Below are 143318 nucleotides of genomic sequence, written 5' to 3'. Positions count from 1 at the left end.
AACTGAGATGAGAGCAGATCATGTTCCAGCAAGAGCCTTCTCCCTGGTGGGAATTTAGGACTGATTCTTATTTTTTGATTTTTTTATTTTTAAAGGAAGGTACTTTTTTTTTTTTTTTTTTTTTACTGTGTTCTTTGAACATCACTGGAAACAAAAGAAACAAAGTTTGTACTGAACAGGAATGTCTTTTACGACAGGAAAAGGCCCGAAAGATGCAGCCGCCAGGATTCTGGCCGCAGGGCTGACCTGAGAGGAAAGAAAAACAGAGTGAGTCAGGCTGCGGGGGAGCTGGGGAGAGGGGAGATCTGCCCTTGCAGCCACCTGGGAGGTGGGGACCCCCGTCCTGCAGATGGAGGCTCCCACGGACGCCTGCACCCCGGGCAGAGCCGGGTGAGGTTTAGACCGGCCGCGGCAGCCGTGGAAACTGGCCAGATGTCCCCCGCCTGGTGCTCAGCCCCGAGTGGGTACTGCTCCCAGACGGCCATGAGAAATCACCCGGTCCCAGGGACAGTTGGCCCTTCTGAGGGGCCTCTTGTTTCCAAAGACCTTTAAGTAGCCACGGAGAGAGAGTTAGCAGCCCTCACTGCAAAACTCCCCAGAGGCTGCCTGCCGGGTGGGGAGGAGGGCAGCGTGGGAAGCCGGGTCAAAGCCCCAGGAAGTTACCACTGCAGGGCTGATGCTGGGTGACCTGGAAGGTTCTCTGGGGCAGAGCTGGACTGCGAGTTTTGCTATCCTTACCTCAAGCCGGGAAACTGTCCTGGCTTGCAGAGGGGCAGAGCCTCTGGGCACCGACCCTCGCTCAGGCCGGGAGCACCTGCTTGGGCCTGGCCTGGGCCGGTTGCCAGCGACCCGGAATTAAATCTTCAGACCTTTGGGTGACAGTGAAAGGCACACAGAACTGTCAGGTCATGGAAGGAGGAGGAGCTCTTCCCTGTGTCATCCACTGGGAGACAGTCAGGGTCCAAAGGGGTCAGGAGTGCAGGGGCGAAGCTGGGACATCGCGGAGGGGACCGTCACGGGGAAGAGGATCGGATCTCAGCAGCACCGTCTTTGTTCCCTCGTCTTCAGGGATGTTCATTTCCTGGGGCTGCTGTAACCAGTCGCCACACCAGACACTCAAAGCAACAGAAATGCGTTGTCTTCCAGCCTGAAGGCCAGAGTCCCCAGATCCAGGGGTCGGCAGGGCCACCCTCCCTCCTGCAGCCCCCGGGGAGGCTCCTTCCCTCCTGCCTCTTCCAGCTTCTCGTGGCTCCAGCCATTTGCCCCTTGGCTCGGGGTGCAGCCTCCAGTTTCTGCCTTTTCTTCACACGGCCTTCCCTCTGTGTCTGGGTCCCTGCCTCCCCTGCTAAGGACCCTGATGACTGGATTGAGGACCCAACCTACATCAAGGAGGGGCTTCCCCAATGGCCCAGCAGGCAAAGAATTTGCCTGCAATGCAGGGAATGAGGGAGATGCAATTTCGATCCCTGGGTCAGGAAGATCCTCTGGAGGGGGAAATGGCAACCCACTCTAGTATTCTTACCTGGGAAGTCCCACGGACAGAAGAGGAGCCTGGCGGGCTGCAGTCCACAGGGTCACAAAGAGTCAGACACGATGAGCGACTGAGCATACATGCCCTGCATCTAGGATAGTGCCATCCTAGATTCTCACCTAACTGTGTCTGTGCAGACCCTCTTGTACTCTGGTTCTGGGAGGACGTGAATCTGGGGGAGAGGGTCCTATTCAACCCACAGCAGCAGGTACATGTTTGTTTGTATCTGTTTTCCCCATTTCTGTATCAAGATGGAAAAAGTGATATCTATACAAACTTTTCTCAGGGACACAGTTCAGGTAGCTGGTGGGGACACATTGAAACCAACTGGGGTGGACAGTGAGAAACCAGGGCAAACTCAGCATCAGTAACCAGTAATAATAAGCTGCTGGTTCAGGGGCCTGGGGAGGTTTCTTCCAGGGTTTTGCAGGGCTGGGACCAGGTTCTAGGAAGCAGCCGATCTCAGGCTCCAGGAAGGAGGAGAGGGGAGGGGAGGGGAGAGAAGGGGAGGAGGGGGAGGTCCGCCTCGGGGAGGTGCCAGAGAATGAGGCAGGAAGGGGATCTCGGGGACTCACACCTGGAGAGACTGGAGAGTTCTCTCCTCTGCCTTTTCCTACAAAATGGTCAATGAAAAAAACTGTCAGTGAAGTCCACCCCTGATGCTTGGTGGAGAGTGCTGTTTCTGGAGAATTCTCTGAGGAAGGTGCAGGACAAGAGCAATGTTTGCATGGAGGGACAACCAACATCGGAGACATGGCTCCTCTCTCCCAAAAGGAGCTGGGAGATTGCACCCAGGGTGGGTGGAGGAGGTCAGCTCCTGCCCGACAGCAGCCCTCACCTTAGAAGAAAACATGTGGACGAAGCTCTTGGTCTCTGGGAAGACGAGGCCCAGAGCCGTTTGTAGTCGGGACTGTGGAGACTGTGGACGGCAGTGGCCGTCCTTCAGCACTTGGAGGGACAGCCCCTCCTGACTGCTCTCCGCACCCCACTCACCACGTGTTTGTGCCCCAGATTCTGATCCCCCGGGACTCCTCCATGCCCATTGCTGTCTGGGAGCCCAGCCCTGGAACGGCTCTCCCCACCCGCAGACCCCCAGAGGACAGCCCCCGGCCCGAGCGCAGTGACACAGGGCGCCCTCCGGCAGGTGCGCGTGGCTCCGTGTTTGGTGCCCCGTGACTCCCCCCCCCCCCCGGGTTGGGGGGAGGCCGCTGGCCTCTAGCTCCTTTGTTGCCTCTGCCAGTCCCCACAGCAGCCCCTGCCTCTCTCCATTGCTTCTCTTGGAGGGCTTCTCCGAGTTTCTGGAAGAACACAGCCTTGAGGATCTTCTCCCAAGCACTCCCGTCACTAAGCTCGCTCTCTCTGGGACTCTCCCCCATCCACCATGTGGTCCAGCTGCCCCGGGGCCTCCTGGCACCTGGGGGTCATGTTGGCCCCGTTCCATGGCCCCTGTCAGATGCCGCTGAGACCTGAATCTACTTATTGCTCTGATGACCAGGGGAACGGCGTGGGCCCAGGGGCTGTGCTGTGTCAGGAAGCAGGGGACCCCGCATCCTCTCAGGCAGGGGGAGCACTCATGGTTCACAGGCTGGAGGGGGCTCGTTGGTGGGAATTGGGGGTCTGCACACTTTCTAGGGTATTGGCTTGGCAGTCTCCATCCTGTGTCTCAGGACCCTGGTCTTTGCTCCCTGTAGGGCCCAGAACTGGGCTGAGAATGGAGTGCTGGCCTGGGTCTAGGTCCAGGTGGACAGGGCCTACGGTGGGTCCCCGGGGGGGCACATGTGACCTGGGTGGGACTGGGTCACAGCGGGTGCTCGGCAGAGGGAGAGGAGAGGAGGGCGGAAACCCTGTCTCCACCCACGACACGCAGTCTCGTAAGGGCCACGTGCGGGTAATTGCTGGAGAAGGAGAACACACGTTCAGAGAAGATGAAATAGGACGAGGCCTCCCCCAGCCGATGGACGCAAGGGCACACATGTTCCGACCCTTCCCCCTCCCAGACGACCACAGGCAGAGGCTGGAGCCCACCCTTCCTTCTCTGGACACGGACAGTGAGACACGAGTGAGGACAAAAGTGTAAACAAGGCGCCCAGCCACGTGGTGATGAAAGACGCTTTCAACTGGAGGCAGTGGGTCCACGAGGAAATGAAGAGCAAAATGAAACTATAACCACACAAAGAATGCAAAATGACTTCTTACCCTGGAGGATACCGAACAAAACTACACATAAAAAATTGAAGGATTACGGTCAGGGCAGCACCTGGAGTGGTTGCAATGACTTCTTTATCAAAATAAGAATATGATCACACTGAGTCTGCAGTGTATGGTGCCAAGAAGGTCTAAGGAAATAGGAGGGAAAGTAGTAAAAATGGAAATAGATCACATTAGCAGAAGTAAACATACATGGCATGAAGAGTAGAAATAAATGTAGTTAAAATATGGAAAAAGCTGAGATCAGTCACAAAAGCCAAGGGCTCGTCCAAACAAAACAGAGGAGAGGATATTTGGACAGAACCTAGAAGGGAGTTTCTCAGCCTCTGTTACTGACATTTTGAAGCAAGTCATTCTTTGCTGGTGGGTGGGGTGCCCTCATGTGCAACCTAGGGTATTTAGCAGAATCTTCTACTGGAAACACCCCCCAGATATGACACCCTAACATATGTCCAGATATTGCCAGATGTCCCTAGGGGAGAAATGGCCCTGGGGGAGAACCATGGCTCTAGAATAAGATCAGAAGGGCCCTGACCCTTCTGATGGGTTATCTGGTTGACCTCATCCTCTCAAGGACAAATCATTTTCATGGTACATAACTTCTTTCTGAATATTCTTTGAGGTATATATCTTGGGATGAGAAAATCTGAGGAAGATTTCAGGTGCAAGATTGTTATTTAGAGACAGTGTGAGAATCAGCAAGGGATGGAGGGAGAGCAGAGACCAACCAACTGATAAACTTTGCTTCCTTTTCAAGCAGAATTGGGAAAAGACCCAAGGTTTTGAAAAGAGGTGACAGAGGAACGTCTTTTGTTGATGACTGATGACAAGAGCTCTCTGATAACACAGCATCTCCTAGATGGACCACTTTCCGGAAGAGAAGACTGAGAACTTGTCACCCAGATGAGGCCAAGAACCAGTAGGTCGCAGATGCCCGCTGAACCACGATAGCATCAGGAGTGCCAAGTTCCAGTCACATGCCTGCTCTGCAGGGACCCACTACACCTCCTAGGCCTTGCAGGGCAGAGTCTTTGGTCACGAAGGCCCTCGCCAGCTACAGGCACACTTGGGGTCTGTCCCGATGGCTGCCATTTCACGCCCCATTCCCTGGATGGTGCTCACCTCCTTCCCCAGGACCAGAAGACGTCTCCCCTTTGGCCTCAATCCCTGGGTCCCGGGGGCTCCTAGTGCCCAGGCTCCAGGCATCAGAGCCGGGCTACGGCCCAGCAGATGTTAGCAAAGTAGCGCCTCCCCACCCAGCTTGAGCGGGCTGCACCTCTGGGGGTCTCGTCGGAGGAATTCCTTCGGGGGGAATGTGACTGGCAGGGGGACCAGCAGGGAGGCCAGCTTCCCACCCTGGTCTTCCCGGGTCAGTGTTGCCCCTGTTACTAGCCCACAGGCGTCTCCCTGCTTCTGCACGAAGGCTGCAGCCAAGGTCAGGGACATGGTCTCACCTTTCAAAACAGAGTTCATTTTTTAACCATTTCCGTGGTTAACACCTCCACAGAGAGCAGCTCACCTGTCTACTCAGGTGGTCAAACAGGTGAGTGACCACGCTTGCGGTCTTTGTCCTTTGGCCCCGCGGGATCCTTATGACCCTTTTCCTCTCAAGAGTGACCTGGTGCATTCAAGCTCTGTGCTCACCCCCCTCCCAGTCGTGCACACACACAAATGGCACCGGATCCCGGAAATCCTTCTCGAGATGCCTGGCAGACTTTATCCTTTGAAGTAGCAGGCCTCAAGGACAGTTTAAGGCCACTGTGTGCAGAAAGCTGGAGGTTACCTGGAGTCTGTCTTCTGAAAGGGGATCGGTGCTGAGCAACTCAGGGTTCCCCCCCTCCCCTGCCCTCTCCTGCCCTCCCGCAACCTCCCCCTGCCCTCCCCTGCCTTTGGGCCAGCCCTAGGACTCACCAGTGTTTCTTCCAGCACTTCTCCGGCTCCATCTCTCCATCCACCACACACTGCACCGCCCACCAGAGTTGTGTCTATAGGTTGAATCTCGGCCTGGCCCCTGTCTAAAAGCTGCACCGTCTCCCCTGGACGGGGGTGCCTTTGACCCCCACGGGTGACCTCCTGCTGTCCCAGCTCAGACGGGGCTGAGGGTGCCAGCGTGGCATGGGCCGTGTGATCCTCACCTGGAGGCGGACAAGGGCTTCAGGAACGGCGTCCTGGCCCAGACACGGGAGCGTGCAGGGGCTGTGGACCCATGTGAGGCAGGGGTCCCACCGAGCTCAAGCACGTTTCCTGGAGGAGGGGTGCCTAGGCTGAGTCTGCTAGGGTGTAAGGAGTGGCCGGGGAAAGGCAGGGGGCCCTCCCTGCAGAGGGGCTGGAATGAGCACCGGCAGGTGACAAGCAGGTGTGCTGAGCCTGTGAGACGTGGGGGGGCTGGGGCCGGGGCGGGGTCTGGTCACACGTGGGCACATGCATGCAGGGGGCTTGGGAGGCCCGAGCTGCCTGAGACCTCAGTCTGGGGAGCCTGAATCCCCTCTTTCTGGCCCCATGCCATCAAGAAAGCTCTCCTACAAAGTCACAGCTTGCCTTCCAGAAACATCAGCTACCAGGTTAGAGGGACCCACAATATAGGGGAGCAATCCAGCCTGGGACATACAATGGATCCTGTGAGGGACCCCTGGCAACTGCAGAGTGCCAGGCATGCCGCCTGGGACTCTCGTGGGCGAGAAGTATATGGACTGAATGAAGACCACCCAGTTGGGGACAGAGCCTGCGCCCGCAGAGCTGGCTCTAGCAAGGGACTCGGCCACCACAACCTGGTCTGGCAGAGTCTCTGGGCAGGCCGAGGCCAGGGGAACTGGATGGTGGACAGAGGGACGGCTCCCCAGCGCCCCGATCGGAGGTGGGGACCCAGGGAAGTGGGGCTGGGCCGACTAGCAGTGGGGCACCCCCCCATCATTCCTTAGGGTGCAGATCTGGCTTTCTCTGGGAAATTGGAAACTGAAATTAGAGATGCCGTCAGTTATTAATCAAGTCCTGGTTGTTCGGGGCCAGTTATTACAGGGGTTATTGCCTCACTTCCTGGACCAGTTCCTAGAGATAGTTGTCTGACTTCCTACATGAGACAGCCTGACTCAGAGCAGCTGCCTCCCGGCTGGTTGGTGCAAAGAAGGGGTTGGTGGTCTGGTTGGTTAGTGCAGAGAAGAGGTTGGTGGTCTGGCTGGTTAGTGCAGAGAATGGGTTGGTCTCCAGGCTGGTTAGTACAGAGAACGGGTTGGTCTCCAGGCTGGTTAGTACAGTGGACGGGTTGGCCTCCTGACTGGTTAGTACAGAGAATGGGTTGGTCTCCAGCCTGGTTAGTACAGAGAACGGGTTGGTCTCCTGGCTGGTTAGTACAGAGAAGGGGTTGGTCTCCGGGGCTGGTCGCTGCAGGCTGTGGGTCAGAGTTCTATCTTGCCCTCCTCTGCTTGCATTTCAGTCTCTCTGGTGAAATGGGGGTTTGGGACTTGGTGGTTGGTCATCACACTAGAAACACCCCATGTTCCGACACCTGCCAGGCTGGCGCATGGTTGGGTACAAGTGCAGTCTGGCGGTTCATGGAGGCCTCTTGTGTCTCGCATCTGACGTGGCCACAAGCAGGGCAGTCCTGGAGCGCGTGGACACAGCGGGGCCGCGTCAAAGGACAGGCATGTACCCAGCTCCTCCCGGGCCCGGCTTCCGTGAGAACCATTTTATTGAGATGGATGGTATGCAGTGGTTGAGAAACTGCCGGTGGTTGGGAAAACAATGAAAAAGCCTCCCAGAACAAAATACTGAAGAGGAAAGTGCCCAGATTGAGGGAGGAAGGCGAGGAGGAGCATGTGGGAAATTGCAAACTAATTTAAAAAAAGGGAGCGGAGGGAAGCGCGAGCTGACTGTGTGCCAGTGCTGGGGAATTTGGCCGGACGGCGGTTCTGACTGTGTTTTGAGTGTAAGATGCACTTTGATTAATTTCTCTGGACTTCACCAGAGTTACACCAGCAACTCCCAGAACACTAATTACGGAGAAGAGGCGGACAGTGACTCATGCTGGAAAGAACCCAACTGACGAAACCCTCCCAAGCCCTCGGAAAGCATCCGTGGTCCACATGTGATGGGAACCGCCTTGATCAGGCAGCTTTGGCGGGAGGTCGGGGAGATAATGGAGACAGAGCTCTGATTAATGTCGGTGTGCGAGTGTGTGTGTGTGCACGCGCACGTGCACGGGTTCTGGGTGTGTGTTCCCAAGGAAAGCTGGCAGGGACATCTGGCTGGCATGCTTCCTGCGGGGTTCGCCCTGCAGGAGACGGATGGACCTGCCAGCATTCTGGGGTTTCAATTCCCGGGAAAACAGCAGAAGCCAGGGCCGCGGAGGCTGCTGGGCTCCCCGACCCGCCACCACCGCGGCCTGGACATCACCTCTCCCAGCTGGACCCGACCACGCAAGGCTGCGTTGGCTGACCCAGCTTTGGCTTGAAAGCTTGGGGGATGGAGAACAGAACCATTCATCCCCCAAATGCAGTGGGGACGGGATGGGGCAGAACCGTCTGCCTCCCGCCTCCGACCTGGAGCACGTGAGAGCCCAGGAGGACGCTGAGACGTGCGTTCTCTCTCCAAGTGCCGAGCGGCCCCAGGCCCTGCCATGACGGGACACCCTGGCTCAGAGCTGACGGCCTCCTGGTTGGTCCTTGGAGGGCCCACAACCTGGGGCTCCTTTGTGAGTCAGATGGACTCCCCTCCATCCAGAGACCGGATGGACCCTCGTTGTGGTTGATGGACCCCCCTCCACGGCTCTCAGTTCAGGGCTGGGAGCATTCCTCTCACCTATAGACATCCTGGGGCACAGGCCTTCTGGGTCCTCCTGTGGGACATGAGAAACATCACACTCCACAAGGGCCCTTCACCCTCGACCCCTGGGCACAGACTGAGGACAGATAAGAACTAGCAGAGGTAATCTTCTCCCTCAAACTTGTGAAGGGCTGAATGGTGGCTGTATCTTTCATAACTGCAGGGTGTGTGTGTGTGAGTGTGTTCGAGTGTGTGTGTGTGCGCGTGTGCATGTGTGTGTGTGTGTGCATGTGTGTGTGAGTGTGTGCATGTGTATGAGAAACAGACTGGGAAACAGGGAGGTCAAGAGCAAGGACTCTGACTCCTGATTCTGCCCCTCCTGGCGGGTAAATAACCTGTGTGGGTTCAGCTGTCCCACCCATGGGCAGGGACCGTGAGACCTCCCAGCCCACGGAAGCCCGCTCAGGCAGAACACGGGAGAAGTCGCAGCCTCTGGGAAGCACTGGGTCACCGTGCCAGGGAGCTGGCCGGGCTTGGGGTCACCAAGCAGTGGTGTGGACTGCGGGGGGCTGCATGCTTCACGTCACAGGGGGCGTGAGAACCCGCAGTGGAGCGTGCTCCATTCGATGAGACCTTTACGAGTCTGTAACCAAAGCACCAGCTCAGGAATGATCGCCGTAATTTTTAAAATCATAATTAAAAAGGAGGGGAAGGGCAATGTAGGGGCAGGGGAGTAAGAGGCTTTCTTCTTAGGTAAGAAAGAAGCTGCAAGGATGTATTTACATCACGTGGGATACAGCTAATGTGGTTTCAGCGCTTTTTTAAATGTATTTATCTGTAGTTGGAGGATAGTTGCTTTACGATATTGTGTTGGTTCCTGCCACACATCAGATGGATCAGCCACAGGTACACACGTGTCCCCTCCCTCTTGAACCTCCCTCCCACCTCCCACCCCATCCCACCCCTCTAGGTCACCGCAGAGGACCAGGCTGAGTTCCCTGGGTTATATGGCCATCTCTATAGCTTTTCGATATCTATACAGCTATGCCCCCAGCCCTCTGTTTGACACGTGGTGACGTACATATTCCAATGCTGCTCTCTCAATTCGCACCATGCTCTCCTGCCCCCGCCGTGTCCATAAGTCAGTTCTCTACGTCTGAGTCTCCGTTCCTGCCCTGCAAATAGGTTCTTCAGTACCATGTTTCTAGATTCCATATATATGATATTTGTTTTTCTCTTTTCTGACTTACTTCACTCTGTATAACACAGTCAACATTTCATAGTAACTGTCAATGGAGTATAACCTTAAAAATTGTGAATCACTCTCTATTGTACAACTGGGACTCATATGCTACAGCAACTAAACTTCAATTAAAAAAAAAGAAACCTATGTTGATACTAAAAAAAACCTAACAGTCCCAAGACACTTAAATGCTCAATATGTAATGAAACTGTGGTGGTTAATCTTATATTTCAACTTGATTGGGCTAAGGGATGCTCAGATAGCTGGTAAGACGTATTTCTGGACTTGTCTGAGAGAGTGCTTTCCAAAAAGATAAGCTTTTGGAGTGGTGAACTGGGTAAAGATCACCCTCCCAGTGGAGGTGGGTGTCATGCAAGCTCTTGAGACTCAGATGAAGCAATCAGGTGGAGGTAGGGTGATGCTGCTGTTTGCTTGAGCTGAGACCCCATCCACTGCCACCTCAGAAATCAGCTGCCTGGGTTGTCTGGCCATCTACATGGCCTGCATGATATCACCAGCTTTCCTGGTTCTCCAGCTTGCAGATGGCAAATGACGGACTTCTCAGCCTCTGAGAATTCATGGGAGCTAATTCCTGTAATTGTTTAATCGCTAGGTTGTGTCCAATTCTTTTGTGACCCTGTGGACTGGAGCCCGCCAGGCTCCTCTGTCCATGGAATTCTCCAGGCAAGAATATTGGAATGGGTTGCCATTTCCTTCTCCAGGTGATCTTCCTGATCCAGGGATTGAACCCGTGTGTCCCACATTGCGGGCAGATTCTTTACTACTGAGCCACCTGGGAAGCCCAATTCCTATAATAGATCTCCTCTTCTATATCTCTATGTCTGTCTGTCTGACTATCTCTGCTGTTGGTACCACTTCTCTGGAGAACCTCAACTAACACAGAAATACTAGGTAAATATCAGACTTTGCCTTAAAAGGAGGGGGCACCTTGATGGGCAGCGTGAGAAGGGCTGACACTGCGGAAACAAGGGGACAAGGAAGGAGGTGGAGAACAGACACACAGAAAGTACTTCTAAGAGGACCCTGCACCTCGCGGGGGACCCTGGGGAGAAAAGGTGTGACCAGAACCGCTCTGTGCCTCCCAGGACTTGTGTTCACCTGTGTGTGCACTTTTCATTCAACTGTGATTTGTTAGAGCAAACACCCGTTGTCTTGTGCTGGGAGAAATGAAATAAGAATCAGTCGCCTGGTTTGGCCTTCCGAGGTGGTGCTAGTGGTAAAGAACCCGCCTGCCAGTGCAGGAGACTTAAAAGACGCAGGTTCGATCCCTGGGTCGGGAAGATCCCCTGGAGGAGGGCATGGCAACCCACTCCAGCATTCTTGCCTGGAGAATCCCATGGACAGAGGAGCCTGGCCGGCTACAGTCCATGGGGTCGCAAAGAGTTGGACATGACTGAGTGACTTAGCACCATCAGCAAGTGGAGTGAGTATTCACACAGGGAGGCTCTCCCATGAAGGGCTGAGCCCTCTGCTTTGGATCAGCGGTCCTGGCTGGCACACTGGACCAAAACCAAAACAGGCTTGCCCCTCAATCGGTTTAATACTTCACCGAGCAGACTCTGAAGGCTGAGCACCGTGCTAGGGCCTGGAGAGCCAGCAGGGAACAAGTCAGACAACAATCAGACCCTCCTGGGGCTCACGCTGCAGTTAATGAGCACAGCGACAGAAAAGGCAGAAGATGCAGGCTCTGACCATTGTCCTCTTGGGCATCACAAATGAGCTTAAATGAAGATGCATAGCTTAGGACATCAGCAACACAGACCTCAAGGCAGACGTCACCATGACATCAACAAGCACAGATTATGCTTCCAACATGGAAGGAAATCTTTTGGAAGATTGTGGAGGCTTTTGAAAACATGCCTTCTTTCATCTCTCACATGAGGAGGGGGGACACCCGAAGCAAGGCAGTGATCAGCTGAAGGTGCACTGTGACCCCACACAAGGTCCCCACACTCACCCAAGTCAATCACCACTCTTTCCAACATCACAGCATGAAGAGGGGCCTTCTTCACAGTGGAGAGTATCCGCTTCATTCCATTTTACTTTGATGTATTTTTATTTTTAATTAAAATGTTTATTTCGAGACAATTGCTGATTCCCATGCAGTTGTAAGGAATGATACAGAGATTCCATGTACGCGTCACCCAGTCTCCCCCAAAGGTGAAAGTAAAAGTCGCTCAGTCGTGTCCGACTCTTTGCGACCCCATGGACTATACAGTCCATGGAATTTTCCAGCCACAATACTGGAGTGGGCAGCCTTCCCCTTCTCCAGGGGATCTTCCCAACCCGGGGATCAAACCCAGGTCTCCCACACTGCAGGCAGAATCTTTATCAGCTGAGCCACAAGGGAAGCCCAAGAACACTGGCGTGGGTAGCCTATCGCTTCTCCAGGGGATCTTCCCGAACCAGGAATCGAACCGGGGTCTCCTGCATTGGAGGCGGATTCTTTACCAACTGAGCTTAAAGCTGCAGTGCAGGGTCACATCCAGGAAACCCACCGTGACACAGGCACGATACGAAGCCTCCCATCACTCAGTCAGTCCACATGCCGTCACCATGAGGACCCCTCACCTCGATGCTTTGCATAAAGCTACACCCGCTCCCTTTCTGCCTCTTCTTCCTAAGCCCTGGCAACTGCGATTCTGTTCTCCATTTCCATAATTTTGTCATTTCAAGTATGTTACATAAATAGAATTGTACAGCATGTAATCTTTTGGAACTGGCTATTTCACTGACCATAATTCCCTGGAGATCCATCCAGGCTCTTGTGTGTATCAGTAGTTCATGCCTATGTATTGCTGAGTGATGTTACATGCTGTGTGGGTGGACCACAGCTTAACTACTCACCTGTTGGAGGAAATCCAGGTTGTTGCCAGTCTGGGGCTATTTCGAGGTAATCTGCTACAAACATTCGTGTGCAGTTCTTGTGTGAGCCTAAGTTTTCATTTTCTGGGATAAATGCCCAGGAGTGAAACTGCTGGGTCATATAGTAGTTGCATGTTTAATGTTTTGAGAAACTTCCAAAGTGCTTTTCCAGAGCAGCTGTATCATTTTACATTTCCACGAGCCATGAATAATTCAATTTCCCCACATCTTCATCAGCATTTGGTGTTGTCACTAATGTGTATTTTAGACATTCTGATAGGTGTGTGGTTATACTTTGGATTGTAATCTGCATTTCTCTGGTGGCTAATGAGGTTGAACATTTTTCATGTGCTTATTTGTGTTCTGTGTGTTCTCTTTGATGAAATGTCTGTCCACATCTTTTGTTCATTTCCTAGTTGAATTGCTTGATTTTTTCTTACTGTTGAGATTTGCAAGTTCTTTACTTATTCTAGATACCAGTCTTTGTCAGGTAAGTGGTTTATAACTGTTCTTCTAGTCTGTCATTTGTTTTTGTTATTCTCTTAACACAGTCTTTCACAGCAAATGTTTTTAAATTTTGAAGAAGTTTAGCTTATTAGTTTTCGTTTTTTAGGTTGTATTTGAGGTCTCAACTCTAAGAACTTTTTGCCAAGCCTAAGATATGAAGTCCTGCTCTTCTTTTTACATTTTGAGTTAATATTTTATAAAGAGAAATACTTAGGTTGAAGTTCATTTTTTTGCCTTTTAATGTCCAGTTGCTACATTTGTTAAAAAGTCTATCTTTTCTCCATTGAATTGTTTTTGTCCTTTATAAAAAACCAGATGAGCATATTTTCATGGGTCTATTTCTGTGTTCTCCATTCTGTTCCATTGACCTATATGTCTGTGCCTTTGCCAAAATCATATCATATTGATTACTGTAGCGAAACAGTGAGTCTTGGAATAGGACTGACTGATTCCTTCTTTCTTCTGCTGCAAATTATTTTAGCTATTGGTTACTTTGCTTTCCACATAAATTTCATAATAATTTTATCTCTAGCTATAAAAATTCCTGCTGGGGTTTTTGTGGAGGTTGCTTTCAACCTGTATACCAATTTGGGGAGAATTGGGATCTCAGCTGTGTTGACTCTTGCAACACATAAAGGTATGTCTTTATGGTATGTCTCTCCATTTATTTAGATCAGCGTTGATTTCTTTCACCCACATTTTGTGGTTTTCAGCATGCAAGTCCTGTCCATGTGTTGTTAGATTTATATACCTAAGAATTTCTATTTTAGAGATTAATTGTAACTGGTGTTGTGTTTTAAATTGGGGGCTTTGTGTGTTCATTGGTAATATATATAAATGCAATTGATTTTTGTATGTTCATCTTGTATCCTGTTGCCTTGCTGAATGCACACACAAGTCTTTGGAATTTTAAAAAATAGACTCCTTAGGATTTTCTATGTAGACAACTAGGTTATCTTCAAATAGCAACAATTTTATTTATTCTTCTCAATTGTGTGCATTTTATTTCCTTTTATTGACTTACTGAACTCGCTAAAATTTCCAGCTCTATGTTAAGTTAGAGTGGTAAGAGTGGGCATGCTCTTTATTAAGTTGAGGAAGTCCCCCTTTTCTGAGAAATTTATTTACTTATTATAATGATTTTTTTATCATGGATTTTGAATACGTTCAAATGCTTTTTTGTGCATCAGATAATAAAATCATTTGATTTTTCCTTTTTAGTCTTTTATTATGATGCGTTATATTGAATAACTTCCTTGCATATCCAAAATAGATCCTACTTGGTCATCAGTCCAGTTCAGTCACTCAGTCGTGTCTGACTCTTTGTGACCCCATGGACTGCTGCAGGTCAAGCTTCCCTGTCCATCACCAACTCCCAGAGCTTGCTCAAACTCATGTCCATTGAGTTGGTGATGCCATCCAACCATCTCGTCCTCTGTCATCCCCTTCTCCTCCTGCCTTCAGTCTTTCCCAGGATCAGGGTCTTTTCCAATGAGTCAGTGTTTCGCATCAGGTGGACAAATGATTGGAATTTCAGCTTCAGCATCAGTCCTTCCACTGAATATTCAGGACTGATTTCCTTTAGGATTGGCAGGTTGGATCTCCTTGCAGTCCAAGGGACTCTCAAGAGTCTTCTCCAACACCGCAGTTAAAGAGCATCAATTCTTCAGTGCTCAGCTTTCTTTATGGTCCAACTCTCACATCCATGCATGACTACTGGAAAAACCATAGCTTTGACTAGATGGATATTTGCTGGTAAAGTAATGTCTCTGCTTTTTAATATGCTATCTAGGTTGGTCATAGCTTTTCTTCCAAGGAACAAGTGTCTTTTAATTTCATGGCTGCAGTCACCATCTGCAGTGATTTTGGAGCCCCCAAAAATAAAGTCTGTCACTGTTTCCACTGTTTCCCCATTTGCCAGAAAGTGATGGAACCAGATGCCATGATCTTAGTTTTTTGAATGTTGAGTTTTAAGCCAACTTTTTCACTCTCCTCTTTCACTTTCATCAAGAGGCTCTTTAGCTTCTCTTCACTTTCTGTCATAAGGGTGGTGTCATCTCCATATCTGAGGTTATTGATATTTCTCCCAGCAATCTTGATTCCAGCTGTAGTGTGTATTTATGTTTATGTGCTGTTGAACTTATTTGCCAACATTTTGTTAAGGATTTCTGTATCTATATTTATGAGAGATATTGGTCTATGACTTTCTATTTTTTGTAATGTCTTTCTCCAGTTTTGGCATCAGGATGTTACTAACTTCACAGAATGAATTAGGAAGTTTTCCTCCTCTTCTGTTTTCTGAAAGAGATTGTGTAAAATTTGTGATAATTCTTATTTATTTATTATTTTTTCCATTTATTTTTATTAGTTGAAGGCTAATTACTTTACAATATTGTAGTGGTTTTTGTCATACATTGACATGAATCAGCCATGGGTTTACATGTATTCCCTATCCCGATCCCCCCTCCCACCTCCCTCTCCACCCGATCCCTCTGGGTCTTCCCAGTGCACCAGGCCCGAACACTTGTCTCATGCATCCAACCTGGGCTGGTGATCTCTTTCACCCTAGATAATATACATGTTTCGATGCTGTTCTCTCGAAACATCCCACCCTCACCTTCTCCCACAGAGTCGAAAAGTCTGTTCTGTACATCTGTGTCTCTTTTTCTGTTTTGCATATAGGGTTATTGTTACCATCTTTCTAAATTCCATATATATGTGTTAGTATACTGTATTGGTCTTTATCTTTCTGGCTTACTTCACTCTGTATAATGGGCTCCAGTTTTATCCATCTCATTAGAACTGATTCAAATGAATTCTTTCTAATGGCTGAGTAATATTCCATGGTGTATATGTACCACAGCTTCCTTATCCATTCGTCTGCTGATGGACATCTAGGTTGCTTCCATGTCCTGGCTATTATAAACAGTGCTGCGATGAACATTGGGGTGCATGTGTCTCTATCAGATCTGGTTTCCTCAGTGTGTATGCCTGGGAGTGGGATTGCTGGGTCATATGGCAGTTCTGTTTTCAGTTTTTAAAGGAATCTCCACATTGTTCTCCATAGTGGCTGTACTAGTTTGCATTCCCACCAACAGTGTAAGAGGGTTCCCTTTTCTCCACACCCTCTCCAGCATTTATTGCTTGTAGACTTTTGGATAGCAGCCTTCCTGACTGGCGTGTAATGGTACCTCATTGTGGTTTTGATTTGCATTTCTCTGAGAATGAGTGATGTTGAGCATCTTTTCATGTGTTTGTTAGCCATCTGTATGTCTCCTTTGGGGAAATGTCTGTTTAGGTCTTTGGCACATTTTTTGATTGGGTCATTTATTTTTCTGGAATTGAGCTGCAGGAGTTGCTTGTATACTTTTGAGATTAATCTTTTGTCTGTTTCTTCATTTGCTCTTATTTTCTCCCAATCTGAGGGCTGTCTTTTCATCTTGCTTATAGTTTCCTTTGTTGTGCAAAAGCTTTTAAGTTTAATTAGGTCCCATTTGTTTAGTTTTGCTTTTATTTCCAATATTCTGGGAGGTGGGTCATAGAGGATCCTGCTGTGATTTATGTCGGAGAGTGTTTTGCCTATGTTCTCCTCTAGGAGTTTTATAGTTTCTGGTCTTACATTTAGATCTTTAATCCATTTTGAGTTTATTTTTGTGTATGGTGTTAGAAAGTGTTCTAGTTTCACTCTTTTACAAGTGGTTGACCAGTTTTCCCAGCACCACTTGTTAAAGAGGTCTTTTTTCCATTGTATATTCTTGCCTCCTTTGTTGAAGATAAGGTGTCCATAGGTTAGTGGATTTATCTCTGGGCTTTCTATTCTGTTCCATTGATCTATATTTCTGTCTTTGTGCCAGTACCATACTGTCTTGATGACTGTGGCTTTGTAGTAGAGCCTGAAGTCAGGCAGGTTGATTCCTCCAGTTCCATCCTTCTTTCTCAAGATTACTTTGGCTATTCGAGGTTTTTTGTATTTCCATACAAATTGTGAAATTATTTGTTCTAGTTCTGTGAAAAATACCGTTGGTAGCTTGATAGGGATTGCATTGAATCTATAGATTGCTTTGGGTAGTATAGCCATTTTGACAATATTGATTCTTCCTATCCATGAACTCGGTATGTTTCTCCATCTGTTTGTGTCCTCTTTGATTTCTTTCATCAGTGTTTTATAGTTTTCTATGTATAGGTCTTTTTTTTCTTTAGATAGATATACTCCTAAGTATTTTATTATTTTTGTTGCAATGGTGAATGGTATTGTTTCCTTAATTTCTCTTTCTGTTTTCTCATTGTTAGTGTATAGGAATGCAAGGGATTTCTGTGTGTTAATTTTATATCCTGCAACTTTACTATATTTGTTGATTAGCTCTAGTAATTTTCTGGTAGAGTCTTTAGGGTTTTCTATGTAGAGGATCATGTCATCTGCAAACAGCAAGAGTTTCGGTTCTTCTTTTCCTATCTGGATTCCTTTTACTTCTTTTTCTGCTCTGATTGTTGTGGCCAAAACTTCCAAAACTATGTTGAATAGTAGTGGTGAGAGTGGGCACCCTTGTCTTGTGCCTGATTTCAGGGGAAATGCTTTCAATTTTTCACCATTGAGGGTAATGCTTGCTGTGGGTTTGTCATATATAGCTTTTATTATGTTGAGGTATGTTCCTTCTATTCCTGCTTTCTGGGGAGTTTTAATCATAAATGGATGTTGAATTTTGTCAAAGGCTTTTTCTGCATCTATTGAGATAATCATACGGTTTTTATCTTTCAATTTGTTAATGTGGTGTATTACATTGATTGATTTGTGGATATTAAAGAATCCTTGCATTCATGGGATAAAGCCCACTTGGTCATGATGTATGATCTTTTTAATATGTTGTTGGATTCTGTTTGCTAGAATTTTATTAATGATAATTCTTTTTAAACAGTAGCATCCTCAGTGAAGCCACCTGGGCCAGAGAGTCCTATTTCTTATTAGGTGAATTGCAGTACTTTTTTGTCTGAGGAATTTGTCCCTTTCATCCAAACTGGCAAATGTATGTAGAGGTGTTTATAGTATTTGCTCAGTCGTGTCCAACTCTTTGTGACCCCATGGACTATAGCCCATCAGGCTCCTTGGTCCAAGAATACTGGAGTGGGTCACCATTCCCTTCTCCATGGGATCTTCCCCATCCAGGGATCAAACTGGGATCTCCTGCACTGAAGGTGGATTCTTTACCATCTGAGCTACCAGGGAAGCCCAGGATTTGCTTCTGTTCAGTTCTGTTCAGTTCAGTTGCTCAGTCGTGTCTGACTCTTTGTCAGCCCATGAATCGCAGCACACCAGGCCTCCCTGTCCATCAGCAACTCCCAGAGTATACTCAAACTCATGTCCATCGAGTCGGTGATGCCATCCAGCCATCTCATCCTCTGTCGTCCCCATCTCCTCCTGCCACCAATCCCTCCCAGCATCAGGGTCTTTTCCAATGAGTCAACTCTTCACATCAGGTGGCCAAAGTATTGGAGTTTCAGCTTCAGCATCAGTCCTTCCAATGAACACCCAGGACTTATCTCCTTTAGGATGGACTGGTTGGATCTCCTTGCAGTCCAAGGGACTCTCAAGAGTCTTCTCCAATACTGCAGTTCAAAAGCATCAATTCTTCAGTGCTCAGCTTTCTTTATGGTCCAACTCTCACATTCATACGTGACCACTGGAAAAACCATAGCCTTGACTAGACGGACTTTTGTTGGCAAAGTAATGTCTTTGCTTTTTAATATGCTATCTAGGTTGGTTATAACTTTCCTTCCAAGGAGTAAGCGTCTTTTAATTTCATGGCTGCAGTCACCATCTGCAGTGATTTTGGACCCCCAAAAATTAAAGTCTGACACTGCTTCCACTGTTTCCCCATCTATTTCCCATGAAGTGATGGGACCAGATGCCATGATCTTAGTTTTCTGAAAGTTGAGCTTTAAGCCAACTTTTTTACTCTCCACTTTCACTTTCATCAAGAGGCTTTTTAGTTCTTCTTCACTTTCTGCCATAAGGGTGGTGTCATCTGCATATCTGAGGTTATTGATATTTCTCCTGGCAATCTTAACTCCAGCTTGTGCTTCTTCCAGCCCAGCGTTTCTCATGATGTACTCTTCATGTAAGTTAAATAAGCAGGGTGACGATATACAGCCTTGATGTACTCCTTTTCCTATTTGGAACCAGTCTGTTGGTCCATGTCCAGTTCTAACTGTTGCTTCCTGACCTGCATATAGATTTCTCAAGAGGTGTGTCAGGTGGTCTGGTATTCCCATCTCTTTAAGAATTTTCCACAGTTTGTTGTGATCCACACAGTCAAAGGCTTTGGCATAGTCAATAAAGCAGAAATCAATGTTTTTCTGGAACTCTCTTACTTTTTCGATGATCCAGTGGATGTTGGCAATTTGATCTCTGGTTCCTCTGCCTTTTCTAAAACCAGCTTGAACATCTGGAAGTTCACGGTTCACGTATTGCTGAAGCCTGGCTTGGAGAATTTTGAGCATTACTTTACTAGCATGTGAGATGAGTGCAATTGTACGGTAGTTTGAGCATTCTTTGGGATTGCCTTTCTTTGGGATTGGAATGAAAACTGATTTGCTTACCACCCTCTAAATGTCTAAACTCTCTATAGTAAAACCCTTCATTTTATTATTAGCAATTTTTGTCTTTTTTTCTTTGCTAGTATTGCTGGAGGAGTGCCAATTTTACCAATTATTTCAGAGTACCATCCGTTTGTTTACAAGTTTCTCTACTGCTGTGTTTTGAAAGATGCTGATTTCTCTTTATTAATTTCCTACTTCTGTTTGTTCTGAATTCTTTTGTTGCTTTTATGGGTTTTTCAGGCGGGAGTTCAGAGGCTGATTTGAGGTTTTTCTTCTTTTCATACATAAGCCATTAGGGCTATAAATTTTCCTCTCAACACTGCTTTACCTTAAATCTGCGTTCGGGGACAGTTTCTGTTTGTTCTTGCTGCTCTTCATTTCCCTGTTATCTTTCTCCTACTTCCTGTGGGTTACTTGGACATGTTTTCAGAATTCCATTTTCATTTTGTTCTGGCCACAAAGTGATACAAATTTAAGGTACACACACATCAGGGTTGGCTTGTGTTCACACTTCTCACAGGCGTGTCTTCCTCCCTACTCCGTTCCAAGTCCCAATCCTTAAAGCCCCTCAGTGTGATCTGGGGAAAGCAGGGGTCCATCTGGGCGTCTCAGATCCATGTAGACAGGCTCTTTTATTCAACTGCCCATTTTGAGAGGTTTCTGCATCACGTAAACCAATGCAGCCCATGTTGTCCTGAGTCTCCAAATACCCTCAGGCCGCAAGCCGCTGCCATGCTCTATTCGTCTCTCTGGGCCCCATTTCCCCCGTTTCAGTCTGTCGATTTCTTAGCATCTTGTTTGCTCTTCTTTGCTTTTAAGAAGATTTTAAAATACTGTTTTGCCAGCCCATTGGTTATCAGCAGGAATTTGGTTTGAGTCACCGAGTTTGTCACATTCCTGGAAGTTGAAGTATCAAACTGCTTTGTAAAGCACCTTCTGGGTGGTGGTTTCTGTGGCCAGTAAGAGAGATTCATTTACATCACCTCTGGAGAAGGGGTGTCCTTGACTGGCTTCCCCTGCAAAGCAGAGTCTGAGACGATAATTTTTTGCCCAAGTGGCTTGTTCTGTGAAGTTTCCAGGGAACGGGAGATAGGGGACCGGGACAAGGAAACTGGGGAGGAGGGGAAACTGAGCCAAGAGTGCCTGGCTGTGCGGGGGGAGCGGTGAACGGGGGCTCCACGCTGCCAAGGGCGTGCTGAGCAGAGCTGTCCTCCCGAGCCGCGGGAGGGGAATGCTTCTCCTCCAGCTCCAGTCCTGTGGGTCGAGTATTGCCTGGGGGGTGTGAACTCCCTCCTGTGCATTTGAGAGCACAAACCAGAAGGGACCAGGGGTCCAGGACAAGTGACCGGGAGCCCTGGGGCAGAGGCTGAGAGACATATGAGCCCTGAGGTCACGCAGTCAGGACAGGGTTCCACACAGCTCATCTCTCAGCAGGACTGGAAAAGACTGCAGGAGACATAAAAGAGGCAGGTTTGATCCTTGGGTCTGGAAGATCCCCCTGGACAAGGGCAACCCCCTCCAGTGTTCTTGCCTGGAGACTCCTATGGATGGAAGAGCCTGGTGGTCTGTGGCTCAAAGGGTCGCCAAGAGTCAGACACAACAGAAGTGACTTAGCATGCATGCAGGAGGAAGTGAGCGAGGCCCTGAGAGATGTCTGGACCAAGAACACGTGGTCTGGAAGGTGAGGACATCAAAGATCAGATGGCCCCCTCTCTACTTGCTCCTGGGGTGGGGTGGTCATCCCCGCTTCTCTCCAGGGCTCCCCCGCCAGCCAGCTCTCTCTCCCCCCTCGTAGGTTCGGTCCCTTTCCCTCTCCAGCTTCTTTGGGGGCCAAAGTTACTGCACCTTCATCCCAGCTGTGACTCTGGAGATGTAGGCTTATGGCCTCAGCTCCCGCTGCCACAAAGACCCGTCTGCGTCCCAGTTCCCAGGAGGATGCTGCTAGGCCCATCTTCTTGACCACAGCCACCCAGGCCACATGCCCTTGGCATCCAAGCAGCCAGCTGTGCTTGGTCCAGCATCCACCCCGTTCCAGATGGCCTGGGCGGGGGGACGGGGGTGGGGAGTGTGGTGGCTGCACAGAGAGATGGCTCTGTACCCAGAGGAGCTGTGGGCAGGAAGGCACTATCAACGCAGAGGACATCAAGGCAAAGGCAGAGAGCTTCATTTTGTTTTTTATTAATTCTCACAGCTCCCCAAGCGGACAGTGGGAGGAACCAGGTCTGCAGGGTCAGCAGATCCTCCAACGGACAGAATGTGCAACTCTTTCCAGCGTGATTAGTTTTGCTTTTTTTTTTAAAATCTGTGAATTGTTGAGTCAATTCCCAACATCATGAAGAGCCAGGTTTTGTTCATCTTGGCGTCCAAATGATGTGTTTTCGAAATCGGAACTAAAATAAAGCAGTAACAAGACTAAAGAAGCAACATCCTGTTTTATGGAAGATCTATTTAAAGAAAAAAATATGTGAGAAAAAACACTGTGTGCAGAGTAAATATTTAACACCCACCCCCCTCCACTGTTGGGAGATGGGGGGCTTTCCTCTGGCCAGGACACAAGAAGATGAGAGTCTCAGGACGGACACATCACCCCCTCCCCCTCCCCGAGGCCTTGGCATGACTCACGGGTCACCTTGCCTGGTACCATGCAGTCCCAGCCCTCCTGAGGACTGAGACAGATGGAATGTCACCACAGATGGAGAAGAGCTCAATCAAGCACAGGTTTTGGGGACCTTGACTCTGAGAGGATGTGCCTTTTTAGCAGGTCAGTTGGAGTTGAGGGTCATTCACCTTCCCATTCGCAGACCCAGGTTCATGACCTGGTCCTGAGATCAGGATGCTCGAGGCTGAACTCAGCTCCTGATGCTCTCCTGGAGGTTCTTCCAGTCTCTGGGCATTGAGAAGGTGGGTGTCGACACAGCCCCCCCGACAATCCGCAGTGAGAGCACACATCTGGGCTGCCCTTCCCAGGAGACGGGTTCCCGTGTGGTCGCCTTCATGTCAGGGAGTTCTGCTCAAAAGCAGGGAAACGACAAAGACTGTGCTGGTCTCACTTTGCGGGTAAGGACGGGGTTTGGGGAGAGGTTGGATCAGCGTTCAGGCACGCTGCTCCTCTGTCATGGCTGGTGGATCTTCGGGTCCCCTCTCTGCACCCCCTACTCTGCCCTGAAGGGCAATTGTCCCCAGCAGGGTGTCCCCAGCAGGAGTCCCAGGCTTGACTGAGCTGCCTTCCTGTCTCTTCCAGGACCCACAGGTGTTTTCCTGAAGCATCCAGGTTGCCAGGTGATGGGGCCCTGTAGGGATCATGCACTGGGGAGCACTCATCTGGGGGGGCCATTTGCTGAAGGGAGGGCTCCCCTTAGAAGCCCAGGGCTTGGAACCCGATGGGGTAGGGCGGCTCAGAGGAGGGGCCCACCTTCTCTGGGAGCTGCCATGAGCACCTGCTCCGGTCACCTTCTGCTCAGAGCCAGGGGCGATGGGCGGTCACGTGGCTACCTCCCCGGTGTCCATTCCTGGGCCCTGAGACCAGGCAACGTCCCGCCCACCCTGAGGACCTGACCCTCCCCGGCACAGCGCTATGCCTGGAGCCATTCTTTCTTTGACCTTCTTGAGCTTAGCTGGGGCTCCTCCAGGAAAGCACCCCTCCTCCAAAACGCCTTCTTCCAGGGCTCTTCTTCTTCTGAGCTCATTCAGACGTCTGACTAAGCCAAGGGTCTCTCGGCCTCTGTCTACCCCCAACACCCACGATTCACTCTGCCTGACCTCCTGGGGGGACCAGGCGGGTGGAGGAGGGGTGGGAATGCGGGGGGCGGGCTGTCTCCCCCGGCCCATCCCCTCCCTGGCTGAAACTTCACTCTCAGCTGGTTTGAGAACCGGGGACCCAGCCCACCGGCTCAGCTGAGCTTCCGCTGACCGCGCACTCAGTGTTTTGAAACAGAAACTAAAGAACCGTGGGGAGCTGGGGTCGTGCAGAGAAAACATCCTCCCCGACTGTCTCCGCGGAGAGGGTGGGAACAGGCATGTGTGAAGGGAGACTCAGCCTCCCTCCCGCCTGGTCCCCGCCCTAACGCCAATCACCTGGTTAAAAGACAAGCCAGAGAAACACACAAAACTCATGAACTTGGGTCAGCAGAGTGTGGCGGTGCCCCGTGTCTGCTCACTCTGGGATCTTGCTAGCAATCTACCGACGGGGAGCCGAGACTGGAGACGGTTTTACACAGATGGCCTGGCTAGTTGTCACAAAGCCCCACGAGAAAGGCAGCAGTGGGGTTTTATCCCCATTTCACAGCTGGGGAGACTGAGACTGCGAAGCCAGTTTCCTACGGTGACTGTGCCTGCTTGCTCCGGGGATGTGGTGTGATACACGCTGCAAACAACAGCTGTGGAACAACCAAGAGAAGAGAGAAATCACCAATGCAAATGGAACCGAAACCACCCCTGTCTCTTTTGGGCCCCAGCTGTTCACGGCTTAGTGGGCAGACTGTCTTCTCCGAAGCTCGGGGGAGGGGGACCTTATTCTGGGCGGGGAGGGTCGGGGCTACGGCACCCGCCTCTGCCCTCCAATCTCAAGCCTGGAGCACGAGAGCTGACGGCCAGCCCCTGGTCTCGGCCGTATGCCCCCTGCGGGGAGCACACATAGCTCCCCGCTTCCTGGGTCAGTAAGTCCACCCGCCCGACGGCAGCCACCTCCCCGGGCTGGGCGCTCAGAGCGCCGGTCGCCTCTCACCCAACCTGCCACCTTCCCAGAAGGTGATGTGGGTTGCGTGGCAAGGCCGGGAAAAGCTCAAACCCCTGCGTGAGGCACGCAGAGTGATGTGGACGCCAGATGGTAAGAGGTGAGTGCTGAGCGCAGCTGGGCACTGAAGCCCACCTAGGAACCCAAGACGGGTCCCCGTCCATTCACAGGGGACACTGTCACCCAGACCACACCACGGGGTGCTCTGGGAGGAGCCTGTCCCTTGTGTGTGACAGGGGGCATCCAGAAGGTGTGGAGCAGGGAGGGGCTGGGTGCTCAGCCACCTCCGAGGTCAGGAACACCTGCGGACCTTCTCTCTTTACACATTTGTGGGTGCGGCAGCCAGAGCCTTATCAGAGGGGAACCCCAGCCCAGGTCCACTTGGCGCCAATTCTGAGCCTCTCTTCCCACGAATGATGTCTGGAGACCTCGCGGCCTGGAATGTCTCAGTGAGCAGAGCTGGACCACAGCGTGGGAAGCAAGACACATCCAACATCCAGCCCAGAGAGAGAGCTGGGAGCGTCGCAGCTCAGCCCTTTCAGCAACACCGAGGAGTCACAGTCCCTAGAAACTCATCACCCGCCCGCTCTGTTCACGAAGGCGCAAGAGCGAAAGTGACCACCAAAGGGCACACGTTTCACAGCAAAATCTAGAACAGTGGGGATGTTGGGACTTCAAAGCTCCACCCTCTCCTTGCCCCTCTGATATGGTGTCTCAGGATTCTGGCAAGCTCATCTCTAAATGCACTTGGGTTTTGTCGTTGCCCAAGAAGATGTGCCCAAGCCTCCACCTCCCAGCTGGAAACATCTTCTTGTGTGAAAACACCGAAGGTGGTTTCAGGTCTGGCGGTAAGGGGCCAGCAGTTGCAGCGGGCCGCCTCCTTTCCACTCCCTGGGCATGCGGGGCTCTGGGGAACATTGAGTTTCTATGGCCCCTGCAATCGCATGGTTTCCTCCCTTGAATCAAGCCCTGATCTTTGAAGCCTTGAGTTTTGTAGATTTAAGCTGACCTGAAGGGACTGAGAAAGGACTCAGTGAGGCCAGGAGTCTCCCCGGCCACTCTGAACACAGCAGGGGAGGGTCGGATTGCTCACCCTTCTAGCCGCCCCTCGGAAGGGACTCCCACACTGCGGGGAACTTTGCAAAGGCTCCTGAGGTCAGGGTGGGCCCGGGCTGGGGGTGGGGTCACAGCCTCTGCCCCCTCCCCACCGCCCAAGAGGGCATTTTAAAGTAGGGGCTCAGGGATGGGGAATACGTGTAAATCCATGGCTGATTCATATCAATGTATGACAAAACCCACTGAAATGTTGTGAAGTAATTAGCCTCCAACTAATAAAAATAAATAAATAAAGTAGGGGCTCAGCTTGTGAAGGATTTGTGCCTATATTTGGGTTTGTTTTTTTTTTTTTTCTTTTTTTTGGCTCTAAGCTGGACATTTTGCTTTGAAGGGAGAGGTGACCACGGAACTGGAGGCTGGAGGGGCTGGACACGTACCTGCAGTGGAGTGGACACTCACCAAGAGCTAGAGGGCCTCTCTTTCAGGCAGTGATTCTGCCGTCAGCCAGGCGGCCTGGCTCAACTGTTAACGGTGATGTTTACTTTCAGGCGGGGAGGAGTCAGTCCAGCAGGTTCTCTCCTTGCACGAGACCTGAAGCGGTGCTGGGAGAACGAGCTGCCTAGATGGCCTCCTCCAGCTGTTGGTAAGTGGAACCTGGAAGTGTAGCAGTTTTATCCAGAGCCTTTTCTGTGATGTGTGTTCAGGGCCCCCTGGAAAGGTCCCTTCGGCTTTTGTCAGTTCCAGAGACCCAGATGGGTGCCACTTGTGCTATTGAAAGATGCTTCTCATGGCCTAGGTATAACTATCTCTTTCCACATTTCCATGGAAAACTCGTGGATGGCAATGTTAATTTAAGAAACTCTACCTGATTAGGCAGAGGGAGGGAGACATAGATAGGTGAGCCCTCAAAGACAACACAGTAGGTAGAGAGTGGCTATCAAAGTGCTAACTGGGGTATCACTATTCTCGTCACGAGGCCTGGACCTGGAGAGGCAGGCTTCCTCTGAGCACGTGTCCAGACAGGGGAGGGAATCAGGGGCAAAGAGCTGGGTTTTGTGGGTCCCCAGATGTGACCTGGGTTCTCTCCCTGGACTTTGGCCTTGGGGTCTCCTGACTGTCCCGTGTGGGTACCTGCGGGCTCACCTGCACGGGCACTCCTTGTTCCTTGCCCCCTCTGTGGTCAAGCCCTCTGTCTTGGGCTTGGGTGTGGGAGGCTCATAGGGCCTGGTCACCGGAAGTAGAGACCGAGGGGCTGGTCAGTCTGCAGGGATGCAAGACACCCCTCCAGCTCTAGGAGGCAGGGCATGGACTTTGCGATTCAGAAATCAAGAACGTTCTCTGTGGCCACCCTGTCCATAAGTTTTGGATAATTTGATCTGACATTCCTCTAATCAGCCCCCAGAGAATGACCATGACCTTTGCAGTCTTCATGACCTCCAAAGGCCTCGAGGACCCTGTGGGACAGCACAGGGCATGTCTGGACTTTATTGCCAAGACAGCAGCTCTGCCTTCCAAGGTCTCAGCAAGGAGTCCAGGTGCGTGTATGTGTATGTGCATGCATCTGTCTGTGTTTGCTGTATGCAGCGGCCACTGGGGCTCGTGCTGCAGGGCACTGCACCAAGGTCACCTCGAGGGGCCAGCAAGTTGAGGACAGGCTGGCATTTCTGGAGCTCATGCCTTTCTGGTGGGCTCAGGAACAGAAGTCAAGATTGGTGTGAGAAGGTTCAGGGTCCACCACGTTCTGGCACAGACCCCACTCTCCGGAACCCTGTCTGGAGGTGGCACGGGGTCTGCGTGGCCTCTCACCCGTGGACATTTCCATCCAGCTGACCCAGGTACCAGCTGTCCCCCACAAGCCATGCTTCTGGAGCCTCCGGGTGGTGAGCAGGTGACTTGCAGCTCCCCAGCCGGAAACCCTTTACCCGGGCGTCACCCCAGCTCCTACTGATGCCTGCGGACACAGTAAGGAGGGCAGCAGGAGGGGAGGGGGACTTCCTGCCCCACGTGGAGCGTGTCTGCATCACCCCCCTGCCCGCCCAGACCAGAGCCCGGACAGAGTCTCCTTCTTGGCCACAGATCGTGGCCTTCATGGGGCCTCTGCCCCAGGGTTCCCTCCTTACCTGTACGCACAGGCGTTGCATCCTCACCCTCGCCCAGCCACACGTACCGGGCTGCAGGGGGCGGGACAGCTGCCATGGAATTCGTCATCAGGGAAACCGAAGGCACGCAGAGCAGACTGTGGCCCACCAGGAGACAAACCTAAGTGGGCATGGAGGTCGTGTCCAGGGGAAGCAAGGAATTCCACCCGGGAAGGCTCTGCAGGGCTGGCCCTGACCTCAGACCACGGGGGTAGGACACAGGATGGGTGACTGACAGGGTGGGGGTAGCAGACGGGCACATGGAGGGGCTGAGGCCAACCTCGCCAGCTTTCCCAGACCTGGGCCCACTGAACACGCTCAACCACACCAGTACTGGCAGTTCTAGAAAGTCCTACGGTCACGCACAGGCTAACATGCCTCACATCCCTGCTGGTCCCCTTTAAAGTGACGCGATTGTTATTTTTGCAACTGGTTCCAAGTTTCTCAGGCCGTGCTCAGGCTGCGGTGTAGAGAAAAGAGACGGAAGACGGGGGCTGCAGGGACGTCTTTATTGTTCCTGGGAGCGGAGCAGTATACACAGCCACACTGCAGTCACTGAGCTCGTTAAAGACATCTCAATAAATAAAACAAATAAGCAACATATACACTGAAACAGAAAATATTAAAAAAAAAAATGATTAGCTGAGCGAATCATGGAGGAAGAGAAAAGGAGAGGTGAGAATTCCAGGCTAACTTGAGACAGTCATGCAGAGGCTGGGGCGGGGGGTGGGGGTGTAGCTCAAGGTTCCTTTGCTAAGAGCCTTGGTCCAGTTGAAACAGAATGTACAGGAAGGCATTTCTGGTTTATTTTTTTTTTAAAATATACACTAAAAAAAAAGGCACTTAGAGGGAAATACAAAATCAAAATCCTCGTAAATGTGTTCCTGAATTCAGCGATTTTCAGAATCAATCCCCGCCCCCTCAAAAAATAAAAATAAAAAAATAGAACCCAGGGCTGGGTCTGTGAACACTCTCAAACAGCGGCGAGAATAGCGCCGTGAGCTATCCGGCGAGATGGACCCTGAGCGCCGCTTCCTCGGCGGGGGCATCTCTGGGGCGTCTGGGGGCGGAGGCCGCGCGGTCCGGGGGGCTGCCGCTGGGCCCTTGTCTGGACGCCGCCATGCGGGAGCGCCGAGATGACGGGGCGGGGGCGCTTCCTGGAGGTCGTTTAGGTTTCAGAAGTTGCAGACTCGGACGTTCCCCAATGCCAGCTGCACTCAGCCCCGCAGGAGACTCTGGAAGACAAGGTACAGGGAGGCTGAGAAGCTGCTGCAGCCCTTGAGTCCAGGGCCGCGTGGCCGTTTCACCCGCCGTGGGCCCCCCAACTGGCCGTGACAGGTGCGAGCTGCTCTGATACCTGCCTGCCCCCACCCTCCCGGCAGGAGCTGGATAGGGGGCCACTGCCTGCTGGCCGCTGCCCCCAGGGACCCAGGGCCGGCCCGGAGGGCTCCCTCTCTCCCCACCTCCACCCTCTGCAGCCACTCCCAGACCCCCAGGGCCGGATGCCCTGCCTCCCGCGCCCACCAGAGCCCCGTCCCCCACGGGGCCCGCAGGCCGTTGCCGCCCAGTGGAGGAGCCGCCCCCAGGCGGGCTCCCATGGAAAAAGCAGTCCCCACCCTGAAAGGGGAAGGGGGTCGGGGTGAGGTGACTGTTGGGGCTTCAGAGTCATGGTGAGAGCAAAGCCGGCCGTAAAAGGGGGAGAGTGAGGATGCAGAGCAACGGGGCCGCCGTGGGGTCGGGGCTGGCAAGGGCAGATGATTGTTTAAACCCGAGCTTTTTAAAAAATGCACTTATTTACTTAGGCTGCTTAGGTCTTAGCTGCAGCACAAGGGCTCAGCAGTTGTGGTGGGTGGGCTTAGTTGCCCTGTGGCGTGGGGGACCTTAGTTTCCCAACCAGGGACTGAATCTGAGTCCCCTGCATTGCAAGACCGATTCTAAACCAGTGGGGACCACTGGGTCACTCCCTAACCTGTGCTTTTGAAGTAACGGTACATTCACAGGCAGTTGCAAAAAAAAATGTATAGGGAGGTGCTACATACATCTCACTGGGTCCCCCACTATTCTCACCTTGCACTAGTCAAGTGAGGCGTCTCAACCAGAAAAGGGGCCTGGGTGTGGCTGGAGGGCTGACCCACACTTCACTCGTGCGTGTGTGTGTGCGTGCGTGCGTGCGTGCGTGTGTGTGGCCTGCAGCAGCAGCAGGGACAGTGGGCAGCAGCAGCAGGGACGTGCCCCGCCCTCCCGTGGAGCCTCACGCTGAAGCCCTGCAGCTCAGGGGGCTCTAGGACCCTTGACGGTACCCGGACAAACGCCCGCGAGCGTGAAGACCCTGCCTCCCTGAACCCCAGCGCCTGGAGACACACGCGCACTCCTTTTTTCCAAGTTCTGAGCACTCCAAATATGTCAGCCGTTTAAAGTGGTCCTGGGCAGAAAGTCAAAGGCTGCTCTCTCGGAGAATGTGGTTGTAATTAGATAATTAATAAGGGGGGCAGCTAGAGAAAGCTAAATGGAAGCCTTCCTCCGCGGGAGGAAGTCATTACAACAGGTTTTGATATATGAGCCTCGCCAGCCCTCCAAGGGGTAACGGCATCATCCGTGGAAGCCAGGACGGCAGGGCCGCCCTGAGCAGTGTGGGTTTTGGGGTTCGCTCCACATGCCCAGGGGGCCCGGGCAGGAGCCGGCGGCAGGTTCATTGGTCTTCCTGACCGAGGGCCTCCGGGCCAGCCCCTTGATGTCACCCTGACCCTGGCGTGTCTGCTGACGTGGGCGGTGCTCTCGCCACAAATGTGAGACAGCTGGGCCCCGACTGCCTCCTGAGTGGGACAGCCACCTGAAGCCGTGCGCATGCGTCCCGTGCACTGCTCAGCCGGCCTCAGTCTGCCGGGTCCAGAAGGGGGCAGGGGGAGAGGCCGGGGGGCGGCTGTGCTGAGAGCGTGGGCGCCCTCTTCTCTCACCAGGCCAGACCACCGGGCACTGAGAGGCAGTGGAGGGTCTTACTCCAGTCTGTGTCCCGAGGGCCGGCCCCGGGGAGGGGCGTGCCCAAAGGTCTCCAGAAATAGAGGCAGGTAGGCTTAAAGGGGAAGCGCTCATTCACGGATCCCCACCTCCCCCTTCCCTCCACCCACGTTCCCTTCCTTCCTCCCCCCTCCCTCCTTTCCTTTCTTCATTTCTTCCTTCTTTCTATCCACCCATCAATCCATCATCCATCCACCCACCATCCATCTATCCTTCCATCCACCATCCAGCCACCCATCCAGCCACCCATCCATTCATCAATCATTCATCCATCCATCTATCCATCCAACCACCTAGCCATCATCTTTCCATCCACACATCCACCCACCATCCATCCACCCAGTCATCCATCCATCCAGTCATCCATCCATCCAACAAGTCATCCATCCATCCACCATCCATCATCCATCATCCTTCCCTCCTCCCTTCCATCCACTCTCCCTTCCATCTATCCCCCATCCACTCTTCCATCATCCACCCTTCCACCCATCCATCCATCCACCCGTCCATCTATCCATCCATCTTTCCAACAGGCACTGAGCACCTTTCATGTGCCAAGAATGCTGCTAGTTGTTTAAAAAGCCCAGGCATGGATCCGAGAAGTCCATCAGGGGAGGAGAAATGTGCTGATAAACAACTAGAGCTCAGGGTAGACAATGGCAACTTTTTTAGAGGAAGTGCAGCTAAGACTCTGCAACCAGAAAGAAAGGGACAAAATACCTTGACTTTCGTTGGGGCTGCCAAAAAAGGCTGCCAGTGGGACACTGAAGGCTAGAAGTGAGGGTCAGGAGGCCAGAAGCTTCTCCCCGAAGTCAGGGGCTGTGGCTGTGGGCCGCAGCACAGAGCAGATGTCCAGGGCACTGCCCCCGCTCCCACTGCCCCTTCCACGTGAAGAGCAGAGGCACCTTCCCCTCTGTGGACCCCGGCACCCACGGAAGGGGCCAAGCTGCTCTTGCTGCCACAACTCTTCCCTCCTCCCACTCGCTGCGCCTAAAACAAAGACCCTCAACTCCTGGGCTCCCACGGACACTGGGGTGGGGGTGGGGAGGGTGCCAGGGGAACGAGCAGCAATGGGCCCAGTGGTGGAGAAGCTGACAGCTGCCCCCCACCCTGGCGGGTCTCACCCAGTCTGCACAGGTTGGCCCTCCTGCCTCTGGGGCATCTGTCTAGCACTGTCCTTCAGCTGGGCCCTCCGGCCCCTCACCAAGCCTGGACCCAGCCTCCTGACCATCTGAACACAGCTCCCAGGAGTGGTTTGGAGGGAGAGAACCAACAAAATACGCCATCAATACGGGTAGAAAACAAATGACAATTCACAACAGGGGACTGAGGGCCACAGAGCGGAAACGGCCTTGCTGAGCACCACTCACACACACATGCGCGCACACACACACACACACACACACACACACATGCGTGCGCATACACACGGCCCCGTGAACAGGGACCAAACCCTCAAACAAGTGGAAATTATCATCTCGGGAGAAGCCAGAGGAGTGCGTGAGGATGAAACAGGGACACTCTGCTTTGAAAGAGAAGGAGCAACAGGAGACGAGGGAAGAGGTCCAGGAAATCACGGAAAGAATAGAAGCAAAATAGCAACACAGACACGGACGAGAAACCATTCCTAAACTGGAGACTGACCTCTAACGTCTCCCAGCATCTGAGCCAAAAGATGAGGCATGTGCAAAAGAGGGAGCGGACGCAATCACACATGAGATCCAGAGGGGAGGGTCCCGGTGCTCAGGAAAGACCGGGGGCTTCAGATTGGAAGGAACATCCAACTCTGGAAAGGACACCCAACAAGACAAGCAACCGAGCCACAGCACACAGAAAGTTCTGGATACTAAGACTGGAGAGAAACTCCCACAGGCCTCCAGCAGAAACAGGGAGACCTGGCCGGCCTGGGGTGATGGCCCCGTGCTCACACCACTTGCTAACTGACCATGGCAGGACACCCAGAGGTTCGACGGAGAAGGGTGGTGTCCCTGGAGCACTGCTCCCCGAGAATCTGCAGACCCCCAGGAAGGAAAAGAAACGTGAGGCTCTGAAGTCCTCAGAAAGTGCCCCTCTCCAATGCCACTTCCGGGAAACACTGCTAGAAAACACCTCCCATCCGGATGAAAAGCAGTCTGGGCTCTGTCTCTGCAGGCACGGCGACATCTGACCTAAGAGTCTCCCCACCGCACACCAGACAAACACATAAGACGCTGCGCTCAACGCTCTTGTAGTCCCGAGGGGGCCAGGCACCGTCTTTTCTCCAGTCAGGTCCCTAGGGTCTAGTGTGGCAACTGGCATACAGTAGGTGCTCAATAAACACCTGCTGAGAGACAGACTCCAATGAAGAAATCAGACCCACAGCAGAGGAGACGGTCATCCAGGTGTGGTGTTGTTCAGTCGCTCAGTCATGTCCAACTCTTTGTGACCCCAAGAACCACAGCACGCCAGGCCTCCCTGTCCATCACCAACTCCCGGAGTCCACCCAAACCCATGTCCATATAGTCAGTGATGCCATCCAAACATTTCATTCTCTGTCGTCCCCTTCTCCTCCTGCCTTCAATCTTTCTGGTATCAGGGTCTTTTCCAATGAGTCTGTTCTTCGCAGCAGGTGGTCAAAGGATTGGAGTTTCAGCTTCAGCATCAGTCCTTCCGATGAATATTTAGGCTTGATTTCCTTTAGGATGGACTGGTTGGATCTCCTTCCTGTCCAAGAGATTCTCAAGAGTCTTTCCCAGCACCACAGTTTGAAAGCCCAGGTGTATCGGTTGCCCGGGTGTGACATTCCGGGCTCCCTGCAGCGCCCCCCCAACATAAAGCACTCGGACTCCTGAGCATCCTAAGTGTCTCTCCTCAAGGCCAGCAGCGGTGGCACCAGCACACAGAAGCCTGTGAGAAGTGCGGAGGGCAGGCCTCGCCCCGAACCAAGGACTCGGCACCTGCACTCAGGCAAAATCACTGTTCTTTGGCGAGCTCCTCGGGCAGGGAGAAGTGGGTGGCGGTGCCCAGCCCGTATCACCTCCATCCCTGTTCAGAGATTAGACCGCAGTTGGGACGGGCAGAGACGTGCGAGGGGCACATGGCTGTGTGGAGAGCAAGAACTTGGGCATTGTGATGTTCCCTGTTGGGCGCGGGACCCACCGTGGGCAGCCAGGCCTCGAGGTCATGCCCACCGCTGAAATCCTGCCTGAGAGTTCCAGACACAGAGACCCCCGGGGCCCAGCCGCAACACCCAGCGGGCACAGCCATGCAGCCAACCCGCGTCCGACTGTGATTGTACCTCGATGATCACTCCCCTGAACAGGCGGGCAGCAGGGGTGCCAGTGAGAGGCCCCCGGGGGGTCTGAGGGTCACCCACTCAGCTGCCTAGGTTCTCATCTTCCCGCTGGGTAAGGCCTCTAAGAGACCGTGGGGCCCTGGGTGCAGCAGGCTGTGGCCCGACGGGGACGCGCGGTGTCAGCGGGAGGCCAGAACAAAGCTCAGCCCCAGGGTGGCGTGCCTGCCCCGAGGCCGTCTCTGTGACACGTTTGTCCAGAGGTGTGAGGGGGTGAGAGGAGATAGGGGCTCTGCTTCCACTGGAGAGAATGGGAAGCCAGGGATTCAGGCATCGCGCTCCGATCAGGCCTGGCTAACGGCAAAGCGGGCAGGTGGTAAACAGCACCGCCCCTTTGGGCCATCGGAGAGGCCGGGGGTCCAGCGAGGGTGGCTCAGAGGCGGGGCGTCCTGCCCATTAGGGCCCCTCTTCCCTGCAACCTCTGGGCACCTGTCCTGGCTGGAAGGCCAGAGGGGCGGAAGCGTAGAGAAACAGCCATGGGAACGACAGAACGGACCTGATCCTGCGACTGCTTGGGAACCCACGCCTAGCAGGGCAGGAGCGGGCTGGAAGCCACTCTCTGCAGGCCCGACCCTCGATTTTCAGACACATTCCTATGAAATGACGGTGGGCCAAGGAGGGACAAAAGCAAAGCCCACTTCCTCTTCCAGCAAACGGAGATCAAAAAGCACCTGGCCTGTGAGAACGCTGCACTGTGTCCAGCTTCCCCTGGGTGCATCTCGGTCCCTCTCCTAGTCCCCCCTACCCTCAAAGGGGCTGCAAGTGGTCCCCGAACCAGGTAGTGGCTTTAACAGGCAGGACGCCCCGGTCTCTCTCTGCAGGCCCCTGGGCGCTCTGTCAGAGGCCGCGGCCATGTGAGTCTCCTTAGCCCAGCGATCAGCCAGGAGGCGGCATATGGGGCCAGAGGTAAGACCCAAAGTTTCTCTGCCGGCGGCCGGCCCATCCCCTCTGGACAGGCCTGCTCATCTCAGACTGGCTGGGTTGGCAGGATGCCCTGACCACACCTCAAAGCGCTTAGGACTCCTGGCGGGGGGGCCGGGCTCCTGCTCCTCCACAGAGATGCTCGGGCCCTGGACACTCTGCTCAGCGCTGCTGGGACCGCAAAGATTCCAGGAGCTGTGTGTCCAGGTCCAGGGTGACACTCACGACCGCTGCTCCGACCCCAGCACAGGCTGTGGGCTCCAGAGGGACCGTGCCCATCTGTGCTGGTGGCCTCGGACCCCCCGGGGGTTCTCTGTCCCCTCTGCCTCCCAGACAAGTCCCCAGCTTGCAGACCCCATTTGCCTGGGGCCCCTGCTCTGTTCAGGGTCTGGGGTCATTGGGAGGGTGAAGGTGGGTGAGGACCCCTCTCTCCAAACTCCAGGACTCAGACGACTGAGCCCAGCCCGCCCACCACCTGTGAGAAAGAGGATCCCCCTTTGGAATGGCCGTATTTATGATGCCAAGGCACTTCTATGGCTCCCTGGGGGCTTGCAGGCAAGCTGTTGGCCTTGCTCCTGCAGGAAGCAAGAACTTCACATCCACTTAGAACCAGAGCTAGCATATGCTCTCTCTCTGTCTCTCCCCCTCATCCTCTCCTGGACTTGGCCTCAGTGACTCAGGCTGACTGTGTCTGGAGTGGCCTGTCTGCCAAGGGGAGATCGCCCTGAGAACAGGCTGGGGAGGGGGCGAGCTTGCTTCTGGGCGCCCCAGCAGCTCCCTCCCGCTGGCTGCTCCCCAGCGTCCAGGCCTGGAGAGGCCCGCCCTGTAGAGCCCACCCTGGCAGCCCGCGCCTCCGCAGGGCCAGCCCAGCTCCCCCGGGAGCTGCAGCAGGAAGGCCCCGGGTCCCCGCCAACCCACCCTCAGCGCTACCCCGTGCAGCCTGCCTCAGAGGGAGGCCGTCCCATTTCTTCTCCATGAGTCATGAGACGCTGCCGAGGGTCCTCCCACGTTTCAGAGACAGAGAGAGAGTTAAGTCAGCAGACAAGGAGGGCGCAGTCTCTTCCTGGTACACCGCCTCCCGACCTGGAACTACTTTAACCAGTAAACCAGCATTTCTTCAGATGCCACTGCATCCGGCTTCTGGATAAAATTCACAAGTGGAAGAGAGGGGAACAGACTCCCACCCTGCAGGCGCCCCCTTCCAGCCTGGAGGTGCAGCAAGTGCCTTTAGAGACGGCTGTCCAGGGACATCATTTCAGAGATGACCAGAGGGAGCCTGGGGGTGACTTACCCCAGGTCACCAGGCGGGTGTGGAATCACCCACAGAACTCGGGTCAGCTAAGCCCTGGGTCAGAAACCCTCCCCCACCCACAGTCAACTTCATTCCCACGACACCCTTCACTCGGGTCCAGACCTGGGGGCACAGACTTAATAAACATCTTTACGTGTTTGACAAATGAGTGTGTGGAAACACAAGGGTACTAGTGATGGCGGCACCAGCTCGAGAGAACACCAACTGAAGGTCTTCTGACGTCAGGTGTCCTGCTGACACTGGTGTGTGACGGTCCCTGCCTCCAACCAGCTCACAGTTCGCTTGGGGACAGACAGACATTATTATCACAAACTGCAGTGTGTTCTAATGCAGGTATAATAAAAGTACATAAAGGTCTCCGATTGTTTCAGTGAAAATCACTCAGTCATTTCCGACTCTTTGCGACTCCATAGACTGTAACCCGCCAGACTCCTCTGTCCATGGAATTCTCCAGGCAAGAAAACTGGAGTGGGTTGCCATGCCTTCCTCCAGGGGATCTTCCTGACCTGGGGATCAAACTCAGGTCTCCTGCCTTGCAGGCAGATTCTTTACTGTTTGAGCTACCCGTGAAGCCCTCACTTTAAAATACAAACATATAAATATCAATGATTATACAGAAATAGAAGAAATGTTAGGGGTTTCCCAGGTGGCACTAATGGTAAAGAACCGGCCTACCAGTGCAGGAGACATAAGAGACATGGGTTTGATCCCTGGAAGGGATCCCCTGGAGGAGGGCATGGCAATCCACTCCAGTATTCTTGCCTGGAGAATCCCATGGACAGAGGAGCCTGCTGGGCTACAGTCCACGGGGTCGCAAAGAGTTGGACACGACTGAAGTCACTGAACATGCATGCACATAAATGCTATAATAGAAGTAAACCTATACAGACACATAGAAAAAGCACAGAGAAAGCAAAGTTTAAGTTTCCAGGCTTTGGGGAGCTCTTCACAGTCAGGGGCGGGTGCTGGGTCTTCAGGAAGCCTGGTCTTGGGCAGGAAGGGGGAGGGTCTTGTGGGCGAAGGCGAGGGTATACAGGCACAGACAGGTGGGCTGGAGGGAGGGGAAGACTTGGGGTGATGGAAAGGCAGCTCTGGGGGTCAGAGGTGGGCAGGACCCCATGGGGCAGCAGGGAGTGAGTAGACAGGGGAGGAGCGCCCTGCAAGACGAGTTGGGCTTTCCAGATATTACACTGGGGAGGCCCCAAGGAGGCCTGGTGGGAAGGAGCCTGGCAGGGCCCCTGCTGCCGTCCAGGAGGAAGGGGTCGAGGACTCCGGGGAGACCCAGCAGCTGCAGAGAGTCAGCCAGAGGTGAGGCGGCCGGGGCTACAGTGCGGGCCCCAGGAGGGGCCGTGATCCTAGGCACTAAATGGGGGTCACGGGAGAAGGCTCCTTTGTGGGAAACAAGACTAGGTCTGGTCTCTGAGCAGCGGCTGGTCTCAGGACTCCCTGAAGCTCAAGTACGGCCAGCAGGGTGTGTGGCTCCGGCCCCAGGAGAGGGCTGGGGGCCCAGACTTGGGAGCAAGACCCTCCCCTTGGAAGGGATGAGGGCACCTTGCTTTGCCAGGATTTGAACCCAGGCCTCTGGATCCCAAACCAGGCGCCTTGCTCCATCCCTGGGCACCCTGTCAGGGACAGAACCAGGGGACACAGGCCATTAGGGTCACATGTTCAGGGAACAGGTGGGGCTGAGCTTGAATCTTCTGTAAGAAATCTTCTCAAGAAGACTCTTTGAGTCCCTTGGACTGCAAAGAGATCCAACCAGTCCACCCTAAAGGAAATCAAGCCTGAATATTCATTGGAAGGACTGATGCTGAAGCTGAAGCTCCAATACTTTGGCCACCTGATGCGAAGAACTGACTCATTGGAAAAGACCCTGATACCAGAAAGACTGAAGGCAGGAGGAGAAGGGGACGACAGAGGATGAGATGGTTGGATGGCATCACTGACTCAATGGACATTGAGTCTGAGTAGGCTCCGGGAGCTGGGGATGGACAGGGAAGCCTGGCGTGCTGCAGTCCATGGGGTCGCAGAGTCAGACAGGACTGAGCGACTGAACAAGTGTGCGCAGCTGGCCAGCAGTGCCCCCTCCTGGCGGGAGGACCGCATTGCAGCAGAGAGCTTAGATTTTCACCGGGCCCTTGGGGTCCCCAGGTGAGCCGGGATGGCTGGGAGCAGCCTTCTGCACGCTGGAAGGAACGGGGCGTGCCAGGAGCTGGCTCTCCATACGCAATTCTGCCCTCGGTCCCACATCTTCCACGTAAACACACCGTGTGAACAGCTGGGGTCAGAGCAGAGGCGCCAGAGCTGGGAAGGAAACCGAGACCCCCGCTGTTTGAAGAGGCGTACGCCCCGTCCCTTTCGGGGGAGCACAGCCTGGAAAACGCTAAAGAACATCTCCCATGAATGATGAAAATGGGGGACAGAAAACTGTTTCCAGGAACACGTAGGCTGTGACGACGACCTCTACCTGACTACTGCCAGCCTTCAGTTACCAAACGAATCTCAGAAATGCAGGCAATTTTTAAAATGCAAAATGGTTTACAGAAATAACTGCACCTAAATCTATTTTACTGGGCACTCTTTCTTCCAAGCACCAAGAAAAAACCTGCCACGTTTGAAATATTATGTGCATAGGCATGCAAACCCAGGAAAAAATAAAACCTTGGTAAGCGGCAAAAGACTCATATGTGACCGGGTCCCCAGTTGGCCCCGTCTCCGGGAGCCCTGAGTCTGGCGATTGGTGTGGACAAACCAACAGGTTACAGGGGTTCCTGGCAGGAGGGTGTCCTTCTGCGCACACGGATACCCCAGGTTGCTGGGGTGCAGCCGGGGACTTGGCCAACCCACCCCTTCTGCTTCCCAAGCTCTGGACTCAGCTGCTTTGAGCCCATTTCCTATTCTCAAGCTTTAGCACCACCTGAATACAACTGATCTCTGCTGGGAAACATCATACTTAGAAATCGATCAGGGATTTCCCTGGTAATCCTATGGTTAAGATACCTCGCTTCCACTGCAGGGGCCAGGGGGCACAGGTTCAACCCCTGGTCGAGGAACTAAGATCCTGCATGGCTCTGGGCACAGCCATAAAAGAGAGAGAGAAAAACAGGACAGAAATGAACCGGCCCTCACTTAAGCTTGAAAGGCCCTCAGGTGTTTGGGTAAGGTCAGCTCAGAGAAGCAGGGCAGGGTGAATAAGTGACCCCGGCCCGGCCCGGCTGGGCGGCTGTGAGCGGTGGAGGCCAGGCCTGGGGTCCCGAGGACAGGTGTGCGTGATGACAGCCCCTCCTGCAGAGCCCGGTCCCCTGCCCCCGGTGGTCACTGACTGACCGAAAGACACCTGATGGGCCTACAGGACCGGCGTTCATTGTCTCAGGGCAAGTGCAGAGAGGCAGGGCAGCGCAGACGCTGAGAACTGGGGGTTCTGGGCTGGCCGCTCTTCCCAGGCAGCCCCCAGTCCCCCAGCAAGAGGGTGACCCCAGGCCCGTGGCTCCCACCCTGTCTTATCCCTTGGCCTCCACATGCTGCTCATGACCATGGCCTCCTGCTGGCGGGGGAAGCGGACACCCTCGCTTGTACAGACACTCGAGTTCCTGGCAGCAAGGAAGTGGGGTCCTTGGGGCGTTAACAGGGGGCTCTGCTGTCAGCTGAGCAGGACCGGCCGGGGGTCCCAGCCCTCCAGATACGTGTGTATGTGTATGATTGTGTCCGACTCTTTGCGACTATACAGTCCATGGAGTTCTCCAGGCCAGAATACTGGAGTGGGTAACCTATCCCTTCTCCAGGGGATCTTCCCAACCAGTGATTGAACCCAGGTCTCCCGCATTGTGGGCGGATTCTTCACCAGCTGAGCCACCAGGGAAGCCCAAGCATATTGGAGTGGGTAGCCTTTCCCTTCTCCAGGGGATCTTCCCAACCCAGAAGTTGAACGGGTGTCTCCTGCATTGTAGGTAGATTCTTTACCAGCTGAGTTATCAGTCACGGTTACTCTGCTGATCGTCAAAGAACCTGGAGCTGGTGCTGCCTCTGGGAAATGTGTTAGATAATTTCTCCAAAACAAAGTCATCCATCACTCTCCTTCCAACCAAGAGCACAATTCCCAACGATTAGGATTTGAGATTCAAACTTCTAATTTCACAATACACAAATTTAAGGGCTGTTTTGCCTGCTGAACAGACAAAAGTCCACTGAACCTAGAAGGACTTGTGCAAGTGGGCGGCAGACTCTTTAAATTGCATGACTGCTGATTTACCACGTTGTGTTAATTTCAGTTGGACAGCAAAGTGATTCAGTGATACACAGATATATTCATTCTTTCTCAGATTCTCTTCCATTATAGGGTCTTACAAGATATTGACTATAGTTCCCTGCGCTAGACAGTGGGTCCTTGTTGATTGCGTATTTCACGTGTACATGTTACTATGTGCCTGTGTGTATCTGTTAATCCCAAACTCCCAATTTACCCCTGCCCGACTTTCCCCTTTGGTAACCAGAAGGTTGTTGTCCATGTCTATGAGTCTGCTTCTCTTTTGGAAATAAGTTCATTTGTATCATTTTTTCTTTTTTCAGATTCCACAGTAAGTGCTATCATGTGGTACTAGTCTTTGTCTGACTTACTTCCCTGAGTGGGAGACTCTTACCAGGCCACTCTTACCAGCCCGCTGCTGACTGTCACTGAGGGGCTGAGCAGCCCGGTCTGGGAAGGGTGGGTTCTGGGGGACCAATGCCGGGCAGGGGGCCTTCTTGGCCTTGGCTGCCACGAGATAGATCTGGGTCACGCCCTTGTCCAGGACAGCTCACGGCCCCTGGGGCCAAGGATGGAGACACAGAAATATGCTCATTATTGCTCAATTTTTAAAAATTCAATTTTCCTGGACTGAAATCCCACATTTATAAATTACAGAAGACTCAAATCCTACGGAATAGACTGTGTTTTTAAAATATTTTGGAATAGGAAAAAAAGAAAACCCCGAATTATTCTGTATTTTCCTACCCAGCGTCTTTCCACAGAAAGTGACAGGAATGAGAAGTGACCGCTGGGTACACACGCTTCTGCCATCAGACCTCAGTGGTATGGCCTGTCCTAGGCTGCGGGGTGACCCCAGAGGGCCCCTCTTCTTTAAAGGCTTCGTGGAATGGCTGGCTCTTTGGAACCTCTTCCTAAGCTGAGGGCTGTTGCAGTGAAGCATTTGAAAACAAACAAAACCCCTCCCTGGGTGCCCTGATGTTGGCGGGGGGGGCGCTGACCTCTGCCCAGGGGTGTGACTAGGCCTGACCAGGGGACATCCTGCAAGGCCGGGGCGGGGGGTCTGTGAGCCTGCAGCCCGGTCCTGTCTCTCTCATCTATAAAACGGGCTGGTCCTATCTGCCCAGGTGAGTGCACACCTGCTGTATGACAGATGCCCGCTTTGTGTCTGCGGGGAACATTAATGAATGAGCCGGCTGGCATTCCAGGAACCGAACCTGGTTTTGGGTCACACACACCGGCTCCCCCGGATTTGGGATGACCGTACGGCATGGGCTGAGCAACTCAAGGGGCCTGATTGGATGGTACAAACACAAAAACGTTCCTCTGAAATGCAACCGCTTATAGCAAGGATCTGTCGTGCGCAGAGCGTGTGTGGGGCCCTGCTGTAGACCCAGCGGCTGGAGTGGACAGGGGCAGGGAGCAGGGCCGGGGGGCTTCTAGGCCTTCGGTACTTGGATCATGTGCATTTGTGTGTACACACACGCCACCACAGTCCACCTACCTATGTATATATGCACTGGATACACACATACAAACATCACATACAAATACATACACATACCGCCACACTCCTCTCTGAGAGGGCTCACCTCTGTCCCCAGTTTGCTGCTGACTTAATGGTTTGGGGGTTGAGATCATGCACTCACGTTGCTCCTAATGGCCCACCGCACAAATGTTGGCAGGAATTCAGGGCCGGCTTCAATCAGACCCCGCCACTCCCCTGAGCGTGACGGCTCAGGGTGCCTCCACGGCGCCTCCACTGAGGCCAGGAGCCCTGGAGTGATCGGGCGTGGACAACAGATGGAGAAGAGGCAACTCTGCACCCTGGAGTCTGCCCAAGGAGGACACAGGATGCCCTCTTCTTAAAAGTACCTTTCCGATCACTCATGCTAACACTTCCCATCTCTTCCTTTCTGGTCAAGTCAGCCTGACAGTCACTTGTGGAAATCACAGATGTCCACGTGCCACACAGACCTGTGTACTCCCCAAATATTCCTCTGTAGTCTTTCACTGATTGCAACTGTATTCCTGAGTTTGCAAGCTGGAAAAGACCACTTTTATCAGAATGGCAGCAGTGCCAAGGCCCAGAGATAGGGGATGAGACTGCAGAGTTAGGGTCAAAGCAGAGTAGGTGAATCTCTCAAAGTGTGATCTCATGTTTCTGAACAAAACAAAGGCTACTGCTCCTTAAAGGGAATCACCCTTCCATAGTCAGCCCACTTTTAACGTGTTTATTTACCATTCGGACTCCAGCCTAATATCTTACAGTAATTTCTTTTGCCGAGACAGACCCATGAATAAGGAAAGCTGTGTATGTCAGTGTTTATAAAGGAATTCAGCTTCTACTTTGAGTCTTAGACCCAGCAATCCACCTTTCCCTCTAGACGCTCTTTAATCAAGCTTTGTCAATAAATAGATGCAATGCAGATGTTCTGTGCAGTTTTAAAGAATTCAGGTTGAATCCACTTTAAAATAAAACACTACCCAGCCATCACGTACAGAGGAGGGAAGTTAAGAGACTGAAGAAAGCTTTAACAAAACCTGAAATGGAGGCAGGATTCTGAAAATCAGTGAATACACCTTGAACCAGAAACAAGAATTTGAATAATGCTTAGGGAAAGCACAGAAAGACTGAAACACTTTCAACACCTAACAGGAGTTACTTCAGGAAAGCTGGGGTCTCACCTTCAGTAAACAAACAAAGGAAGCCATGGTTACACTCTGAAAAAGTTTTATGATTTGTGAAGAACTTGAGTGAAAAGTGCCCTTAGAAATGGAGCTGCCCTCCCAAATGAATCTGAAATGAGTTCATTTAGACAGTTTTCCCAAGCACACACCCACTTCACAAAGTGCAGTGAACACGTCTAAGGCTCCAGGACCCGAGAGAGACCGACCCCTACGTTGTCGGACTGTCCTCCCTCGTGTCACAGGCGGGTCCAGTCAGGGCAAGGATGGTGAGGCTGCAGCCACAGACGCGTGCTGCCTTTCCTGGGGCCGTGCCGGGTCCTCCGTCTGGCCTTCCTGCTCCCCCAGGCCGGCTGGGGCTCGACGCCACACGGCCACTCAGGACTCAAGCTGGTAGAGTCTCCGCTGTCTCGTGGCTGCCCCGTGGGGGCACGCAGCCCCCAGCCACTCGGGACAGACCCTAAGCGGTCCACACTGCCTCCTGCGCACATCCACGCTGCTCCCACTTCCTCCAGGAGCTCCCCAGCTGGTGCCAGTCACTGGGCCCGGCCCAGCCGCAGGGTCCGAGGAGTGGAGCGGGGAGGGCAAGCTTTGGGGGTACCACTGAGTCCACCCCAAGGGCCAAGGCAAGGTTTTAAACAAAGGCTTGTCCAAAACACAAACAGTAATTTGCAGACAGTCACTTGGGAGACCATCTGATCATCTGACTGCACTGTGTGTATGTGTGAGTCACTTAGTCGTGTCTGACTCTTTGTGACCCCACAGACTGTAGCCCACTAGGGCTCCTCTGTCCACAGGATTCTCCAGGCAAGAATACCGGAGTGGGTTGTCATTTCCTTCTCCAGGGGATCTTCCTGATCCAGGGATCGAACCCGGGTCTCCTGCATTGCAGGCAGATTCTTTACCATCTGAGCTACAGGGAAGTCCCTGATTAAACTACTTTCTCTAAATGTGGGCCTCAGAGTCCTGAAGGTTCACAAGTGGCTGAATCATGCCTATGAAGGCAAAGGTACAAAGGACCAGATACTGGATGAATGTGTGAAAGAATGCAACTTTTAGAAAACAGTCATTGAGGTCAGCCAAGCTGGAATCAAGATTGCCGGGGAAAAATATAAACAACCTCCAATATGCAAATGATACCACCCTCATGGCAGAAAGCAAAGAGGAAGTAAAAAGCCTCTTGATGAAGGTGAAAGAGGAGAGTGAAAAAACTGACTTAAAACTCAAGGTTCAAAAAGCTAAGATTGTTGCATCTGGTCCCATCATTTCATGGCAAATAGATGGGGAAAAAATGGAAACAGTGACAGACTTTATTTTCTTGGGCTCCAAAATCACTGCAGATGGTGACTGCAGCCATGAAATTAAAAGATGCTTGCTTCTTGGAAGAAGAGCTATGATAAACCTAGACAAAGATATTGCTGACAAAGGTCCATATAGTCAAAGCTATGGTTTTTCACCTGGAGAATACCCAGGGACCGAGGAGGCTGGTGGGCTGTAGTCCACGGGGTCGCAAAGAGCTGGACAAGACTGAGCGACTAAGCACAGCACAGCACCTGGTTTTCCCAGTGGTCGTGTATGGATGTGAGGGCTGGACCATAAAGAAGGCTGAGGACCAAGGAATTGATGCTTTCAAATTGCGGTACTGGAGAAGACGCTTGAGAGTCCCTTGGACAGCAAGGAGAACAAACCAGTCAATCCTAAAGGAAACCAATCCTAGATAATCATTGGAAGGACTGATGCTGAAGCTGAAGCTCCAATACTTTGGCCACCTGGTGGGAAGAGCCGACTCATTGGAAAAGACCCTGATGCTGGGAAAGACTGAAGGCGGGAGGAGAAGGGGCGACAGAGGATGAGATGGCTGGATGGCATCACCAACTCAATGGACAAGTCTGAGCAAACTCATGGAGATAGTGAAGGAGGGAAGCCTGGCATGCTTCAGTCCTTGGGGTTGCAAAGAGTCAGACATGACTGAGCAACTGAGCAACCACCACCACAATGACAAAGAATGGCCATAATGGCAAAACATCAAGGTAAACACAGTGAAGTAGATAAACCCCACCTTAGTGGGGCCTCATGCACTGACTCACACCCTGTTTAGCTGGGAAGTGGTGGCTGGGAGGGAGGTGAGGAGGGTTAGGGCTGGGCTCCCAGGTGCCCCCCACTTTCCTCTCCCCCCTCCAGGAGATGGGCCACCTGGCTCTCAGGGTGGGGGCAGGTGTGTGCTGTGACAGCTCTGCCATTACTTGGGAGGCTCGTCATGGCGGAGGGGACAGCCACCCCTCCGTGATGCCCCAGGGTTTTGTGAAGGCTCCTTGCTGAGCTCGGAAGACAGCTCCACGGGACGCTGCTAACTCATTAATTCCAAATCCAGTATCCCAGGGCTCTGGAGTGCCTCCCACCTTCTTCCTGGTTGTTGCCCTGGTCGATTCACTCCCAGCACGACCAGGAGGTGTAGCTGGGCGGCTCACTCGGGATGTCCTCCATGGTGAAGCTTGTCTGTGCTGGAGACAGAGCTCCCACTGACCCGACATTTGACTCTCCCACCTCCCCTGCCCGCTAGCCCCATTCAGCTCAGGGGCACCTCCCAGAGCCCTGCACAACACGGCAGCCTGGGTGCCGCACACACCCAACATCCCCCTGGCTCCAGAAAACAACCCAAAAGTTAGCTCTCTCACATCCTGTGTGAGCTGAAGTCGGGGTTGGATGAGGGATCACCACGTACACTGTGCTCATCCTCAAAGACCCAGGAACCTGGCGGCATACCCTGGGAAGGAACTTGGGTTCTCTCCCATACCTTGTCCTGGGGACTAGAGAAGCATAAATGAAAGCGTTTCAGTGAACCAAAATGATGTGGAAGGAAACCAGTTCCTTCCCCCAATATAGTTCAGCCTGAGTTTCAAGAATTTTAATCATTGAGTTGAAGACAGAATTAACACTAAGTAAAGCTGTGACCTTGGATATTTACAGGGATTTAGAGGTTAATGTCATTTCACTAACAGCTGGGGACTCAGATCCCAGAAGAGGGTCTAGGCAGGTGGGAAGCATGGGGGCCGTTCTGTCAGTCTTTAGAATAAAATTCACAACACAGTGGCTGTCTTAGTGGGGATTTACAAAAGCTAATGGTTTTCCCAATAAGATGTCCAATCAAGGTCCGTCTAGTCAAAGCTATGGTTTTTCCAGTAGTCATGTATTGATGTGAGAGTTGGACCATAAAGAAAGCTGAGCACCAAAGAATTGATGCTTTTGAACTGTGGTGTTGGGGAAGACTCTTGAGAGTCCCTTGAACTGCAAGGAGATCCAACCAGTCCATCCTAAAGGAAATCAGTACTGAATATTCACTGGAAGGACTGATGATGAAGCCAAAGTTCCAATGCTTTGGCCCTCTGATGCAAAGAACCAACTTACTGGAAAAGACCCTGATGCTGGGAAAGACTGAAGCAGGAGGAAAAGGGGACGACAGAGGATGAGATGGTTGGATGGCATCACCGACTTGATGGACATGAGTTTGAGCAAGCTCCGGGAATTGGTGAAGGACAGGGAAGCCTGGCGTGCTGCAGTCCATGGGGATGCAAAGAGTCGGACAGGATTGAGCGACTGAACTGAACTGAACTGAAGTTCAGGCAGTGAAGATCACAAACATACTTAGAAAATGCAAAATCACCTTGGTTTCCTCAGGAAGTGATCCTTCAGTGTTCAGTAACATGCCCTCCGCCTCCCCAGGGCCCCAGGGGGCACTGACGACCTGGTCTGCAGGATCCTCAGAGATCTCCATGGTGAAGTCTCCTCACCACCCTCAAGTTCTTCAAACAGAACTTCACCTGCTGACTGGCACCTACTTACAGGGCAGCCAAGAGGCGCTGCCCCCAGACCCTGACGTCCCTGCTGGGCTGGGGGCTGACACAGTGGACCCTGAAGGCGCCACACAGCCACGGGGGGAGAGTCATCAATAAACCTCCCGCCTGAATTCGTCTCTTGGTCAACTGTGCAAAGTAAACTCAGCTTTTCACCTTCTGTCACTTCACCCAGATGAAGCAGACCCGGCCACGCCAGGCGGCAGGCGGCAGGGCCTTGGCAGGGCACCCCGCAGGTCACTGAAGCTTGGGGTGATGAGAGGACACCACGCCCAGAGGGGGGTACCTGCAGCCCTGCAGATAGCCGGGGAGCAAGGCGGGGCTCTGGGGACCAGACCTCACGGGCTCCAAGAAGGAGACGGCGCAGGGTCTCCTGCGGAGACGGAGAAGGGTCTCCCAAAAGGGAGGGTCTGGGCACTGGAGGCATGAGAAGCTGCCCCAAAGCACCCCAAGCATCTCAGGGGTGCAGCTTCATGTGTACCCTAGGCCGTCGTGTCTTTTCTCACGGGGGAAAGAAACTCAGTGGATGACGCCACGGCCCCTCTGCCCCTTTATCCGCCCCGCTCGGGGGAGGTGCATGTGGCGAGGGAAGCCGAGTACTCAGCACAGGCCCCTGGGAGCTGGCTGCAGGGAGCACATCCCCACCCTGCCCCCAGCAGCTCCCCCACCGACACCCCAACCCCGTGGGGAGGCCCCACTTGGCCCAACTCTGCCGACACAGGGCTGCGTCTGCCTGACCTCAAGCCCTCCATCTCAGCCGTCATCTGTAAAAAGCAGGGGCAGCCCACTCCAGGAGGAGCTTCAGAGCCTCGGGGCTAGGGCTGCCCTCACCGGTCAGGCAGCTTCGCAAAGGAAGCTTCCATTGGCTAAGCCCTCCCGCCTCCCCTTCGCCACTGGCCATCTGATGACCTTGCTCACGGCTTGTCCCCAGGCTGGACCTCATGTCTCCCAGGTGGAAGCGGGCACCTAGCTTGAGGTCTCCATGGCCCTGGGGGTCTGCTGATTTTTGAGAATCTCAAGGGAGATGTGAGAGCTCCCTTGCCTGTCCCCGTGGGGGCGCGGCTTGTTGTCACTGTTCAGTCCCGCAGTCGTGTCCAACTCTTTGTGATCCTGTGGACTGCAGCCCTCCAGGCTCCTCTGTCCATGGAAATTTCCAGGCAAGGAATACTGAAGCGGGTTGCCGTTCCCTTCTCCAGGGGATCTTCCTGACCCAGTGATTGAATCCACGTCTCCTGCATTGGCAGGTGGATTCTTCACCACGGAGCCAGCAGGGAAGCCCCAGGGAGCACAGGTAGCATTTGATAAACCTGTTTGAAGGCCTGGTTAGAGCTGCAGAATCCTCAATTTTCCCGGAAGATGCTCAGCGCTGAGAGCACACACACATACATCGTTCTTGAGGAGGAGGCTGGTTTAACCAGCAGATTCCTGAAGGGAAGCAAGAGGCTAGAAGGAACCCAGATAAACACTGTGGGGTGGGGGAGGCCAGGAGCAGTTGACGCTGTGGATCCAGATGGACTGAAGCCAGACGTGCCGCCCACGGCCCTGGCTTCGCGGAGCGGCCCTTATCGGCCATCGCTTCCTGATGCTTCGCAGATGCACAATCAGAGAAAAGCCGGTTCCGTCCATCTCACAGCCGGGAGACCAGCCACATGCAGCCCTCAGCCAACCACTCCCGAGAGCTGGCGCCCTCCGCCCCGGCCCCCCTCTGGAGGCCCCGGGAGCTGGGGTGCCACTGCCCCTCTCCCCCCTTGCATCAGAGCTCCTCCCTGGCCAGGCCTCTAGAAAACCCTTCTGCTCCAGTGCTGAACGGTTTCCCCGCTCTGCCTTCAAAACCCCGGCCTTTTCTTTCTGCTGGAGTGGAAGGCGGGTGCGTAGTAAGGAAGGGCTGGCCTCATTCTGCCCTGTCTCCGTCCTTCCCCTTGGCTCCTGGTTTTTCCCTCCCTATTTCTCCTGTTTAACTCAGGAGAGCCAGCCCGGCCCCTTAGAGATGAGCCACTGCCGGAGGGAGCGGGAGGTAGATTTAGACCCGCAGAGAACTGATGAGGGACGTGGTCACCGTCCATGCTCCCCCGCCTGTGCTCACGGCTCCCCTGCTTCTTGGCGAGGACGGACAGGCACAGGGCGACTTCAGGGGTCGAGGAAGCAACCCCCAGCTCCATCCTCACAGTAAAACAGGATTCTCAGCAATGCCACACTCTCCTCCAAGGGACAGCAGGCATCACAGGCAGAAAATGGAGCCCCAGGAACCCTAGGTCTCTCGAATTAGCAGAAAAACAGATGCTGGAAAGAAAGAATCATCAAAGAGACGTTCACATCCATCTCACCCCAGACCCACCGCCCCTGGGCTGAGTCCCTAGGGGCCACGCTGTCCAGCCCTGTCTGAACACCCTTGGGCTCGGGGTCTGAGGATGGGCAGACTCCTGCACTTGGGGGGCAGCTGCAACTGTCTCAGGTTCTGAGACTTGGACCACACTGGACGGTGCCCTTGGCCCATCACGAGAAGCTCTGCTATTAAACCCCAAGGCCCCTGGACACACATCTCCCTGGGCGCACACCTGGACCGGTCTACCTTTCCCCCCGGCTGTCACCTGCTCTGGTTCTCGGCAGTTGGGACTGTCCCCAGTGCCCCAGTTTCTGAAGGGCTTCTCAGGAAGCATATTCTAATTGCTAAGAGAAGCTCTGTCCTTGGAGAACTCTTAAAACTGAGTTATCACTTCTCAGCGATTCAAGCAGACTCGCTTCCCGAAAGCTCCCTCACACAAAACAAAGTGAATGCGTGAGCTACAAACAAATTTGCTCCTCCCAAGGAGTTCTCATCATGAACTTAAGTGCTTTTACAGGTCATTAGCTCCCTGGCCGAGGGGCTGGAGCAGGGAGGGAGCCGAGCTGGGGTCCTGGGGGCTGCCGCCCCGAAGCCCAATCAGAGTCGGCCTAAGAAGCTCTGAAATCATAATAACATGAGTCAACATTCAGCCAAATGAAATTTGCACATGCTTCTCAGCGCTGTCTGTTTTCTGAGGCCGGGCACCCTGGCACAGGGAGGGCCTTGGGGCTTCTGCGTTTCTGTTTGGGCCACGGCACAAAAGTGGAAAAACGTCCTGATGCGTTTTCCAGCCGTTATCTGGTTTCAGGTCCCGGCAGTTCGGAGAAGGTCAGTCAGTGCAGGTGGACGGCGGCACTGGTGCCAAGGGGCCCCGGGCTCCCAGGAGGGCACGGAGCGGGGGTGTGTCCTGCTCGGCACCCTGGGCTCGTGGGACCCTCCTGCTTCTGGGAGAGGCAGGAGACAGTCCTCGGAGGAAGAGGAGAGGGGGCCTGGTGCGGACAGGGGTCAAGGCCAGAGGGGCCTGAACCTAAATCCTCACTGTGTGATCGTGAACAAGACAGTGTGAGTCTGTGTGTGTGCGAGAGAGAGAGTGTGTGTTTGTGTATGAGAGTGTGTGTGTGTGAGAGAGAGTGTGTGTCTCTGTGTGTATGAAAGAGTGTGTGTGTCTGTGTGTATGTAAGAGTGTGTCTGTGTGAGCGTGTGTGTGTCTTTTTGTATGTGTATGAAAGAGTGTGTGTGTCTGTGTCTCTGTATGTGTCTGTGTGACTGTGTGCCTGTGTATGTGTGAATGCATGTGTCTGTGTAAGCATGTCTCTGTGTGTGTATGAGAGTGTGCATGTATGTGTGTATGTGAGTGTGTGTGTGTATGAGAGAAAGTGTGTCTGTGTGAGCATGTGTGTGTATGAGAGTATTTGACTGTGTGTGTGAGTGTGTCTGAGCATGTGTGTGTGTGTGTAAGTGTATGAGAGTATGTGTGTGTCTGTGAGAGCGTGTGTCTGTGTGTGTATGTGTTTGAGAGTGTCTGTGTATGTGTACATGTAAGTGTGTGTGTCTGAGTGTGTGCCTGTGTGTGTATGTGTGAGTGTGTGTGTATGTCAGCGTGTGTATGTCAGTGTGTGTGTGTGTGCATGTTTGTGTTCACGTGTGAGTCAGCATGTGTGTCAGCATGTGTCAGCATGTGTGTGTGTGTCAGCGTGTGTGTGTGTCAGTGTGTGTCAACGTGTGTGTGTCAGTGTGTGTGTGTGTCAGCATGTGTGTGTCAGCGTGTGTGTGTGTCAGCATGTGTGTGTCAGTGTGTGTCAGCGTGTGTGTGTCAGTGTGTGTGTGTATCAGCATGTGTCTCAGCATGTGTGTCAGTGTGTGTGTCTCAGCGTGTGTGTATTCACGTGTGTGCGCACATGTGTGTCAGCATGTGTTCACATGTCAGCATGTGTGTGTTCACGTGCGTGCGTGCGCACGTTTGCCAGCATGTGTGTGTGTCAGTGTGTGTCAGTGTGTGTGTGTCAGTGTGTGTTCACGTGTGTGTGCGTGCACATGTGTGTCAGCGTGTGTGTGTCAGCATGTGTGTGTGTACGTCAGCATGTGTGTGTGTGCGTGTGCACGTGTGTGTATGAGACACAGACAGAGGATACCTGATTCACGGGTTGCAGTGGGGACGGCTGTGCACATGGACGGGAAGCCCAGCTCTGCTCGTGTGGGCACTGTCCCCCCCCCAGCCCTGTGATGCCCAGCGTCCCCACCGAGGGCCGAGCAGCCCCCAGAAATCACCCTGACACGAGCACGTGCAGACGCAGGATCCCATCAGGTCTGCACAGACGGCAGGCACAGGTGATGCGCAGGAGACACTTGCTGCACGGAGCTGAGCGGAGGGGGACCGGAGCTCGCGGCCAGGGGGGCAAGCCCAGCCCAGCCCAGCTCTGGGCGGCAGCCCACGCCAGGGGGGCACGCCTCCCAGCCCAGCCCAGGTAGGATCCCGGGAATCCTCCCTGCGACAGAGGTGGGCTGTGGGCACCGGCGAGTGAGGGCATGGATGGGTGAGGGAGGAGCAGAGAGGCAGGGGTGCTGACTGCCCTCTGGACCCCCGACCCCCACTGGGGGATGGGCATGCTCTGGGCTCACTGGCTGGAGGGCGAGGGCCCGCCGCCCACTCAACAGTGTTAACATGTGGTCACAGTGCCCCATGGCTGCCCCTGCCCTAAGGCACCGGCTGTCCCAACTCTGCCGAGGTCCTTCCCTGCCCACAGGGCACACACTCTGCCTGGGGGCTTTGCTCCCTCCAGGCCTCCAGTCACTCCCCACCCGGTTGCCCCCTCAGCCCACCTTGACCTTCCACGTGGAGACCTGTACTGTCTTGAGCAAACGAGAGCCCTGTGAAAGGAGGTGACAGATCTCTGCTCCCCCTCGTGGGAGTGGAATGCCCTCTCCCTGGGTGCCTGGTCCAGAGCTGCTGGCCCAAGGGAACCCTTCCTGACCCCCAGCCCAGCCCTCCCTCCACGTGTTCAGCAGGCTTCCCACCAGGGCAGCCTGACCGGGGACTCGGTCAGTGTGGCTGTGATGAGCACAGCCTGGGGCCTGGGGCGTGACTCAGGATGGGGTCTTGCTAACACCGGGCTTGGCGCCAGGTCCCTTCTGTTACAGGGTGGGGGCAGCACACTAGGATTGGGGGGTGGGCGGGATGGAATTTTGGCACACGCTTCTGGGCAGGTAGGGATGGGGAGGGGGAGCAGGGCGGAGAGAGGACGGAGTGTTGTAGAAAGTGAGCAGCGATTCTAGCAAACGTCCCCGGGAGCAGCAAGCACCAGAGAACAGATCGGCGGTCCCGGAAGGAGGCTGTGCGTGTGCGTGTGTGTGTGCATGTTTGTGCATGTGTGCGTTGGTGTGTATGTGCAAATTTTTGTCTATGCCCATTTGTGTGTGTGTTTGTGTGTGTGCGTGCACATTTGTGTGTTTGTACATGCATGCGTGTGTGCGTGCACATGTGTGCACCCACATTTGTGTGTTTGTGTATGTACACACATTTGTGTGTGTTTGTATGTGCATGTGTGTGCACACACGTGTGTGCATGTATGTTTGTGTGTTTGTATGCGTGTGTGTGCACGTACATTTGTGTGTGTGTGAATTTGTGTCTGTGCCCATTTGTGTGTGTGTTTGTATGTGTGCGCGCACACATTTGTGTGTGTTTGTATGCGTGTGCCTGTACATGCATGTGTGTGCATGCACACGTGTGCGTGTACATTTGTGTGTTTGTAGGCATGTGTGTGCACACACTTGTGTACACGCGTTTGTGTGTGCGCACGTGTGTTTGCACGTGTGTGTGCACATTCGCTCACTGACAGGATGACCACAGGGCACATTGGCTAAACTGAGACACTCCTGAGAGTGACGGGCACTGTCACTGACCAGGGCTGAACCAGGCTGACCCCGGGCGATGGGCAGGGGCAGTCACCCCATCGACAGGGCATCTGCTTCTTACCTTCCCCCCACCCCCACAACCTCACCTCAGCCCAGAGGAGCCTGCTGGTTGACGTCATCATGGGCGCACCAGCCCTGCGCCTCCCTAAGACGCTCGACCCCCAGCAAGACACACAGTCCCAGCGAGCACACATCAGTGCAGGTGCACCCCCAACAGCGACGCCCTCCCGCCTTCCCTGCAGCGCACCCAGCGCCCCCAGTATTACACAGTTAGGAGTCTCTTCACAGTCATGGCCTCAGGCTTATCGTGGCTGTCCCAGTCCTTCCAGACACTGACATGCCCTCCTGGGTATGTGTCATCGGCAAATGCTCGCTGCGGCCTCCAGCACTAACATTTAATGAGGCATGCAGAAGAAAAGTGGCTCCTCCAGGGGTGGGCACTGGGGCCTGCAGCTGAAAGCACAGACCCCCCCACACTCTCACTGTGTAACTGCAACTCCGAACACACGAGTGGGCTGGTGCAGGGGTTCCAGGCGGGGCCCGATAAAGGCCGGCCGTGGGGCCTGCCTCCTGCAGATGCCCAGGCCTTCACTGCTGAGCCGCCGGCTTGTGAACGAGGTGGGGTGCAGCTGGGGAGTGTGCCCGCCTAGAGCTGGGGCCCGTGCTCATTGGCAGAGCATCTGGCTCTGCACAACCCCGTGGCTGTTCCTACAGAGACCTGGCAAGCCCCGCCTTTCTGGAATCACACTCTGAACAGCGGCCCCTCTGCCTGCACCGGGGACCACAGATACTGGGCTGCCTCTGAGCTTTCCCTATGGCTCTGCTTCACGTCGTTTCCTTCTGGTCTTCAACCCCTCCTGTGATTCCAGCCCAGGGCTCACTCAGAGACCCCAGCCCGGGCCACACCAGCCCATCCTCCACACTCTTCCTCGTCAAAAATCTCTTGGCTGTGTCTGCTGTCTTCATCTTCTGTATTTCCCTGACAACAATTTTCTTGAATTAAAGATTATATTAAAAATATTAATTATATTGGGAAAGAAAAGGCACTTTCACGATCGTATGTGTTTCCAAACAGCCTCACAGTAAGCAGAGCTTCTCATTCAAAAAAATATTGTGTTGGATTCCCCAGCTAAGAGATGTGCCTTATCAAGACAAGCACAGAGCCACTGATCCATCAGAATGGGTGTGGAGAGAAAAACCCACGCGTGTATGTGAAAACTGGTGGAGTGCTGTCCTCAGTTGCCTCCAACCCTCTGAAACCCCACGGACTGTAGCCCGCCAGGCTCCTCTCTCCACGGATTCTCCAGGCAAGGATACTGGAGTGGGTTGTCATTTCCTCCTCCAGAGGACCTTCTCAGGCCAGGAAACATATGTCTCCAGAATCTCCTACTTTGCAGGCAGATTCTTTACCGCTGAACCGAGCCGCCAGGGAAGCCCATGTTAAGTACCAAGAGTTAAAAAACCGCAAAAACAGACGCAGCACGGCCGTGCTTCTTACCAGGAAGGCACGCACAAAAATTTCTCAGCTCTTGTTCAAAAAAGTCCTTCACTTTTCTCATGAAGGATGTAAGCGGTATTATCTAGTTTTTGTTTCTCTGAATGGAATCTTTTTATTTCATTCTATAATCTGATTATTTATCTCTAGTGTGTCTGAGGACATTCTTAACATCTTCACTTGGTAACTGGCCTCCATTCTAAATGTCTGTTTGGTTCTAATGATTCTGAATTGGTTTCTTTTTTGTTGCTGGGGGCAGAGGGGCGGGGCAAGGTCCCAGGTAGACAACTGTGTCTTCTCGGGATAACAACACTGTTGCTCTTCTGCTTTCCAGTCACCCCGTCTCTATTTCTTTTTCCGGTTTCACAGGTTCGTGTCCATGTGCCAGGCAGTACTGCCATACAGAATGCTCCTGAGGATGCCCTTGACCTTCACGCTAAGGCAGTGATGGCCACAATAGCTTCTGGAATAGGTACGCTTGGTGAGGGTGAGGCCGAATCTTATTGTAGCTTCTGGAGACTTGGAATACCAGAAAAAGAGATTTTAATATCAGAAATGCATAACATTTTCCCAGACGCACCTTCAGCATCTATTGAGATGATTGTATTTGTTTTCTTTCTTGACCGTGGATGGACTGGACGGAGTGACTCGGGGGAGAACCAGGAACAATGTCTGCTTCTGACACATACTGACAGTGTGTCCAGAAACCTGGTGTGCGTGCACACTCAGCTGCTTCAGTCATGTCTGACTGTGACCCCATGGACTGTAGCCCACCAGGCTCTTCTGTCTGGGATTTTCCTGGCAAGAATACTACAGTGAGTTGCCATTTCTTCCTCCAGGGGACCTTCCTGACCTAGGGATCGAACCCATGTCTCCTGCATTGCAGGTGGATTCTTTTACCGCTGAGCCACTGGGGAAGCCCAAAAACCTGACCAAGAGACCCAAATATTCAATGGGCCTTCTAGTCCATAAATAAAACCTCCTTCTAGTGGGCCTTAATCTTTGGAAATACTGCTGAATTTATTTTTCCTATACTTCACATGGAATTTGATCTAAAAGGAGGTGGGTCTGTTTGTTTTTTAAATGTCCAACAGGTTTTCGTTTACAGATATGACAAACACTGAGATGTTTTTTCTTTTTCTTAACTAGTTGCTGGGTGATGGAGGTGGTCCCCAGAGGGGGACTCTTCCTCAGTCCCCAGGGGAGTGGGCACATGGGGGTGCCCCCTTCCTGTCCAAAGGATGCTTCAAAGTAGAAGGAATCACCTGGACAGAGCTCACCTGGAGCCTGACGTCTCCAGAGGCTCTTCATGAAACATCTGACAGCCATTCTTTTCCCAGGCTCTGCTCCTCTCAATTTTGAAATTCTTTAGGAGGAAGTTAAGAGCCACTCAGAGCCGCCTGGTCCCCAGTGCAGAGCTGCCTGTATATCCACCTTGACCCTCGACTCCCCTCTAGTGAGGGCTTCGCGGCTGCTGCATCTCCGGAGGGACCCCTGGTCATCTCACAGTCACCCAGGGGGCCGAGGCAGGGCGGGTGGCTGGGGCTAAATTCTGCCGGCCCCTCGCCACAGCCAATGAGTAATTTTGGACTTGAGCCCTGGCCTGTGGGCTTTGGGAGCACCCCTGCCTCCTGGCATCCTGGCGCCTCCCTCCAGCCTTGCCAAACAGGGGAGCCCCATGAGAGGTGGGTCCCCTTATCTTTTCCTGACTTTTCTCTATTGCATCAGAATCTTCTGAAGCAAATGTGCCCTTGGGACCAAGCTTTGCAATTCCAGGGGTCTTTGCCAAAGATCTGCGAGGTGACGTTTGCATCTGTTTATTTATTGTTTGGTGCTTGGGGACAGGGTAGAAATGTGCAGACACCCATGACCCCCAGAAAGCAGGCGGAGGGAGTCACCATGGGAGTTGGTCCGGCTGATTTATGGCACTCCCGTGACCCAGGTCAGGAAGCTCAAGTTCACAGCATTTTCTTGGCACCCCTCTACTCCTAAACGTCCAGCTCACTGCAAGCCAGTCCCCATCTCAAGGTGATGTGCAATTCTTCAATTTCCTAACAAGTAACAAATGCCAGCCACGTGAAAACAGAGCACCCAGGTTGCACCCTGGGTTGGAAGGCTTGGCCGCCATCACACAAACTTTTCATTGCTCTACTTTGATCTTTTGAGTCCATCTGTTCTCCCCCCAGGGATAAGGCTGCTGGGGTTTGTCCCAGGGGGTAGCACCGCTGGAGGAGTCTGGGAAGTGGCCTTCTGAGCCTTGGCTAAGCCCTGCAGCTGGACCTTCCCTCTCATCCGTCATCAGGGCTCCTTGAAGGGCCAAGTGTCCGCTGTGTTCCACCCCAGAAGGAAGACAGAGAGCTGGCTCCACTGTGGCCTGAGGCTGTGACAGTGTCCAGACGTCCCCTGTCCCCGGCTGGGGTCTGCCCGCTTGAGTCAAGCTGTGGAAGGGACGGGAAAGCCCAGGACAGTTCTGCATTGCTTCCCAAGTCCTCTGGTGGTAAGACAGGGGATCGTGTCAGGTTGAGGACGCCCTGTCGTCCTTCACTGATTTTTGCGCTTTCATGCATTCGGCACCAAGTTCCGGACAGAGGTTACAGGAGCACAAGCGCTCCGCAGGGAGGGGTCTGGTGTGGCGGAGAGAGGGAGCACGTCCCAGTAACAGAGGAGCACGTGGGATGGCTCAGATGCACGGGAGCCCAGGGCAGGTACCCCTCTACCTGAACCCCAGCAAGCATCCAAACGATGCCCACCTTGACCTTGTCAGAGAGGCGGCCTCTGCAGATACTCCAGGAGAGGAGCAAAGGGCCAGAATGCATGATTTTTTTTTAAAAAACTACCTTGAGGCAGTTGGAAATGGGCCTCGATGGCAGTTGGTGGAGGCTGGCATCCACCAGGGAGAAAGTCAGCCGGCCGGTGTCCAACCAGGACACAAATCATTGCAAAAGTTCAGCCTTCTGTTTGGAGGCGAGGGACATTGCAATGTCTCGTTGGGCCGTATCCTAACATTTTTTCCATTCTTTTGCAAAAGGCGAACATTAAATAACTAAATTGGACACTTTAAGCCCCAGTAACATGGGACTGAAGAGGAACACTGCGCTTGCAATTAAGATAACCACAAGAGGAAAGGCAGGAGCTTTGAGCAAATGAGGTTTCCATTCTACTGGGCTCAGTAATGCAGGAGGAGTCCACCAAGGGCCTGGAGACAGCCATGGCCCCACATCCTTGCTTCCCTTGAACAACAGAGGCCGCTAACTGCCCCCGCCAGGTCTTGGCCTGCCATGCCGCAGGAAACCCATCTTCTGGGAAGATGGTGCCCACTCCTCACCAGCCTGCCCGGCCCCCTCGTCTCCCAGAAGGGCTCCTAAGTTCTCCAAGAAACAGATCGCATCTCAGCCTGCTGGAGAACAGCCAGTGATTATCAGCAACATTAGAGAAAATTACAGCCCAGCTTTGGGGTGATGCAGTCCCCCTTTTCAGGGCAGGTTTGGGGACAGGGACCGTAGACCAGAGAAGCCTAGGTTTCCAGGCTCTCCTGAGCAAGATGTGAAAAAAACACATTTCATTATTTTCTTTTTGGCACTGAGACATTCCAGAACATTCCTTACAGGCTCACTTATCAAGTCTTTCAAAGACAAATGAGACTCTGGGTCGAGTTTGGCTTCTGCCCTCCCGGGAGTTGGGGCGGGGGGGGGGGGGGGTACTTGGTAGCACATAGCTGTGGTGGGGGGACATGCAGGTATGGATTCCAGCTGTCTCTCCCCTCCCCGCCCCAAGCCGGCCCTGCCCTGCCCCCACGTGCATCCCACACCCTGGATGCTCTCACACCCCACGCCGCCTGCTGTCCCCTCCACCCAGGTCCCTCCGGCGACGCCCTGCTCAGCTCTGCTAACCCTCGACCTTGGCGGGACCCCCCTGCCTCATGCAACCCTCTGCTCAAGCCGCCTCTTCAGAGAAGCCACGAGTGATCAGGGTAACACCAGCCTCCTGTCACCCCTTCCCTGCGTCCCCAGCTCTGCCTTCCTGCACAGCCCCTGCGGCAATGACTTGAAGTCTGCTTCCTGGCCTGTGTCCTGCCTGCTGTCCCCTGCCCATCAGGCCAAGCTCCATGGAGGCAAGAACCATCTTTCCCCGCCCTGAATCCCACCCTCTAATCGGAGCCCAGCACACAGCTGGAGCTCAACCAATTTCTGCCCGAATGAAGGGCCGGGTCCACAGAGTGCCACGCCTCTGTCTGGCCTTCCCAGGAGACGATCCCACCGCTGCCTGGTTTGCAAGCCACTCTCACACCAGGCTGATGTCCATCACCAGTGGGGGCTTACACGTCTGTCTCCCCAACTGGGTGGGGCGTCCTCCATGGGAGAAACCCAGTCATGATCACCTTTAGTCTCCCAACGGCCAGGGCTCAATGAACGTGTGCACAACGTGGAGACAGGGCTCTGAACGCCAGCGCCTCTGGACTAGCCCAGGAACGTGTGCTCTGGGCCACACGTCCCAGACCTCACGTTTGGAGGTGCAGGACGGGAAGACTGCTCACAAGGTGAACCGGCGCCTGCTGGGCCCAACGCACCTGCTGTCTCTGCGAGGCCACCTGCCCCCAGGCATGCCCCGCCACCCCAGATCTGTCCCTCTTCCCATTAGCATGGCAGGAACACGTCCCGAAAGTCTTCCTTTAGATTGTAATGAAAAATACATACCATTACACATTCCCGTATATAAAATAGATAAACAGCAAGGATCTACCGCATAGCATAGAGAATTATACTCAACATTTTACAATAACTTATAAAGGAAGAAAATCTGAAGGCTATATTAGTGTTACTCACTCACTAAGTCATATCCAACTCTTTGTGACCCCATGGACTGCAGCACGCCAGTCTCCCCTGTCCTCCACTATCTCCCGGAGCTTGCTCAAAGTCATGCCCATCGAGTCGGTGATGCCATCCAACCATTTCATCCTCTGCCTCCCTCTTCTCCTTTTGCCTTCAATCTTTCCCAGCATCTGGGTCTTTTCCAAGGAGTCGGCTCTTCACATCAGGTGGCCAAAGTGCTGGAGCTTCCACTCCAAGGATATACAAATGCATACTCCAAGGATATATATGTGTGTGTGTGTGTGTGTCTACAATATCTTGCTAGTTTGGGCATACAACACAGTGATTCAGCTTTATATTTGAATATAGACTGTATGTCGTTGTTTAGTCACTAAGCTGTGTCCAACTCTTTTGCTACTCCATGGATTGTAGCCAGTCAGGGTCCTCTGTCCATGTGATTTCCCAGTCAAGAGTACTGAAGTGGGTTGCCATTTCCTTTTCCAATAGATTACACACACACACACACACATATGTATGTGTATAACTGAATCTATGCTGTACATCTGAAACTAACACACATACTATAAATAAACTCTACTTCAATGTTTTAAATAAATGTGGGGAAAAAATGCAACACAAAACTCCCCATCTTTACCATTTTAGGTATATAGTTCAGTAGCATTTAAATATCACACAGTTGTGCAACCAACCTCTGGAACTTTCTCATCTTGAAAAACTGAACCTTTGGACCCATGAAGCAACATCTCCCCTATTTCCTCCTCTGCCCAGCGTCTGTCCCTAGGACTCTGACCGTGCCAGAGACCTCATATGAGCGGAATCACACAGCATTTGTCTTTTTGTGTCTGGCTCATTTCTCTTGGCCTGATATCCTCAAAGTCCATCCACAGCAGAGCCTGTGTCAGCAGGCCCTGCCCTCTCAAGGCTGAGCAACATTCCACCCAAGGGATACACTCCGGTTTGCTCATCCATTCAGCCCTCAGCAAATACTCAGGTGGTCTCCACTGCTTCACTGTCGACGATGCTGCTATGAACGTGGTGCATGAATCTCTCTTCAAAGACTCTGCTTTCAATCCTTTCAGGTGCTTTACTCAGAAAAGGAGCTGCTAGATCACATGGCCCTCCTGCAAGCTTCTGAAGAACCTCCACACCGTTTCCACAGCCGCTGCTCCATCTTACGTGCCACCAACGGGGCACGCTTCCCCACATCCTCACCAACACTTGCTGCTTTCCTGCTTCATGGAAGCAGGCACCATAACAGGTGTGAGGCCGTATCTTACTGTGGGTTTAATTTACATTTATCACACGACGAGTAGCATTGAGTATCTTTTCCTGTACTTGTCAGCCATTTGTATTTCATCTTTTTCATTTCTACTTCTTTATGTTTTTTGATGCAGACAGTTTTTAAAGTCTTTATTGAGTTTGTTGCAACATTACTTCTGTTTTATGATTTTTTTTTTGTTTTTTTGACCCTGAGGCATGTGTGATCTTGGCTCCCCCATCAGGGATCAAACCCGCACCCCCTGTGTTGGAAGGTGAAGTCTTAACCACTGGACCATCAGGGGAGTCCCTGTGTATCAACTTTGGAGAAATGTCTATTCAGGTATTTTGCCCATTTTAAAATCAGATCTCTATCGTTGCCGTCAAGGTCAGAAGTCCTTCACATATCCTGGACTTGCACGCATTTCCTCAGACACACGATTGGCACATACCGTCTGCCATCCGCAGCTGCCTATTCACTCTGTTCATTGAGTCCTGTCACGCACAGAAGTCCTTCCAGTGGATGGAGTCCCATCGGCCTATTTCTGCCTGCCTAGCCTGTCTCCTGAAAGTTTTACTGCCAGAGCCCAGATTGTTCTTTTTGGAAGGAGCAGATTCCGTCTCCACGGGGTAAACAAGTCGCAGCCACAGCAGCCGGTGCCAGCGCTTCTCGCGAACTCCCTTCCTCCAGAGAGCTCCTTGCGCACTCGCCTGGTTTCCATTCTGTGTCCTCGAGCCCACGATGCCCCCTTCTCAGTGAGCCGTGCCCGCGGGGCAGCCTCTCCAAGGAGTCCTCCCTGGCCTCTGCAGGGAACAACTCAACCTTCAGATGTCTGCATCCCCCACTCCACGCCATCTGACTGGCCACACTCAGCACGGTCCACCCCACCCGCCTGACCGCACGGCGCCCCCATCCCCAGCGTCAGAGCGGGCAGAGACCACGGTGCGGGGCGTCCTGCTACGGCCATGCTGAGCCACTGCCTCTGATCCTTTTTTGTCCCCGCGTCCGCCCCGCCCGGAGGCTGGACTGTCGTGGGGACTGACGGGTGCAGGATGGGCAGGCAGGGCCTCGCTGAGCCTGTGTCCCGTCCACGCTGAGCCCGGCCAGCCACATCTGCACGTGTGAGCGACCGAGGACGGCGCGGGGGCCCGGGGCCTGGAGACTCAGTCAGCTCAGAACACGACTCGCCTCGCAGACTGAGCCACGCCCTCCCCAGAGGACAGCACCTTCTGTCCTGGGGGGACCAGCCAGGGGCTCCCGTGGGCCAGCCGGCAATCGCAGGACGGAGTGACGCGGAGGGGAGGCGACCCCAGGCGCTGTGTGACTCGGCCTCCCCCTCCCCGGGCTGAGACCTGCAGCCTCATCCCTGCCCTGAAGCCCACTGGACTGGGGCTTTGTCCAGCGTGTGCTGGGATGAGGGGTCAGCTCTCGGCTGATGGCAGTTTGGGGGCTTGGAGCCCATCAGCTCTTGGCTCCACCGAGCCCCAATCTAAACAGGACGATGCGCCAGACGATGCCCAGGCCTGAGTCCCCCGGGAGCCTCAGGCTGGTGCGGCCAGTGGAGCCCCAGTACTCCGGCTTGGGTCTCAGGGACGCGGTCCGCGCCGCGCTATGCTGGTGCGTGTTGTCAGGGAGGTGGTCCAGCGGTGCCAGCTGCTGCCCCGGGCTTCCGCTACCTGCGTTCCTTCCTTCAGCCATCCTCTCACTCCACATAAAGAGCCTTACTCAGGCGGGAAGCGAGCCCCCCTCCTGCCTCAGGCCTGCGGGCTGTCACCTCTGGCTCCTCCTCCTTCTGACACACCCCACCTCTGGGTCCCCCCTGGCCCTCCTTCCCGCATCATCCAGGCCCCTGGGGACTCAGAGACCTTGGAGGGGGAGGTGCCCCGCCTCCGGCCACCCAGCCTGCTCATCAGCTTCTTTCTGGTGAGGATGCTACTGCGTTTCAGCCCTGGGTTCGAGGCACGTCCCAGGTGTGGCAGGATGACCTGGAGCCCACACCTGGAGGCCAGCCTGTCCACCCTGCCCTCCGTCTCTGGAGGCTGTTTGCTGGCAGCTTGCCCAGGGCCCACCCCGTGCACCTGGGCACACAGGGTGTCCTGCAGACTCTGCAGTAAATGCGACTTCTGCCTTCTCCATGGCTATCCAGACTCACCTCCCTCCTATTGCAGCCGCCCCACTCCAGGAGAGGGGCTGGGTTCTCCTTGGTGTGCCCTGACCCTCAAAGTCACTGCAGAGAGCCTGGTGAGTGTGTGTGTGTGAGAGAGTGTGTTGAGGTCAGAGGAGATATCACACAGTGTAGAGCATTTCAATTCTCGAAAATCACCAGTCACACCCAAAATTCATCAATTACCCACCCCCAGATCCGGATGTGTGTCTTCCCCATATCATCAAAAATCACCAGTCACACCCCAACATCACCACTCACGCCCCCCAGATCCGAATGTGTGTCTTTCCCACAACACCTCCCACCCCACTCGCCAGCTAGGACGCACTGGGGCAGCTCTCTGTCCCTCCTCCATCCCTCTCCCTCCGCAGAGAGCGGCTCAGGAGCTGTGTCCCCTCCAACGTCACAGCCCCCCCACAAACCATCATTGGCTCCTAGGAAGGATGAGGCCGATGCTTTGTCGTCCACAAGCCCGAGGCCCCCAACCAGCAGCTGGGGAAATACACATCACCAGCACTTTATCCTGTTGCACGGAAAATGCACTTTTGTGTCACAGATGCAGCGTGATTTCTTTGTGCACTTGGTAGGAAACAGAGGGCCCTCCCGTGACCCCTCGCCTGTATTTTTGCATCATACAAACACGCCCCGTGTGCAAGCCACACGTGCGGCTTCTGGCTGGGCCAGGCGGATGCACACATAAGCAAGCCGTGGTCCCCAAGGCACTCAGGCCATCCTGAGGGTCAGACGTGCCTGGAGAGAGTTCCAGCACCAGGGCCACAGTGCGGGGAGCACGTGGGGGCAGGGGGTCACCACAGACACCACCACTGGCTGGCCTCAGCCAAAGCCACTTGACGTCCCCACCAAAGCCACTCGGCATCCCCACCAAAGCCACTCAGAGTCCCCATCTGCAGGCTGACAGTAAGAGCGCCCACTCATGGGGCAGCTGCAGGATGAGAATCAACTCTACTCATCAAGTGCCGGGACCCGGAAGGAAGCGCTGCGCTCACGGCCTCAGCAGGTTCCTCACTGGTCCCCCCGGCTCCCTGTGCTTCTCCTGGGCCGTGTGGTTCTGCCCGACACCAGTCTGGAGCGGGGGCGCCCTCACACCTCCATGCAGCCAGGACTGTGGGTGGGAGGCACCCCCAGAGCCACCCCCAATCCTGGTCTCACCCAGCTGCACCCTGGGGGCCTCTGACCCCCATGGACTCATCCCTTAGAGGACAGGAGCCCAGAGAAGGGACTGCTCAAGGGGCGGTGCCCGGAAGGCAGTTCTGAAGGGTGGGGTGCAGGGCAAGGAGCAGTGTTCTGTCTGCGCCCAAGCGGGCCAGGCCGGAGGCACCCAGGGGTGGGTGGACCTCAGGCAGGGCGGGCCCTGGGCCCTGCGTCTCTGCAAGACAGCCCAGGCTGGCTCCCGCCTCCCCCAGACCTCCCTGACACATCCCATGCGGCCCTGGCCCCGGCCTGGGTTCTGATGTCCTGGGCCCCTTGTCCCCTCGCCCGGGCCGACCCTCAGGAGCCGGGCGCTGCCTCCTGCCCCGGGCTCCTGGCGCCCCACTCAAGCCTTCCTGCTCTGTTTATTTGAACAGCCAGAAGACAAAAAGCCATCGCTCTGAGTCACTCCTGTTCCCCAGTCGGCTCTGATTCATGCAGGAGGCCCACGGCGGGGACTAACCCGGCCGTTAACCTCTTGGTTTCTTTATGTCTCTACAGCAAAGGCATGCGTGGTTTCGGATTGAGAATTCAAGCACAGCCCGTTGCACCCGCGTGCTCGTGGGAGAGCTGCTGAGGACGGGCCGCCCGCAGGAGAGGGCCTGCCCCGGGCTTCCCCTCCTGGACACCTCAGAGCCACCTCACCCGGCAGTGATGGAAACTTACAAACATTTCAATCATTGTCCTGCACAGGATCGGGCCATCTGGCAAGGGTGGTTCCAGGATGTGCCAGAAGTATGCACCAACGCAGCCCCGGGTGTAAAAGAAGACAGGCTCGGAGAAAATTCAATGACAGTTCAGAATCGGAAAGGAAATGTGAAGCTCAGAGCCAGGCTCAGCCTCGTGACCCTTGGTTGGGAGGTTTCAGGTACAATTCAGACCCTAGAGAAGGCTGTAAACGACCAGGGTCCAGGGTTCGAGAGAACCTGACTTGCCCAGATGGGAGGGGGTGGAAACCCACCAGCACCACCAACCTCTCCTTGGGTCCTGAATGTGTAAGGTTCATCTCCAAAGGCCAGGAGCGAGGGGTGAGCAATTTCAGTCTCGAGTCCCAGTGACCGGTGAACACAAGCGACCCCAGAAGGGAAAGTGGTCCTCTCTGGGTCCCTCTGAACCTGCATTAGGGGGACCGCCTGTTCACTGTATCTTCTCCACTTGCTTCTATTAATACAAATTTGAAGTGGTTCGTGATTAAGAGCAGATATCCCCCAGTAGAGAGAAGAACAGAAAAGAAAGACGAATGAGGAGGCTGAACCCAAACCGAGGGCGGGGGTGACCACAGGGGCAGAGGATGAGCTAAGCGCCTGTGCCGATCTGCCTGGGAGATAAAGGGCGGAAAACGGAAAGATGTCCACCCCCTGCCCCCCACAAGCCGGCCCGGGGTTCCGCTAGGGAGCCCGGCTGGGCCAGGCTGACGGGTTCTGGGAGAAGACATTGGATGATCATGGCATGAAGGCACTGTGGTGCAAACACAGCGGACGGGGACGGAAGGGTGAGCGAGGATCACAGAAGACGCAGAAACTATCTCGGAGTTACTTCCGGAGGAACCGAAGCTGCGCTCCAGGGAGGGCGGGTCTGTGGAGGGCAGAGGGGGGCTGGGGTGGGAGGGCAAACAGAGTCCGGAGGAAGAGGTGCTTGGGATGAGCCCTCCTCTCTCTCTCTCAGCAAATCCCAGTGGCTTTTCTCAAACCGCGTAAGTGATGCACGCTATTTGTGGAAAATTTGGAAAATAAAGGAAAGCAATAAAAATAAGGAGGAGAGTTCGAGGCTCTTCCATAGATTCTAGTCCACAGACATCTGTCCTTAACCTTTCTCTGGACAAGGACACCCATGTGAGCACACATACGGAATCGCCAACCTGCGATCATATTGGGTCTTATACCTGTTTCCCTCCCATTATTACATCTCTGCTGAGACGTGAAGCGAAGTGAAAGTCGCTCAGTCGTGCCCAACTCTTTGGGACCCCATGGACTATACAGTCCATGGAATTCTCCAGGCAGGAATACGAGAGTGGGGCCGTTTCCTTCTCCAGGGGATCTTCCCAACCCAGGGATGGAACCCAGGTGTCCTCCACTGTAGGCGGATTCTTTACCAGCTGAGCCACCAGGGAAACCCTACATCTCCGCTGACACCACAGAATTTGCTGACTGTATAGTGTTCCAGTGTAGGGACAAACCACTTATTCATCAGCCTCCCAGGACACTTTAAGCATTTCCCTCGTGTTAGCAAAGCTGATAAGAGTGTCTTTGTTGCAAGGCAGAGCCGCAGTGATTCACTCAAGATAACTCCTGAAAGTGGATTTGCTCCATCCAAGCCACTTTCCAATTTTTCAGTCTTTTCTTACCTACTGTCAAAACTTCTTTAGAAAGATTTTACAACTTATCTTCTCCCTGGCAGGGACAGGAAGCCCTGGCTCTTCACAGTTTCCTCAATAATGGGAATTATCATCATAATTATATATGTATTATTATACAATAAATAAATAATAATAAATTACATAATAAATAAAATATATAGTATATAGCAAAATATATAAAAAGCAGAAAATCCACTTTAATATAAAGTCATGTCCTCCTATTTCATTTTGAGTTTCTTGGCTACTGTTGAGGTTCAACACTTTTATGTGTACTGGCCAACTGAATTTGCTCTTTTATAAATTCATATATTTTGCCCTTATTTTCTGCTGGGTAATTATGTTTTCTCTTGTGGCTCTTTAAGGGTTCTTTGTCTTGTTAAGAATACTTATTCATTATGAAACAGATTGCAAATACTTCCTAGTTCCTTTCATAACTCTGGATATCCCAGCTCTTTGGTGCTTGAAGTTTAATTTTTCAACTTTTTCTTTGTGACTTGTGTTTGCTGTTCCTCAGATGAAGCTCTGAGTGCAGGAGCCAGGCTGTGAAGGCTCCATCAGGAGTCAGGCTGTGAAGGCTCCGTCAGCAGCGCCCCTTCAGTTTCCTCCGTGTCCCCTGTCAGACTCTGGGGTGGGTGCACCCCGGGGTGCGGGGGCATGCATGGCAGCGATTCCCGCCAAACAGAACCACGGACCTTGGTGGGACAAACCACACTCACTGTGTCCGCCCGGATTAACCAGGAGGCCCGATTTCCTGCTAGCTCTGTGGCAGACGTCTTCACGGAGAGGCTGGGTGGCACCTGGCCAGCTCCGGGCACGGGGAGAGAACGAGGTGGGTGGAGGGCGCTCCCCACCTGTGTGCTCCCAAGGGTGCCAGCCTAGCCCCCGTCCCCCAGAGGGTACGGGGCCAGCCAGACATTTCACTCGGGCTTTTCTGTAACGTCTTGTGGAAACACCCAAAAGAACGTGCTGGCCAACCTGATATTTCTGAGTCTGTGGGATCACCAACGAGATGGACATGGGTTTGGGTGGACTCCGGGAGTTGGTGATGGACAGGGAGGCCTGGCACGCTGTGGTCCATGGGGTCGCAAAGAGTCGGACACGACTGAGCGACTGAACTGAACTGGACTGGACTGGACTGATATTTCTGAAACCCAGCTGGAGGAAGGATGGAGACCCCCCGGCCCCGACCCTGGGCAGGGCCCTCCCTGGACTGTTGGCCCGGTGCCCACAGTGAGTGGCCCACGGGGGAACGCGGCGAGCCTGCCGCTCCGTCGCTCAGAGCAGAGGTGGGGGCCAGCAGAGCAGCGTCCCAGGCACAGCGGCGCTGGACTGCACACATGCACGGTGCCCCCGTGAGTCAGCACACGCCCTCTGCATCCGGGCTCTGTGCTCGCACCTGTGGGAGGAAACGCGCTGCATGGAGGCATCGGGGTCCCCAGATGTGTCTGGCTTGTGGGGGGGCACCCAGGTTCTTGTCAGGAACCAAACCACTTAGCTCGGGGAGCCAGCGGGCAGCCGGGGTCCTGCCTTGTGTCCCCATGTGAGTCCTCGCAGAGCAGCTCAGGGGAATCTGTCTGCCTCCCTCCTTCCCCCCGGGGGCTTTAGCAGCAGCATCTCTGCTTGCACCCCTCTTGGAAGAGTCTTCTCCATCAGCTTCCAGCTCTCCAGGGCCCTCTTGTCTGGATTCTCCAAACACAGCCCGTGAGCCCAGCACCACCTGTGGGGTCTCAGCCAGTGAGCCAACATGCGGCCTGGGCGGCACCATGAAGGCGGTGGTGTCCTTAGGAATGGACCCGAACCCCGGCAGAGGAAGCCTCAGGTGAGCACGCGCCCTCCAGCCCTCTCGGCGGGTTCCCGGGGCAGTGACCAGGAAGCAGGTGAGGGGTGAACACGTTCACAAGGACACCACGCCCGTTGGCAGCCTGGCAACACTGTGCCCGGGGACACTGCTCTGCTGTCCAGGCACCTCTGCTTGGAGCACTTGAACCGGGGTCTCGCCACGTCCCCCTGGGCACCGCACCCCATGGACACCAGGCCAACACTCCAGGGAGGACAGCAGACACGTCAGTGAGGGAGGGAGAGACGGCCCCCCAGCCGGCCCTGAACAACGTCCTGCCCCCTCCTCCCCTTGTCCCTCTCTCTGCAGGCAGCCCCCATGAGGCTGGTCACATGTCCACTCTGCACTGGGCCAGGGTCCCGGCCCCGAGAAAGGAGACTTTGGAGAAAGAGAGGGATTCCTCCATAAGAGCAGCTCAGGGCCTGAAGCCCCCTTCTCAGGAATTGCCACGTCAGGGAGGCCACAGAATCCGTCCCCTTTGAGGGTCTCTGAGCCTGTGAACTGGACTGAAATGGTCTGATGAGTGGGTGAGCCCCGGGCTTTGGGGAGCCCACGGCTGGGCATGATGGGCTCCAGGGCTCCCGGGCCAGCCACTCGCACGGGTGTGGACGATGCTTCCGCTCTGGTCCACTGGGTCACCGGCCAGCAGGGCAGAACCCTGCGGCCACTCTCTCCCCTGCCCCCTGCCCACCCCCAGCGCCCGGCCCCCAAGCAGAAGCTTCTGGAGGTACAATCGACAGGCTGCCAAGTGTGTTGTCAGAATTGTTTGAGGAACTTTCTCGATGAAGACGTAACAGAGATTTCGAAAGGGAAACGCTTTTAGGCTGCACAAGCTGGCGAGATGAGAAGCCTCTGATAAGGCCTGAACCACGTGGACCAGTGGATAAAGTCTCGGGAAAGTGGACGAAAGCAGACGGTCTCGCCCACCTCCACCCTCAAGGCCTATTGGTCACCAGAGAGGCCCAGGGTCTGACTCACAGGGGGGTTTTTTGGTGCTAAAATACACATAATATACAATTTATCATTTCAACCATTTTAAAGTATACAATCCAATAGAATTTCACTCGGTTGTGCAAACATCATCACTATCGAGTTCCAGACCTTTTCCATCACCCCGAACAGCCATCCCACACCCATGAAGCGGTCCCATCCCAGTCCGCCCCCGCCCAGCCCTGGTCCCCGGCAACCACGAATCGGCTTTTGCTTATTCCGGATATTTCATACAAATGGGAGTCACACGCTTTCTGGTCTTTTGCGTCTGAGTTCTTTAACTCAGCATTAAAATGTTTTCAAGGTCCGCCCATGTTGCATGAATAGCCTGAGTCAGAGCACCGTTCCCTCGGCCGAGTAATACCCAACTCGACAGGCAGAGCGCACCATACTGACCCCCTCAGCTGGTGGACGTCCGTATCGCCTTCACCTCCGGCCGCTGTACACAGCACTGCTATGAACATCAGTGAACACTTCGGTCTGAACACCTGCTTTCAGTTCTTTGGTGTATACACCCAGGAGGAAATGACTGGGACCTACTGGCTCTTGGAATTCTGATAACCACAGAGCTGTCTGCAACTTACTCCACCTTTTTACAGAGAAGCAGACTGAGTCCCAGCGAGGCTATGACATGCCTCAGCCCAGAACTGCAGGGCTGAGAGCAGGAAAGTGCCCACTGCATGTTCAAATCCAGGGAAGTCCTACTCAGACCCTCCCTCCCCTAGACACAAGACAACGGGCTTCCCCCAACAGATTCACTTGGAGGCCTAACCTGCTCCCACAAGAGCAAAGCCTTTGCTCTCTAATTATAGTCTCCCCAGATAGAAAAAGACCATGTCAGAGAAGTTCTTTCTAAAGGAAAGAATTACAGATGGTTTATTCCGGAAACGGTATTTTCACTGAAGAGCAAAATGCATTGTGGAGAGACACGGTGACCACATACAGTCGCAGACATTTAAAACCCTGAGAATTCATGAATGACTGCTTCACCCTATGAAGTGCCAAGCAGAAGGGAGCTCAGCGTGTGATGGAGACACACCGGCTCTGCTTTCTGTGTCCTCACGTCCCTGTTGCCTCTTTCTGGTTAGAAAAAGTGAAATCATGTAGTTAACGCTGAATGACACTCTCTGTAACTTTCAAAAAATACACAACACAAGCTGATTGCCCAAGAGCATGCCTCATAGAATCTGCACGTCGACACACTGCTGAGGACAGGCCAGGAGGGTGAGCTCCGTCGTCCGTGCAAATAACACTTTATCACCGTCAGGAGCTTGGCCGCTGCAGCAGAGGACGTGTCCCAGTGTGGTCGCTCGGCTTCTCTCGGCAAAGCCAGGCTTGTCTGTTTCCCCTGCGACCCTCGGAGGTGGGCAAGTGTCTTTAGATGAGGGGGAGCTTGAAAGTGAAATTTGACGGAGGGGCTGGATCCCCCGGAGAGGGAAATAAACGCTGAGTTCCCGCTGCCTCCTGTTAACCTTGGCAAAGACTGAGCCACACTGGGCTCACGCTCAGGCATCCGTCCGCATGACCTGAGGGTGGATCAGGAGCAGGTCCAAGACCCGTCCCGTCCAGCTGAGCACTGCGGAGACCCGCACTGCGGAGACCCCCACCCGGGACCCCCACCCGGGACCCCCACCCCTCGGTGGGGGGACCACCCTGGCCTCCAAGGTCTCAGGGACCTCCGCTTTCTCGGGCGCCCAGAGGCGGGGGGGGGGGGGGGGCCCTGCAGTCGGGGGCCACCTCTGATGCCCTCTCGGGGTGATTCTGAGCCCTGGGGGCACGTGGCAGGTGAAGGCTCCTCAGGTCCTCGTTTAGAGGCCCTGCAACCTCTGGCCCGGGGTGGCATCCCAGCAGGGTTGAGGGAGCCCAAGTGTCACCTTCTGGGAAGACCAGGAGGGTGTGGCTCTGATAAACCACTGTCCTCTGGGTTCCTGAGGGAGCCTTGGGGGTGACGATGGGTCTGCAGGGACCAGCAGGGGGAGGTCCAGCTTCTGTTTCCTTATTAAGGGGCCTCAATCCCCTTGATCACCCTATTTCTGTGTGGAATTCTCCACACACCACTTTTCCTGTTCATACCTTTACTTTCTCTTTTACGTTGCCACTCCTGAAAAAGTTACCCTTGTTATATTATGAAGCTTTAAGTGATTTAAGTGACTGATTTGTGTTTACAGCATCACTGGAGATGCATACAAACACTGCATTACTCAAATACAATTCTTCAATGTAATAAAACAAAAGTGGATGTAGATAATAGCAATCTTTGAAATGAGCGGATAAATATATCATAGTCCCTGCTTTTTGCTTACTATTTAATTAAAAGAAAATCTCTAGCCTCAAAAAACTGTCTCAGAGACTTCTGGAACTGGCAATAATTTAACATCCAGCAAAACAGCCTTGACTTAATTCTGCCCTTAGATACCTGACCGTGGACTCTTGACATGAAAGGGATGTACATGAAGATCTCATGCAGCTCTGAAACGGGCTCCATGAAATTCCAGCCCCGGACGCACCCGCTGGTGGAGTCCTCATGTGGTCCACGCAGCTCTGGCCGGCTGAAGCAGGTCATTTTACACAAGAGAAATCAACAAAACAGGACACACCACGCTTCCTGGGGTACAGATATCCATTAGGGGGACTTCCAGTATCAGTGAAGCAATTTTCCTAGAAAATATTAGCAACAGTCACTAAGGAGAAGGAATCGCAAAGCACATGGGTGTGTGTAGCAGGGGGCACGGGGGATCTGACTGCACATCTGTCGCTGAGCCCACTGAACTTCCAGAACACCCGGGACCGCTCAACTCGGAGAGCCTGAGACGTGCACTCATTCCCCGTGCCTGTGCGTGATGTCGTGGGATGTGATGATGGGCTCTGCGTTCCTCCTGTATCACCTACTATGATATAAAACCTTATGTGGACTCCAGTCAATAACCGTGATGGATTTCAGCTAAAGAATAAGCACAAGAAAGGGTGCGGGGCTGTGAGGGTCGGGGATGGGGAGGAGCTGAAGAAGAAACGCTCACGAGACAAAAGAAAATGCACCAAGGACCACGTCTTTCTCAGGTTCCACCAGCGCACAAAGATACCATGAAGGAGGACAACCACTTGGCTGTGTGCATTCTGAAGATTTTGAATAGTTTAGGCCCCCGCGCATAGTCCACAGTTTGGAATGATTTATATTCAGGAAAATTAATCTTCAGGGAAGACATTATTTGTCAATTGAACCCAATTATGTGAACAGAATGGTTCCATCCCTGGGTCGGGAAGATCCCCTGGAGGAGGGCATGGCAACCCACTGCAGTATCCCTGCCTGGAGAATCCCATGGACAGAGGAGCCTGGCGGGCTACAGTCCACTGAGCTGCCAAGAGACATGACTGAAGCGACTTAGCACGCACGGATGCCTGTGAACAGAGATGTGGTGATGCTCAACTTGAGACAGAAAATAACGGTTCTTCCTCCCTCCTTTCCTCTCCAATTTGCAGGAAGGCAGGCATTTCCCAAAGAAACAATAAGCACCTGTGTATTGGTCAAGGTGGTCTCATTAAGAACAGGGCTTTCAATATGCCCGGCCTTCCGGAAGTGACCCAGTAAGGATCGATCCTGCTAACACTGCAGGCGAGCTTGCCCTGTTCTTCCTCCATGGACTTGAGCGTCTGAGTTCTAAAAGCAGACGAGCAGGGAGCAGGCACTTCAGCACCCACAGGGCTAGAAAGTCAAACAAAGCAAACGGCTTTTGACTTCTGATCCCACTGCACTCCCTGCAAATGAATCTACTTAAGGGACCGAGATTAATGAAAGGAAATAGCAGCTCAACGTCCATTTCTGGGTCTCCTGATTGAAAGAGCATGCTGCCTGCTCGCGTTCTGACTTCCAGGATGTTAAATCAAAGTGGAACACACAAAGAAACCCACCGCAGTAAACTACGGGCCTGTGTTTTCTTTCAGGGAGTTTGTTTATTTTACAAGCTGTCCCTCAAGAAGCCCTCACTTGTCTCTGGAGCAGGCAAACATCTCCTGACTCTCTAAGGAGAGGGAGACTCTCAGAGAGAATGTAACAGAAAGGCCAGTGTGACATTTTATTTGTACAGCGACAGAAGACTGCAGGAACAACAAAAGCTGGGGCATCTGTTCTCCACGGGGAGTCGGAAAAAGGCTCCCCACGCCTCCCTTCTCCAAGCACAAGGCTGAACGCCCACCCTCGGGTTTCCTTCTGAGTTGTTCTGCCTGACTCTGCAGAGAGGCTCTGGCTGTGACCCCGCCACAAAGCTCAGCCCCCGGGGTTGGGGTCGGATGTTTGGTCACCATCAAAGGGTTAATACGTATTAAGGTCTTTGCCCAAATCTTTCCTGCCAGTCACACGCCAGATCTGCATGTCCAGAAAACCAAATGCAAACTCTCCATCATAAACAGCAAGAAAAAGGGATTTACTGTCAGACAACTCAGTTGACCATTCCCCCCACCTCAAAGATGCAGGTGGCTATTTTCAAGGCTGAATATAAGCTAAAAGGAAAGGAGTATTTTTCTGAATAACTGAATTTGATAACTTAAAGCTCGCTGGGTTCAACCCCGCCCTTCATTCAATCGACGGGAAATTCTGGTCTAAAGAAAGGAGAGACGTGCTCAGTTTTATTAGAGGCACCGCTCTTAGGATGGGAAAAGTGAAATGACCATTCCACAGGAGCTGTCATGAGAAGCTGGGTCATCTTAGTCTTTCCCTGATCAAATAACAGGAAAACAAAGTGATGGGAAGAAATTGAGCAATAACTAACAGCCTCCACAGACACCATGCCTCAACTCTCCCGGTCAGGTCCCTTCTTACACATAATCACAGGGTCATATTGTTCTGAACGAGAGAGTTGTGGATAAAATAATCCAGATATTCAAAGCACGTAAGACATTGTTTTGATTCAAAATGACTCTCTTTTCAACTAACCATGAAACATTTCTCTTATGTCGGAATAAGGTTACATGTTGACTTTTCCAATTTCTGATTTGAGTCTGCCCTTAGCGTGACAACTGCTAGCAATCACGGAAGAAAAATCCCACCGTGCCTTAGTTGACATCAGCATGAAAATCATAGTGTTAATGTCACTGTGTCTCACTCCAAAACAAACATTAAATTAAGGCTCATTTAATATAACTAAATTGCATTCAAAGACTTACTACTGAACCTAAACACAAAATACGTCCCTATTAACAACAAACAAATCCTAATGTAAAATAAACATGACTGAGTTTAGAATTTGATACCTGTCTGTTTTTCTCTGTCTGTCTGTCTCTCTCTCTGGGTCTCTGTGTTTCTCTCTCTCTTCCCACCCTTCAACTGTGTATGACTCCAAATACTAAGATTTCAATCTCTCCACTTCTTGGATGAATAATTTTGATAAATCATTGGCTTTAGAACAGTTGTGTGTGTGAGAGAGAAATGCAAGTCAATGTAAACAGTATCTTACAAGCAAATGTTGTCAGTTTCAGACTTAGTATCTTTCAAGGAAATGTTGTGTCAGTTTCTATGAATATTTCCTAAAATTCCTCTGAAAAATATATTCTTGATTAGCATAGGAATAAATATATTGATTGATATTTCTCTTCCAGATTTCTAGGATTTTACTATTTGTTTCTAAATGATAAGGAACCACTTCTAAATAGTTACATGTTGAAAATATGAGCAGTCCCCTTATATTCCGAAAACTGCAGTAATGCAAATGACATCAGAAAAAAGTGTTATTTTTGCTCAAAGCATATTTTTGACTTATTACTCTGAGATGAGCATAACCCTTCTTTATACAATTTGCTCACTTGAATGAAACTTTTAAAATTCTTGTGGAATATCTTTTCTTTTGTTTTAAAGTGCTTTTTTGTGGGGCATTTTTTACAGTCTTAATTGAACTTGTTACAATATTGCTTCTGTTGTTACATTGGTGTTTTGACCATGAAGCACATGGGATCTTAACTCCCAGACCAGGGGTGGAATCTACATCCCCCTGCATTGGAAGGCAAAGTGTTAACCACTGGACTGCCAGGGAAGTCCCCTGGAATATCTTTTCTTTCAAACTTTTTATTTTGAGACAATGTTTGATTCACAGGAGGTTTCAGGAAATAGTACACAGAGATTCTTTTACATTCTTCATTTCGTTTCCCCCAGTGGTAACATCTCAAAAAACTATATACAATATCACAATCAGGAGACTCACACTGATACACTCTCCAGATCTTATACAGATTTCGCCAGTTTTACACGTACCTGTGTGTGTGTGTGCGTACACACATGTGTGCATATTTCATTCTGTACAGTTTTATCACACATGCAGACTCAGGTGACCATGTAAAATACGTTTTTAAGCAGTTTCTGCTCTTAGTGTTTCTTCTTGGCTTTACTTTTGAAAGCATCCATGTCCGTATCCCTTAGATTCTATGTCTACTTTAAGGCTCTCTCTGTATCTTGGCTACACGAACTTAGTCATCTCTTCTTTGAATTTTATTGCCTCATCCATGAACTCTTTCTCGCAGAAGGTTTTGTTTTTGGTTTGCTTTTTGCAGCACATTTATCCTTTCCCAGGACAAGACACAAACATAAACAGACATTCCAGCATACATTCACAGGGTTTTTAAAGACACCAGTGAGAATAGATTAATATAAATACTAAGCTTAAAAATTGTCATAAAAGTTCAGCCTTTAAAATTGGCTTATTAAAATATTTGTTTTTTTAAAGCCCAGATTTAAACTGCAGTTATGAGTTATAGTACTCCGCTCAGAAAGAGTTTACTTTATGATCTTTCTGCCAGGCGAAAGGGATCTGGCATCTCTGCCGTCTGTCCAAAATATAGAGAAGCAACGAGCATGAAAACTCAATTCTTTCAGGCTCAAGACTTGTCTGAAAAGAGTATAGCCCTCAGAAAACCTCAATAAAGAACTACATTTCAAGTGACCTCAAACAGTCACTCTCAAAGGCCCAAGCCTCCAGCCCCTACTCTGGCCAGATGGGCAGGGAGACCTGCTTCCTGCAAGATGGAAAGAGTAACTACAGACATTTAAGGGAACAATATCCAGAAAGGGAGGTCAGCCCCTACATCGGATCTTTTCAATGGGTGTTTTATAACAAAACGTTGCTTATATTTCAAGTAGCTGGGTCATTCATTCTACTTCTTCCCAGGACCAATCAAAAGGTCGATTAGGATTCTGCATTTCCATTCTCCATAGGCAATTCATTTTCTTTTGAGACCAGCTAGGATTCCGAATGTAGCCGTTGACAGGTACCTCCAAGAAGTCAGTTTTCTGAAGAGAGGAAAAGGCTTACACATACTGGAGGGTTAGAGGGTCACCCTCTGTTCTCCAAAGTAACTGAAAGTTCTTAGGGAAACAAAGCTCGTCTGTTGCGAGTAGGGACCTGTGGGAAGCCTGCACATAGTGCTGAAGTCAGAGAGACATCTTCTGTATCCACGAAGCAGGGAGCAGGAAAAACGCCCCATCAGGTTCCACCTCAGCCAGGTGCCTCTGACCATGCACTGGGACTCAGGCATGTATGAGAAAACAGAAAACTCCTTTAGAGATTTTCTGCTTAGATGAACGCAGAGGACTGTCCAAAGACACCTGATTTATTGTGTATTTGCATTTTTTAAACACCAGGCCAAAGAAGAAGGTCAGGATAAATGTTAGCACCAGCCAAACTCCAACATTTCCTGTGTCTCTTTGTACTAAGGGACAGTTTCGGCATTTAATAGCATTGCTACTCATCTAAACACAGACTTTTTCATGTATCTCAACAGACACTAAAATCTCCTACCACTGATGGGAAGGTCTAGAAATTCTTTACTAATACATATGCCTATGTTTTAACATTAACATAACCTACGAAGCAACATTTGCAGGAAATCAAACCAATTATGCCTGTATTTACACTCATACAGACTAACGGGTTAAAAACGGAAAGAAAGCAAAAGTGTGTTGAACACTCCTGATAGTAAAAACACGGCAAGTTCAGAATCATCTGTGTGTCAGCAATTTTCACATTTCCATTCTCGTACTGTACACAGCGGGCATCTCTCTACTAAGGAAACTGCTTTATCAGACCTAGACAGTTATACTCAAGTATATAAAAGTAAATAGTGGGTCCCACAAAGATCATTTGCTCTCCAGCTAAATGTGTTTCTCTCTTACATTTTGCAGATTTTTTTCCCCCAAGCAAACTCTTTAACGCTTTTCATTTATTCATTACAAATAATACCTTTCAGTTTATATACTGCTTAATTGTGATCTATGTCTGATAAGTTTCAGGAATACAATTCTTTTTAAGTGAATCTTAAATGATCCTAAGAAATTCTTGCATTAAGGTAATACCTCTTGCTTTTGCTTTCAATAATTTTCTGGAGGGAAGCCTTAATGATAATTGTGTTGACATTTTCCTTAAACAAGGCTATATATGTGTACATTTTAAAAAGATGACCTTCCTCATCTGTTTGTTCTTATTTCAGATGTGCTATAAACTATGCATGGTGGAAAGGGTAAATGGAATTAACTAATGGACGCTCATAATTTAGGCAGCAAAAACCAGAATTAATGTATTATCCCACTGTAGCATTTTAGTACTCGCCAATCCAAACTTTCTTTCCTGGGAAAATATGTGATTAAGACATTTTCCATCTGCTTTCAACAGAGATCGGAGAAGATCCCCGTAAGTGACTCTCTACTAAAAATTCTTTAAAAAAAGAAAAAGCCTATAAAATGATTATTATCTTAGGGGCCTATTTCACAAATGAATGTTCAGTGGCACAGAAATGAAAACTAAAAAATAAAATAAAATAAAATCCACCTGTGCTAGAGGAGCCTTTCCGCCCCACAGCAAAAGCATATGCAGATATTATAGAGCACATAGGAAAGAAGTGGATATGCTTGGGAGAGTGGGCGGCTGCATGCCCGTGATTAATCTAAATTCCTTCTGTGTTAAGTGGAGACGTGAAGAAAAACACTGCAAGATGAGCGAGAAAGCCCAACAGACCAAGAAGGGCGGATTTTTAACTCGGCCCTCTCCCCACCAAAAATCGCGAGCCCTTCCTTCCATCCCGAGAAAGAGCCACGGTCACAGTGCGTTCTGGAAGGGACAGGACAGCATCTCCGCGGATAGGGACGGTCTGGGGGTCTCCCGAGGTGCCTGGTGAAAGGGGCGGGCGCGGGACGCCCCGAGCGCTCCCGTAGAGAAAGCGGGAACTCGCCGGGCTCAGCGGCTGCACTTCTTCGCGGGCTCCCGCGCAGGCCCCCGCGGCACCGCCTCGCCTCCCTTTCCCCCCAGCAAACCTGTTTCCCAGCCTGGACCCTTCGGACCGAATGCTCGGCCCCCACCCAGACTCTCGAGGGTTAGAGCTGGGGCCAGAGCCCGCCAGCTCCGAGGTCCACTCCACCTGCCTGCCGGCAGCCGGGCTTCCCCGCGGCGATGTCTGCCTTCGGCCTCCACGCTCGGGTCTCCGCGCCTCCGCCTCGGCCCTGTCCTCCGCCTTTCCGATGCGGACGCTCCTCGGCTCCCGGGCTGCACTGGCCCCGGCGCCGTCCGCGCGAGGCAGGGTCCTCCCGCCTTCGCCAGGCCAACCGAGGCGCCGTCGGTCCGCAACTCTGCGCCCACCGGGGCAGCCAGGGTGCCGACGGCCGGGTCCCCGAGGCGCGGGCCGGGGTACCTGCACGAGCAGCCAAGGAGAACTGGGTGTCCGCACGACGAAAGCGCGCTGCCTCTCCCCGGGAACCGGGCGAAGCCACCGTCCAGCCCGGCAACTTCACGGGCGGCCTCTGCTCCGAGGGACGCAAAGAACAACTGGTCCTCAGACCTTTGCCGCTGGCCGGCTCCAGGCAGTTCTGACGTCCACTCCCCCGACGGTCAACCACAGACCCTTACCCACCACTCCCACAGCACCAAGGACGGAAAATAACGACTGTCACCAGTCCGCCCGTTCCCGACCGACACCCTGCCTGGGAGCTCGCCCCAAACCACAGGGGTGCCCCTGAGACCTGGCAGCTTCCCGACCGACCCCCATCTCTGGCTAGGACGAAAGGCGCACCCCATCCTCGCAGCCGCGGCCCGCGGGCCTGCGTCCATCGCGCGCGCAGCACCTACCCTGGCGCGCCGGTCCGGACGTGGGTGGCGCGGCGCTAGTGGGAGGCGGACATGGACCACGCGCCCTCCATGCGCCACACGGAGAAGGCGTAGCTGAGCCGCTCGTGGGCCACGTAGCTGCAGCTGGTCATCTTATTGTCCATCTCGTCGCTCTGCAGGACCTGGTAGAGGAAGTCTATGTACCTGGCGGCCAGCTTGAGCGTCTGGATCTTGCTGAGCTTGTCCGAGGGCAGCGTGGGGATGATCTTGCGCAGCGCGGCGAAGGCCTCGTTGAGCGACTGGGTGCGCTGGCGCTCGCGCACGTTGGCCAGGATGCGCTGGCTCTGCAGCTCCTCGAAGGACTGCGCGCTCGGGCTGCCCTTCTTGCCGCGCTTGCCGGGGGTCGGGCTGCCATCTTCGCTCGACTTCTTGCTGTAGCGCCGTTTCCGGCCGAAGCGCTTGGGCTGCCGCTCGAGCTCCTCCTCGCTGGTGCCCAGGCTGTCCACGGGGGACACGGGCGAGCTGGAGCCCTCCTCCATGGCGCCCGCCCGGCGCGCGAGGGGCTGGGGGCGCCGGGCGCAGAGCGCGCGCCGCTGGCCAAGCCCGCGGTCGCCGAGCACACGCTCCCCGAGTTGCTCGAAAGGCTCTGATTTCAAGGCCGGCTTGTGCAAAACCGAGGTCTCCGGGAGAGGAAGTTATTCTAACTTTTTTGGAAACCCTAGCCGGGCTGGGTTGCTAAATAGTTGTCAGTAGCGAGGGCGGCGCGCTGATTGGTCGCCGCGACCGGGGGCAGGACGAGTTCTGGGGCCTCCGCCGGCCGCCCCCGCCCCCCGGCGCGGCACTTTCAGTTTTGCCTCCCCCTGCGGCCCGAGCCGCGGCGGGCACCGGGGACTGCCGGGTCCTCGCGCGCGCCGCCCGCGCCTCCACCCTGGGCTCTGACCGCTCTCCGGCCGCGCCGCGTGCTCAGCCGATCCCGCTTTGTCTGCTCCTTAACCGGAGATCGGGCCCCGCCGGGCTGCGGGGTCTCTCCCGCGGCGCGAGGGGTGTGGGAGGCAAGTCCTACCCTAGATGCGCTCTCAGGAGGTGAGGACGCGGCGGGGAGCCCCCGGGGACGCCCGGGCCAGTGTGAGCCTTGCCCGTCCCCGGGCGCACAGCGAGTTGGCGAGGTGGCCCGCACGTTCGGCCAGGGGAGGGGGACGTGCGGGACCAGTGGCCCCGTCCGCCGGCGGGCTGACACTCGGATGCGGCTACCTACGGCCGCGCCCCGGGGATCCGTGGAGACGCGCGGCCCGCTTTGCCCAGCTGTTATATGGGGGAGTGTCACCCCAACTTGCAGAGGAGCCCCGGTCCCTGACGCCCTTCGCAGGCGGTCCTTCTAAGTACGTTGAAACCTCAGCACCAGCGCGCGCCTCCGCGGGAGCGCCCCGTGCCCACCGAGCCCACCTGCCTGGCCCAGCCCGGGGTAGACAGCCCGGCGAAGGCGCCGGCTAGGCCGCGGGGCCGGGCCCTCGCCCCAGGGCTCCCCCTCTGCGAATCGGCCGGGGAAGGAGGGCGGTCTGGGGAGGCGCCCGGCCTCCCCTACGCTGGGCGCCTGCGGGCAGCCCGAGCGGCCGCGGCGCGGGGCCCGGCCCGGCTTCGGCGGGCGACCCGGGCGGGGGCGCCGGCCCCGCGCCATCTGGACGCCGAGCTCGGGCGCGTTTGAAGTGGTTCGGGGGCTCTTTGTTCGCCAGGCGGCTCTGGCTCGGGGCCTGGAGGTGGTTTACGGCCTGGATGCCTTTGAACCTATTCCCAGGTGAGCCGGGCTCAATTAGGCCCGGGCCTGAGCGGGCTGTCAGGCGAGCCGCGTGATCAAGGGCGCGCTGGGCCCTTTTATTGCGGTTGAACTCGGGGCCGGGGGAGCTCGGCCTCGGCTGCTCCTAGGCGGGCCGCGACCCCAGCGTTAGGAAACCCGAGGGCAGGGCTGCGTTTGCGGCCGGCGGCTCAGGGCGGCCCCCACAGCCGGCGATTGCGGGGCAGAGCAGCGGGGCGAGGCCCTGCACAACGCGGCCGCGTCCCCGCGCTGTGGGCTTGCAGCTTCTCCTGGGCGGGCCCGCGGGCCGCAGGGTCCTAGGACTGCAGCGTCCTGGGAGTCGCCGCGCCCCGTCCGCCTCGCCTGACCGCCCGCCCCCTTCTCCAGCTCTGCTATGGCCCTCACATTATCCAGAGCAGCGCTTTCCCTGTCTCTTTAAAAAAAAAAAAGTCTAAATAAAAAACTTAAGGAACAAAAGAGAGGGCGAGAAAGGCCAGGGGAGCGATCTAGCCTCGCAGGGCCCCAGCCTCTCCGAGGCTTGGCTCCTCTAAGAGGGGACGTTTGCCTTCGGAGACATTAAGGACTTGCTGCTCCTAACCTCCCTGTGTCACTCAGTATGGGGATCCAGCGCCAGAGCACCGCTTCCGCCCAGCTTAAATAAGTCCAGAGACATCCCTCCGCCCTCCCCCTGCCCTTGAACCTGGCGGTCTAAGGAGCAGAGGAGTCGGCCTGGTAGCCTGCTCCACCCGGCTGTCTGTCTCACTGCACTTGGGCCTGAGAATAATGTCTGGAAGTTGGGGTCTGTGACCCAGTCATCTACCTAAGCTGCCGCAGTAGGTGGAGTGGGCTTGTGAGGGACTGACAACTGATGTCCAAGTAACACTGTTGCCTACAGGTAAGATTCTCCTGTAGGAAAATCTGGTTTAAAAATTTCCCCTTGAAAAGTCGCTCAGGAGGGCACAGGACAAGCCCGCATTATAACACTTGTACCCTTGCCTTGTACACATGCGTGCTAAGTCGCTTCAGTCGTGTCTGACTCTTTGTGACCCTATGGATTGCAGCCCACCAGGCTCTTCTGTCCATGGGATTCTCCAGGCAAGAATCCTGGAGTGGGGTGCCATGGTGCCAGTCTTAGCACAACAAGGCTTAAGAGCATGCTTCACTCTGCACGCGGTGGGTGTGGTGAACGGGTGCTCACTCTCCTTTACATCCTTGTTCTGCTCTTCCTTCCTGAATCGCAGGGGAGGAAAGGCTGCAAAGGACCTCGCGCGACCTTTGGCGGCCCTGGTCTGCAAGATGTCATCTTATGGGGTGTGGGAGGGAAGAGGGCTGTGGCTCTGCTTGCCCCTGTCCAGGGTGGAGGTGTTTGATTGCTCTTGGTAATGCAGTGTCTGGTCACATCTAGAGGGGAGGGAAGGCGTCACTTTTCTGGAGCGGAACCCGGCAGCCCGGGGGGCTGGCAGAGGTGGCAGTGGTAGTCACTCCCTGATTCCAGCCCGGTTCTGGAACCAGTTTTCCTGGCACCGAGAGGCAAGGGCTCCACGTCTGCACTGCAGTTTTCAAGTCCGTCCAAAACTCTCTACCTAGAATCTGTCCTCAGTTCCACTGCAATTATGTCATAGTCCCTAATAAGTTGTTTCCCACATAAACCAGCCACAGTGTGGGCCCTGTTCTCTGCCAAAGAACCCCAAGACACCCCCACTCTGGACTGGGGTGTGGAAGACAAACACCAGGGCTCTCCCCAGGGGGCCTAGTTTTCTTGACAACACTCACTCGTAATGTGAGATAACACGGGCCTTTGCCACACATTTAGGAATGCCTTTAAGATCAAATCAACAACTAACTCACACTATAATTTTTTTTTTCACATGGAATATATATACCAAATTTCAATTGAGAAACAACACTGGAAAGATCAACAGTGGCCTGAAAATAATGGAAAGAGAGAAGAGAGTATAGGACTCTGGGACAGAAGCCAGTCTCCTCTGCATAAACCTTGTTCTGTAGATTCTACTTTGGAAGCATATAAATGTTCCACATAATTATTTAAAAATTGAACCAAAATGAGGAAAAAATAGAAATCCCTAAAAAGTCAAATGCAAAATCAGACAGATGTACCTAATTTTGTATCATCTTGGTGGCTTACCCAAGCAGGCAGGGATAATCAAAGATCACTTTAAACGCTGCGATTTTACTGCATGCACTCAGGGGTACACTGCAAAGGAGAGGGGAAAGAAGCGAATCAAGTCTGAATCTATTTTCGGTATTCATATTCCTAGTGACGGTATCGCTGTTGTCATTCTGAAACTGTGAGCTAAAGCAAGTTATTATGTTTGCATCTTTGGGAGTCGAGATTTCCAGCCTAAAAGAAGAGAGATACAAATATAGAATGAAAGAAGTAAGAGCGTGTCTTGCTAAATTTGCTGGAAATATCAGTATGAGCTCACTTTGTACTTCCTCTTACATCATGCATCTGCTGACCCTGACCATTGAAAAGACACAGACGCATTGAGCGACCCAGGGGCAGTGAGCACCCCTGGCGTCCAGTTTATGGTCTCTCCTGGAAGAAATAGCTGAACTAAGGGCTGGAGCAAGACTTGGACAAGGTAAGCATGGTGCATCATTTTCACCAGAGAGCAAGGAGCTTTCTGTGACTCCTGGTCTTGCTGGAATCTTGTCACTGCACAAGAGCTTCCCAACCATGATGGACTGGGAGAAGCTATCATCCAGTGTGGTTCTAGGAGTTGTTGTTCAGTCACTAAGTTATGTCCAACTCTTTGCGACCCCATGAACTGCAGCACGCCGTGCTTCCCTCCCTGAGTTTGCTCAGACTCATGTCCACTGAGTTGTTGATGCTACCCAACCATCTCATCCTCTGTCATCCCCTTCTCTTCTTGCCTTCAATCTTTCCCAGCATCAGGGTCTTTTCTAATGAGCTGGCTCTTCGCATCAGGTGGCCAGAGGATTGGCGCTTCAGCTTCAGCACCAGTCCTTCCAAAGAATGTTCAGGACTGATTTCCTTTAGGAATGACTGGTTTGATCTCCTTGCAGTCCAAGGGACTCTCGGGAGTCTTCTCCAACACCACAGTTTGAAAGCACCAAGCTTTAATGAGCTTCACTTTAATTCATGACTCAGGAAGGCTGTTTTCTCTCCCCATCCCCACCCTTTTCAAATAGTTCCTTTGAGTTCTCATTGTCCTGTCTTGTTGGTTTTTAATCTTAAAATCTGTTACTTACATCTTCTGCCCTCTCCTTCCCCCTCACCATCAAACCCTGCTCTTCAGACTTTGCACTTTCCAGTGGAGCCCAGCAGATCCTGTTGACTCTGATGGGTGCAGAGATAATATGACTTGTGGTCACACTCTAATAAGAACATGCACTTTGTTGTACACTGCGGAGAGAAATAGACAGAAGACAGAAGAGTATTGATGCAGGCCTTTTAACTATCACTGACTCTGTGCTTAGTATCAGAGCTAGGAACCACATAACAGAGACCTCACGATGCAGCACATCGAGGGGTGTGATGGAGTGGTGAACCCCAGCTGAGATGGGCGAACACGGCAGGTCAGGGAGGCTGGGAAAGACATCAGCAAAGGGTGAGTGAGTTCACCAGGAGAGACGTGAGGATGTGCAAGACCCACGGTGTGAAGGAGGCATGGGTGTCCCCACTGTGGGTGGGCTCCTGCAGTTGGGAGCTCAGAAGATCAGTGGCCAGCACTCTCTTGGTTACAGGTAATACACACACAGCCTGTACCTGCTTAACAGAAAAAGAATTTGCTCACTACTCAGGGAGCTCAGGCTCCAGCGGGCTGTAGGTTTAGCCGGATCCAGGGGTTTCAGTGATGTTGTATCTCTCTGTTCCCTCTCCACCCTCAGCTGTGCTTCCCTCTGTGTGTGGGCCTCACTCTGTCTTGGTGCAAGGGGAACTCCCCCTTCTGCCTCAGGGTGACACGAATCACACTCCAGGGTTGTATCCCCCTGGGGTGGCATCGCTGGTTTGACACAGTTTTCTCCTCTTGCTTCAGCATAAAAGGTGAGCATGAAACCCCATCTGGCTGGACTCCATCATGTGCCTGGGGGCCCTGAGAGTGGGTAGGTTCCCCCGAAAGAGACACTGGACCCATGAGGAAGGCGTGTACAATGCGGGGTGCAGCGGCACCATGGATGAAGGTTGGGGCCAGGCTCTCCAGAGTCTCAGAAGACCAGTTACCAAGGTTGGATTTCCTTCTGAAGGCGATGGAGACCAAAGCAGTGTTCTAAGGAAAGATGTGATGACCAACTTTTATCTTGAGAGAAGTTGACAGCCACTTGGGAGGTGATAGCCAACTGGGAAACTGTTGAAATAGCCCAATCAGTTGACCTAGGAACCAAGGAACCAGGGAACCAAGGAACTAGAGAACCAAGGGACCGGGATCCAAGGGACTAGAGAACCAAGGGACCGGGAACCAAGGACTAGAGAACTGAGGGACCGGGAACCAAGGAACTAGAGAACTGAGGGACTAGAGAACCGAGGGACTGGGAACCAGGGGACTAGAGAACCGAGGGACTAGAGAACCAAAGGACCAGGAACCAAGGGACTGGGAACCAAGGGACCGGGAACCAAGGGACTAGTGAATCAAAGGACCGGGAACCAAGGGACTAGTGAATCAAAGGACCGGGAACCAAGGGACTAGAGAACCAAGGGACCGGGAACCAAGGACTAGAGAACCGAGGGACCGGGAACCAAGGAACAAGGGAACCGAGGGACCAGGGAACCAGGAAAAGGCAAGCCATGAGGTGGGGAGGATGAGGAGGGATTTAAGAGAGAGGCTTCAGGATTTGATTCTGAGAAAGAGTCAGGATTCGATGTCCTGTCATTGACCAGCATTAGGGCCAAGGTTAGTCCTTGGATTAGGGACTTGGCTTAGGGTCTTCCTCTCAGTGGGACTCAGTTGCCCCTCTGTGAAATAACAGGTTGGGGTGAAAGATTCCTGAGGTTCCCTGAACATGACAGTGTCCAGGCTCTGTTTTCAGAAACTGAAATCCAAGTTTGGGAACTTAAGCTTCTTGTCACACTTGGATGCATTGTGGAATTTTAGAAAGGCAGGGGGCAGGGTGGGTACTTGCAGAACCTAGGGACTCTGATTTTCTTTAATCTAACTAATGTGCAGGGGAGCCTTGGTGACCACACATGCCCTGACCCCTCATAAAGTCCTTGCCCTCCTCTGGCCTGGTCATAAACTTTCCTGAAAAGGTCATGTGAATTTATCGTCCCCAATACTTTATAATTAGAAATTATGGTCTCCCTTCCACATGACACTTTTGAGTTTTAGCAGATCTTAAATTAAAACTGTATACGTGTTTCAAAATGTTCTTTGGAAAACTTGAAATGCGCAAGTTGAAAATTCGATAAGGTCCTGAACACTTATCTAAATAAACATAACAAATTTGACCTAGAATGTCTTAGAGAACACATGTGGAATTAAATGTGTGCATTAAAACTCTGATTATATCTTAAATATAAAAACTCATCAAAGAAGTCTTCTAGGGGAAACACTTCAGGGTGTATGGCAAATTTCTCTTTTATAGAGGTCACCAGAGCGGTGAGGAAGTAGATTGCAGGGCTCTCCCAAGTGACCGGGAGACAGAGCGATTGGCTGCCCTTGTTTAAAGAAGAAAATGTGTGTTTGTGTGTGTGTGTTTACGTAGGGATAAAGGGCAAGATGAACTTCCCCAGGCTACACATTTTTTTAAGCATTTTTAATTATTTTACTTGACTCTCGGTTCCTGCTTCATTTCTTTATCTCGTACTTTAGGGAAGATGGGTGAATAACAACCAAGAATACCTCCCTTTTCCCTCCTTTTGGGTGGAAATCTGGTCAGAAGCCGGTAGGGTCCTGAGTCCACTCCAGGTTTCTCCCTCTAATTTGCCTTCCCCCTCCTAGATCTGCTGACTTTTCCTTCCTCCTCTTCAAAGAGGCCCTCACACCTGACTCCGAGGAGATGCTATCTGAACTCTGGATATAGAGGAAAGTGAGTTTTGTTTTATTTTTCTGATGGATGCTCCCCCTTCCCCCACTGAGGAACAACTCATGAACACTGATAACAAAGGAGGGAGGTATCACCTTTATTTCCCTGGGCCACACAGGAAGTATTTTGCCCATACATGGTACAACTTTTGGGTGTGACTTCTATACTCTGGATCCGTTCTGAAATCTGTGGCTTGCTGGCTCATGGCTGAACAGCTTGGATCATAATCAATTATATTTTTGGCTGTACAGAGGTTTGCAGTTGAAGAGGAAAATGTTTGCACTCCTTTTCCATTTTTACAGTCTTTGTGTAAAAACTCTGGAATATTGTGTTTTTTAAATCCCGCAGGAAAAGTCTTTGGATATACTAATATTCAAATAACGGCAATGTGGGAGAGCCTCAAATAACTAGATGTTTTCTTACTGATCAGATTGATGAAGAGCAAGGTGAAGGAGGAGGAGAGAAGATGATAAAGATGCTGGTTATGTCAATTAAGAAAGAAAACAAAGCAAGAACAGAAGCCAGCCTGCCAGCTCTTGTTGCTGGGGTGGGTAGAGAATGGTCCAGCTGCCCTCCCCACGTCCTCCCCTGACTCCTCTGCTGTGTGTTTTGAGACACTGAGACCCCCAGCCTATAAGCAACTATATTCCATATACTCAAGCAGGAAAGTGGTTCTAAGTTATGGAATGAAGAACTGGGTCTCTTTCTCCTTTTGTGAAGGCATGAGTGTGTGTGCTTAGTCACTCAGTTATGTCCGACTCTGCAACCTCATGGACTGTAGCCCACCAATCACCTACCCCAATAAACTGCACCCATTTTGAATTTAAAATGTGATGCCTTTTGACGAATGTGGAACCACCTCTTCAGTGCAAACATTTCCATCACTCTGGAAATTCCCTTATGCCCCTTGCAGTCAATCACCTCTTCCTCCCCAGCCACCAGCACCCACAGATCTAATTTATGTGCCTGTTTTGCTTTTTCCAGAAAGTCATAAAAACGAGGTTGTACAGGACATAGCCCTTTGTGTCTGGCTTTTTACACTTAGAACACTGCCTTTTAGAGCCATCCACAATGCATGCATGCTGAGTATTCTGTCATATGGAGACACTATAGTCTGTTCATCCATCTATCAGCTGATGGACGTGGGGGTTGTATCTGGCTTTTGGTGATATGAATAAAGCTTCATTTAGGTCCTTTTTCTTCTCTCTCAGGTAAATGCCTAGGAGTGGGATTCTTGAATCCTATATAAGTAGATACTTAAGAAGAAACCGCTCAACTGTTTTCCAAAGTGGCAGGACCATTTTGCATTCCCACCAACAATGTATGAAATTTCAGCTGGGGATAGCTATAAACAACAACAAAAACCCAGAAAATACCAAGAGTGGACAAGGATGTGGAGACATTGGAAGTCTCACACCTTGCTGATCAGGGTGTAAAATGGCTCAGCAACCCAGAATGACAGTTTGATGACTCCTCAATAGGTTAAATATAGAATGATCACGTGACCCAGCAGTGCCACCCTTGGGTACTAAATATCCCAAATAATTGAAAATAGGTGTTCAGCAAAGCCTGTACACAAATGTTTATAACAGTTATTCAAAATTGTCAAAACATGGAAACAGCACAAATGTCCACTGATGGATGGACGGATTTACAAAACGCGGTGTAGCCATACAATGGAATATTATTCAGTCTTTAAAAAGAATGAAGTACTTGTTGGATATCACTTATATGTAGAATCTAAAAAATATAACATACTAGTGACTATAACAAAAAAGAAGCAGACTCACAGATCTAGAGAACGAGCTAGAAGTTACCCGTGGGGGTGGTGAGGGGAGATTTAGGGGTGGGAGAGTGGGAGGTAAAACTGTTGGGTGTAAGATGGGCTCAAGGATGTATTGGGAAATACATCCAATACACAGCTTGGGAAATACAGCCAATATTTGGTAATAACTGTAAATGGAAAGTAACCTTTCAACATCATGTAACAAAATCTTTAAAAATAAGGAATGATATACTGATGTATGCCACAAAATGGATGGACCTTAACAACATTATATAAAATGAAATAAGCCAGGGGGAAAAAAATCACGTATTGTATGGTTCCATTTATATGAAATGTCCAGAAGAGGCAAATCCATAGAGACAGAAATTAGATTAGTAGTTGCCAGGGGTTAGGAGGAGGGGATGTATTAATCATGTTTTCCATTTTCTGTATTTTATAATGCTTTGACTTCTTGGGGCCTCCTGGGCCCAGAGAGGGACTGCCCCTCCCAGAGTCAGCTGATTCCTGGAGATAGCAAGCAGCTTGCCTTAGGACATCCCCTTTGATATGTAAACCGACCCAGCTCATCTGTCTGGAACACGGTTCCTTCCCTAAAGTACCCCAGGACCAGTTAAACAACAACTCGGGTCCACCTTCACAGACCCAGCTGCTCAAAGTGTTTCATGCTCCAACCGGAAGTCTGCTCAACTCGCTAGCCCACCATGCCTTGCCAGCCCCACACAGACCATGATACAGGCTCCCACCCACACGTCCCCCTCTCATCTACCTCCTGACCACCCTGGCATTTTCTCCAGCGGCCCTGCTGTCTCTTTCCTTGGATCTGTAAGTATAAAAAGTTCCTGCTTCCTGATAGTCACATCTGTTTCTGTGTGCCTTAGCTCACCTAATTAAAACAAACCCCAGGAACATTTAAAACAGGGGGGAATAGGAAGTGACTTTAATGTGTATAGGTTTACCGTTTGGGTCAATAACAATATTCTGGAATTAGGTAGTGGTATTCATGGGGTCGCAAAGACTTGGACACGACTGAGTGACTGAACTGAACTGAACTGAACTGAATGGCTGCTCAGCATTGTGACTGACTCTAAGGGTAAATTTTATTGTCTATTTTGCATGTCTATGTAGACAATCATGTTGTCTATGAATAATATGTTTGCATCCATTCTTTCTTATTACCTGCCTTTTATTCTGTTTTCTTGTCTTATTGCACTGGGTAGGACCACCATACAATTCTGAAAAGAAAAGAAAAAAATGTTGTGAGCAGAAACCCTTGCCTTTTTCCCAAATGCAGGAGAGAAATATTCAGATTCTTGCCATCAAGTATGATATTAGATGTAGGTTTTTCGTTGGTTCTCTTTATCAGGTTGAGGAAATTCCCTTCTACTTTTAGTTTTCTTAAAGTTTTTGTAATGAATAGGTGTTGGATTTTGCCAAATTCTCTTTCTACATCTGTTGAGTTATCATATTGTTTTCTCTTTTTCAGTCTGTTGGTACAGCAAATTACATTCACTGATTATATATGTTGAACCAATTTTGCATCTCTCAGGTGAAGTCTGCTTAAACATGATTAATTTTTCTTTTTATATATTGCTGGATTTAGCTTGCTAATATTTTGTTAAGAGTTTTTATGTCTAATGTGGTTGTTTTTCTTTGTAACATCTTTCCTTGGTTTGGACATGAAGATAATATTGGCCTCATAAAATAAGTTGGCAGTTGTTCCCTCCACTTGTATTTTCTGGAAGAGATTGTGTAGAATGGATATTATTTCTTTCTTGCTGTACTCAGTCATGTCCAACTCTTTCTCTGGGCTTTTCTGCCCATGGAATTTCCCAGGCAAGAATACTGGAGTGGGGTGCCATTTCCTACTCCAGGGGATCCTCTCAATCCAGGGATTGAACCCACGTCTCTTGCGTCCCCTGCATTGGCAGACAGATTCTTTACCACTAGTACCACCTGGGAAGCCCCATTTCTTTCTTAAATGTTTGGTAATATAAGTTCATGAAGACATCTAAGTCTGTACTTTTCTTTTTTTTTTTTCTGGTTTTTTTTTTTGTTTGTTTGTTTTGTTTTGTTTTTTTAATTGCTGGCCTTGGGGGTGTACTACGGTAATCTTTTATTTTTGCTCTTCAGCACACAGCCTTTGTGTTTTGAAATTGTACGGCTCTGACAGTAAGAATTGAATTAGTTGTTAATGCTAGACCTGGAAATATTTTAATCGTTAGAGTATATTTGCTGAACTTCAGCAGACGTTCGTTTCAGAGGTTTTGGGGAGTTACTTTCACGGGGAAACACCGGTGAAAGCGGTTGCTACTTAAAGTAGAGTATGAAAGCAGTGAACTGTGAAAAGAAAGTTAAAATAAAGAACTCAGAGTTGTCTCAGTTTTGGTGTGGCGGGAGAACAGTAGTGATCTATGTGACTGGACCCTTGAAACGGGGAGAACCTTACAGAATTGAGGAGTGGTCCTGCAGTCAATTTCAAGTCTGTACTTTTCTTTGTAGAATCCAAAGAAATTCAATTCACTATGAATTTAATTTCTCTAACAGAGGTAGGATTATTCAGGTTATCTGTTTCTTCTTGGGAGAATTTTGGCAGCTTGCGCCTTTAAAGAAATTGTTTCATTTCATCTACCTTGTAAAAGTTGTGAAGTTGTTAATAACTTTCTCTAATTGTCCCTTTAATTTCTGTGCTATCCGCCTTATCCTTAATATTCTCTTTTTTCTTCTTCAGTCTGTATAAGTGGTTATCAATTTAATGCTTCTATTGATTCTTTTCTTTTGTTTCTCTGTTTCTGTGTTGTTTCCTTCTGCTTGCTATGGCTTTCATTTGCTCTTCATTTTATAGTTTTCTAAGTTGGAAGCTTGGGGAGTTGATTTGAGAAGTTTCCTCTTTTCAGTATTTATGTTTTTATTTATTTAGCTGCCCAGGTCTTAGTTGTGGCATGAGGGATCTTCAGTCTTCCTTGCAGCATGTGAAGTCCTAAGTTCCTGCAAGCTAACTCTTAGTTGTGACATATAGGATCTAGTTCCTTAATGGAACTAGAATTGAGCCTCGGCCCCTTGCAAGGGGATTGCGGAGTCTTAGCCACTGGACCACCAGGGAACCCCCCTTCTTTTCTAATATAAGTAGTTAATGATGTAAGTTTCCTGAAGCATTGCTGTACCTTCATCCTACAAGTTTTAACATATTTTCCTTTTTGAATATTCAAATTATTTTCTAATTTATCATGTGTATCTTCTTTGACTGGATTATTGCCTGTTTAATAGTCAAATATTAGGATTTCCAGATGTTGTTCTGTTGTTGGTTTCTGGGTTAGGTACATTACAGTTAAAATATATATATATATTTTGTACAACTTCAATCTTTTAAATGTGACTGGTTTTATGGCTGTATGTTCTATCTTGGTAAATATTCAGTAGATGCTTGAAAATAACATTGGTTGCAGTGTACTAAAGCATGTCAGTTAGTTCAAATTGATTGATCTTTTCAAATCTTCTACAGCCGTATTAATTTTTTGCATATTTTGTTGGTATCAGCTACTGAGAGAGGAGTGTTGAAATCTCTTGCTATCATTGTGGGTTTGTCCATTTTTCACTTTAATTCTCTCAGCTTTTGCTGTACGTATTTTGAGGCTCAGTTAGTAGGGAGAGACACAATTAAGATTATGTTTTCTTGATGGACTGGCTAATGTGTCCATTTACAAGGGCCCCCTTTTTCTTTGTAATAGTCCTTGTTCTAAATTTTAGTCTTTCTAATATTCATATAGCCACTTTGCTTTCTTTTGACTGGTGTTTGCATGATATATATATTTTTCTATCTCTTCACTTTTAACCTTTCTATGGCAATATACTTAAAAGGTTGTTCTTTTTTCTTTTAAGCATATGGTTGTCTTGTTTTCTTCCAATTTTACAATCTCTGTCTTTTAAATGGAGAATCTACATTTAATGTAACCATTCACATAGCTGAATTTAAATCCATATCTTGTGTCTTGTTTTCTATTCTGTTACTTTGTTCCTTTTTTCCTGTTTTTGAGTCTTCTTTTAGATTAATTAAATATTGGTGTATATTCACTTTTGCTTTACAACTGGCTTATTTTCCTTTCTCCCCACTCTCTCTGTTGTTTTCCTAGGCTTTACAATATACACCTTTAACTTACCATAGTCTGTATTCAAATACTACTTTTCCCTTCACACACTACTGCATGAAACTTAAAATAGTTTATTTCCACTTTTCCCTCCTACTCACTGTGCTTTTGTTATCATACCTTTTACTTCCACATGTGTGAAAAGTCCTACCATATCATTACTGTTTTTTGTTTTAGACAATTGTTTACCTTTGCAGGAGATTAAAATATAATTTTCTATTTACTCATTTGTACCAGTTCTGGCACTCCTCATTCATTGATGTATACTCAGATACACATCTGGTATCATCGGTATCACACTTTCTGCCTGAAGAACTTTCTTTAATAATTTTTTTTGTAGTGAAAGAAGATGAGGAAAGAATTGACTCAGTTGTTATTGGTCTTAAAAATGTCTGTTCTGCTTTCTCCTTTGAAAGATATTCAGTATTTGCACAGTCTATAAACTTCTGGGTGGACGGCAGCTCCTGCCTCTCGTCTCTCAAAGGTGCCACTCCACTGCCATCTGGCTTTTAAAGTCTCTGACCAAGAGTCTTCTGAACTCTTGTCTTTGTTCCTCTGTGTACAGAGGATATTTTTTTTCCTCCAGCTTCTTTCAAGATCTTGTCTTTGTCTTTGGTTTTTAAATATTCAGCTATGACTGGAAAAGATCAATCCTCATCTCGGTTCCCAAGAAGGGCAGTGCTAAAGAATGTTCAAACCACTGGACGATTGCACTCATCTCCCATGCTAGTAAGGTTATGCTTAAAATCCTCCAAGCTAGGCTTCAACATTACATGAACCAAGAGCTTCCAGATGTTCAAGCTGGGTTTAGAAAAGGCAGAGGAACCAGATATCAAATTGTCAACATTTGCTGGATCATAAGGAAAGCAAGGGAATTCCAGAAAAATATCTACCTCTGTTTCATTGACCACGCTAAAGCCTTTGACTGTGTGGATCATAACAAACTGTGGAAAACTCTTAAAGAGATGGGAATACCAGACCATCTTACCTCTCCTGAGAAATGTGTGTGTGGATCAAGAAGCAACAGTTAGAACCCTGTATTGAACAATTGATTGGTTCAAGATTGAGAAAGCAGTACAAGAAGGCTGTTTATTGTCACCTTGTTTATTTAACTTATGTGCAGAGCACATCACGCGAAATCCTGAGTTGGATGACTTATGAGATGGAATCAAGATTTCCAGGAAAATATCAATAACCTCAGATACACAGATGATACCACTCTAATGGCAGAAAGTGAAGAGGAATTAAAGAGCCACTTGATGAGGGTGGATGAGGAGAGAGAAAAAGCTGGCTTAAAACTCAATATTAAAAAAAAACTAAGATCATGGCATCCAGTTCCATCACTTCATGCAAATGGAAAGGGAAAAGGTAGAAGGAGTGACAGATTTCCTCTTCTTGGGCTCTAAAATCACTGCGGGTGGTGACTGCAGCCATGAAATTAGAAGCCAATTGCTTCTTGGCAGGATAGCTATGATGAACCTAGACAGCGTGTTAAAAAGCAGAGACATCACTTTTCTGACAAAGGTCCATATAGTCAAGGCTGTTGTTTTTCCAGTGGTCACGTATGGATGTGAGAGTTGGACTATAAAAGAAGCTGAGCACTGAAGAATTGATGCTTTTGAACTGTGGTGTTGGAGAAGACTCTTGAGAGTCCCTTGGACAGCAAGGAGATCCAACCAGTCCATCCTAAAGGAGATCAACCCTAAATATTCATTGGAAGGACTGATGCTGAACTTGAGCAAACTATGGGAGATGGTGAGGGACAGGGAAGCCTGGTGTGCTGCAGTCCACGGGGTCAAGAAGAGTTGGACAAAAGTTGGTGACTCAACAGCAACAATAAAATGATGTATTTCATGTCATGATTTGTTTTTACTCTGCTTGACGTACTTTGAGCTTCTTTGATTTTTTTTTTTTGCTGTTGTTTTTCAGTCAGTCTTGTCCGACTCTTTGCAACCCCATGAACTACAGCACACCAGGCTTCCCTGCCCTTCACTGCCTCCCTGAGTTTGCTCACACTCATGTCCACTGAGTCGGTGATGCCATCCAGCCATCTCATCCTCTGTCGTCCCCTTCTCCTCCCACCCTCAATCTTTCCCAGCATCAGGATCTTTCCCAATGAGTCAGCTCTTCACATCAGGTGGCCAAAGTATTGAAGTTTCAGCTTTAGCATCAGTCCTTCCAATGAATATTCAGGACTGATTTCCTTTAGGATGGACTGGTTTGATCCCATTGCTATACAAGGGACTCTCAAGAGTCTTCTCCAACACCACAATTTGAAAGCATAAATTCTTTGGGGCTCAGCCTTCTTTATGGTCCAACTCTCACATCTGTACATGACTACTGGAAAAACCATAGCTTTGACTAGACGGACCTTTGTTGGCAAAGTCTCTGCTTTTTAATATGCTGTCTAAGTTGGTCATAGCTTTTCTTCCAAGGAGCAAGCATTTTTTAATTTCATGGCTGCAGTCACCATCTGCAGTGATTTTGGAGCCCAAGAAAATAAAGTCTCTCACTGTTTCCATTTTTTCCCCACCTATTTGCCATGAAGTGATGGGACCGGATGCCACGATCTTAGTATTTTAAATGTTGAGTTTTAAACCAGCTTTTTCACTCTCCTCTTTCACCTTCATCAAGAGGCTCTTTAGTTCCGCTTCGATTTCTGCCATTAGGATGGTATCATCTGCATATCTGAGGTTATTGATATTTCTCCCGGCAATCTTAATTCCAGCTTGTGCTTCATTCAGCCCAGAATTTCAAATTATGTACTCTGCATATAAGTTAAATAAGCAGGGTGACAATATACAGCCTTGACATACTCCTTTCCCAATTCTGAACCAGTCTTTGATTTTTAGTTTATTGTTTTTCTTTATTGTGGTACATTATCAAATTCTAACACACAAATCTTTCTCTTGCTGATTTCTTTTGATCCTTCCCTCTCATACTGGGACTAAAATCATGTATGCTAGATTGCTTTTTATTTCCCCACAGTTCATGGATGCTCTGTTTCATTTTTTTGTTTTATTTTTTCTTGCTCTCTGTGTGTGTATGGTGTGTCAGCTTGGATAATTTTTATTGACATAACTTCAAATCTAACAGAAATTTTTTAATCTGCCATGTCCAGATTTTTTTAATCTCTTATGTCCAAATTTCCAATAAACTTGTTGAAGGAATTCTTCATCTCTAATATGGTAGGCTAACATTTTTCTTTCTTGCATTTCCATTTGACTGCTATTTATGGTTTTATTCTGCTGAAATTTCTCATGTGTTCTGACATGCCATTTACATTATCCTTTACCTTATTTGGGGGAAGGGAATGGCAGCCCAATCCAGTATCCCTTCCTGGAGAATTCCATGGACAGAGGAGCCTGTATAGTCCTTGGGGTTGCAAAGAGTCGGACATGACTGAGCGACTAATACATACACCACCTTATTTGTTATATTAAAGTGAAAGTGAAGTCACTCAGTCGTGTCCGACTCTTTGCAACCCCATGGACTGTAGCCCACCAGGCTCCTCCATCCATGGGATTTTCCAGGCAAGAATACTAGAGTGGGTTGCCATTTCCTTCTCTGGGGGATCTTCCCAACCCAGGGATCGAACCTAGGTCTCCCGCAATGTAGGCAGATGCTTTACCATCTGGGCCACCTAAATAAGTTACTTATTATATCGACTACAGTAACAGAGGATTAGCTGGTTGGATGGCATCACCGACTCAACAGCCAAGAGTTTGAGCAAACTCTGGGAGATAGTGAAGGACAGGGAAGCCTGGCACACTGCAGTCCATGGGGTCACCAAGAGTCAGACATGACTTAGCAACTGAACAACAATCTGATAGTTCTAACATCTAGATCATCTCTGGGTCTGGTTTTCTGATTATATATCTTTTGACAATGAGTCATCTCTTTTTATCTTTCTGTGTATGTCAAAAAAGGTGTTTTTTTAATAAATGAAAAATTTTAAGACATGTTTTTAAATTTGGGACGTTGTATGAGAAGGAATAGTAGAGACTGACCTTAACAGTATTTACGATAAGGGGGCAACAGAGGATGAGATGGCTGGAGTCTGAGCAAACTTAAGGAGATGGAGAAGGACAGGGAAGCCTGGCATCCTGCAGTTCATGGGGTCTCAAAGAGTTGGACACGATTTAATGACTGAACCACAACTATGCCTGGGAACAGGCATGCATCTTCTGAGAGACTTGCTGGTAGGGGATCTGAGTCTTTCTGTTCAGTAGTTGCGTTAGGCATGGAGTCTTTGTTGCTAAACTCCATTCCCTGAAGGGTGCCTCCTCCCTGTCTTTACTTTGGGCCTGCAACATTGTGGAATTTTCTTCCATCTTTGCACTGTGCCCTCAGCTGTTTTCCCTGAACTTCTGCTCCACAAACAGGAACTTTCTTGACCCTCTCCCGGTGGTTGTCTGTAGTTGCAGACCCTGCAGCAGGCAGGATTCAGAGAGGTTCTCTTCTCTTGCTTGGGTCTGTCTTAGGTCTGCACCGAGGTCTCAGGCATGAGGCTTTCTCAGCACTCCTGACTGCCAGATCCTCCCTTATTAGTGTGAGGGAAGGTCTTGGGTGGGAGTTTCCTGACCCTCTTCCTACCGAGCTGGCCCAGCCCATCCCATGGAGGGGAAGACAGCTTTTGCTTCTTCCCCTGTCTGAGGCAGAGCATCTTCTCCTGGGCCCTGGGGGCCAACCCTCCCCCCAGCTTGTCTTTTGCTTCATCATAGAAAAGGAAGCAGGAAGGGTTTCATGCCTCTGCACCACTGAGAGACCCTCCAAGGTATCCTTCTCTGCCTCTGATCTTTCTTTTAATTTTATTTTTAAAATTGGGAAGGCTGAAATTGCAATTTACATGTTATTTATTTATTGACCACATGATATGTGGGATCTTAGTTCCCTGTTCTGTTCAGTTCAATGTCCGACTCTTTGCAACCCCATGAACCACAGCACGCCAGGCCTCCCTGTCCATCACCAACCCCCGGAGTTTACCCAAACCCATGTCCATTGAGTCGGTGATGCCGTTGAACCATCTCCTCCTCTGTCATCCCCTTCTCCTCCTGCCCTCAATCTTTCCCAGCATCAGGGTCTTTTCCAATGAGTCAGCTCTTCACATCAGGTGGCCCAAGTATTGGAGTTTCAGCTTCAACATCAGTCCTTCCAATGAGCATTCAGGACTGATTTCCTTTAGGATGGACTGGTTGGATCTCCTTGCAGTCCAAGGGACTCTCAAGAGTCTTCTCCAACACCACAGTTCAAAAGCATCAATTCTTCGGCGCTCAGCTTTGTTTATAGTCCAACTCTCACATTCATACATGACCACTGGAAAAACCACCAGAGATCAAACCCACGCCCCCCGCATTGGGAGCATGGAGTCTTAACCACTGGACTGCCAGGGAAGTCCCCCCTCCCTCCTTCCCCCGACCCATCTAGAAAGAGCTTGGTAAAGGCTCATAGGAAAATGCTGGGGAGCAAGTGCTGACTCCCCCTGCGTCTGGAATCACCAGGGAGGCTGAGCTGCCTTCTGAGCCATTGTATTAGCTGATTAGCACTGCCTTAACGAATTACCATGCTTGCTGGTTTGAAACAACAGGAATTTGTTCCCTGGCAGTTCTAGAGGACAGAAGTCCTCCTTAGGCCCTAGGGGAGACTGTTTCTTTGCCTCTTGGAGCCTCTAGCAGCTGCTGGCATCCTCCATTTATGGCTGCCGCACACCAGCATCTGTGATCACACCACCTCTGTGTCTTTGCATCTGTCTTCTCTGTGTGTCTCTTAGAGGGTAACTTGCCATCAGATCAAAGACTCATTTGAATAATCTGGGATGATTTCATCTCAAGATCCTCAACTCACATCTGCAAAAACCTCTTTTCTGAGTAAGAAAACAGGTTCCAGGGATCAGGACATGGACATAGCTTTTGGGGACCACCACTGGGGCTTCCCATGTGGCTCAGCAGGTAAAGGATCTGCCTGCCAATGCAGGAGATGCAAGAGGTGAGGGTTCACTCCCTGCGTTGGAAAGATCTCCTGGAGGAGGACACGGCAACCCACTCTAGTATTCTTGCCTGGGAAAGAGGAGCCTGGCGGGCTACAGTCCGTGGGGTCACAAAGAGTTGGGCATGACGGAGTGACTGAGTACACACATTCAACCTAATGTACCCATGTTCTAAGCTTAAGAAATCATCAACTTTCATTAACTGTTTCTTTTTGCCTGCTTGTATGATGACCACCTTTTTTTATGCTCTGTCAAACACAGGTAAACCCATGTGGCCCAGCACTCCTCACACTTGGGATTTAGTTTCTCTGTGGCCTTTGGAATTCAGTTCACTAGGGACTAAAGGAACATGATGATCTTGTAGATTATCCAACATCTTCTCACTGTCAGAGTAAGAGTAGTGGTCCCCGGCAACTTTACAACCCAAGTAGAAATAGTTTGTGCAAGCTCAGTCGCTCCATCACTCAGTTGTGTCTGACTCTTTGCAACCTGCGGACTGTAGCCTGCCAGACTCCTCTCTCCATGGAAACTTCCAGGCAAGAATACTGGAGCGGGTTGCCATTTCCCATTCCAGGGGATCTTCCTGACCCAGGAATCAAACCCACGACTCTTGGGTCTCCTGCATCTCCAGCACTGGCCGGCGGATTCTTTACCTGTGAGCCTCCTGGGAAGCCCCAGATGGAAGCAGATTCCCCTGAAAGCTCTCCCCAGCCATGTCTCCCTGCCGCTGTCCCCCAGCTGGGCACTGTTACAGGCATACACAAGACAGGTCGTGCGGTGGCCTCACCCGTTCATGGCTGTTTGTGATCAACAGAAGCATCTAGCTTGTCTTTTACATCACTTGTTACCAGAGCTTATATTCAACTTGCATCTCATGAGTCTCTTTGTCAGAGTAATTTTGTTAGTCTTCCAAGGCTTAGGGGAAACTAATTTGTAAATTGTCAAAGGTGGGAGCTTTCCAAGCGAGAGCTCTTTCCCGTGTGAAATCTAACATCATGAAGTGCATCCTATCCACCCACCCCTCGTCCTATCCCAGGACCCAGGTGGAAGAGTCCTGTCTCTCTCTGCCTGCGTGGTGACTGAGATGTGCACATTCAGAGAGGTCCCTAGTCTCTGCCCTCCCCTTCCACCCCCAACGCTCATCCGGGGCTACCAGCTTGCAGGGGGTGTGAACCACAGATCCCAGCGCGACTCTTAGAACACTCCCATTTGCTCTCAGAAGTGTCACTTTCTGGACAATAAATTAAGCAGGCACCCTCCTCCTCGGGGATCAGGTGACCCCTCTCAGCCAGAACGTCTTGGTGCTCGGCGCGTCTTGCCCCCTGAACTGCTCTTGTGTTCTCTCAACCCACAACCTCTTGCTTGGTCCCATTCTCACTCTGAGTGATGACCACTCAGGGCTGACCCTCACTCTTCTTGGCCATGACACTTCTCTTGGAGGCAGCCTCAGGGAAGGGTCTTATCTGTCCACCTCTGCCTCAAGGCCCCTTGCCGGGTGCTGACTCAAGTGACCCGGGCTTCTCCTGCACCGGGACAGGGTTATCTCAGTGCTGCCATGATGAATCCAGGGCCCAGAGAGGCAGAACTCTCACGTGCAGAGTCTGCCTTGAGTGGGACAGCTGGCCCGCACATTTGTGGGTTTATTCTGAAATCCATGCTTGTCGGATGCTGAGGGCGGCTCTGAGCTGGGGATCTGCACAGACCCAGGAGCCATGAAGCATCTTCCCTTCTTTCCAGATGAACAGAGAGAGGCATGTGATGCCGGTCCCATGGCAATTCACACTCATCCTTTGGCACCTTTCTTCTCTTCGTTCTGACATTCCTTATCTTGTGGGTCATAAAGATATTTCATATGATGTACATTTTCCTTTGAGTCTTTCTCCTTTGTTCAGAGGAGCTGGCTCCCCCCTCCTCTTCCCTGTAGGGAAGGGAGCCTCCGAGTCCTGGACTTTTGGAAGGACACCCTACCATATTAGAGCACGCACACACACAACCTTTGATCCTTTCTCTGACACATGGCACATTGATCATCCTTCACAGACTTGCATTGTCTGTGGCTTACATCATGAAGCGTGGTCCTGTGAAGAGACTGGATCTGAAGAACACATGAAACAGAGAATGCGTATTGTCAAATTGATTTAAACTTAGAGGAATCAGCAGGAAATTGTTGGCATCATGAATCATGGGTGAAAGATCTTTGCATCACAGGCAAAATGCTTCATTCCAGTGTCTGACGGTCTTACCCTGATGGCTGTTTCCAGTAAGGACTTCCCCTTGGAAAGCATCACGAAAAATGAAAGGGTACTTTCCCAATTCTTTTATTTTTCAAGTTTATTTTTAGGGCAGTTTTAGGTTTACAATAAAATCGAGAGGAAGAGAATTTCCATATACATTGTGCCCTCCACCCCAAGCACAGCCTCTCCCACTATCCACATTCCCCACCAGAGTGGTGGTACATGTGTTACAACTGATGGACCTATGCTTTGTAGTGGTTGTTCAGTCACTAGGACGTGTCCAACTCTTTGCGACCTCATGGACTGCAACACGCCAGGCTTCCCTTCCTTCACCATCTCCTGTAGTTTGTTCAAACTCATGTTCATTGTGTCGGTGATGCCATCCAACTGTCTCATCCTGTGTCACCCCCTTCTCATCCCACCTTCAATCTTTCCCAGCATCAGGGTCTTTTTCCAGTGAGTCAGCTCTTCACATCAGGTGGCCAAAGTACTGGAGTTTCCGCTTCAGCATCAGTCCTTCCAATGACTATTCAGGACTGATTTCCATTAGGATGGACTGGTTTGATCTTCTTGCTGTCGACAGCAAGACTCTCAAAAGTCTTCTCTAGCACTACAGTACGAAAGCATCAATTCTTCATCACTCAGCCTTGTTTATGGTTCAACTCTCACATCCATACATGACTATTGGAAAAACCACAGCTTTGACTATACAGCTTCCCTGGTAACTCAGTCGGTAAAAGAATCTGCCTGCAGTACAGGAGACCTGGGTTTGATCCCTGGGTCAGGAAGACGCCCTGGAGGAGGAAATGGCAACCCACTCTAGTATTCTTGCCTGGAGAATCCCAAGGACAGAGGAGCCTGGTGGGCTACAGTCCACGTGGAGGAGAGTCAGACATGACTTAGTGACTAAACCACCAGTGACTATACAGACCTTTGTCAGCAAAGTGATGTCTCTGCTTTTGAATATGCTGTCTAGGTTTGTCATAGCTTTCTGCCTAAGGAGCAAGCATCTTTTAATTTCGTGGCTGCAGATGCCATCTTCAGTGGACCTATGCTTGTACATCATAATTACCCAAGGCCCAGACTTTATATAAGGCTCACTTTTGGTGTTGCACGTTCTGTGGGTTTGGACAAGTGTACCCATCATTATATACGTAATATCATGCAAAGTATTTTCACTGCCCTAAAGGTCAGCTATGTTCCTCCTGTTCATGCCTCCTCTGCCCCCTGGCAGCCGCCAGGCCTTTAATAGTCTCCAAGTTTTGCTTTTTCCAGAATAACATAAAGTTGGAATCATGCAGTGTATAGTTTTCTCAGATTAACTTCCTCTGTTTAGTAATAAGCATTTACGTTTCCTCCATGTCACTTCACTTTGACAATTATGAATAAAGCTGCTATACATATCTGTGTGCTCATTTTTGTCTGAACATGAGTTTTCAACTGCTTTGAGTAAATATCAAGGAGAATGTTGGCTGAATCCTATGGCTAGAGTATGCTTAGGTTTGTAAGAAAATAAAACTGTCTTCAAAGTGGCTGTATCACTTTACGTTCTCACCAGCAGTAAATCAGAGTTCTTGCTATTCCATATTCTCGGCAATATTTTTTGTTGCCAGGGTTCAGATTTTGGCCTTTCTGATAGGTATGTAATAGTATCTCATTGTTTTAATTTGCATTTACCTGGTGACCTATTATGGGTGTATCCCTACTTATTTGTCATCAGTACATCTTTAGTGAGATGTCTGTTAACATCTTGGTCCATTTTTAAATTCGGCTGACTGTATTTTTAGTGTTGCATTTTAAGTGTTCTTTGTACGTTTTGGAAAACAATCCTTTCTGTTTCTTTTGCAAGTATTTTCCTCTTGTCTACAGTTTGTCTTCTCATTCCTTTAACATTTGTCCTTGAGTTCCCCTGGTGGCTCAGCTGGCAGAGAATCCGCCTGCAATGTAGGAAACCCAGGTTCAGTCCCTGGGTTGGGAAGATCTCCTGGAGAAGGGAATGGCAACCCACTCCAGTATTCTTGCCTGGAGAACCCCATAGACCAAGGAGCCTGGCGGGTTACAGTCCATGGGGTCACAAAGAGACGTGACTGAGTGACTAACACACTTGCAGGGCTGAAGTTTTTAATTTTAATGAAGTCCAGCACATCAATTCTTTTTTTCCATGAATGGTCCTTTTAGTATTGTACCTAAAAAGTCATCACCACACCTAAGGTCATCTCAGTTTTCTCTTATTTTATCTCCTAGGAGTTTCAAAGTTTTACATTTTATGTTTAGGTCTATGATCCATTTTGAGTTAATTTTTGTGAGGGGTATAAGGTCTGTGCCTTACACAGACCTTAGTTTCAGTTTTTTTGCATGTGGATGTCCAATTGTTCTAGAACCATTTGTTGAAAAGACAATCTTTGCTCCATCTTACTGCCTTTACCCCTTGATCAAAGATCAATTGACTATATTTGTGGAGCCTATCTGTGTTCTTTATTCTATTCCATTGATCTATTTGTCTTTTCTTTCACCAATTAAGACACTATCTTGATTTGTAGGACTTACGCTTTCATGATTCTGAAAGTCTTCCATTAAGTCTTAAAATTTAGTAGTGTTAGCCCTCTGACTTAGTCCTTCTTCTGTGTTACACTGACTATTCTGGGTCTTTTGTCTCTATGGATAAACTCTAAAATCTATTCTTAATGTCCACCAAGTAACTTGCTAAGATTTTCACTAAGATTGCTTTGAACTCATAGATCTACTTGGAAAGAATTGACATCATCACAATATTGAGTCTTCCTCTTTGTGAACATGGACTTTCTCTCCATTTATTTAGTTCTTTGATTTCTGTCATCAAGTTTTCTTCATATAGATCTTGTACATGTTGTGTTAGTTTTATACCTAAGTATTTCATATTTGGGGAGTGCTAATATAAGTGGTATTATGTTCTCAATACCACTTGATCATTGGTGGGTTTATAGGAAAGAAATTGACTTCCTTGTATCCTGCAACCCTGTTGTAATTAATACCTTACTAGTTCCAGGAGGGTCTATTTTTTTGTAGGTATGTTTGTATTTTCTACATTGACAGTCATGTCATCTACAAACTAAGACGTATTTCTTTTTCCTATACTATATGCCTTTATTTCTTTTTCTTGTCTTATTGCATTAGACAGAACTTATGCTTTCATGATTCTGAAAATCTAAACTCATCATAAAAGGAAAATGAGCATTCATGCCTCAATTTGTATTCAGACTCTACCACTTATGACAGGCACGCAGAGTTGTGATCTTGGGCAAGTAACTTAATGTTTTGTAGCCTCAGTTTCTTTTTCAGTAAACTGGGATGATGATGGTATATACTCCAACAAACTTTTGCAATGAGTAAGAAAAGAAAGCAGAAAAGTGAAACCTAATGTAGGCATTAGATCTTATTCTCATTTTCATTCTCACATGTGCTACCTAAGATTTCCAGGCTTTTCCTTTAATGACCTTGTTCCCTCTTCACAGGTGATCCCAGCTGGGCCCCACAACCAACATAGAACATCATTTCCCATGATTTCCCTTCCAGGAGGAGCATCACCATCCTCTGATTTAGACCGCCATTCCAATGAAGCAGAATTGTTGTTCAGTCACTTAGTTGTGTCCAATTCTTTGCAAACCCATGGACTGCAGCAGGCCAGGCTTCCCTGTCCTTCACCATCTCCCAGAGCTTGCAAAAGCTCATGTCCATCGAGTCGGTGATGCCATCCAGCCATCTCATCCTCTGTCGCCCCCTTCTCCTCCTGCCCTCAATCTTTCCCAGCATCAGGGTCTTTTCCAATGAGTCAGCTCTTTGCATCAGGTGGCCAAAGTATTGGAGCTTCAGCTTTAGCATCAGTCCTTCCAATGAATATTGAATGGATATTCAGGACTGATTTCCTTTAGGATTGACTGGTTGGATCTTCTTGCTGTCCAAGAGACTCTGAAGAGTCTTCTCCAATACCACAGCTCAAAGCATCAGTTCTTCAGTGCTCAGCCTTCTTTATGGTCCAACTCTCATGTCTGTACATGACTACTGGAAAAAACATAGCTTTGGACATTTGTTGGCAAAGTAATATCTCTGCTTTTTAGTACCTCGTCTAGGTTTGTCAAAACTTTTCTTCCAAGGAGCAACCATCTTTTAATTTTATGGCTGCAATCACCATCTGCAGTAATTTTAGAGCCCAAGAAAATAGTCTTTCACTGTTTCCACTGTTTCCCCATCTCTTTGCCATGAAGTGATGGGACCAGTTGCCATGATCTTAGTATTTTGAATGTTGAGTTTTAAGCCAACTTTTTGATTCTCCTCTTTCACCTTCATCAAGAGGCTCTTTAGTTCCTCTTCACTTTCTTCCACAAGGGTGGTATCATCTGCATATCTGAGGTTAATGATATTTCTCCCAGCAATCTTGATTCCAGCTTGTGTTTCATCCAGCCCAGCGTTTCTCATGATGTTCTCTGCATAGAAGTAAATAAACAGGGTGACAGCATACAGCCTTGTACTTCTTTTCCAGTTTGGAACAAATCTCTTGTTCCATGTCTGGTTCTAACTGTTGCTTCTTGACCTGCATACAGATTTCTCAGGAGGCACTAAGGTGGTCTGGTATTCCCATCTCTTGAAGAATTTTCCACTTTGTTGTGATCCACACAGTCAAAGGCTTTAGCGTAGTCCATGAAGCAGAAGTAGGTGTTTTTCTGGAATTCCCTTGCAGAATAATAGCCCTCTAACATGCCCATGTCTTAATCCCCAGGACCAGTGAACTCTTTACCTCACACAACAAAGAGGACTTTGCAGATGTGATTAAGTTAAGGGTCTTGTGATGGGGAAGTTATCCTGGATTATTTGGGCAAGTCCAGTGTAATCACAGGGATCCTTAAAGAGGGAGGCAGGATGGTCTGAGTCAGAGATGGCGACAGGACATCAGAAGCAGAAGTTGAATGATGTGATGAGGTCATGAGTCAAAGAATGCTTTAGAAACTGGAAAAGATGAAGAAATGGTCTCTCCCCTTGAACCTCCAGAAGGATCAGTGCCCTGCTGACTCCTTGATTTTAGCCACATGAGACCCACTTCCGACTTCTTACTTCTAGAACTGTAAGATAATAGAAGTGTGCTATTGAAAGCCTGTGAGCTTGTGGCAACTTGTACGGCAGCCACAAGAAACAGGCTCCTTCTGGGTTAATCACCTAGGTTAAGCCCAAGTTCATGAGGCCAAGTGGCTTGGTGTCTGCAGCCCCGTTAATGCTGTTCGCTTCGCTCGTTGAAGTCTGGCCCGGGGAGCCCCTGTCGTACCAGACAATTGGATTTGCTTAATTGCTATGTTTGCTTTCATTTTCCTCCTAAGAGTCACCATCTCCAGGCCCTCCCAGGAGGCCTCTGACCAAATATGATAATGGCTTTCATGGACTATAGTGAAACCTCATTAAGATCAATAATTATTCTTTCACCATCAAAATCTGCTCCAAAAAGATCTGGCTGGGCTTGTCCTTGATGCCCTGAATTTATACCAGCAGTGATTCTGGGTACGAGGGTTGCGGAGAAATGCCTTATCCTTCCAACACTGTTTACACATTTGCCCCAGAGCCTTCTCTTAAGTATATCAAACTCCAGACACATTAGAGAAATAATTTAGGAAATGTTTACGAAAACAGTGTAGGACCTGGGGTAAAGGAAGCTGTACATTTCTTGCCCCAGAGAAATGTAAAAATTTATTGTCAATTAAAAAATCACTCTGGGGACTTCCTTGGTGGTCAAGTGGTTAAGACTCCTCCTTGCAATGCAGAGGATGGCGGTCAATCCCTGGTCTGGGAACCAAGATCCCACATGCTGTAGGGCAGTTAAGCTCAAGTGCTACAACTTCTGAACCCATATGCCACAACTAGAGAATCCACATGCCTCATTGAAAGATCCTGCGTGTGGAAGCTAAGACCCAATGCAGTCAAAATAAAATGTTTTTAAAATTAATGAAAACAATCACTCTGCATTGCTCCAGCTTTGACATTCAGGAGCTGCTGTCAGCCGTGTAGAACTGAGGAATACGACTCAATAAACCTTGCCGACTTTAGGAGGAGTTGACAGTTCATTGAGAATAATAACAGAAGCAAACTGGGCATGAAAACCTGTGTCACTCGGGGTCTGGTGCAAGAAAAACAGGTCTTTTCCAAACCTGACATGTTTCAGTGGTTGCTGGACAGGGATTTCTGAGCCGCCTAGGTCTTTAGGAGGCTCGGGTGCATGCGATCTATGTGGTTTTTGTCACTAGGCAGCACCCTGGGCCCTCCCAGCAGGCGGTCAGCCCTCTTTAAGCTGCAAAGGCAGACGCAGGCCAAGTGCTCCAGAGCCTGGCTTTGGAGCTAAGACGTCCATGATGGTAACACCTGTCTGAAACAATAGTGCTGAGTCAACCTCGGGGCCAGTGTTGGAGCTGCTTTCAGGGCCCAGAGGATATCTGAGGTCTTTTCAGTCACTGTCAAGTCAGGGTCGCCCCTTCTAGGACACGGCACACAAGCAAAGCCTCAAGGATGGCAATTCACATTGTTGATTGAGTCCCACGTGCCAGGCATCCTGTGAGCCTGGGAAAAGGCCTTGGAGAGAAACTGGGACACAGTATGTGTCCAATCAGTGTTGGCTGCTGTGATTATTAAGGTCACTGTGATGACCACTGATACACAGCTGTGAGGTAGTCTTATCTCTGAGACAAGGTGGGTGCTTCCTAGAGGGGAAAAAGCCTCTTAACACACGCACCACTCCACACCCCCAGCAAGTGCACCAAACACTTGCCTTCTGTCCATGCTCACCACTGTCTTCGACTGGAAACGATGTCCCAGGCACATTCTTTTTTAAAGTCTACAACGCAGAACCGAGAGCATTTTGTAGAACTGAATGAGAAAGGTTCTGCCAATGTCCACGGGCTTTGTTACCAAAGAGCTGGTTTATCCTCTCCTGAACCTAAAGTGAAATCACAGCTCTGGCCTTAATGAGGTCATTCTTTCCATTTTGGACAAATAAAAATGTTCAAAAAAAGTTCTCTTCAAAGTCTGCTTTGAAGAGCCAGTGTGAGAGTTTGATAACAGAGCAGGATGCAATCAGAAGTAAATTGTGATTTCCTGCCTCCCTTTTTTAAAGTTCTGATGAGCCTTCTTTCTTGGAAGCCTCAGTTATTAATACAACACCTTGTAGATAGAAACAGGGGGTCCCTGGAAATGAAAGCATCTTTGAGGCCAGAGTGGGCAGGATGCCTGCCTCCCCCTCCCATGCCATCCCTTCCCCAAGACACCACTCGCCATCATAACATGTAAGATCAGATGGGCTGGTTGAGATCCTTTTACTAAAAGGCCTCAAAAGATCCAGTTATTTCCCCAGGCTCACGAAACCAATAGCTGGAATCAGTTTGAATAGAAGGCTCCTAACTCCCAAGCATGGGGCTTCCCAGGTGGTAAAGAACCAGCCTGCCAATGAAGGAGATGTGAGAGGTGTGTGTTTGATCCCCGAGTGGGAACGATCCCCTGGAGGAGGAAATGGCAACCTACTCCAGTATTATTGCTGGGAAATCCCATGGACAGAGGAACCTGGCGGACTACAGTCCATGGGGTTGCAAAGAGTCAGACATGACTGAGTGACTAAACAGTAACAAAATGTTGATTGATTGCAAAAGTAAATAAACGTGTGAATGATTAAAAAACTAGTACCAACACATGATTACTGAAATAAACATTTCAACAGAATGTTTGGAAGATAAAAGTCAAGAAATCTTTTCTCCAAGAAAAATAGAACAGTATGACAAAGAAGCAAGCAAACCAGAGCCAGGATTCTTCCAGATTGTCCTGGATCAGTTCCACCGCGTGAGGGCACCTGCTCCAGCAGCCTCAGACTGACTCACCTCCCTCACCATCGTCCTCAGCGATGGATCCCTGCTCAACACCACCACCCATCATTCACACCCCAAACCTGATGAAGTCATCTTTCTTCATAAGCTTGTGGACTTGCTTTCTTGTGGACTTGCTTCGCCAGTGAGTTTTTCTGAAGTCTGAATCTTGTTCCTTAAACCTCAAGAACGACCCACTGTTACACACATAATCTTGTTCAGCCCACCACCCATACTCACATCTCCAACTGTATCTCAACTTCACACCATCAGATTGCCAGCTGACCCTGGTCCAAGGGCACGCGTTCAGCTCTTTGAAAGAGGACAACAGTGGTCCAGATGGTGGCCCAGCAGGACCTGGAGAGGCAGGCCAGGAGGAAGCACTCCGATCCCAGCATGGCACCAGAGGATGAGCATCATCAGAGATGGGGGTGTGGCCTCTGGGGCCTGGGGTTGTGTGCGATGCCCAGGTGGGCAGCACCCGGTGCAGAGCAAGCACTCAGTAACCACTCGCTCTGCCTCCCCGAGGATTCAACTACCGCCGAGTGCCCTCAGCCAGAGCGGCTGGTTCTAGCTGCCCCAGAGGAAGCAAGGAGGCCGACTTGGCCTGCAGCTCACTCCGAACTCTTGCCGAGGATGTGCCATAACCTTCAAGAGGCTGTGAACTCTCAAGAGTGGGAGGGAAGCAGGAAGCAAGGCCAGCCTCTGTGGCTCGTCCTCTCAGGAAGCTTCAGCTCAGTGTTCTCTGCGTCCCTCCATCCTCACCGCACCCTCAAGGCAGGGCCGATACTCTCCATGTACAGGTGAGGAAAGGGAGGCAGCAGTGCAACCAATGTGGTTGCCCAAGGACCAGGCAGAGAGGGAGAGGCAGGGCCAGGCCCTGGACCAGGCAAGTGCCCAGGGAGGTTGGCAATCGCTCAGTGACAGGAGTGGAGAAGACGACTCCCTGCTCTGGTTGGATGTAGGATGTCAGGGGTGGAGGTGCAGACCCCCACAGTAAGGATCCCATTCCAGCATCTCAGGGGACCTCACAGGACTCAGAGGCTCTGAAAGCACAGTTTCCAATCTCCAGGACAGACAGAAGGAGAGACGAGCATCCCAGAGAGAGTCCCCTTACATCAAGGAGGACACAGATGAAAGGCAGCAAAGCTGCGTTGTGATGCTGAGGGCCTGGGGGTCTAATAGTCGAAGAGCATGCTGAGAAATGGCTATGGGGAGACAGAGAAGGGAGCTCACTCCATGAGCTCACCAAGGCTCAGACTAAGTGCAGAGAAGAGTTGGAGCATCACACAGGAGCTCTGCTGTGGCCCAGTGAGGCAGGACGGATGCCCAGAGCCCCCTTCGTCCTGGAGCACTGGGGGAGAGGCCTCCAGAAATGGGTTCTCAGGGAGCGGGGTGGGCAGGATGGGCGCGGGAGGAGAGTATGCGGGAAAGCCCTCCTCCGGGAGCGGGGGCTGGCGTGGGGTTCTCCTTTGGGACCAGATGCCTGAGAAGGGGCAGGAGAGCTGTCCCAGGGATAGTGATTAGTACGATCTCCCTGGGAAGGAAGTTGCCATCGGGAGCTGAAGGGAAGCAGCCAGGATGCAGGAAGGGGTCAGGTTGAGGAGGGACGTGAAGCTGTACCAAGGCTCTGAGCTCAATCGCTTAAAGAGATTGAGAAGGACCTGCTTCTGGTGACAATGGATGGAGGACTTACATTAGGAAATGCTGGGAATAGGGGTGCTGGCCAGGAAGGTATTCGGAGAGCCTGGGGGAGAGGGAGGTTGTGTGAGTCTGATGAAACTGGGATGCAGGGACAGAGGGAAGAAACAGGAGAGTGAGCGGGCCAGGAAAGAGAGGGAGGCTCGTCCAAATCCTGGTTACTGTCAGCTTCCCACACAGACTGCCCAGCTGCTGTGAGCCACAACTTCCTCATCTTTAAATTATGGGTATCCTCCCCCTCCTCCCCATCCTCCTCCTCCCCATGTTCTTCCTCCTGCTCCTCCTCCTGCCATGCAGAAGTGTGTGTGTGCCAAGGACTTTATGAGAAGCTCTAGGTAAAGGGCCCAGGACAATAGCTGGCACATAGCTCTGAACGAAAGGGCAGAGATGACCACTCGTGTCCATATCCAGGAGGCCTCATTGTGACCAGTGACTCACTGGCTGCAGGGTTGAAAGAAGGGGTCACACAGGGTGCATTGAAGCCATGAGTACAGGAACCAAGGATGGGACAGTTCCTGGGCAAGGGGGCGGGGGGTGGTCCCCCCACCTCACCCAGCACTAGGTGATGTTGACTACAAATTGCCAACCACTGAACAACAAAGGCATTTGCCATCTGACTCTGCAGAGATTGAAACCCATGCTCCTATAGCTGTTGATTTTCAGCAGCCCCTGAGGAAGTTCAGGATGAAGTGAGGCACTCTGTGCTCCAGGGAACCTGGTGGGACAGGTCTTTAGATAGTTGGATGTTTTTTGGAACAGATTTTACGATCTCCTCATCCTTGCATCTCCTCATATCTAGAGAAGCACTAAATCCCTTCATGGTGACATCAGATCCTTGGGATTGGCAGAAAACCTTTTGTAAAATGAGTGCTTACTGAACTCCACCTTCACCAAAACCTTCTGTATTGACCTTCCTTGCACTGCTTCTTGGGAGCAGTCTCTCAGAGCTATCTGAGGTGTCACTTCCCGGGCTACAGTCCTCATTTTGCCCCAAATAAAACTTAACTCACAAGTCTCAAGTTGTGCATCTTTTTAGTGGACGCTGAGTAAGGGTGTGTGACTTCCTGCCACTGTCTGAAAGAGGGAGAGTGTCTGCTTGGCACCAGCACAAGCTCCATCCTGCCCACTTGATCTCCCAAATGTCCAGCTCTCCCCGTCTGTTCTGATGTTTCTCTAATGGAAAGAAGCCAGAGAGCTGGTTCACATGCCTCATGTCCATAGCTGCCCCTCCAGAGAGCTGTTCTGAGTGGGGTTTCTTACTCAGGTTTCCAAACATGAACAAGCAAGTTACAAGCAAGAGCCCTCTGGCTGAGGCTGCTTATTCGGAGACCCTGGCCTCGGGGAAGGTGGGTCCTGACCCAGGAATGAGGAGCTGAGAGGCTGCAGGCATGCTCGGGTCTATGGTGCTTCCTAGCTGTACTCAGATGTGGCTGAGGTCAAGGCAAAGAAAAGCATCAGAAAGGGCACTGGCGTCTTAAGATGCCAAATGGCTGAAATGGGAAGTGGAAAAACTACATCTGTTGGCTTCTTTGGCTATATGGAATCACCACTTGCATTGTTTCCATTAAAAAAATCTTACAAAGGTTGTATTCAACAAGACCATTTACATATTTAGGTTTAACCTGGGATTAATACGAATCGTTGCACGTCCATCTGTTTCCCTTTCTGTTTGATCCTTAGACATTCTAATGTAATCAACATTTTTTTTTTGGAGTTGATGTTGAAGTTGAGGATGGAGGGGAGAAAAAAAGAATACTTTAAAATGAACGTGGGCCGGGTTAGTGCTGATTTGATCCTGACAAAAGGAGGAAGAGGGAACACAAGTCCCGGGTCTGCACTGGAGCCTGCAGAGCTGAAACGGACACTTCTGCTCCTGGGGCTCGGACCGCCTGCCATCAGCATGTCTACGCCTCCTCCATGTCTGTCCGTGTCTGTGCGTCACGCTCTTGATGTCTCATGTTTTCCCTCCACCCCGTATTCAGAAATATTTGAGAAGAGTCAACAGATGTGGTTCTATCTCTGTGTCTCTTTGTTATTCAAATTAGGGAGGAAAGCAGAATTTTAGGGAAATGGTTTTAATTAGCAAATGAAATAACAACGTCTTCCACTCTCAGACCAGTAGATCTGAAATTGATTTGCAAATAGGAATTTTGTTAATCCTTTCAATGTTTCCTAAGATATGGTTGTGGAAAATCTTATTCTGCTTTTAAGCGGAGAAGCTAGGCTCTGTGAGAAGCAAGTGGCCATATATTAAAGAGGACCCTTTGAGAGGCAACCGCTTTAAACTCCTTGTAAACATCATTCGAAATGAAAACCAGAACGAGGCTGTGTCTTCATGAATCACTCACACCCAGATGTGGCAGAGTTAAGTGGAGAACTTTTTTGTTCTGATTTCCAGATGACTTTAAAAAAAAAAACACTTTTTTTTTTTTTTTTTATCATTGGACTGTATCATATCAGCCTTAGGAGATGGTGAAAACTTCCTGCTACACGGTGGGGTGGGGGGACTGTCAGAATGAAACAGGCCATCTTTCCTGCCTGGGGGCCTTTTCTATTGTTCTTGGAAGGGGCCTGGAACAAACTAAACCAGGAACATGAAATTCCAGAGAAGAAAGGACTGTCTGAGGAGGGCCTTCAGAACTGGCATTCTGGCTCCAGAGGTCAAGTCTTTTCCTTCAGTATGATTGAGTCTTGAAGTAAGGTGGATGGTTGCCCCCCCAAAAGTATATCCGTGCCCTAAACTGTGGAACCTGTGAACACAACCTTGTTTGGAAAGGGGGACTGTGCAGATTAAGACAAAGATTTCAAGATGAGACCACCCTTGATTATTCAGTTCAGTTCAGTCACTCAGTTGTGTCGACTCTTTGCAACTCCATGGACTCCAGCATGCCAGGCTTCCCTGTCCTTCACTATCTCCTGGAGCTTGCTCAAACTCATATCCATTGAGTCAGTGATGCCATCCAACCATCTCATAGTCCGCTGTCCCCTTCTTTTCCTGCCTTCAATCTTTCCCAGCATCAGGGTCTTTTCCAATGAGTTGGCTCTTCGTATCAGGTGCCAAAGTTTTAGAGCTTCAGCTTCAGCATCAGTCCTTCCAATGAATATTCTGGGCTGATTTCCTTTTGGATGGACTGGTTTGATCTCCTTGCTGCTCAAGGGACTCTCAAGAGTCTTCTCCAACACGGACCCTAAAGTGTCCTTATAAGAAACAGAAGAAGAGAGACACAGAGAGAAGAGAAGTCCATGTGAAGACAGAAGAAGAGATAGGAGCAATGAAGCCATGAACAAGAGGCACTTGGAGCCTCTGGAAGTTGGAAGAGGCAGGAAGAATCCTTCTCTGGAGCCTCAGAGGGGCTTGGCCCTCCTGACATCTAGACTCTGGAGTTCTGGTGCCTAGAACTGTGAGTGAATGCATTCCTTTGGGATTGCCTCATTCCTCGTATCTACCTCAAACCCTTCAGGGTATGCTGAAGGTCAGAGACCGTGGTGGCTAGTGACTCAGTCCTTGTGGAGGCAGATCACTGTTGTTGTTCCTTTTAGTCACTAAGGCATGTCCACTCTTTGTGATCTCACAGGCTGTAGCCTACCAGGCTCCTCTGTCCATGGATTTCCCAGGCAAGAACACTGGAGTGGGTAGCCGTTCCCTTCTCCTGGGGATTTTCCAGACTCTGGAATCAAACTCGCATCTCCTGGGTCTCCTGCATTGCAGACAGATTCTTTACCGCTGAGCCACTAGGCAAGCCCTTGGCAAGTGCCAACATTTAGTTGGCATTTGAAACCACCAGGTTTGTGATACTTCCTTATGGTGGCCCCAGGAAACTTATTACAGACCTAATACAGAGAACACAGACAAGTTAAGAAGCCCCTGGGATCACCTTCCTGTCTCTTAGACCCACTGGAGGGGAGGAAAGGGGGCTTCAGCAGAGAAGGGATGGAGGTGGCCCAGGCTCTGACACAGCAGAGAGAGGGGATGACTGTTCTGACCACCTTCCTGTTGGCTCAGATGGGGGAGACCAGCAACATTCATTGGTGGGGCCCAGATGAGGTGGGCCAGGGGCTCAGCCTCCCCAGAGAGCAGAACCCACACCTGTCAGGCTTAGTACCCAGAAATTGAGTCATGAAGCATCTGCCGTGTTCACCTTAAGATCCACAGGCTTCAACTAAAGTAGGGAGACAGACAACTGAAGGAAGTTTGTCTTATTTGTTGTCAAGAGGAGGCACCCAATCTCCAAAAGTGGGCTTCCCCAGGACTCCAGGCTCTACTTTTAGGATCCTTAGATTAGAACCAACCCTAGTGATAGTGAGGAAGGCCTCACACCTGATCTGATCACCAGGCAGACCTCAAGCCTTATGGTGGCAGGACCTGTGTCTGAGCAGAAGCCCCCGAAGGTTCAAACATGGAAATCATGGACTGAGTAACCTGTGGATATAGGGGGCCTCCTCACTGCAGGGTGAACCAGTGCATGTGAGTTAACTAATTATGGAGGTCTGGTTTTGCAGCTTTAAAAGTGTACAGGGTTCACTCAAAGGTATTTCTGCCTTAAGTAAGGTTTGAAATATGACTTGGAAGGACATGGTTAGAAATACACCATTTTAAAAGTCATATGTAGTCTATTTAACTCAGTGGTGGCCACAGGACTGGAAAAGGTAAGCTTTCATTCCAATCCCAAAGAAGAGCAATGCCAAAGACTAGTCCAATGACTGTACAATTGCACTCATTTCACATGCTAGCCAGGTCCTTCAAGATAAGCTTCATCACTAGGTGAACTGAAAACTTCCAGATGTACAAGCAGGGTTCCAAAGAGGCAGAGGAACCAGAGATAAAATTGCCAACATTCGTTGAATCATGGAGAAAGAAAAGGAGTTCCAGAAAAATATCTACTTCTGCTTTATAGACTACACTATAGTCTTTGATTGTGTGGATCACAAGAAACTGTGGGAAATTCTTAAAGACATGGGAGTAACAGACCACTTTACAAAACCTTGCAAAACCTGTATGTGGGTCAGGGAGCAACAGTTAAAACGACACGGAACAACAGACTGGTTCCATATTGAGAAAGGAGTACAAGGCTGTAAGTTGTCACCCAGTTTATTTGACTTATATATAGAGTACATCATGCAAAATGCAGTGCTGGATGAATCTCAAGCTTTAATCAAGATTGCTGTGAGAAATAACAACCTCAGGTACGCAGATGATACCACTCTAATGGCAGAAAGCAAAGAGGAACTAAAGAGCCTCTTGATGAGGGTGAAAGAAGAGAGTGAAAAACCTGGCTTAAACTCAGTATTCAAAAAACTAACATCATGGCAGCTGGCCCCATCACTTCATGGCAAATAGATAGGGAAAAAGTGGAAGCAGTGACAGATTTTATTTCTTGGGCTCCTGGATCACTCTAGATGGTGACTGCAGCCATGAAATAAAAAGATGCTTACTCCTTGAAAAGAAAACTTTAATAAACCTAGACAACATATTAAAAAGCAGAGACATCACCTTGCCAACAAGAGTCCATATAGTCAAAGTTATGATTTTTCCAGTAGTCATGTTTGGATATGAGAGTTGGACCACAGAGAAGGCTAAGTGCTGAAGAATTGATGCTTTCAAATTGTGGTGCTAGAGAAGACTCTTGAGAGTCCCTTGGACAGCAAGGAGATCCAACCAGTCCATCCTAAAGGAAATCAAGCCTGAATAGTCATTGGAAGGACTGATGCTGAAGCAGAAGCTCCAATACTTTGGCCATCTGATGGGAAGAGCTGACTCATTGGAAAAGACCCTGATGCTGGGAAAGACTGAAAGCCAAGGGAGAATGGGGCAGCAGATGGCATCACAGACTCAGTGGACAAGAATTTGAGCAAACTCCCGGAGACAGTGGAGACAGAGGAACCTGGCATGCTGCAGTCCATGGGGTGGCAAAGAGTAGGTCTTAGCAACTGAACAACAACAGCAATCTATTTAAAACAAAGATACAATCCATAATAATGGCTGCTTGAAAAATATAGCTGAAACAGTAAAATTAGAAACTCAGTGTATGGACTCAATAGCACAATGGAGAGTGAAAAAGAAAGAATCAGTGAACTTGAAGAGAGAACAGTAGAAATTACCTCCATCTGAACATTGGAGGAAAAAAATACCAAAAAGAAGAGCCTCAGGACCTATGGGCTTACAACAAAAGATCTAATATTTTTGTCTCTAAGGAGGAGAAAAGAGAGAGGAAAGCCCTGAAAGTGTTCAAAGAAATAATGGCTGAATAATTCCCCAAATTTGGGAAAACAGATAAGTTTACAGATTCAAGAAGTTGAGAAAAACCCAAATAAGATAGATTCAAAGAACTCGATGCCAAAACATGTCATAACCAAACTTTGGAAAACTAAGACAAAGCAAAAATCTTGAAATTAGTGAGATAGAAATGATGTTTTACCCAGGGAAAAAGAGTGTGAATGACAGTGGGTATCTGGACAGAATTCATGGAAGCCAGAAGGACATGGTACAAGATTTTTTCAAGTGCTGAACTAAAAGAACTCAACTGCAAATTCTGTATCTGACAAAACTACCCTTTAGAAATGAAGAGGGGGGAAAACACACACTCAGACAAAGGAAAGCTAAAGGGATTGACTGCCAGCAACCCTGCTTTGAAAGAAAGGAATTCCTCTAAATAGAAAGAGTGGGAAAACTCTTGGAGCAGCAGGAAGGGAGAGAGAAGAACTGAAAAAGCAAAAATCTGGATCTCGGTATTTTGGAGCCCTGAGCCAGCAAATAAGAATCTGACTGCTCTGAAACTGCCATGCAGAGAGCCAAATGAAGACAGAAAGATGAAGTAGGGAGAATTCCAGTACAGCCTCAATGCTTATGTTATTCCTACCTTCTGCGAATGGGTGGGGCCATTATCCTGGACAGCCTGACCTCATCAGCTGATCCCTGGAAAAGATGGTCCAGAGGTCAGAGATGTTCCTGATGACTCTGAATAAGCTCATGTGAACTGTTGCCCACAGGAGCTGAGAACTCAGTCCTACCACTGAACTGAATTCCACCAGCAACTTGGAGGGGCTGAGAGGAGGACTCTGCACTCTCGCTGAGAATGCAGCTCAGCTAAGAGAACCCAGCTAAGCTGTGCCTGGATTCCTGACCCACACTAACTATGAGGTAACAAATGAATGCTGGTTTCCACAAAAGGAAAAAAAGGCACATGTAGTCTTCTGACTATAGATGGAGAAACAGTGGAAATAGATGGAGAAACAGAGGAAACAGTGGCAGACTCTATTTTTTTGGACTCCAAAATCACTGCAGATGGTGACTGCAGCCATGAAATAAAAATGAGTGCCAAAAAATCGATGCTTTTGAACTATGGTGTTGGAGAAGACTCTTGAGAGTCCCTTGGACTGCAAGGAGATCCAACCAGTCCATCCTAAAGGAGATCAGTCCTGGGTGTTCATTGGAAGGACTGATGCTGAAGCTGGAACTCCAATACTTTGGCCACCTGGTGGGAAGAGCCGACTCATTGGAAAAGACCCTGATGCTGGGAGGGATTGGGGGCAGGAGGAAAAGGGGATGACAGAGGATGAGATAGCTGGATGGCATCACTGACTCGATGGACATGAGTTTGAGTAAACTCCAGGAGTTGGTGATGGACAGGGAGGCCTGGCATGCTGCGATTCATGGGGTCACAAGGAGTCAGACATGACTGAGTGACTGACTGCTCCTTGGAAGAAAAACAATGACCAAACTAGACAGCGTATTAAAAAGCAGAGACATTACTTTGTCAGCAAAGGTCCATCTAGTCAAGGCTACGGTTTTTCCAGTAGTCATGTATGGATGTGAGAATTGGACTATAAAGAAAGCTGAGTGCCAAAGAATTGATGCTTTTGAACTGTAGTGTTGGAGAAGACTCTTGAGAGTCCTTTGGACTGCAAGAAGATCAAACCAGTCCATTTGAAAGGAAGTAAGACCTCAGTGTTCATTGGAAGGACTGATGCTGAGGCTGAAACTCCAATACTTGGGCTACCTGATGTGAAGAGCTGACTCATTGGAAAACACCCTGATGCTGGGAAAGATTGAAGGCAGGAGAAGAAGGGGACAACAGAGGATGAGGTGGTTGGATGGCATCACCGACTCAATGGGCATGACTTTGAGTAAACTCCGGGAGCTGGTGATGTACAGGGAAGCCTGGTGTGCTACAGTCCATGGGGTCGCAAAGAGTCAGACACGACTGAGCGACTGAACTGAACTGAACTGACTGATAGTCTTTTGAAAATAAAGATATGATCTAAGTCAATTGCATTACGTATCTGTCATCATTTTGCCTCAATAAAAAGCACCAGATTTATCTGAATATCAAAAACTTTATAAAGTCAATGCATTCAGTGATATAAACTCAATGGAAATATTTTTCAGCTATTTCACAAAGAACTTGAAAATACGCCAGGCTGGATGAACCACAGGCTGGAATCATGATTGCTGGGAGAAATATTAACAACCTCAGATATGCAGATGACACCACCCTTATGGCAGAAAGTAAAGAGGAACTTCTTGATGAGGGTAAACGAGCTTCTTGATGAGGGTAAAAGAAGAGAGTGAAAAAGCTGGCTTAAAACTCAGCATTCAAAAAACGAAGATCATGGCATCCAGTCCCATCACTTTATGGCAAATAAGTGGGGAAAATAGAAACAGTGACAGATTTTATTTTCTTGGGCTCCAAAATTACTGTGGATGGTGGCTATAGCCATGAAATTTAAAGACGCTGGCTCCTTGGAAGGAAAGCTATGACAAATCTAGACAGTACATTTAAAAGCAGAGATATCACCTTGCCAGCAAAGTGCCATACAGTCAGAGCTATGATTTTTCCAGTAGTCATCTATGGATATGAATGTTGTACCATAAAGATGGCTGAGAGCCAAAGAACTGTTGCTTTCGAATTGTGGTGCTGGAAAAGAATCTTGAGAGTTGCTTGGACTGCAAGGAGATCCAACCAGTCCATCCATTTCCCTAAAGGAATCAGGCCTGAATATTCATTGGAAGGACTGATGTTGAAGCCGAAGCTGCAATACTTTGGCCACCAGATGCAAAGAACCGGCTCATTGGAAAAGACCCTGATGCTGGGAAAGATTGAAGGCAGGAAGGGAAGAGGGCGACAGAGGATGAAATGATTGGATGGCATCACCGACTCAGTGGACATGTGTTTGAGCAAACTGGGAGATAGTGAAGGACAGGGAGGCCTGGCGTGCTGCAGTCCATGGGTTTGTAATGAGTTGGACATGACTTAGTGACTGAACAACACCATATAAACATTAACGGCGAAGCAGTTTAGTTACATCAGGGGTTTGCTATTGCTCCAGTCTGGTACCCACTCACATATGCACTCATGTTGGTGTTGAGAGCACCACACAGCTTAATGTCTACATGGTGGCGTATTCACATAGGCGTGCGACATACACCATGAGAAAGAATAAGCTACCTCTGCACATACAAACCCCACAAATACAGAGTGAGTGAGTGAAGCCAGACACAAAACATATATGCTCCATGATTTCATTCCTATAAAGTATAAAAACAAATCTGTGGCCAGACTAACCTGTGTTATTAACAGTTTTGATTGTGGAGTTTTTTTTTGGGAGGGTGGGGCACAGTTAAGGCCTGGAAGCAGGCTGTGTGAGGGACTTCTGGGCACTGTTAGTTCTGATGGCTGGCTTCGGAGGTATGTTTACCTTTATTTATACCTGTCCTCTTTTGAATGTATGCTGCGTGTCATTAAACTTTTAAATGATGAAGAAAGGTCCTTCAACAATAAAACATAAGTGAAATCTTGATAAGCTGGAGAATCTCATTGCCCTGCCCAGGCTGACGATTCACCTTCTAAGAAGGGTACCGTGGCACCAACTGCATCTTTAAAGTGGATGCCAGAGAGTGCGAACAGGGCTGTGATATCACTGGGACAGGAGAGGTTAGTTACATCATCATGTCATGGGGTGGGCTATGACAGCAGCTGGGTGAACACTTGGAGGTAAATCATCTTCTCCTCGGTTTTAAAGCCACCAGTGAACGCACATGTCTGCCACCAAATGAAATGCTCGATGACTCTCCGGAGTAGGTGGCTGTCTAGCGATGCCCCAAAGTGGCACTTTGGTGCGAGGTAGGACCGCCACCCCTGACCCCACTCCTGGAGTTCAGTGTGGAAAAAGAACTGTGGACAAGAGTCAGCTAAGTCACTCCAGGGGAAAAGCCAAGAGGGGTGGGGGTGCCCATCCCTTTCCTTTGCTCTGAGGGGGGACCTGCCCTGCTTCTGCCCTGCCGTGGGCAGCACCCCGCCCGCTGCCTCACCCTGCCTGCTCCCATCAGGGGCTGTCTTAGGAGGTGGGAGGGAGGAGTCAGAGCAGCCCCCCGGCAACAGCTCCGTCAGCCCCCAGATCGCTGGATGCCCCTGGACTCTGGAGCACTCATTTAAATCTAAAGCTGGGCCGAGGGGCTGGTGGGGGTGCCAAGCTACAGCACTGGCGCTCTTCCCTGCGCTGACTGGGAGCCAGCTTGGCCCTTGGTTCGGGATTTGTGAGGCTGGGTGTCTCCCGTTGTGGACCCTTGCTCTTTCATCTGTGTATGTGCATCAGACTTAGACTTGGGAGGATTTTTACCTGGGTGTGGGATGGTGCTCAGTCGCTCAGTCGTGTCCTACTCTTTGCAGCCCCAAGGATGGTAGCCCGCCAGGCTCCTCCGTCCATGGGATTTTCCAGGCAAGAATACTGGAGTGGGGTGCCATTCCCTTCTCCGGGGATCTTCCAGACCCAGGGATTGAACTCGCGTCTCTTGTGCCTCCTTGTCCCCTGCATTGGCAGGTGGATTCTTTATCACTAGTGCCACCTAGGAAGTGCGTGGGCTGGAGGTGTCTTATATGCCACAGGTAGCAAGTGCTCAAAGGTCATTCTTCCTCCCCTAAATGAACAGACAGCCCAGAGGGGATTGCTTTCAGCCAAGGCGACACTTCATTACAAAATACTCACAACCAGTAATTTTCAAGCAGCTGTTTCTTTTAATTCCTTCGTCATTTTAAAGATAAGAGTCTGCTTATAACAATAACCACCATAAAATGATTAACAACTGTTTAGAGACATAGCTAATACAGAAAAATGAGTTAGACATGCCTGTGCGTTTTGGAAGGCTAGTGGGCAAGTGTAAAAGATGAAGGGTCCCTCCTCCATCTGTGCTTTCCTTGGCTTCGGGGTGAAATGCACCAACATGAGAGGAGAGTATCCTTTTTCAATCACCTGAACCTGTCTCCCTGCAAACTGTGATTAGCTGTTTGCTGGCCTACCATCCTTGTTCAGTCTTTCAGACTTGCACATTTTTCTTGCCTGCTTCAAATCACAAGGCTACTCTATGTCTGAAGCCCGTTTGATTTTACTTTTCAATGCAACAAAGCTCACACAAATCAGCTTTTAAGGTCTGTAGGAGACTCGTCATATTTATTTTCTCAAGTTATTGGATCTGATCCCACGGCCCGAGAGATGTAGTGGAGAGGGAGTCTGTTTGTTCCACAAAGTGTGTTTTCATCAGTATTAAAAGTCTTCACTGTAGAACTGATTAATAGAGTATGTTTGAATTAACTAGTCATTTCATGCTTCTTCTGAATATGTTTTAACTGAAAAAGGCAACACCATTGGTATGAGGGGACTTCTGAAAACTTCTAGGGGAGGTGGATATATGATTGTTTGAGCAGGAAAAATACTCTTCTAAATTCTTAAAATAACAAAATTAAGTTTAAATCTCAAAACATATTAGGTAATCTGTTTCTGTCTCTGGTATTTTAATTTCAGGATTGAAGAGACAGTAGTTATTTCAGGGGCAGGGGGAGGGAAGACCATTCTCTTTTCAATTAGCACAAAATTAATTTTATAGTTACTTCTTTCATCAGCTACTACTCCACTGATTTTTAAGGTGTGAGTTTGTTGGGGTTTTTTTTTAAGTATTTACCTTAATGCTAATAAAATTAAGTCCAATGACAGGTGAAGAAATTTTGTGAGAACAAACTATACATTACCAAACTCCCAGTGGGCCCCCAGAGTGGCGGGGCAGCATCTGTACTGTGCGGGGGGGGGTGTGCAAAGCTCTATGAACACTCTTAAAAGGACACACGTTTGTAGGAGAAATTGCGACACAGTTGGGGAGGGGGCTTTCTCCCTATTAACTGTTAATGATCTCTGAGACAGTCACACTCAGGAAAGGAGCTGGTTGATCAAACTGTGGAGGGACAAAGATTCAGGAAAGCTTTGATGCTTCCTTAGAGAGGAATTGGAGACCTAAGGGGGAATTGATGGTGGCTAAGAGCTCTTAATAGGAAAGCACATCATGGCCTTATTTATCCTTTCAAAAGTGCTTCCCACACGTGGTGGAAATGCTGCAGACATCCCCTCTGCAGACCTGTTGCAGGAGGACGCAGTGACGAGAAGGGAGTCTGTGAGGTTGCAGTGGAGTGCGTTCTTTGACCAAATTCAGAACCAGGCTCTCTGGAATCCTTCTGCTTTAAGGCGGTCCCGGCACGGGGCTCCTGCCGCAGCCATGGCCAGCACCAAGCTGATTATCTCTGCTTTTTATCTGCGGGCGGAAATGGGAGCAATACTTGCAAAATTAGCTCCATAAATAAATGCTGAGGTCTGATTGCCCGGTCAGCCCTGGCCCGGGAGGCAGTGGGTCCTCCCGTCTCTTCCATCTCTGGTCATGGCTGCCCAGAGTGTAGGAAACCTCAGGTTTTCTGCCTGCAGAGGCGAGCTCTGGTGGCCTTCATCTATTTTCATAGCAGAGAAATGTTTGCTTTGTACTAATTGGTCTCCCTCTTGGCAGCCCCCTGTGATGGCCCCAATTCTTGGAGCTGAGGCTGGGTTCTGTGTGGAAAGGAGAGAAGGTGATAGGTGGCCTTGGTCAAGGGCAGAGAACTCATGGATAACTGCACTTACTATTCTAGAACCTTCTCACCAAGTGATGGGTCCCAGAACAGGGACCTGCTGTCCTCAAAATCACACAGGATCTATCTAACTAGAGAAAAGTTTCTGACACCAGCAACACAGGGTCTGAAGGCAACATTCTGAGCCATTCTTCAGGTCAAAGGGATTCTCCTTCTATCAGGGGCTTTACTTTTCTTCAACATTCACTATTTTGCTGTGCTTATTATAAAGCAGCCCTGTGGTAGAAAACTTGGAAAATGCAGGAAAATGTAAAAAGATAAAAAAATAAGAGTCTTCATCAATTTAAGCTCAGAGATGACCACCCAAACTATTGAGAGCTGTGTGCTCATGGGCCTTTCTATGTGCAGTATCATCACCTGGTTTTTTTCCACTTAACTTTATCCCAGGTACATTTTCTATTCTTCAAAACTCTTAGGGAATTGTTTATACTGCCTGTGCAACATTTCATCACTTAATTTTCATGATTTATTTGGAGACGTATTTCTGATGACGGACACTGTGGTTATTTTCAGATGTCATTATTATAAACGAGGTGGTAATGAATATCTTCAGGCATAAATCATTGTCTCTGTTTTTGATTATTTCTCTAAAGGAGATGACTCAGCGTGGCAGGTCTGGGTCAAAGACAATGGACACTTGATCAGTGTGAATATGTACCTCCCGATCACTTTCCTAAAGTGTTTTATCAATTTGTAACCCCACTCCTGCCAAAACCTAGGAAAATAACTGCCATTCCCCCCACCCTGCTCTCAGCATTGGACATTAATGTTAAAAAAAACTTTGATTATGATAACATTGCTTTGATCTGCATTTCTTTGAACATCAGCAAAGTTAAACATATTTTTAACTTACATCACATTTTGTACTGCCCTTATTTTTAAAATGAACTCCTTAACCTTAAAGATGATGACTGTATAAGGCCGATGCCGAATGGGTTTTTCTAAGTAGCTAATGACGTCTATGAGCACCATTCACTGGGTGACTCAGACCGTGAAGGATCTGCCTGCAATGCAGGGGGCCGGGGTTTGATCCCTGGGTCAGGAAGAGCCCCTGGAGGAGGGAGTGGCAACCCACTCCAGTGTTCTGGACCCTGACTACAGTCCCTGGGGTCCCAAAGAGGCAGACACCACTGAGCGACTAACTCTTACCCTCACCCAGTCCCTGCTTTGTGATACCTTCTCTGTCAAATATTTGCATCTCTTCTCTCTTTCTGGGTTACCTATTCTATTCCTTCAGTCTGTCTGTCCCAGATCAGTCAACCGACATCATGGTTAAGGGTATTATTTCTCTGTGTTCTGACATCTGGTCAATAATAAGACCTTGACAACTGTCACACTATTATTCCTTCACTGAGTGTCTTTCAATCACTTACATCTTTCATAAACTGTCTTTTTATCCCTGGTAGCTTTTCAGACTTTTTTCCCCCTTATCCTTGATACTTGAAGTTTGCCATGTTCTGTCCTCATTTAAATTTGCTTTTATTTATCCTGTCTATGATATTTATCCTTCCTGAGGATATTTTAAAATCACAGCACTCATGTTTTCTTTCAAGGCTGGAAAAATTTCAGGTGTTATCTCTATGTATACCATTTGTGCCCAAGTTTCAACATTCTCTCTTTCTAGAAGTCTTATTGGATATATGTTTAAGCATCTTAATTGCCTACAAAGGTCCGTGTAGTCAAAGTTACAGTTTTTCCAGTAGTCATGTATGGATGTGAGAGTTGGACCATAAAGAAGGCTGAGTGCTGAAGAATTCATGCTTTTAAATGGTGGTGTTGGAGAAGACTCTTGAGAGTCCCTTGGACTGCAAGGAGATCCAACCAGTCCATCCTAAAGGAAATCAGTCCTGAATATTCATTGGAAGGACTGATGCTGAAGCTCCAATACTTTGGCCACCTGATGTGAAGAGCCAACTCATTGGATAAGACCCTGACGCTGGTAAAGATTGAAGGCACAAGGAGAAGAGGGTGGCAGAGGATGAGATAATTGGCTAGCATCACCAACTCAATGGACATGAACTTGGGCAAACTCCTAGAGATAGTGGAGGACAGAGCAGCCTGGTGTGCTGCAGTCCATGGGGTCCCAAAGAGTTGGACAGAACTTAGTGAGGGAACAACAACATTTTATTCTCTAAGTTTCCCAGTTTCTTACTTGTATGTCCACGTCTCTATTTTCCTGTGCTGTGTGCTGAAGAGTTTTCAGACTCTTTCCCAGTTTGTTATTTCTTTCTTCCGCTACATCATGTCTACTATTGGAACTTCAAAAAATTCACTACCCTAAAGTTTCTACTTGATTGTATTTCCATTATTTTTTTCTGTTTCATTATCACCTGTTCTTGTTTCAAATGTTCTTACCTTTTTTGATTCCTTGAATATTTAGAGTATTTTTAGTTTAGAGTTTCATTCATATTATTCTGTTAAGTCTAGTTCTCTGGGTGTGAATTCTCCCATTTTGTGAAGTGGATTCCGTGACTCTGGCCTTATCTGTAGTCAACTGTCACCTGTGGCCTCATTTCAGCGTGGTGCTTCATACCCCGGGAGAAGACGTGAATCTGGGTTTCACGCCTAGCGCAGCACAGGCTGAGTTTCTTCTCATCTCACAGCTTGTTAAAGGAAGTTTTCTCCCAGGATATGACGTGGGGCCAGAACACAGGGATTTCTCTGCTCTTTGTTCATGTGTGGAGAAGAACTTTCTAATTTCTGTCTCCTAGATTCAGATAAGGAGAGCAGTTCCAGATTCTCGCTGCTTAGGATCACGTGTGGCCTCCGTAGCTGTAAAAACACCAACCCACACCCCCTGTGGAGCATGAGGCCAAAACTCCTGCTTTTAGCTGAAATTTTCCTCCTTACTTCTGGGAACTGGAGATTTGCCTTTCTTGCTTTTATCTTGGCTCAGTATTTTAGGTTTAAATCAGCAGTTCTAAGTGTTTGGAACAGGCATGAACAAATCTCATGACTGCTGAGTCTTTTGTAAGGGCTAAAATCTACTTAATGATCATGAGTTGAAAATTGCTGTAAAGTCCTTTCTCTTCCCATTCTTAACTTTCTTCTCCCTTCTTCTCTTTCCCTTTTCCCTGTTTTTACAGAACTTTTTTTCAGAGGCATCTATCTTTGTGAAGTTAGAGAAACTTTGTGAGAATTTTAATTTGAATTAATTTAGGAGGAATTTTATTTATAGGATATTTAGTCTTCTTTATTTAGAAACATGGTGCAATCAACTCTAAGTTCCATGCTCATCATTCTGTTGTTTACTCTAAAACTTTCTTTTTCCTTCAAAACGTTCGTTCAAATATATGCAACATTTTGGGTCATGAATTGATCAATTTTCAAAATTTGACTATTCAGGTATTTTCAAAGGGCCTAGGAAAGTTTTCTTCAATTATAACTTTGATTTTCCTTCTATTTTCCTTTTTTTTAAAAAAAAAAACACAGGTTTCATTCTTCATTCTTTCATTCTTTCATTCTTCATTCTCTGTTTTCTTTGTCATTTTCTCTTTCATAATTTTCTTATTTTAATCTGCATTTTGAGATAACATTTCAGAAGCTTATTTTCTTTACTACAGATTCACCTTTCTGCAGGGGAGCTCGGGCTCCTCCGTGTCCGCTATTGCGGGGGCTCAGGCCCCGCCGTGTCCGCTATCGGGCGTGAGGGAGCTCGGGCCCCGCTGTGTCCATTATCGGGCGTGGGGGAGCTCGGGCCCCGCCGTGTCCGCTATCGCGGGGGCTCAGGCCCCGCCGTGTCCGCTCTCGGGCGTCGGGGAGCTCGGCCCCGCCGTGTCCGCTATGGCCCGCAGCCTCCGTGTAGCCACCTTTCCCCTCGCTGAGCAGCTGGCTCTGGTCTTGTCACCCCAGCACCTGCCCCGCGAGGCTCCACATCCACACGGTTGGCGCAGACACAGCGCTAGGAGGAGCCGGACAAGCCATGCAGGTCATGACTCTCCCCCTTCTTGCACATCACACTTGCTCTCTTCTGGGGAAAGCATGCTTTGATCATCCTTTTTGCTTCTCAGTCTGCCTTCCCTGTCCCCAAGTTGTTAGAAGCTCCTCCTTTCTCTGACACACCCTGCCCATCCCACCCCCACCACCTCTGCTTTGGACCTGATCTGAGGTTCTGCGTGGGACTCTTTCAGGAGTTCCTTCTCCTTCACCTGCATCTTGTCTCCTTTCACCTGGAAAGAGCTTTGGCCACCAGCAATCTGCTGGCTCAGAGCTGTGACTGCACCCTCCCAGAAGACCAGCCCCCTCTCCCCTCCAGGGGAAGCATTTTGACCAGCCTTGCTGGGTCTTATGCCCATCCCCCTGGCCTGGGGTCCCCCTGCATGGATGGTCAGCCCCTCCAGAGCCACTGGTTCATGGAGGGAAGGATGAGTTCCCCAGAAGGAAAGAGGATGGATGCCAGGAAAGGGAGGAGAGCCGAAAAGAGGAGAAGAGTGTGCACCCACAGTCTGGTCTGTATTTAGAATTGAACATTGGTCCTTTCCAAGGTTCCAGAGTAGCCACTGAGTCAGTTAATGAAATGAAAAAATGTTGCCGCTAGTTTGTTGGTGTCCTGGGGCTCAAATATCCTTCAAATCCATTGAATTCTTCATTTTGTAACCTATTGTTTCTCCATTTTTTTTTATTAAGGCATACTTCACTCAATAAAAGTAATCCTTTTTGGTTTTGACAAACGTATATAGCTGTGTGACCACCAGCACAGTCAAGATATAAAACAATTCCATCACCTTCCAAAATCCCTAACCTATTTTTGAATCAAGAAACTATAACCAGAGATTATAACTATAATCTCATCAAAAAATGAGATTTTGTTTTAAAATATTTAATATGTAAAGAAACACAGTTCTCCTCCATCATATTTATAATTGAATTTGTCTAAATTTAACAAATTTAGAATGGGGCCAGTAAATGAATGTGTGCGTGTGTTTAACGTCAGCAATCCTAATTCAACAAAATTGCCTTCAGAAGCCACCCAAGTATTCTCTCTCCTGCCAACATGCATTTCATGGCCCCACGTCCTTGAATGCCCACCCAGGTTGAGTTGCATGTCCCTTTGCAGAATTTAGAGCAGAGGATTTCCACTTAGACGGAAGTGGACTAGGCCCCCGGAAGGGAGGCGAGGAGGATGCCGATGAACCACCAGTGCCTTAGCGCCTGAAGAAAGGAGAAAGTTTATAGGATGAAGGGAGAGGAGCAGAAGGTGTCTGGGGAAAAGCCGGCACAGAGCAGGGCTGGGGCGGACCAGAGGCCATCAGGGCGGAGAGAAGGCAGGAGATGCTGAGTGGGCCGGGGCCTGGGCTGAGAGGCCCAGCAGAGGCTATGATGTTGGTGGGAGCAGGGGCCAGCTCCACACCACCGCCGGGCATGGCCGGCCAGCTAGGAGTGTGAGCAAAGCCTCTCAGCGACGATGACAGGGCCACCAGGAGAGCGCTTTGCCAACGTGCTTTTGTCTCTAACACATGTGTGATCACACACGTGACTCTTCTCTGCAAAGGCCATTCCCCCAAAAGCAAGCCTTCCATCACGAAGGCCTCTGGAACCTAGCTGCAGCACAGAGACCTCTCGGGTTAAGGCAGTGTGAACCGAGTCAGAGTCAGATGATACCTTTTTATTCTCACAGAAGGGTAGCATCTAGAGGCAGATGAGACAGGCCTCTGGGTTCAGGGACAGTGCTCAGAATGAAGGCGATCAGGAGGACGCAGCCTCCCAGCTCTCTGGCAGGTGTTTGCTCCAAGACAGACCTGCAGAGGAAGCTCATGTGACGCACCAAAGCCTGGCCTGGAGCCTCTGCAGCCAGCATGTGGAATCCCGGACAGCCTCATGTCTTCCCAGGAACAGCCATGCTGGCTGCGTACATGCTGATGTTTCCACGTCTGCAAGGTGAAGGTCTCTTACCAAGCAAACAGCATAGTAAATGTCATTATATGCGTTCAAACTAAAAGAAAGAGTTCTTGCAAACTCAGGGAATTGTGTAGCCTATTTTTCCAATTTTTTTTTTTTTATTAAAACACAGTTTGCATTTAGTAAAAGTCATCTTTTTTCTTTTGACAAATATATACACATGACATGGGTTTCCCAGGTGGCGCCAGCTAGTGGTAAAGAGACCTGTCTGTTAACGCAGGAGATGTAAGAGATGCGGCTTCCATCTCTGAGTCAGGAAGATCCCCTGGAGGAGGGCATAGCAATCCACTCCAGTATTCTTGCCTGGAGAATTCCAAGGACAGAGAAGCCTGGAGCAGGTTGCAGTCCCTAGGTCCCTAGGGTCACAAAGAGTCGGACACAACTAAAGCGACTTAACACGCGTGCACATACTTATGACACAGGGTCTCAGAAGAGTCAGACACGACTTATCAACTAAGCCACCACCACCACCACCACAGTCAAGACATGAATTCTGGTTTGTCACAGAGTGAATTCAAAGTTAGGACAAGCTACTACCACTGCAGGGCTGCCTAACGACACGGCTCTGATGGCGTGTGGCTCTCAGCGGCGCATCCTGGCCACACCGCTGGAAGCTGAGTGACTCTGGGTGAGTAACTCAACCTTCCTAGGGTTTTCCCAGCTACAGGGGGAGAGGACAGTCACTAAGGGGGGCAGTGCGTGTAAGGACGGGAGGAGCTGATGGGAAGAATGGAGGTATCTCCGGGCGTGTGTTGGCATCAGCCTCCCTCGGTCCCTGAGCTGGGCGTCAGCACACCCAGGAATCTGCCCTCGGCCTAAGATTCTGGGTTGCATTTCAGCTGGAACTGAGACCCACCGCGAGGAATGGGGAACAGCGACAACAAATGACAAGCAACACGGCTGCCTCTCCCACGGCATTTTCTGTGCTCCGAGCAGGATTCTGAGTATTTAATGGATATTGGCTCTTTTAATCCACACAACGCCTGCTGAATCTCTGTCCTACCCGTGAGAAAACCGACGTACACAGGAGGCCATTTGCCCAGGAATTCACAGCTGGTAAGGGGTGGGGTGAGGTCTGTGGCAATGTCTGTGTTTTTAACCACTACATGACCCCCTGTTTCATGGGTGAAGGCACCATGAGGAGGCAGAAAAATAAGCTGGAAACCATGAAAATAGATGTTCATTTATCTACGAGGAAAGATGTTCCCCATGTATAAGGTGAGAAGAAGCCACTATAAATCTAGGTACACCAAATAACAACAAAAACAAGCAATCCAATTTAAAAATGAACAAGAGACTTAAATGGATGTTTTTCCAAAGAAAATATGCAAGTGGCCAACAAGCACATGAAAAGAAGCTCAAAGTCACTGATCATTCAGGAAATGCAAATCTTCACAACTTTTACTTCATGTCTATTAGGATGGCTGTTATAAACAAACACAAAAGTGTTGGCAAAAAAGTAGAGAAATTGGAACCCTTGTGCACTGCTGGTGAGAACGCAGAGCGGTGCAGGCCCCATGGGAAACAATATGGCAGTTCCTCAGAACAGTAAGCGTAGAGTTACCACAGGATCTAGCAGTCCCAATCATGGGTGTGAGCCAAAAGTATTTAAAACGGGGATTTAAGCAGATGGGTGTGCACCCACGTTCCCAGCAGCATTATTCACTCTAGCCAAGAGCTGGAAGTGATCCAAAATCCATCTACAGTTGAATGGATCAATAAATAAAATGTGGTCTGTCCACACAATAGAATACCATTCAGCCTTAAAAAGGAAAGATATTTTGATGCAGGCGGCAACATGGATGAGCCTTGAGGATGTTATACTTGGTGAAAGAAGCCATTCACAAAAGGACAAATCTGTCTGATTCCACTGAATGTGAAGTACCTAAAAACAGTCAAGTTTGTGGAGACAGAAAGGAGAATGGTGGCTGCCAGGGGCCAGGGGAGAGGGGAGGGGACAGGGGGTCATGTTCAGTGGGGCCCGAGTTTCCATTTGGGAAGATGACAAAGCTCTGGAGATGGTGGTGGGGATGGTTGTACAACAGTGTGAATGCCCTTAAGGCCACAGAACATACACTTACAAATGAGTAAGATGGTGTGTATATCTGTTGTGTACATTTTATCAAAATATTGAGGTTTTATATCATGAACCCATTTGCAAGCCTGGAAGGAAGGAAGGAGAGAGATTATCAAAGTCTGTCTCTGGTGTCTCCTCGGTGAGGAACGACCTTTCTTTCCTCTGTTACACTTTCCATACTTTCTGATGCACTTTTACAACAACTCTAGGCCATTTACTGAACTCTCTCCCCTCTCCCCCAGCCCTCCATCCCCACCCCTCACCTCCATTCACACCTGCCTTTGTGCTTCTCCTTGATGGGTCCTCTATGGAGGGGGTAAAATACAATGAGACCCTTTTTCAGACAATAAACTGAAGACTGACAGGCAGCTTACATCACCTGAGGCCACCAGGAGGACAAGCAAGCCTGGACTCCAGCTGCCCTGCTAGGGATGCCAGAACCTCCCACCCCACCCCTCACACCCACTCCCAGCCCCTCACTCCCCCAGCCCCCAGCTGCCTTCCTCCAAGAAGCGGATCACTGGACCCCTGATCCCAGCTCAGCATCTCTATGGGAATGTGTTCGCTTGCCAGGGTGGGGGCCTGTGCCTATGAGAGTCCTGGTGCAACAGAGGCAGTGGCGGTTAGGAGTGGGATGTGGGTGCTCAGCACCCAGTGGAAAGCTGGGCTGCGCTCACCCCCCAAGTGTGCAGACCAGCTGCACCCTGACCATGTCATCCAGGGAACTGGCAGCCAGGCCCTCACTTCCCACCCGGTTGACCTTCACCCGTGACCCTGCAGAGGCAAGGGCTGCCCAGACCACGGGGCCCTCTGGAGCCAACACCACTGACTCAGACCACCGGCTACCACTGGACTCTTCCTTTTCAGAATGGTCTTGGTGGGGGCTATACTAAATTTCAATTCCTACTGTGTCTGAGCCCCATTTGTAAATCTGTTATCTTTTCTCCTCCCTCAGATGCAACGACCACAAATCATATTGGTTTACACTCACTTTTATACTCCACTCACTTATGTTTATTATCTGCGATCCTAGGAGATTTCTCTGGTAATCGAAACTATTTCTACACATCCAGCAGCCGAAGCCGCGAACCAGCCGCTGGCTGCACTCGGTCGGGCTCTGCGAGACTCAGAGCCGTGCCCTGGCCAGGCGGCGGGGTCCTCAGCCTGGGTCTCCATCAGTGTCGGGAGGTGCTGCGTGCTCCAGCTGGGGGACAGGAGGGGGCCAGGGCAGACGGCCCCCCCCCCCCGGACTAGTCACTGGCCTCTTTCCCAAGCTCTGCTTCTTCTTGGAGGTTAGGCAGCCACAGCGGCTCCATCTTCGATAGAGGAGACCAGGATCTGTAGTTTTTCTTAGCATCTGTCCTTTCCAGCTCACATCACGCAGGCTCGGGCTGTGTTTATTTGGATCTTTCCGAGGAGCCCTCTAACCGTATCCATTTCTATAGACAGACTTGGCAGAGTGATGGAGCTTTCCTCCTCTTCTTTTTTTAAGTTGCAAATGCTTAAAATTCTGCTGGCCTTTAAGCTCCCAGGGGGACCCCCAGCCCCAACCCCCCTGTGCCGTTACCATGGCGATCTCCCCTTCCCTTTAAAGTCTGGAATGCCACATTCCATAAGACTCACACAGAAAGTCGCTTGATCATAGGCGAAGCTCTGGCTGTCGATCTCGAACATTCTGTATCAATAAACATGCTCGAGACCCTCTTGCTGCCTTGCCGTTAGAAATCAGACTTGCAAACTCATTTAGGAGACTCTGGAGGAGTCCAGGATAAGAGAAGCCTCAGCCTGGGTATAGCTCGAATTATCTCCTGATTCTTTCCCTTGGCAGGCTAGCATTTTAAACTATTATTACAAGAACAACGGCCTGCATTACAGAGCAGTGGTAAAATTATATGTGTAGTCGAACCCAACACCGACCAGGCTCAAAATATTGAATTTTACACAGACACTAAGGCCATTTAAAATGCTAAAGCAAATTTAAATCCTTAAATAAATAACTTTAATTACATAAAGCACTAGATTTCAAGGAAATTATGGTTATTTGCTAGAGGAAAATAACCTCTAAGCTGTCTTTACGACTTAATGGCTAGTAATTTTTGAAGGAATATTCTCTTCTCTAAGCCCATGTGTTCAACCATTTTCTGAAACAGGGACAGGACTAATTGCTCTTGAGTAAAAGATTGTTCCTTATTTCGTGTCAGATCAGAGGGATGAAAATAAACAAAAGATACAATGTTTCTTTGTACAGAGAACTTGCTTTGTCAAAAAGAAGAGTTTCCACAAACAAAATAAAGCATCAGGAAGAGAATTGCTATTTTGTTACAATGAAACCTTATAATTCCTCTGTATTGAATAATGATGGATTTTATGTTTGTTACTAAGCAGAGAGCTTTTTAAAAATTATTATTATTATTTCAGGAGTGTGTTCTTCCTTGTTTGTAGCTACGCTTGCTGTGATGTGAAACAGCGAGGTGTTAGCAACTGATTAAAGGAGCAAAAGAAAGCCCTGCCAATTACAGGGAGACCTGGGAATCGGTTTCTGTTGCTGGACTAGATGACAGCCGACGCACCTGCAGAGTTTTACAAGCAGGAGCAGTGTGGAGACTGAGTTCGGGCAGTCCATGCTTGTAATGAATCCAGAAAAAAAGGACACAACTTGTTTTCCCTTAAAGATAGAGGCGACATGGCAAGGTTTTCAGATGTGTTTGGTTGGAGACTGAGGAGGGTGGGGGTGGTTCCCCGCAGGTGTGTCCACTGCTATAAATCTGTTGGGAGCGCTTGCATGATAAAATAAGAGAGTGTATCGCCTGCTTCAAGAAGACAGCTCCAGGAAATTGCGAAGACAGAATAATGCACACGAGTCCAAGCAGGGAGGCTGGCTTCCTCGTGCCTGGACAATCAATTCTCCAAACATCCAAGACCACTTAAATGCAGAGCTTAGGCTGGATGGGGTTGAATCTGCATTTTTACCCTAAACGAGAACGTCCACTGGAATATTGCATCAAATTAGTTTCAGGAAACTTTTCACTCCTGCTGTATTGTTTTCTCATTGTAAGATACACTTTCTATAACACGGCTCGGTAAAGAACCAATAATCCGAAGCCTGATTTTTTCCCCATAAAACCTTTATTGTGTAACAAGTCGATGAGCCAAAAGCACTCACTTTTAAACACTGTGGGTATATATATTAGAAACATGCTCTACTCCGCAATGACTGTGTTTGTGTATCTGTGTCAATGTGGGCACACATGTTGTAAAAGAGTTATATGTTCCAGAATTACAGAAATGAAATCATTTTCAATTTTAGAAATGTTTGGAGACAGAGAATGTGATTTCTGTTGCTAATTTAATGCAGGTTTTAAAAAATGCCTTATAACTTCAAAAAAATTACAGATGGAAAATATTTTTGTCCTTTTCTTTTATCTAGACAAATTCAGGAAAACCCAGAGATTTGGGATGACATTTTCATCAAAAAAATATCACCGTGCTGTGTTAGAAACACTCCTGTGGAGATAGGAAGGTAGGATTGAAAGCCTTTTTTCATTGAGGAAACCCTTTCAGGGAGATACACTCAAAATTACCCAAACGTAAAGTCTGAAGAGAGCCTTCAGTTAAACCAGAGATTTTGTTTTTTTAAAGAACACTCTATGATTTGAAGCTCTATATCTTTTCCTGCATGATTTTAAATTATTTATTTTTAATTAGATGTGACATTGTTTGCTAAGGTATCGGTACCTTCTGAAGGATTATAAAGAAGAAATTCATTTAAGCTTAAATTTAGCAATTTGCAATTTTCCAAGAGCTCAAAGGAGTGCAAATAAAAGGCTCATATTCAAAAGAACTCCATCAACTACAAAAGAGTCCATACTGAGTTTATTAGAAATTAACAAATTGCTATGAGAATACATTTCCAGTTTTAAAAATTAGTTTTCAAAGATTTAAGGAGAATATCATCTAGGTAGCAAAACTGGAAGTCTGTTCATTAAAAAATCTAGTCATCGTTAACGGAGGCTGCAGTTTCAAACAACACCAAAACTTGAAGTCAGGGAAATAGCTCGTCCTCCAGATGATTTCTCAGTGACCGTTTCATGTAGCACATCCCTAGGTTTTCCACAGAAATCCATCTTTTATGACACTTTCATTTTCTGAAGCAATCTGCTTCAGAAGTTCATAAAGAGAAGAAGAGCTTTATGGTTCCCTGTGAGGATTTTACTTAACTGTATGTGACTTTGTCTCATTGCACTTACTTGCTATTTAAGCAGCTCATCTGAACATCAGGCCACCCCCTAGGGCTTTGCCTGTTGGATTCTGGCGAGCTGAAACCACCGGTGCCTGCAGCTGGAGGGGCGAGGACCAGGGCTGCCTGGGAGCTGCTGTCTGTGTGTCCTGGGCTGTGCCCGCGCTTGGACACATGCACTTGGCTGGCGCAGGTCTGCCCTCTCTGGACCAAGGATGTCCAGTAAAACCAGAGGGAGGCTGAGCTTGACCTGTCTCTCCTGAGCACTCAGGGATGTGGAAGGAACACTGTAAGTCGGTTTTCACAGGAAAGGGTGAGCTGGGTGCAGGATTTTAAAAGGGACGTTTGCTTAGCGCCAGGAAGTGTGGAAGAATTGCAGCAAGGGCAATTCACTTTGGCCTTTGGCCTTTGGCAAGTTTCATTCACTTTGGCTGCGGGCTGTGATCCTGACGCGGGGAGGGGGCCTGGCTGGCGTGAAGGCTGCGGGTCCCTGCTCTGCGCCTACGTTCAGGACGGGTGGGCAGGGAGAGGTGAGCAACGGCACAGGTCCAGGAGGGTTTCGGTCATCAGGACAAAGACGAGGCTTTGCGAGAGTGCCTGGAACGGGGCACATGCCCCATGAGCTGCAGACTGTGCAGGGGGGAGCCATCACCCCACCCCACCCGCTCTGATGACCTCTGTCTCGTGCATTTAGTAACCGCCCATTGGAGAAGTACCTTTTTCAGCAAACTGACACTTATTCTGTGCTTTCAGATCACGTGAAAGGTTCTTTTCAGGTTCTGGATTTTTTTTTTTTTTTTTTTAATCCAATTCCAAATTTCAAACAGCATCTGATCCCGGGCTGTATAGCCCATGCCAGGCACCGGGATGGGTGAGCTCCCAGGCAAGAAGGAAGGAATCCAGGCCGCACCAGCACACCTGTGACTCAGGGGAGGGGCTCCTGGACGCCAGGCTGGGAGGGGACATGCACCCCCTCCCAGAGGGGGATGTGATTGCCTGGCTTCCTGTCGCTGGCAGTTCATGCGATGGTGGCTCCCCTGCCAGGAACCATGGAAACAACCCACATGTCCAGCAGCAGAAGAATGGGAAAGCAAGTGGTGGTCCCTGCACACGGTGGAATATTACACAGCCTGAAAGGGAAGGCCACTTGGGTACAGGCTACAACACAGAACCTTGAAGCCTGACCTTATGCTCGCTGAACTAAAACAGTCATGAAAAGACCAACACTGCATGCTTCTGAGGCGGTCCCTGCAATAGTCAAATTCATGGAGATGGAAAGTCAAATGGGAGTCATGGAGGAGGACAGGGATTTAGTGTCCAATGGGGACAGAGTCTCAGGCTGGGATGGTGAGAAGGTTCTAGAGAAGGATGGTGGTGATGGTGGTTCAACCTTGTGAATACACTCAATGCCAGTGGACTGCGTGGTTAAAGTTGGTTAAGATGACACAGTTTATAAAGGTACTCATATTTTACTACAATTTAATAATAAATTTAAAGATGAAGTAAAAAAAAAAAAAACACCAGAACTCATGGCCTCATGAGGCCACAGAGTAGCCACCTTCTGATCAGGACAAGTGGTCAGAGGAGCTAAGAGAAGACTTTCCGAGAAGACCAGGGGCCCAGGTCCTGGCCTTTGCCCAGACATTTGGGTCTCTCCTGTCGGGTCCCGGCACACAGGCTCTGCGTGAGGCTAGGCTGGCGGGGGAGATGCTGTCAGGTCAGGAAGAGGGCTGGACACAGACGCGAGAGTGACCACCTGCCCATGGGACCGGCCCCCAGCACCCATGCCTGGGCCCCGTCCCTGGACTGCACCGCCCCCGTGTCTTCTGCTGCGGCAGAGAAGGGACCGAGCTGCCTGCCTGTCGGAACCGCTCTCCGCTTCACTCCCGAGACCGCCAGCAGGTCACTGTGTGATCTCAGGGAAGATACCCACATCTCTAGACTTTAAATTCTCTAATTTTTTCAAAGGAAGGATTTGAACAAGATCGTCTCATAAATTCCTTCCAGCTTGGACATCCTGTGGTTTTGGACAGCCACAGTGATGACCTACCATTCTGTCATTTTTTAAAAAGTAATAATAATGTCATGTTCATGCTATTTCTTTTTGACGGAGGAAGGTAATCCTGACGAAGCATCTCTCCTGCTTACACTTGTATGTGCATGCACAGCGTGGAAAAAAGGTGCCCAGCGGCGATGCTTTCCCTGATGGAGAAGGTAGTGTTTCCATTCATGCAAAATCACAACCTCCTTGTAGCTTGCCTTTGAAGTTTTTCATCTGCTGCGTGACCACAAGAGGGCGGTGCGGGCAGCGGATTTGGTCAGGACATATTGGAGCCAGATTTGCTGTTTGTTCTTTCCTGGAGCCTTTGGGGTCTTTCTCTGGAGCTCAGTGCCTGCCACAGCTTCTTCAAGGGACTGAGGACACATACGGAGGCAGCAATAAGCTGAGACTATTTAAAAACAGAGTATCTTATACTCACCAAATAGAATTCATTTAACAATAAGACTAGCTATAAAATATTTTAGATTCAGATATTGACCTCCATCCAGGGTATGTCCCGGTGGCACAGTGGTAAAGAATCCACCCACCAATGCAGGAGGCAAAGGAGACCTGGGTTCGATCCCTGGATCTGGAAGATCCCCTGGAGAAGGAAATGGCTACCCACTCCAGTATTTTTGCCTGGGAAACCCCATGGACAGAGGAGCCTGGCGGGTTACAGTCTATAGGGTCTCAAAGAGTCAGATACAACTGAGTGACTGTACATACACACACACACACACACACACACACACACACACACAGATTTCATTGCAAAGTAACCTAGGAAGTGCCCAGGGCCTAAAAATCAAATGTCATGCCCCTCAGGCTTGCAGACTCTGGGGTGATGAGTTTCCAAACCTCAGAGGGGGTCAGGCTCTTTCCTGGCTCACCACGTTGCCATGAGCTTTCATCACAGTGCGCTTTACAGACCATCTGAGACTCTGTGCTGGTGAACCATTCTGGTACCAGACTGGAAACAGGCAAAAAAGTCCATAAGGGGAAATACACTGAGAAGTTCCTCCCACAAGCAGGCCACCCTCCTGTCCTCAAGACTTCTCCTTTGGTCCAGCCAGAGGGGTCATTTGTGTCCTGTGTCCCAGTCCATCCTCCCCTAACTGAAAGGTACAGCTGCCCGTCAGGTCAGCACGCATACCGTGTCCTCCTGGTTGATCATGACCTCGCCTCCTTTGAGGTCAACACCTGCTCCCCACACGTGCTCCCCACCACCTGCTCCCCCACACCTGCTCCCCACACCAGCTCCCCCACACCTGCTCCCACACCTGCTCCCACACCTGCTCTCCACCACCTGCTTCCCACACCTACTCCCCCACACCTGCTCCCCACACCTGCTCCCACACCTGCTTTCCACCACCTGCTCCCCACACCTGCTTTCCCCCACCTGCTCCCCACACCTGTTTCCCACACCTGCTCCTCCACACCTGCTCCCCACACCTGTTTCCCACACCTGCTCTCACACCTACTCCCCCACACCTGCTCCCCACACCCACTCCCCACACCTGCTCCCACACCTGCTTTCTACCACCTGCTCCCACATCTGCTTTCCACCACCTGCTCCCCACACCTGCTTTCCACCACCTGCTCCCTGCACCTGTTTCCCACACCTGCTCCCACACCTGTACCCCACACCCCCACACCTATACCATGTCCTTCTGGTTGATCATGACCTCCCTTCCTTTGAGGCCAACACCTGCTTCCCACACCTGCTCCCACACCAGTTCCCCACCACCTGCTCCCCACACCTGTTCCTCCACACCTGTACCCCACACCTGCACCCCCACATCTGCTCCCCCACACCTGCACTCCCACACCAGCTCCTCCACACCTGTTCCCATACCTGCTCCCCCACACCTGCTCCCACCTGCTTCCCCACATTTGCACCTGGACCCCTGATTTGAAGCCCCTGCTTTCAGCCTTGTCATGGATTCTGCATGAAAGATTGCCCCTGAGATGAGTGAGTTTTTACTAAAAGGCTGGGCTTATAGTAACTGTTTGCTTTTTTTCAATTGGAGTATAGTTGATTTACAATGTTGTATTAGTTTCAGGTACACAGCAAAATGAATCAGTTATACATACACATGAATCCTCTCTTCTTTTAGATTCTTTTCTCACATTGGCCATCACAGAGCATTGAGTAGAATTCCTTGTGCTATATAGCAGTTATCTATTAGTTATCTATTTTATATACAGCCGTGTGTATATGTCAATCCCAATCTCCCAAATTCAGGTGATGTTGTAAGCATGACTACCCACCAGGCTCTGCCCTAAGTTTTCCATTTGTGGAGACTGACTTGTATTTTCCAATTGACTTGCATCATAATTTTGTTTGTGACCAGTTTTCAGTGGCAGCTAACATTTCTGCTTTCACTTTCTCTAGCCCATGCTCTTTCTATCCCCCAACAATCTGAGAACCTTGAAAAGCCTAAGACATCCTGTGATCACGTTACTGCGGCAGTGCACTGCGGCATCCTTCAAGTCACCCTTTTGTCGTGGGTGGATACTGGTATTTTGAAGGCACAGTACCAGGCAGAGAATACAGACACAGTGCTGTGGAGCTTAGATACAAGTCTGTGGTACTCTCAGCTCAACCCAAATTTGTTGACAAATGTGTGTCTCCTGTTTGTCTTTCCATTGACCCAATATTTATTAAAGGACTAAAGTACACAAGACAAAGTAGTCAGGCCCTCAGGATGTTCTAAAAATACATTCAACAGGCTAACCCTAACAGGCTCCTTGGCCTCAAGATTTGCATCGAGAAGAAGCAAGACCTACACACACAGAAGTGTGCGTGGCTGTGGCTGTCCTCCCTGGGCTTCTCCTTGTTTGTGACTCCCTGGCTAAGTCTGCACATTCGTGTATGCAGGCACTCAACGTGTTTTCAGTACCCGCTGCGGTGCCTGGCACTGAGGCAGACTCGGGAGTGCAGGAGGTGGGGAAGATGAGTTGTGGGGATCGAGAAGACAGAAACACAGAAAGCCCTCACCACTCCCTTCCTCCTGAAACAAAAACAAAAACCAGGCCAAAGATGGAAAATCACTGTTTTCAAGACCCTGGAATCAAGCAATGATGGACAGTGATCCCTGGGGAGTGGTGAAGAAATGTGGGGAGCCCCCCCAAAGAGCCTTGGACTTTCAGGCCACCCCACTGGAAGAGGCCTCAGCCAGAGCCCCAGCAGACCCCCTGAGTTGAGAAGACAGAGCTCCCGGAGCTTACTCAAACTCATGTCCGTTGAGTCAGTGATGCCATCCAACCATCTCATCCTCTGTCATCCCCTTCTCCTCCCTCCCTCAATCTTTCCCAGCATCAGGGTCTTTTTCAAATGAGTCAGTTCTTCACATCAGGTGGCTGAAGTATTGGAGCTTCAGCTTCAGCATCAATCCTTCCAATGAATATTCAGGACTGATTTCCCTTAGGATGGACCAGTTGGATCTCCTTGCAGTTCAAGGGACTCTCAAGAGTCTTCTCTAACACCACAGTTCAAAAGCATCAATTCTTTGCTGCTCAACTTTCTTTATGGTCCAACTCTCACATCCATACACGACTACTGGAAAAACAATAGCTTTGACTAGATGGACCTTTGTTGGCAAAGTAATGTCTCTGCCTTTTAATATGCTGTCTAGGTTGGTCATAACTTTTCTTCCAAGAAGCAAGTGGCTTTTAATATCATGGCTGCAGTCACGTTCTGAAGTGATTTTGGAGCCCAAAAAAGTAACCTATGTTGCTGTTTCCATTGTTTCCCCATCTCTTTGCCATGAAGTGATGGGACCAGATGCCATGATCTTAGTTTTCTGAATGTTGAGCTTTAAGCCAACTTTTTCACTCTCCTCCTTCATGTTCATCAAGAGGCTCTTTAGCTCTTCTTTGCTTTCTGCCATAAGGATGGTGTAATCTGCATTTCTGAGGTTATTGATATTTCTCCCAGCAATCTTGATTCCAGCTTGTGCTTCCTCCAGCCCAGCATTTCTCATAATGTACTCTGCATATAAGTTAACCCACCAATAGCAAGACTCAAGAGGATCAAAGTGTTTTCAAGAAACTCAGTTACATCTCAGAACAAAACTTTAGAATGTTTACAAGAATACAAAAACACCCAGGACCAAACAGGATGAAATTCACAAAATCTGGCATCCAATCAGGCAAGCAAAAAACAAATAGAACTTACAATGAGAAAAAAAAAAAAAAAAACAGTAAACTGAAAGAGGCCTAGAACTGAGGCAGATGTTAGAATTATAAAAGTAATTAATATAATTATTGTAGACTGCATTACATATATTCCAAAAGCTAACACTTGGGAGATATAAAAATATTTGAAGAAAAATGGAAATAATAACAAAAAAATCCAAATTTGATGTGAAAATGATAAACTCAAAAACCCAAGAGGTTCAGTGAACCTCAATCATGAGGAATATATGAAGAAAGTTATAGCAAGTCACAAGGCTTCCTAGATGGCACAGTTGGAAAAGAATCTGCCTGCCAATGCAGAAGATGCAAGAGATGCAGATTTGATCCCTGATGGAGAAGATCCCCTCAAGTAGGAAATGGCAACCCATTCCAATAATACTCTTGCCTAGAAAATTCTATGGACAGAGGAGCCTGGTGTGCTACAGTCCATGGGGTCCCAAAGAATTGGACACCACTGAGTATGTGCACGCGCGCACACACACACACACACACACACACACACAGCAAATCTCATCACATTCTTTGCTGCTCAAAGGCAATAATGGAGAGGAAAACCTAAAATATGGCCAGAGACAGATGACATTTTAGGTAGAGGAACAAAAGTAGGACAAGAACAGATTTCTCATCAGAAATAATATGAGTGGGAAGATGGTAAAACAGCAAGTTTAAATTACAAAAATAAAAAAATCATTAGCCTGAAATTTTATACCCAACTACAATATCTTTCCAAAATGAAGGTAAAACAAAGTCTTTCATTAAAAAAAAAAAAAAAAAGGTAAAACAAGTGGAGAAATGGAAGTACAGTCCTAAAGGGCTCCTACACTCTGCCTGGTATGGTATAGAACCACTGGAAAACGGACTGTGAGAACTTAAAGATCCACAGTTTAGACCCTAAGATAGCCACTCAGATGACAAGACAAGCATCTACAGCTAACAAGGCATTGTAAGGGGA

General features: G+C 49.9%; 1 protein-coding gene and 1 long non-coding RNA gene across 6 annotated transcripts; one reads left to right on the top strand and one right to left on the bottom strand.

Annotated features, from left to right (window-relative positions):
* Positions 1 to 28148: 28148 nt before the first annotated feature.
* On the bottom strand, positions 28149 to 80130 carry TWIST2 (twist family bHLH transcription factor 2). The gene is made up of 2 exons (XM_061120136.1): positions 79482 to 80130; positions 28149 to 28888 (listed from the first exon to the last, which is right to left on the bottom strand). Exon 1 carries the CDS (start codon positions 79997 to 79999, stop codon positions 79517 to 79519), a length of 483 nt encoding a protein of 160 aa, XP_060976119.1. The 5' UTR covers positions 80000 to 80130; the 3' UTR covers positions 28149 to 28888; positions 79482 to 79516.
* A 214-nt stretch (positions 80131 to 80344) lies between these two features.
* Positions 80345 to 88444, top strand: LOC133041675 (uncharacterized). Of its 5 annotated transcripts, none has more exons than XR_009689285.1 (5): positions 80345 to 80543; positions 83747 to 83855; positions 85275 to 85463; positions 87174 to 87261; positions 87689 to 88439. It is a non-coding gene; the product is annotated as an uncharacterized LOC133041675 (long non-coding RNA). The 5 variants fall into 5 exon arrangements; XR_009689284.1 differs by lacking the exon at positions 80345 to 80543 and adding an exon at positions 81652 to 82144 and having other exon boundaries at positions 83529 to 83855; positions 87689 to 88444; XR_009689286.1 differs by lacking the exon at positions 80345 to 80543 and adding an exon at positions 81659 to 82144.
* Positions 88445 to 143318: the final 54874 nt, after the last annotated feature.

This window comes from Dama dama, chromosome 20 (genome assembly GCF_033118175.1).
Source record: "Dama dama isolate Ldn47 chromosome 20, ASM3311817v1, whole genome shotgun sequence".
In the NCBI taxonomy this organism is placed as follows: domain Eukaryota; kingdom Metazoa; phylum Chordata; class Mammalia; order Artiodactyla; family Cervidae; genus Dama; species Dama dama.
Note: the sequence above shows the minus strand (reverse complement) of the source record. Positions and strands in the feature narration are given on the sequence as shown.

Bases quoted from the DNA above. Each gene is read 5' to 3' on its own strand.
- TWIST2 (XM_061120136.1), bottom strand. From the start codon at position 79,999: ATGGAGGAGGGCTCCAGCTCGCCCGTGTCCCCCGTGGACAGCCTGGGC.